General features: G+C 43.3%; 1 protein-coding gene across 3 annotated transcripts; it reads left to right on the plus strand.

Moving 5' to 3' along the window:
* Nucleotides 1-6,024: 6,024 nt before the first annotated feature.
* On the plus strand, nt 6,025-67,480 carry FEM1C (fem-1 homolog C). Of its 3 annotated transcripts, none has more exons than XM_029571314.1 (3): nt 6,025-6,126; nt 6,615-7,337; nt 64,619-67,480. In XM_029571314.1, the coding sequence occupies exons 2-3, from the start codon at nt 6,794-6,796 to the stop codon at nt 65,926-65,928; spliced, it is 1,854 nt and encodes a 617-aa protein (XP_029427174.1). In that variant the 5' UTR covers nt 6,025-6,126; nt 6,615-6,793; the 3' UTR covers nt 65,929-67,480. The 3 variants fall into 3 exon arrangements, with proteins under 3 accessions (XP_029427174.1, XP_029427158.1, XP_029427165.1); XM_029571298.1 differs by lacking the exon at nt 6,025-6,126 and adding an exon at nt 6,154-6,303; XM_029571305.1 differs by lacking the exon at nt 6,025-6,126 and adding an exon at nt 6,159-6,387.
* Nucleotides 67,481-144,179: the final 76,699 nt, after the last annotated feature.

Genomic DNA, 144,179 nt, shown 5'->3' on the forward strand with positions numbered 1-144,179 from the left:
AAAGATCACCACACCACGTATTATTTCTAAGCCGATGACATCCAACTGCTGATCCCACTCAACATAAATCACTTCATGGCCATCACCAATCTAAACAGTTGCTTTGATTAAACTGCCTACTGGTTATGCCAAAATAAACTAAGCCTGAATCCGAAGAAAACTAAGATTGGAAAACACAAACCAGCCACCTCCTCCCAAAAGTGAATCTAAAGGAAACAACCCTATCCCCTTACTCTCAAGTCCAGAGCCTAGGGCCCATCCTAGACTCCCAACTTGCCATCAAACACCAGCAATGATCAGAGCAGTCTTCTTCCAGCTCTGCCTGCTTTGCCACCTCCATCCTCTCCTGGAAAGCACAGCTATCACAATCACCGCCTACAACTGATACAAGTACCGCAGCCCATATGACCATGAACACCTGTCTTAAAATCCTTACACTGGCTTCTAACACTGTACTGAATCAAATTCAAACTTCTGAACCTAGCCTAGAAAATCCTCAATGGTCTTGTACTCGCCTATCTAAATAAAGCATTAACCCCATATGTGCCCACCCATGCCCTTCACTCAGCACCCAAACCCACCTAACAGAGACTTCCCCCAAATGAATGTGCATCATTTATACCAGAAAGAGAACTTTTTCAGGATCAATCCCTACCCTATGGAAATCCCTACCACTGCACATCAGACTTGCCTAGGATTTTCTTTCTTTCAGAAAATTAGTGAAAACCTGACAATTTGAGGCAGCTTTTGGAGCAAAAAAGTAACTCAAACTCCCTGAACATTGCTCCATTCCCTTTCTCTCTACCAATCAAGACACCCATGTGGGATTCATATGCTATGGCCTTTGTAAGTGTTTGGTACCTATATCTGAAGTCCTTTCACGTGAGCTCTTATCTAATATTAACTGGCCTTCTGTACTATACTCAGCTCTATAACATAAATTGACACCCTGCCATGTCCAACACAGTAAATATCCTCTAGTCGCACATGCCTTAACCTAGTTGAGCTCTGTACTAATGTTGTTTTTATATAAACTGTTGCTCTGAGCCATGCTCTCTCTATTAAAATGCTCATAAATCTTTGAGCTTGTACTGTTCTATTATACGCACTGTAGTGCAGCATACTGCAAAATCACTGTTATGAAGCACAGCTCAGGGGGCCTTCCCACGAGTTGCCTCACTTACCCCCAATGCAGACAGACCCCGCATGCAGCAGGAACAGCACTCCCTGCTACCAAGGCTGATCATGTGACTCACATGCTAGCATGGCGCCCAGGCCCTCCATCGTGGCGCCCAGGCCAGCTATCATCCTGCTCCTTACAGCCCTCTCTAGGTACCCATGCATGGCATACACCTACTCTTAAAGAAGCCATGGCTGGAATCTGGACCCGGGCACCCAGTGATGACATCAATCGCTGCTGGTATTTAAAACCACTTCTGATGCCCCACAGATAACTCAGCAATGGTCTCCTGCCATAGCAGAGAGTGTTGCTTGTGTTCCTGGTACCTGTCTCTCCTGCCTTGCCTTATCCTGCTGTCTCATCCAGTCTCTTCTGTGTGACCTCTTCTCCACTTGCCCTCTCTGGATCTTGGCCTCTTGCCTAGACCTGACCATGTTAGCCTGCCACTTGGACCTGACCTTTTGCTCAGCATAACCATTTTTGTTAGCCACCTGCCTTGACCTTGGTCTGCCTCTGACCCTCTTAGTCTTCTGTCTGCCCTGACCTCGGCATGCCATTGGTCTCTTGTTCACTTCATCACCTTAGGGCCATATCTAAGTCCAGCCCGCCACCAGACCCCCAAGGGCTCAATCCTTGGGGTAGGTGACTGGTAGAGGCAAAGCTCCAGACTGTCCTGCTACACGGCATGTTTGCCAGCTGCCAGCATAGGCCTCGTTGGTTCGCCTATGAGGCTGCATCATCTGTGCCGCAGCACTAAGGGCTCACACCCACACCACCTATCACACTCTGTTTGTAATATACTTTGAACTCTCTGACTGGAAAAGCATGCCATAAATAAACAATAATGACGATGATGATAACACCCCTGCTTATACTTCTCATGCGTCCTAGATGCTCCTGATATGAGAGGCCCTTCTTTTTATTTCCTATAGGGAAACAGGCCAGTTCATTTGCTATTTCAGGTAGGTCAGAGCACAATGTGATGCCATCAATCATTTTGAAGGCTGCCCTATCATTGGTTTTGTAGAAGTTATAATTATTTCTTTTGGTGGCTCACGGGATGGTCCCCTGAGCTGCTGCACTCACCCCACCACTGCCCAATGTTACCAGAGGCCTCCTGTTGCAGCAAACCCATCACCAAATGCCACTGACCATCGCTGACGCAACCATCCCAGCCAGGCTGCTGCCTTCCCATAGGCATGTGCATATATGCATGCATATTTTCATAATATATGGGCCAAGGCGGGAAACCCTGAGCGACGGTTCCAATGTTAGCCTCCTGACCTATATAAGTTAAGGTCCTGCAACAGTTCCTCGCTTCAGCAATGGGTCTTCTACTCCTGAAGTATTGAATGTTGCTCCTGCGTGTTGATTCCTGATTGCATGCCTGGTTCCTGAGCCTTGCTTTCCAGCCTTGACTCTTCCAACTTTGTCTTCTCCAGCTTTCCTTGTCGAGCCCACCTCATCCTACTTGTCTTGTCCAATGTCTTCAGTGTGTCTTCGTCCAACCTTGGCTTGATTCTTCGTACATCAACCTCTTGCTTGCAACTGATCACAATTGTCTACCGCCTAGACCTGACCATCTTGCTAGCTGCCTACCCTAACCTTGGCCTGTCCCTGACTCTCAGGCCGATAGAGTAAAGTCCATGGGAGAGCGGCCTGGTGGTAAAAAAGGGCAAAAGGAGGTGCTAGGGACACTAGCGCGTCCCTAGCGCCTCCTTTTTGACAGGAGCGGCGGCTGTCAGCGGGTTTGACAGCCGACGCTCAATTTTGCCGGCATCGGTTCTTAAGCCCGCTGATAGCCATGGGCTCAGAAACCAGACGCCGGCAAAATTGAGCGTCCGGTTTTCGGCCCGACAGCCGCGGGCCAAATTCAAATTTTTTTTTTTAGACTTTTTTTACTCTTTGGGACCTCAGACTTAATATCGCCATGATATTAAGTTGGCGGGTGCACAGAAAAGCAGTTTTTACTGCTTTTCTGTGCACTTTCCTGGTGCTGGAAGACATTAGCGCCTACCTTTGGGTCGGCGCTAATTTCTGAAAGTAAAATGTGCAGCTTGGCTGCACATTTTACTTTCTGTATCCCGCGTGCATACCTAATAGGGCCATCAACATGCATTTGCATGTTGAGGGTGCTATTAGGTGCTGCGGGTTGGACGCGCATTTTCCTCCCCTTACTGAATAAGGGGTAAGGGAAAATGCGCGTCCAAAAGCAGGCTGTATCGGCCTGTCTGTTAGTCTGCTGCCTGCCTTGACCTCGCTGTGCCTTTGGTTATCGTCACCACCACAGGGACCCACACCTAAGTTCTGCTGGCTGCCAGAACCCTAGGGCTCAATCTGTGGGGGAAGTGGCTGGTATAGGTGAAATTCCAGACTGTCTCACTACAAGGTGTGTTTGCCAGCTGTCGGCATTGGCCTCGTGGGTTTGCCCTCAAGGCTGCGTCAACTGTGCCACAGCACAAAGGGCTCATACATCCACCACGCTTCACAATAACCATGAACAAATTTATGTACCAAAAAAGAAAACTAGACATCATGAGATGTTCACACATCTCTTTATTTTATTTCTAATTCATGAATTACTACAAAATGTTTCCTCTAAAAAATGAGACTAAAGAAGCTATGCAAATCAAATCAAACTGATTTTAAAAAATCATCAATTTGAATATTAATTTATGACATGTTTTAATGTGGAAGTTTCATCCTCCATATTTCGAGTACACATGGAGGCATACTGCAGCCAACTCACAGAGCACATTCATTGCATTAAACAGTTTCAGTGGGAAAATATTCAGTGTCCATTTTTCTTCACTTTGGTGCAAGGAGAAAAAATGAACAAAAAATGGATACTGAATATTTTCCCATTGAAACCATTTTATGATATATGATTATACTGAAAGAGAAGGCTTCTAAGTGATGGCAGTGCTGTGTTTTGGGTATAGTCATTTGGTTTCATTCTCTATATGGATTGGATAGACTTCAAAATGCAATGGGGAAAAAACAAATGCATCTAAATCAATTTCTGTTTTAGACCTCACTCTCTTGGATATCACACACACACACACAGCAAACTAATGCCAGTGCAGCTGGAGAGCCCCAGCTACTGAAGATACTCAGGCAGATGCAATAATCTGAGCACTAAGAAAGCATGTGCTGGTTTTCAGCTCACGTTCTTAACACTTAGATTACATTTTTTTAACTCTTGAGGCAGTCAGCTAATGCTATGCAAATGCATTAGGAGTTAAAAATGTGCATTAACTATAAAACGTGTGTTCAGCACAGGGAGAATGCATATTTTAGCTTGGGAAGGTGGGGGGAAAGACATTCCTGACCGATCGTGGCAATTATCCAAGTAAGTTTTGCATGCAGAAAATGTGCATTCCTAAACAGACACACTCCATAGTGCCCTCACATGGAAGTCATATGCAAATGAGGGCCTTAAGCAGTACTGCCCACTGTAGAAAGACTGCATTTGGTCAGTGCAACTTTCTTAGCGCTGGAAACGTAGCCCCTGGGTCAGAGCTGGAGTTGTTTCCAGCACTACTGTGTTGGCACTTAAAACTCTTAATAAGGGGGGGGGGGGGGGGGGGAAGTCCATGGAATTTCCATGCAAGGGCGCTAAGCAGTATTCCTATCCCATTTAGAAATGCACATTTTCTGCGTGCAAAACTGCTTTCTGCATTGACAGTATGTTTTGCACACAGAAAATGCATGTTCAACTGCAAGCTGAATGCACCTTTCTGCACTGGTCTGTGAGAGAGCTCTGATCCCACTTCAGGTGTAGTATAAGCTGAATTGAAAAGGTAGCTGCTATTAGCCCAGAACAAAGATAGCTTTGTGGTACTCCTCCTTTCAATTTAGAAAGGAAGCAAGAATGTGATAGAGATACAGAAGTGGCCAAAGGGAAAGTCAAGGCTATAATGACATACTATGTTACTGTTGCAAGCTGGGCTCCAGAGATCAATAGATTAAGAAGAAGCTGAGAAACAGGGAAGAGGGCTAGAGTTGAAGTGTTGATGATTCTCACCACAAAGTTGTGTCGGTTTACTCCTTTTGTCTTTAATACTTTGAATCCTTTCCTTTTACCACTTACAGCCAGATGTGCTCAACATTTTTCTCATAGACATCAGCTGGGGAAAATCTAATCCGTCTTGTCCTTAAAGTATTACTTTATCAAACAACGTTTCATGCCAATAAAGTTTATTGTAAAGGAGCAGACTCCACACAGAAATAAATGTTTAAACACATTAAAACAAACACACCAATATGTAAGAAAATATCTTTTTATTTTAGATTAACAATACATTTTTTGACTAGCTTTACAGAAATAACCTCAGTGATAAGCTGAGAACACAGACAATCACCAATACAGAATAAGGTGCCACAAATTAGAAAGAGAAAGCCCAAAGAAGCAGCAATAGAAACAAAAATGTATTTCCTCTTGTAGTGTGCAAACACCCCTCTCCCCCAAAGAAATTATATTAATATTTTCCAAAGCTGACAAGAGAAAATAAGACTTCCCACAAAATAATGTGCAGGAAAATTTGTGTAATCGAAGGTGAAACAGGAGCTGTAGCAGCAAAATATATTACAGCTTGGCAGTAGCCTCAGGCCAGAAATGTAATTATAACCAGGCACAATAAGGAACATCTCTACAGACCTCGAACTTTGTTACTTTCCTTTCTGTACACTGTAAGTTTATTATTCAGTTTTCTTCCTTTAATCACTATTGCTTTAGAACAGTACACACAAATTGTTACACCAATAAAGTTACCTGAATGAGAGAGCGCAGTCCTGACTCTGCTCTCAACCTACCTTACTGAGCTGCGCTGTCTCTTACATGAGGAAACCTCCGTGCTTCTGAGCCTTAAAGGCTAGCGTCACAATGGTGGGCGGAGCAGGGGCCGGCTGAGTCCTCACTGTGAATGGCTGAACCGCGGAAGCAGGTTAGGTTGAGTCGGGTTTCCCTTCTTTTCCTCCTTGTCTCAAGCTGCTGTCATTCGGCGGAGGGCTGGGAGCGCGAGCGCTTCCGGCGGTGGCGGTAGCAGCCGGTTGTTACGCAGCGGGAGGCGGCGGGGGGTTGCTGCATGAGTGCTACCCGTCTTCGGGTGCTGCAGCAGTAGGTGAGAGTCCGTCTCCTGACGTCTCGCTGTGCCGCCAGGGCAAGCACTACTTGGCTTTGAGCCCCCCCCACCCCGCGAATAGCGGTAACTGAACCGGGAGCAGCGCCCCACGCGCTCGAGGCTGGGGATTGAGGGCGGTGGTGTGAGCCGAGTATCCCGGGGGAGGGGGGGATCCGGGCGCACAGAGGCGTGTAGCTCACTTGCCCGCGGGATGGATACTATGGGGGTCGGGTTTGGCTGTATCCGCCCGGGCAGCGGAGGGAGGGAGGGAGGCTGGATCCCTTCTCACTCCTCTCCGTTTTCTTCCGCAGGTGTGCGGCGGCCCTGCAGGACCGGGGGCCCGCATGCTCTCTTCCGCCTACCTGAGGTCCGCCCGCCGGTGACCCGGGAGCCAGCAGCTCTTTCCTCCCTTACCAACCGCAGCATCGGATCTTGTTCCAGCCTTCTCCTCCTCCTCCTCCCCTCCCGCCTGCCTGCCTGCGGGGCAACCATGGATCTGAAGACGGCCGTCTTCAACGCGGCCCGCGACGGCAAGCTGCGGCTGCTGGGCAAGCTGCTGGGCAACAAGGATCACGGCGAGGTGGCCTCGCTGGTGGCCGAGAAGACGAACGGCGCCACGCCGCTTCTGATGGCGGCCCGCTACGGCCACCTGGACATGGTGGAGTACCTGCTGGAGCAGTGCAGTGCCGCCGTGGAGGCGGGCGGCTCGGTCAGCTTCGACGGCGAGACCATCGAGGGCGCGCCCCCGCTCTGGGCCGCCTCGGCCGCCGGCCACCTACGGGTGGTGCGCTCCCTGCTCCAGCACGGCGCCGCTGTCAACAACACCACCCTGACAAACTCCACCCCACTGCGCGCCGCCTGCTTCGACGGCCACCTGGAGATCGTGCGCTACCTGGTGGAGCATCGCGCCGACTTGGAGGTGGCCAACCGGCACGGCCACACTTGCCTGATGATCTCCTGCTACAAGGGCCACCGCGAGATCGCCGAGTTTCTGCTGGAGAAAGGCGCCGATGTGAACCGCAAGAGTGTGAAAGGTGGGCAAGGAAGCGAGACCTTGCAAGCGGGGAAGAGCCGCCCCCCCCCCCCCCCCCTTAGGGGTTTCAGAAGCTATCCGAGGGCCTTTCCCATTCCCAGGGTTGCCAGCTGGCACCAGGCCAGGTCGATCCGGTCCTGATTCTGTCCTATTGCTTGCAAAGACTTGCAGTTCTCGTTTTCCCTATTGCATTGGTTAAGAACAGCAAGACTGCAAATCCATGCCTGTGATAGGGTAAAACTAGGACCTGATTAGCCAGTTGACAACCCTAAAAAGGTTTATATTTATGTCAAGGATAGGAGTGAAGGGTTAACTTCTTAATACAAGATGATATAATTTATTATCCACTGGTATCCATGTTCATAAGGATTAGGAACAGGCTAAAACAGATACCACCACTGCACGGATGAAGTTGTAATTCTGATTTTCTTAGGGATATTGATGGGGAAAATCAGAACTATGGGTCTGTGCATGCAATAAGGTAAACTCTGGACGCAATTGTCTTGTTCTTAGGTTATGGAGTCACCTGGCAATCTTGAAAAGCTATATATATGGTTATTTCATTGCAATATCAATGTGTTTAACACAGTTTCTTATTTATATATATGTTGGTGGGGGCGAAACTTTGTTTTCAGTTTGGTGCCTGAAGGCAGTAGGGTGCAAAGAACATAGTTAAACCAAAACAGGAAACACCATAAGGGCTATATCAATCAGTAACTAAAAAAAAAAAAAGTTGATCTGTGCCTAAAGGCTAGCTTGTTTGAATCTTCTCTGCCAAAGACCTTCCTGAAAACTAACTGTATCCATAAGTCAGTCTAACTTCTCAGTGATCCAGCCAGATTAATTTGTAGTCTGTCCAGGAATCCATGTTGCTGTATCTTTTATAATGTATTAGACTTAAAATGATTCAGTCCTTGTAAAAAAAACAAAACAAAAAAAAAACTTTTTTTTTTTTTTACATTGCTAAACCAGATTAATTAGCCTGTTGGTGTCAGTCAGCCTTCTGCCTTTCTCCATTGCTTCAGAGCCACTTGTGTTTACAGTGAGTGATTTGTGTGCTTGAGAATGGAGCTGCCTGCCTGGCTAAGGTCCCTTAATATCCTAAGAGATATTCCGTTTGGCCCTATTACCTTTGTTTTATTTTGCTAATTGTAGACATTTTTCTGTTCTATAAATAGAGTCCATCTAACATGTAATGTGTACTGCACAAAAGTATTTGCATTAATGTTTTTTCCTGGTCTTCTCCACTTATGCTTCCCATTCTGCTATATCTCATAATCTCACCTATACACTTCAGTCTTTTCTCATCTCTTAAAAAAATGGGGATGAGAGTTATTTTCTCTCTGCTGGTATACATTTTTTTCTCTGACTTCTTTTAATGCTAAAAAATGCAGAGTAATGCATTTAGGATGCAAAAACCCAAAGGAGAGGTGATATTCTAAGCGAGCGGGATCTGGGAGTGATTGTATCTGATGACCTTAAGGTGGCCAAATGGGTGGATAAAGCAACAGCAAAAGCCAGAAAGATGCTTGACTGAATAGGGAGAAGAATGTCAGAAGAAAAAAGGAGGCACTTTGCCTCTGGTGAGACATCACTTGGAATACTGTGTGCAGTTCTGGAGACAGCACCGTCAAAAGGATTTAAACAGAATGTAGTCTGTCCAGAGCGTAGCTACTAAAATGATTTGACGTCATCCTTCTAAAGCATATGGGATAAACTCTACATCCTAGAGGAAAGGAGAGAGAGGGGAGATATATTAGAGACATTCAAACATCTCAAAGGTTTCCATGCACAGGAGGCAAGCATCTTTCAACAGAAAGGAGGCTCTAGAACAAGGAAGGGGTCACAGGAAGAGGGTGAAAGGGGTTAGACTCGGGAATGTTTAATGGAACAAAATCAGCATGGCTTTACCCAAGGCAAGTCTTGCTCACAAATCTGCTTCACTTTTTTGAAGGAGTTAATAAACATGTGGATAAAGGTGAACCGGTAGATGTTGTGTAGTTGGATTTTCAGAAGGCATTTGACAAGGTTCCTCATGATAGGCTTCTAGGAAAAATAAAAAGTCATGGGATAGGTGGCGACGTCCTTTCGTGGATTACAAACTGGCTAAAAGACAGGAAACAGAGAGTAGGATTAAATGGACAATTTTCTCAGTGGAAGGGAGTGGGCAGTGGAGTGCCCCAGGGATCTGTATTGAGACCCTTACTTTTCAATATATTTATAAATGATCTGGAAAGGAATACGATGAGTGAGATAATCAGATTTGCAGATGATACAAAATTGATCAGAGTAGTTAAATCACAAGCAGATTGTGATAAATTGCAGGAAGACCATGTGAGGCTGGAAAATTGGGCATCAAAATGGCAGATGAAATTTTATGTGGAGAAGTGCAAGGTGATGCATATAGGGAAAAATAACCCATGCTATAATTACACAATGTTAGGTTCCATATTAGGTGCTACTACCCAAGAAAGAGATCTAGGCATCATAGTGGATAACACATTGAAATCGTCGGTTCAGTGTGCTGTGGCAGTCAAAAAAAGCAAACAGAATGTTGGGAATTATTAGAAAGGGAATGGTGAATAAAACGGAAAATGTCATAATGCCTCTGTATCGCTCCATGGTGAGACTGCACCTTGAATATTGTGTACAATTCTGTTTGCCGCATCTCAAAAAAGATATAATTACGATGGAGAAGGTACAGAGAAGGGTGACCAAAATGATAAAAGGGATGGAACAGCTCCCCTGTGAGGAAAGACTAAAGAGGTTAGGACTTTTCATCTTGGAGAAGAGATGGTTGAGGGGGGATATGATAGAGGTGTTTAAAATCATGAGAAGTCTAGAACAGGTAGATGTGAATCTGTTATTTACTCTTTCGGATGATAGAAAGACTAGGGGGCACTCCATGAAGATAGCATGTGGCACATTTAAAACTAATCGGAGAAAGTTCTTTTTCACTCAATGCACAATTAAATTCTGGAATTTGTTGCCAGAAGATGTGGTTAGTGCAGTTAGTGTAGCTGTGTTTAAAAAAGGATTGGATAAGTTCTTGGAGGAGAAGTCCATTACCTGCTATTAATTAAGTTGACTTAGATAATAACCACCGCTATTACTAGCAACAGTAGCATGGAATAGACTTAGTTTTTGGGTACTTGCCAGGTTCTTATGGCCTGGATTGGCCACTGTTGGAAACAGGATGCTGGGCTTGATGGACCCTTGGTCTGACCCAGTATGGCATATCTTAGGTTCTTATGTTCTTCTTAGGAAATACTTCTTTACAGGGAGGGCAATGGATGCATGGAATGGCCTCCCAGTGGAGGTGGTGGAGACAAAAAAAAAAAAACCAACCCAAAAAACCAGTATCCAAAGTCAAGAAATCAAGGGAGTGATGGGAATTATAAAGCTAAATTAATGGGGCGGATGGGCAGACTTTATGGGCCCTACAGGATTTTTCTGCTATCATGTTTCCTCCTGCCGTTCCATTAGATTCTTTATCGGTCTATGATCTTACCTTGTAACTATCTCTCTTAAAAAAGCATACCAACTTTTGTTTCTCTTGCTTTTTATTTTCCTAATGTACAAGTTTGTTGCTCATAAACTGAACCCTTGGCATCCCACCCCCATGTTAAGCAATTTAGTACTCCTGAAGTGCAGTACACTTGCTTTTTTTCTTGGCCTATTCTGTATTATACTGAACCATATTGTCCAGTGTTTCCTGGACCCCAGGATGCTGCTTAAAGTGACTTCAGCTGCATTTTTACTATTTATTTTAACAGGTCACCCCCCCTAGTACTGATTCAGACTCTGATCCACCCCTCTGCTTTAGTTGCTGCTTTTTGGATAGCTTCTAAATCTCTCTACAGCTAATCTCCTCTGCTGAAGATTGCTAGATCACACCAGTACGAATGGCAACCTTGTTTGCTGTCTCTAGGGAAACACCCAGTGCCTCTTCCATTTCCTATATTTACATTTGGTTTTGTTCTCCTTTATATGAATACTTTTTTCTTTTCCTGCTTACCCTGCTGTTTTCATAGTCTAGAATGTAGTCATAACTCTCATTGTATAATATCTGTGACAGCAACAGCCTCTGCCATCAGGGTCCTTCCTTCATGTTGAGGACTTTATTATTAAGGCTTTGCACATAGACCTTTGCTCCTATGCTCTTTTGTAGCCACATATTTACCCTTCTTATTTTTATTGTTGTTTTTATAATACATTAGCAAGCTTACTACTTTTTTTCCTTTCCTGGACATCAGTTTGTTGTGGGCATGTGAGGAAAGAAACATCTTCTGTCCTCCTTAACTAGTTTAGGTAACATAGATCTAAAAAAACAATTCACACAGGATCTCAGGAAGGTGATATCCCTATTTGCCCTCCCTCAGCTCCCTGCCTTGAGAGATGCTGCCAGTGTCACTAGTAAATTCCTAATTCCATCCAAATGGATCCCTCTTCCTTCCACCAGACTTTCTTTTAATGCCCTTTGAGGCCGATGCAATATTTGTGCATAGAAAACGGGTGCTCAATGTTGAGTGCCTGTTTTCCTATCACGCGCCCAGCTACCTCTCCTGGGCGCACGATGCAATATTTAAATGAGGGGTCGCGCTAAAAAGGCGCTAGGAAAAATTGTGTGTCCCTAGTTACCCCTTGGCATAAGGCGCACAGGAGAAGTGGCTGTCAAGTGCGGGTTGGGAATACGGACGCTCAATACGAGTGTCCATTTTTCTCCCACTACCAGCCCAAGATACTGGTCCTGGACCATGTGTCTTGTACATTTATATTGGGCGCCCAGAATTATTTATTTTCTTTTAACTGAATCTGCTTTCTGTGGTTCCTCCTACTTAGTATCTCTATGATACTAATAGGAGGAATCGCAGCAGGATCTTTTTTGTTTTTAGCAATGAGCCCTTGTGTGTCATACCTTTACGCCAACCTTGGACTGGCGTAAAATTTGCTGCATTACAATGGGCGTATTGGCTGCGCAGTAAACATTTTGCATCGTGGGTATTAGTTAATAACCTCCTCTACATGGAATTCACATATGATAAGGGCTGTTAGCTACACGCACTTTGGATGCACTAATCCTCCGTTTTGCATCTGGGGTTATGGACGCACATCTAAAACGCAATTCCAATTGTGTTGAGCCATGCGCACAGTATTGCATCGGCCCCTTTATGTGGAGTATCTTTAATTTCCTCTCCTCCTGCTCATAAACAGGTAGTGCATCAGATACCTCTAATGGTTCCTCTATACCAGGGCTACCCAAACCGGTCCTAGTGACCCCTGCAGCTAGTCGGGTTTTCAGGATATCCACAATGAATATTCATTAAATTTGTATATACTAAGCCTCCAGTGTTGCACATTTATTTTATATGTATTCAGGACAAGTCTGGGAAGCACTGACTACGGATTCTCCCAGTCCTTTAGTCGTTAGTGGGTAGGAACCCAAGATTTGAAAAGGGCGTGATGGGTTTCAGATATGCAGGATTTCCCTAAAAGTACCGCAGAGGAGGATGAACTTTCTAGCAGGGGAGGGAATCCGTTGGGGAAGTTTAATATGGAAGCAGGAAGAAAAGGGGACCCAAGGTAGTTAAGTGTCTACCAGGTGCCATGACTTAGAAGGGCATCATTTACTGGGGTAACAAAATGAAGAGGAGAGACTGATAATGCTCAGCTACCTGTGGCCAGATCTGGCTAGGAGCAAAGGGCAAGGCAAGAATTGCAAGTTTTAAGGAAAAAGGGTCTCGTCAGGCAAGGTTGATGGCCTAATCACTGCTCACCTGCCTCAGACCTCTTGAAATATAGAAGCTCCCTATTATCCTTAATTACAAAGTGGGGGAGTTTGACTTGATGTAGGCAGCAATGCTTTGAATCCTGCTAGACCACCTTCAAACCAAGAGGTGAACACAGATGATGCTCAGTGCAGCAGGAGAAATTCTCTCAAACTGTTGCTTGCCCTTCAGACTGCTCCTGCATGGCAGCTTCTCTTGTCTCTGCTGCAGAAAGAAAACATCTTAGCTGATATTTTTACATCCTTTTAATTTTCTAGGCTGTTTTCTCCTTGAAGCTGAAATCTTTGTCCTTTTGAAGATTGCCTCAACAGCATTCTTGAGGTTTAGCTTAGCTGCAAACTTGAGTGGTCTCTAACAATAGATGTCTCTGGCCAATTGGTTACTGGCTTGCTCCCAGGAATGTGAGGTGGCTTAATGTGACCGTAACCTCGAATGTTGCTTAACTAGCACACAGCATAAGTAGTAAGAGCAGTTCAATAATATCTGAAACCTGCAGTAGAAAGAAAACCTAAAATAATACTTAGCAATATTTTTTTGGGAAAAGATGAAAGAATTAGACCAAGGGTCCATTAAGCAGAGTATCCTGTCTTCAACAGTGGCCAATCCAAATCAAAAAACTTGGCAGGATCCCAAACAGCAGATAGACCCCATGCTGCTAATAACAGTTGATGGACTTTTCCTCCAGGAACTTATCCAAAACCTTTTTAAACCCTACTAAGCTATCTTCTTTTACCACATCCTCCAGCAAAAAATTCCAGAGCTTATTTGTACATTGAGAGGAAAAAAATATTTTCTCCAGTTCTGTTTTAAATGTGCTACTTAGTAGCTTCATGGAGTATCCCAGAGTTTTTGTATTTTTGAAAGAGTAAAAAAGTGATTTGCATTTACCTATTTCACTCCACTCATGATTTTAGATACCTCTATCATATATTGTCTTAGTCATCTCTTCTGCAAGCTGAAGGCCCAAATCTCCTAGTTCTACTGTATCTTTTTTGAGATGTGCTGACCAGAATTGCACTCAGTTTCCTAGGTGTGGTCACATCATGGAGTAATACAGAGATATATGACATTCTCCATTTCATTTGTAATATTCCTAACATTGTTTGCTTTTTGGACTGCTTGCTGCACACTGAGCTGAGGATTTCAATATACTGTCCATGATGACAATGTTGTCCTGGGTGATGACGCCTAATATGAATCTAACATCAATGTTACTACAGTTAGGAAAAATAATCCATTGTACATCACTTTGCTCTTGTCCACATTACATTTTATCTGCCATTTGAATGCTCAGGCTTGCGTAGTTCCCCAGCAAATTCTCACAATTTGCTTGTGACTGAAAAACTTGTTCCTTTTTCCCAGATCATGTATAACTATATTAAAAGTCATTGATCCAATTGCAGATTCCTGGGGTATACCACTATTTATCTTCCTACATTGGAGAAACTGACCATTTAGTCCTACGATCTGTTTGCTTTACTTTTAGCCAGTTCGCAGTCCATAATAGGGTATTGCCTACTATCCTTTGACTTATTAACCGCTTCAGACCAAAAATGTAGCAGATTGGTGAGGCAAGACGTCTGTAGGGTAAATCCTTGTTGACTATAGCTCATTAAATACATCTGTCTTATTTGGGGTTTTTTTTATATTTTGTATATATTTTTCTTTTTGCTCCTTTGGGCTTCTATATTGCTCTTTGCTTTTCCTTCATGTTGCTAAGATTATCTCTCTGTCAGTTACCAGATATAGAAGGCCTCTAATTGGTCATCTATTAAAGGAAGCTCATATGCTAAAGTTGTTTGGTTTAAATGACCAAAATGTAACCGGTTATGAAAGATTTTCTTTCGACCGTTTATCTTTCTGCAGACATTCACTGCCATCTATAACATGGCACCGCATGTCCTGCCCTGGACCATTGTCATATTGCCAGAAACATCCGCACAGGCAGGCACTTGCAGCAGCACGATGGGGTTATTTTCACTTGTAGCCTGTTCTGCCATAGGCAAGAACACCCTGCTGCTCAGATCAATCTCTCTGAGACTACCCAGTAGCTTTTCCCTTAAATTATATCTTTCCCCTCTGCTCTCTGCCTGTGATAGTCTGATAGTTCCCTATCAGCACTTGGGGCCTTGTCAGAATAGCATTGTGGTACTGGAACAGATGGAATAGCTCCTGTTATCTGTCTGTGCTTTGTTATACAAATGATTAGCTTTAGAAAACCTTAAAGAAGAGATGATCTTTGGGATAGTATAATGTACTGAAAATAAGAGGAGGCTACTGAGATTGAAAGGGCATTGGCTAGATACTGTTGAACCTCTAAATTCAGGAAGAATTTCCCTGAAAGGGATGAGAAATTGTCGGTTTGGAAGGCAGTCAGCCAGGGTTTAGGTTCTTGAAAAACTGTTTCTTAGCATCCAGTCACATGTATCCAAAACAAGTGGGTTATGCACCTCTACCAGTAGACAAAACAACTGATGTCACGATATATATATACCGCTGCAGTGACGGCCTGCCAGTATTCTCTGTCTCCAGCAGAAGGTGGACATGCATTTCTCTACTGGGGGATTGTTTTGTTTTAAAAAAAATAGAAAAGGAAAATAAATTTGCACCACTCTTCTGCAGTGATACCAAATGGGTCCTCCCTCAGTTGAGCATTCCTGAGGTGATTTCCGTGGTCCCTCAGATGAGAGCCTTGGTCCGGTAGCTGATTTTCATCTGGCATGGACTTGGCTGACTAAGTAGATGAAAGGCAGGGGTGTAGGAAGCAGAGTGCGGCAGTGACGGAATATGCCCTTTCCTGCCGCAGCTGGAAACCTACTCTGCTGAGCTCAGGTAAGGGTTTTTTTTTTTTTTTTTTTTAAATACTCCTGAGTATATTGCGCTCTCTCTCTCTCCTCAGTACTAAAAAAAACCCCAAAACAAAACAACCCTTACCTGGCTGAGTACAGAGTAGGTTTCCAGCTGCAGGGGAGAGGGCATATTCAGTCACCGCCGGACTCTGCTTCCTACACCCCTGCCTTTCAACTGCTTAGTCAGCTAAGTCCATGCCAGCTGAAAATCAGCTACCGGACTGAGGGACCATGGAAATCACCTCAAGAATTCTCAACTGAGGGAGGAACCATTTGGTATCACTGCAGAAGAGCAGTGCAAATTTATTATATATATATGCACGGAGGGGTTTTTTTTTTTTTTAGTGTAGGGCTTCCTCCTTCCCTCTTTCTCCATGCTCAGTGTGCTGTTCTGACACTTGTCCCGCTCCATGGGAGGTTAAAGGACATGGGCAGCCTGGTGGGTTGAGCAGTCTCTAGGCTAGGCCCTGCTCTGAAGCTTTTTTACTGCATGCTGTGTGGTAGGCCCATGGTGTTTTTGCTCGTTTTCTATAAGTTGCCCTCTAAGGATTGTCGTTTTGGTGTGTGCGTCTAGCTGTGCATCCAGGTTGTGCATTCAGTTTTTGGACGCTTAGCCAACTAAGTCTTTTAGTCTGTGCGGCCATTAAGGGTGCCGCTGAACTGTGCGCACAAGTTGTGTGTTGCTGTGCACTTAAGTTTTGTGGCACTTATTCTAGGGATGCCTAGGTTGGAGGCCTAGAATTTTTTGGACCTTTTTTTTATTTTATTTTTTTAAACAGACACATGCCTCCGGTCACCACTCAGCATACTGTTGACTATAATGGCGCCTGTACCTAAGAAACTTAAAGGGCTTTCTCTTTGCACTGCCTGTCATATTCTGGCATCTCAGCCAGGAGATCCAGCGCTGTTTGGAAGCTCAGGGAGAATTATCTTCCTCTGACTTCACTAAACCTGGGTCTTCCCAGTTGAATGTAGGCCTGGGTAAAAACATGTCAGCTGGGGTGCTTGATTTTGGAACTCCCCTTACTGGTTCTTCAGCAGAGGAAAGTAGCACAATAAGTACACCTTAGATACCTCCTGGGATGGCTACTTCTACCTTTTCATGGGTAGAATTTTTCCAGGGATTGCAATCCTTTCTTCAAGTGCAGTCCTCAGCCCTGTCCAATGTCCCCAGAGCAGAGTCGCAGGTAGGATACTTGTCTGGACCTATTGTTAAGCACCGAAGTACTCCTAGAGCGGCAGCGGGATTGCCAGATAGAGATCCAGATGGCACGAATGATGACGCCAATCCTGACTCTTGAGGATGGTGAAATTTCTCCAGGATTAGAACCATATAGAACTATGGAGTGTGTTTTCCTGTGATGATCGAGGTGCCCGAGAAGGAGGGCTCCTTTTATCCCATCCTGCATCTCAAAGGTGCTGATCATCTGTGAGTGAAACATTTTAGCATGGAAACCTTGTGCTCAGTGATAATGGCCATGCAGTCAAGGGAATTTCTGACCTTTCTGAATCTGACTGAGGTGTATCTTCACATTCCCATCTGACTTAGAACATCAACACTTTCTGTGGTTCACAGTTCTGGGATGCCACTTTATTTTGGGCACTGCCCTTTGGTCTGGCTCCTGCTCCCAGGATCTTTTCTAGGGTAATGGCAGTAGTAGCGGTAGAGTTGAAAAAGGGTGGGATCCTAGAACATCCATATTTGGACAACTGGCTGAATAAAAACCAAGTCTCTGGAAGAGAGCTGCCTAGTGACTCACAAGGTGACTTTCCTGTTGTAGGAGCTCAGCTGGGTGATGAGCTTGGCCAAGAACAGCCTTCAGCCTGCTCAGTCGTTGGAATACTTCGGTTCAACATGAAGCAGGGCAGGGTTTTCTTGCCGGAAGCTCGAATTCAGAAGTTGCTGATACAGCTCAGTCTGTTGATGAACACTCTGTATCCGACCATATGATCCTACCTGCAAGTACTTGGCTTAATGGCAACAAACCTGGAAGTTGTCTCATGGGCAAGGGCGCACATGAGTCCTCTTCAGTGCTCCCTGATATCTCAGTGGAGCCCGCAGATTCAACTTCACCTGTTGATGGCGGTCTCCTCCCAGCTGCTGTGGTGGCTGCAGGTGGACCATCTAAGGAAGGGAGTTTCCCTAACACCACCAGACTGGCTAGTACTGACAACAGATGTGAGCCTCCTTGGTTGGGGAGCTCACTGTCAGGAGCTGACAGCGCAAGGACGCTGGAATGCAGAAGAGTCTCTCTAGAACATCAATCGGCTGGAAGCCAAGGTGGTCCGGTTGGCATGTTTGCAGTTTGGGAACAGGGCGCAGGGTCGATCGTTCCGGATAATGTCGTATAATACAACGACTGTAGCTTACAACAGTCGGCAGGGAGGTACCAAAAGCCAACAAGTATTTATTTATTTATTTATTTAAGATTTTTATTTACCAGCATTAGTATGCAAACATCATACCGGTTTACCTTACAACTGAAAGAATGAAAATACAATGAACAGGAGAGTGGGGGTGGGGAGGAGTATGAGTAATTAGAGAGGTACAGAAGTATAGAATGTGCATAACAGTAAACGGTAAACAGTAAGGTTATATGCAATGGTGCAACTTATATACAAACTGTTCAAGAGAGAGAATATATACAGGGTCCTGTAGGGGTTACAGGAAGTTTTCTAATCTTAATGATGAAGAATTTATTAGAGGCGAATGGGCGCATGAAATTAGAAGGGAAGGAGGTCTATGGAAGCAACTATTCTGGGTAGGCTTGTTGGTCAAAGAAAGCAACTATTCTGGATAGGCTTGTTGGAAGAGCCAGGTCTTTAGTTTCTTTCTGAATTTAGAGTAGCATGACTCAAGTCTAAGTGTAGTCGGGAGGGAGTTCCATTGTTTGGGGCCTGCAATGGAGATTGCGCGATCCCTTGTGGCGGAGAGGTGGGCTCTTTTAATGGGGGGTACTGTTAAGGTTCCTTTGTTGATGGACCTGATGGGTCAATCCGAGCATGTGAGACAAAAGGGCTCGTCAAGCCAGTTGAAGTTGTAGGAGTAGATGGATTTGTGAATTATGGTTAGAGTTTTAAAGAGAATACGGGATGTTATGGGGAGCCAGTGGAGGTCTTTGAGTATGGGCGTGATGTGATTGGATTTCCGTGTGTTTGTGATAACCCTGGCGACAGCGAGTTTGACAGTGTATTGCAGGAAATAGATCCACTGATGGAATGGGCAGAAGTGCATCTCCAGATGATCTCAGCCTCACACAAAGCAGGAAAAGACAATGTAAGAGCAGGGAGAGTCTGGACCCAGGAGATTGGGCATTGTCAGATGAGGCATTTCAGCTGATTCTGGATCTCTAGGGTCTCCCTTTCCTAGACCTGCTGGAGACTTCATGTAATGCGAAAGTTCCGCGATTCTTCAGCTGCAGGAGAGAGATGAATTCATTGGGGATCGATTGCCCTAGTGGCAGGAGTGGCCAGAAGAAAAGTTGCTGTATGCCTTTCCTCCATGGCCCATGTTGGGCAGATTGGTTTGGAGGATCAAGTGCCACAGAGGGATGGTGCTCTTGGTCACTCCAGATTGATCCAGAAGACCGTGGTATGCATATCTGCGGAGGCTCCTGGTGGGTTTGCTTCTTTGACGGACTTCCAATGCACAGGAACCTGTTGCAGCAGGGACCTGTTTTTCACAAAGATACAGCTCGATTTTGTCTTACTGTATGGCACTTTGAAAGGGCTCACTTGCTGGAACATGGATATTCTATGGCAGTGGTTTCCATCTTGCTAAGAGCTAGAAAGTTCTTCACTGCTTTGGCCTATGTGCAGATGTGGCGAGTATTTGAGGCCTGGTGTTAGGATCGAGGTATTCTTTCTTCTTCAGTCAAGATCCCACTCTTTTTGGAATTTCTGCAGGATGGCTTGAATAAAGGCTTGGCCCTCAATTCCTTAAAGGTTCAACTAGCGGCTTTCGCCTGTTTCAGGTATATATGCTTGTCTGTTCATCCTGATGTGGCCCGTTTCATGAAAGGAGTGAAACATCATCTTGCGGTTTCCGATGCCCCTATGGCATCTTAATTTGGTACTTTTTTTCTGGCAGACCCTATGTTTAGAGAACTGTGTACCCTGTCCTTGTGGTTACTGACCTTGAAAACTGTTTATTGTGGCAATTCTACGTGCAGGGTTTCTGAATTGCAGGCCTTGTCATGCCGGGAGCCATTCCTCCGGGTGACTCCAGGGGCGCTACAGCTGTGTGCTGTTCCTTTCTTTTTACCAAAGGTGGTCACTGAGTTTCACTTGAATCAATCCATCTTTCTGCCATCTCTGGACAGAGAGAGATATGTAGAGGAGTATTGTCTGTTGTGACCCTTGGATGTCAAGCGGCACATTCGGGCCGATACAGTACAGTGTGCTCCGGAGCGCACTGTTAATGCGCATCCAATCCCCCGAACCTAATAGCACCCGCAACATGCAAATGCATGTTGATGGCCCTATTAGGTATTCCCGCGCGATTCAGAAAACAAAATGTGCGGCCAAGCCGCACATTTTGCTTTCAGAAATTAGCGCCTACCCAAAGGTAGGCGCTAATTTCTTTGAGCACCGGGAAAGTGCACAGAAAAGCAGTAAAAACTGCTTTTCTGTGCACCCTCCGACTTAATATCATGGCGATATTAAGTCGGAGGTCCCGAAACTTTCCAAAAGTTAAAAAAAAAAAAAAAAAAAAAAAAAATTGAAGTCTGCCCGTGGCTGTCGGGTCGAAAACCGGACGCTCAATTTTGCCGGCGTCCGGTTTCCGAGCTCGTGGCTGTCAGCGGGCTCGAGAACAGATGCCAGCAAAATTGAGCGTCAGCTGTCAAACCCATTGACAGCCGCCGCTCCGGTCGTAAAAGGAGGCGCTAGGGATGCGCTAGTGTCCCTAGCGTCTCCTTTTACCTGGTTTTACTGCCGGGCCTAATTAGCATACTGAATTGCACGCACAGGAGAGCGGGCATTCGCCCGCTCTCCCGCGGACTTTACTGAATCGGCCCGATTGTCAGGTATCTGGAGGTTACTAAGCCTTTGCAGAAGTCGGATCACCTATTTGTTCTTCATGGTGGTATTAGACAAGGAGGGCTGGTTTCGCGGGCTACAATAGCTCGCTGGATTTAGGAGGTAGTTACAGTTGCATACGTGGATGCTTTGAAGCTATTACCTTGTCAGGTTAGGGCTCATTCCACTAGGGCTCAGGCAGTGGAACGGAGGTGAAATTATTGTCTCCTGTTGACATTTTCCGAGCTGCAACGTGGTCCTCCTTTGCACACCTTTTCCAGGTATTATCATCTGGATGTGCAGGCCCAGAAGGATGCAGCCTTTGAACGTGCGGTTTTGACTGGACTGCAGGCAGCCTCCCGCCCTATTCAGGAGTAGCTTGGAAACATCCCACTTATTCGGGATTCATCTGACTGGACGCCAAGAAATGAGAAGTAACTACTTACCTGAAAATTTCCTTTTCTTTCGGACAGTCAGATGAATCCAGCTTCCTTACCATGGCTGCCAAATGATTGCATTATGGTCCTCTTGTGTGACTACGTGTTACAGGGATTACTGGTAAGTGTTAGTCTAATCCCTAGACTAACATTAATACATTCTTGTCTGAGCTCAGTGTTATCTGTTGGCTGAATATTGAAATGGTTATCTGTATTTAATCAAGTTTTTTGCTAGTCTGTCCACAGTTGCTTTTAAAGAGAATACTGGCAGGCTGGGGTCACTGCAGGGGTATATGTACTGTGACGTCGGTTTGCTCCATTTTCATCTTCTGGTAGAGATGCATAATCCACTTGTTGTGGATTCATCTGACTGTCCTAAAGAAAAGGAAATTATCAGGTAAGTAGTAATTTCTCATTTTTGCTAGAGGGAGATCCAAGTGAGCAGTCCAGATGTCTAACTTCACCTGTCATTAGTATTTCTGTATTTCTCTCTAGTGATTTCCCCCTCCTCCCCCATTTGTAATCTCCTGGTCAGTCCCACTAATGATTTTCTCCTCCTCCTTTCCAGTTAATCTGCAGTATCCCTTGACTTTTTTTGCCACCCTTTTTATATTTAGCAAATTGAATCTTACATTTATTTCTGAAGATTTATAGGCTGTCTATGCAAAAGGTCTAGTTGGCGAATTTACATTCCATTATGCAGGGGATGTATAGCCGCAGATTGGAAAAATCTGGTAAAATTCCCTGGGGACCAGACTTAAATTGGATCATTAATCTTATGTGTATTAGAATTACTGTAATGTATTTTGTGTATATGTAATTCTGGGAGACGTAATGGAGGAATTACAAGTATACTTTATTTATCCTGTCCTGTAAACACCTAGTGCAGGTTACAATAAACACAAAAATTTCCAAGACTGTATAAGACAAACTAAAATCTCAAGCACTAGAAATTTCAAATGGCATAAAAACCAAAACAGTGGTTTAAAAAAAAATTACAGCAAGAAATAGCAGTGGAGTAATCACTAAATATCTTGCTCGTATTTTGACCAAAACTGATGCTGTGTAACAGAATTTTTTACATATGAGGAAGCTGTCAGTGTCTTACCTCATCTCTAGATGTTTTCCTATAAGTCAGTGACACTATTCATGGAATAGCTCACTTACCAGCAGTGTTCTTTTTACAGTTTAGTTACATGAGATGAATGTGCTTGCAGTAATGAGTTGTAAATATGAAATCATTTTGGAGCTATCATGAATCCTTCAGAATTTCATTTGTTAAATGTGAGCAATCTCCATGGTGGAGCAATAGAGGCATGTGGCGGGTAGGAAGGGATGCTCATGGTGAGAGAGAGGCAGAGGAGATGGGTAGAAATGAGGGCAGAGAGAAGCTTGGTAGAGTACAGTGATTCAGAAAGGTCCTGGAGCAGGTTTTGCCTTTTCAGGGCTCGGGGACTGAAGATGACCTTGATGGGGAGCTATTTATATGGTTTTCACTGGCACTTCATATGCGTAAAGCTTGAGCAGTTGCTAGTTAGTTTTTGGTATAACTGATAGCTACTGTTTGTGCAGTGCAAGTCTTGATGGTATATTTGGAATACTTGCTTTTTACCATAACTAATCACAAGGACTGATTAATAGGTGTCAAGGGGTGCCATGCTGGGGTTAGGATATACCCCCATAGGTGTGGTAGAGGACTTCAGGGCTAGACAAGGGATGGTATTCTGCTTAGCCACCATCGAAGAACTGCATAAATCTATCTGGAGCCATAGTAGGTCCTTGTCCTGTAGTGCAGCCTTGATTGTCTCGCCAGGAAAGGAGTCCTGTCCCCTCCCTCCTGATCTGCTCAAGCCAAAGCTGTGGGGTCTAGTTCCACTAGCTGCCCTTCATTGAGACAAAATGGCATCAGCTATTGGAGTCATCCACAGCTTTCATTGCATAAACATTCTAAGTAGGGTGCATCGTCACTGTCAATACGACCATCATTGGCACCAACAGCACGTTGCACTGACTTGCTCGATGCGTCTTCCACTGATGCAATTGACGTATGGAGCGCTGAGACACTTGATGCAGGATGTACTGAGGCACTCAGGATACTATATTATACAATCCCATAATGAACACTGCAAGGACCCATGGCGCAGCTCTGACGTTTGCCAGATTCCATGACATGCATTTCAAAAGGACCAGTTGAAGCATACCAAAGCATCCAAGATGTCCAAACTGTTCCTCGTTGAAGCCACCAATGCATTCACCTTACTCTGATTTATCAGGCTTCTTTTTCAGCACAGCTGTATACATCCCATCCAAAATATGTGGAAGAAGGGGGGTCAGGTTGCTCCTGCCGGTATTCAGGGCATTCATTCCACCTAGACTAATGTCGGAAGGACTTTGCCTTGAGACTGCAGAACCGGTAACCTCCATAGTATGGCTTACTTCTAACATCCTACCCGTTCTCATACAGGAGCCTATCCTGGTCTCAGAATATGATGTCCCACCTCTTATATTAGGCCAGAGGACACATCAGTCACTCGACCAAATTGTAAACTTGGTAAGGAGTTTCTTTACTTCTCTGACCAAGGAAACTGAAGAAACATTCTAGCCTCTCCTTTCTGTTGTCACTATGGTGATAACATAGACCAGAGTCCAAATATCTATAGGAGTGAACTTATCAGAATCTTTGCTCAGGGGATCTTCTAGTAAGTCAGAGATGTTAGACCAGGTTGCTTTTCGGAAGCTCCTCCCAGTTTGTCCTTTACATCACTGGAGTCCTGGGTAAGCGACCCAATACTTTTAGACTCTGATGAAGACTCTGCCAGTATATCCTCTCATCCAAATCCTCCAGACCACATTTCTCTCCCAGAGGATCCTACCTATTCTGAGTTTGTGGAAAAGATGGGTACAGCACTAGGTATCCATGTCTGTAAAGTGAAGAAATCCAAGAGGCTTAGAGTAGAGATTCTTAAAATACTAGACACTCCAGTGGAATCAGTGACCCTTCCAGTTCACAGCATCCTCCATGTTCTAAAGATGAGAATGTGGTGAAACCCCTGTTTTAGTAACTCCCACAGCTTAGAAGTTGGATTTTAAATTTGGAATCCAGCACTCACTGGACTTTGTCGACCAGCTGCCTCACCAGTCTGTAGTGGATGAATCTGCTATGAAAAAAGCAAAAGACACGGATTCACTCAAATTCTCTTCCAGGAAAAGACCACAAACGTCTGCATAACTTTGGCAAGAAAATGTTTCAAAAAGTAGTGCTATCTGCATGCATTACTATCCACCAGTTCTACATGGTGCAGTGTATTCATGACTGCATTCAAAAGTTGAAATCTTTATCTGCCATGGAGCAAGACAGTTACTATCCACAACTATTCCTGAATGCGGAAGAGGGCATCAGTTATCTCCTCCAATTAGTATATGAATTCTTTTATTCTGTTTCACTTATCTCCTAAGTCTCTATTGGGGCTAAATTTATTTTATTTATTTTAAAATATTTCTATTCCACCCTTCTTAACATTCAGGGTGGATTACAAAGATACACTCAGTGTTTGACAAAAGAGACAAATCTACATAAAGTAAATTTTAGGCAAAATAAAATGGATTTTAAATTCTGAAATGACCAATAAAAACTAAAGGTAGACTAAAAGTAAATTATTTGTTAAAAGCAATATTGAAAAGGTGGGTTTTAAGCATTTTTTAAAAATATACTAGAGTCCTTTCAGTTTCTTAATTCAGTGGGGAGAGTATTCCAAAATATAGGACCTGTGGCCGAGAGTGTTTTTTCATGTGTTTCATCAAAACATATTAATTTTGGTGAAGGAATATCGAGAAGGTGTCTGGTTGCCAAATGAAGTGATCTAGATGGGGAATAATATTTCATAATTGCATTTGCCCAAGGAGAGTGTAAATTGAACAATAAGGCATGAACTATTAGGCCAAGTTTGTATTGTATTTGGAATGATATGGGTAACCAGTGTAATTGTTTTAATATTGGAGTAATGTTTGCGGCTTGAGGTGTTGGTTAATAGTCTAGCAGCTGTGTTTTGAATGATTTGTAGTGGACGTGTGATGTATTTTGGAATATCCATCAATAATGAATTGCAGTAGTCTATGCTTGAAAATAGTAATGATTGTAATATAGTTCAGAAGGCATTTGGTTCGAGGTAAGGTTTTAGATGTCGAAGAATTTTCAGCTTATAGTGAGATGTTTTGAGTTAAATTTTTTATGTGCTTGCATGTTCAGTGATTGGTCAATTTGAATACCTAAGTTACGGATGACTTCAGAAAGTTTAATTACCTGATTATTTAGCAGTAATTCAGAGGGGTAGAATCTGATGGGAATCTTGAGAGATTATTTCTGTTTTTTGAATATTTAAAGCATGTTTGTTAACTGATAACCAGTTTTGGTTAAACCTGTTGATTTTAAACGATTTCACAGGTAAAAGTTCTCAATTGGTTTTCATCATTTATAACTCCTCGTGGAAAACTATTACATCTGGAGTACTGCACACATCAAGGAGTCAGAAACCCATGACCTTTAACTAAAGATGTATTAACTAATTTTGTAATGAATTCAACAGTGTTGATTTTAATCAATTTTAATAAGACTGTTGAACATGGATTCAATGAACAAGTTGAAGAGTTCATTGTGGAGATTGAATCAAGAACAATTTCTTCAGTAACTGTTTCAAATTCAGACCAAGGAGGGTTGTCTGGACAAAAGGTATTGTCAACTTCATTTAAAGGATTTTTTATTGAGTTTCTGATGTTGACTTTTTCAATAAAAAAAAAAAAGTATGCAAACTGATTTGCTATTGTTCCTATTTCATTGGTAGATGAGAATTGAAAGGAATTTGTAGTTTATTTGATTTATGGAGTGGAATAATTCAGCTGTAATTTTAGAGGTAGATATATTGTTTTTTAGTTAAAATATAATTTTGATATTCTTGGAGATAATAGTTATACTCTTGAATTTATCTGATTGGGTTGATGTCGCCATTTCTGTTCAATTAGTCTTAAGTTTACATTTTTTTGTTCTGAGTTCATTAGTATACCAGGGAGCATAGTGTTTTGTTTTGTTTTTTTGTTAAAGGACATAATTCATCCAAGGCTGTAATAAGTGCAGTATCCCAGGTGTGGGTTCAAGTAAGCAGCATCAGAGAGAGGTCCACAAAAAAATGGCAGAGATCCCCTGCTTAGGTCGCTCAGATAAAAGACCAGAATATGACAGTGCAGCCCTCCATGATGCAAAATCACTTCTACCAGTCTTTTCAACAATACTGTCTGCCATCCCTTCCAGCCTAGCACAACAGCCACTTTTGGCCAGGCCTCGGCAAAGAGAATAGTCCATCAGAAAACTACGCAACAAGCACAGCCCAATCTGAGGCCTAGTTTTTGATCTCTCTGTGAACAATCTGTTTCTGACTCTCCCAGTAGAAGTGGAGGAGTGATGTCAAATCCCCCAAGGATTCCTGCCTTCTCCAAATTGTGCCGTCTAGGTATCTGTTGCGTTTTCTCCTGGCCTCCATCTTTCCCATGTTTGCTTCTCCATCTGGGTTCATCTCATTTACTGCAGCTTCAACTGTAATCGCTTCAACAACAAGCAGTAGAACCAATCATAATGTTTCAACATGCTCTGGGTTTCTATTCCCAATACTTCCTTATTTAAACAGGGGGAATGCGGCTCATTCTCGACTTGAGAGATGACTGAACAAACACATACTCGAGAAATTTTAAAATCAGCTTGCCTTATATACAGAAGGACAACTGGATGTGTGCCTTGTATCTAAAGGATGCATACACTCAGGCATTCATCCAACTTTCGTTTCCAGATGGAATCTTCCCACTACCAGTATAAAGTACTCTTGTTCAGTGTATTGTCAGCCCTGAGGATCTATATGAAATACCTCATGGTAGTGGCAGCTCATCCCTGTTATCAGGGAATACAAGTCTTCCCATACATGGACAATTGGCTTATCACCTTAAACTAAAGAGACTAAGTTCTCTGCTCTCTGAGCTTGACCGAGTTCTTCTACATCGCTCAGTTTTCCTATTCAACTTAAAAAAAACAAACCCCCAAACATGGCGCCCACTCACACTGAGATACTCTGGGGCATGAATAAACTTGATACAGGAAAGAGCATTCCTGCCTCCTTACATGCAAACACTATGATGATGTTCATCTGTAATCTTCTCTCTTCTCCATACTTGTCTGCCAGATGGCTCTTTGTAGTACTTGGTCTCATGGCAGCGACTGTCCATTGTTCTTCACACCCACTATCTCCAATGAAATTTACATACCCAGTGGGATCAACTAACTCAACTACTGTCATTCCAAATGCAAATCACATTGATCAGGAAATGGGAATTACGTTGGCTACATGCACAAATTCTCAAAGGAGCCCCTCTTTGCTTGTTCCTCTATTAAGTGGTTCTGGTGATAGGTGCCTCCAACAAAGGATAGGGAGCACGCACTGGAATGAACAGAAGGCATCCAGACTCTATAAGAAAGCCACTATTACTCTCAACTCTAGAAGATTGATTTAAGTGGATACGTGCTATCAACCTTTGCATATCTTCTTCAAGGGAAGAGCATTCTGATTCAAACAAACAGCCAGATTTTATGTCGTGCAAGGTTGAACAGTATCGTGACCTCTGCCAGGAGACTCTAAAGATCTGAATTGGGTGGAAAGAAATTGAGCTGTTCTACAGGCCATCTGCCTGCTGGGCATCATCAACATGCTTGCAGATCGACTAAGCAGTGTTTCCACTACATGAGTGGGCTCTATAACAATCAATGGCTGACAACTATTCAGCTTATGGACTCTTATCATCTGACCTATTCATGTTGCAGCAGAACGCAAAATTGAATCAGGTTTGCTCAGTTCTGCCAAGTGATCATAGAATAGCTCAAGACATTTTCCTCCTTGACATGGGGACAAAGTTTCTTGTATGCTTTTCCGCTGTTGCTGTTTATCACTGGGACAGTACAGAAAGTTTTTCAGGATCACGTTCGTCTGATCCTTATAGCTCCAGTGTGGCTCAAACAGATCTGGTTCGTACTGAGACGCACATTTATCTTTTTGCATTTGGAGTGAATGAGTAATAGCTTCATTCACATGCATTTTCATGTGATGAGTGCTAACTCATTCACTCCGCGTCGGACACGCGTTAAATAGGCGCTAGTCCCCCTATTGCATCAGGAGGTGGATTAATGCCTATTTAACCCGCGTCCGACAGCGCGCACTGTATTGCATTGGCCCCTTGGTGAGTTTTTTTATGCAAAATGTCTGCTTGGTTCATTATCAATATACATGATTACATTGTTTCAAAATGCTGCTAAAATAAATATTTAGAATGAAGGATGTTAAATTAGGAGCTGATTAATTTTTGCCACTTGATATTTCAGCCCCTTTACCTGAAAACTTTTCCAGATTTGTCTAGTATATTTTCTTCTTGCATGATCATTGCCACCTTCGCCCCTGCATTAGTCTCTAACAACCCTCTCTCCCCAATTAAAACCTGACAGCTGGGTGTTGGAGCAAATTAAATTTCATTGTAAAAGTTTACAGCGAAGAATTTACAAAGCCTGAACATTTTTTTTTGGGCTTTTAGTAGGGGCAGAGATTTTTTTTTTTTTTCCCCGTTTGATATGCTCCTGTGGCGGTCTCCCCCCTCCCCCACTACTGTATACCATGGATCTTGCAAAGTACTTTGGACATTTATGGATGGGCATGTGGCATGATACATTTAGGTGAGGGAGTTTCTAGTTAAAATGGCTTGTTGGGTGAAAAAGTTAGTACATGAGTCATTGCTATGGGATGTGGAGGAGCAGTGTGGTGGCAAAGTGGATTTTAGCAGTTCAAGTTTTGGGGCATAACATGAGAATTATGACTCTGGTTTTATCAGTTGTCTAAGTTTACACTGGGAGCTGAAAAATCAGAGATGAAGATACAAGAAGATGAAGGCTGGCCTGAATGTCCTGGGGAAGGGGGGGTAGGTTGGGTTATGGCTGCGTGTTTTTCTAACTTGCTCAGCTCATTATCTTGGTTCTCTCTTTATGTAGAGTTGGGAGTGTGCAGAAGCCGCACTCATTGGAGTCATGTGGGGGAGGGTGCCGGCTGATGGAGTAAGCATCGAAGTGTAACCTGCTAGTGCTGTCGGCTGCTGGGGTCTGTCCTGGATATCATTTGTTTGGAATTTCTGAGGCACTATTAACAAGTTTTTTTTTTTTTGGTTTTTTATAAGAGTCACAACAGAAGAAATGATAATTCTGACCTGGAATTCTCTAATATTTTTAGGGATCTGAATGCAATAAGATGGTAAGGGAAGTTTTGGAATGAGACAATAGGTAGAACTGATACATTGCAGCTGCAGCATTCCATAAAGCTGCTGTTTGCTGTCCTCTGTTTTTGCATTTTTTTTTATTGTTGGTCGAATGTTCCTAATGGTGCTGCTTTGTGACCCAGTGCATGCTGAATTGCAAACGGACAAAGGTTTGCTGCTGGTTCTATGTAGAAGATATATTTTGGACTGTTATCACAAGCACCATAAATAATGAAGAAAAATCACAACTCTGATAAGTGCCCACACAATGGGCAGCCTGGCAAATTGGGGCCAGCAGGTAGAGGAGAGAAGGTGGATTGGTGCTAGAGAGGGTAAAAGGAAATAGGGGACCACAGCAGCCGATCTGGTCCCAGGAGGGAGGAAGAGTTTGTCGACTACAGGAGCAAGCTGGGCAGGGGTTATCGTTGGATAACTCACAAAAAGTAAATTTTGAAAAAGTTTAAAAACTGCCCCTTTTATTTATGTTTTTTTTAACTTGAACGTGCTAGGATTGAGGTGACCCATTCACATCCCTGGGCTGACCTGCTGGGTCAGTGGCAATGTTGTGCACTGCCATGTAGACTATTCTTTGCTCGAGGGGGTGGCATCATGGTCATCAAGAGTGACGTGGTGGTTGGATTTAAAGCCCATGATACATGGTTCCAGAAGGTACCCTGGTACATGGCTCTCAGTCTTGGAACTGTTGCTGTAATGACCAGGCTAGGAGCAATGGTAGTGGGGAGGGTGGGTCTACTAAAACAGGAGACAATTCCTCGGGCAGTTGTGAATGAAGGCTTATGGTACCAAGATCTTATTCCTGCTTCTAACTGATCTGAAAGACACAGGAGAGAGGAGGAACTGCTAAGCCAGTGGTTCTCAACCCTGTCCTGGGGACCCCCCCAGCCAGTCGGGTTTTCAGGATAACCACAATGAATATGCACGAGAGACAATTTGCATGTTGTGGAGGCAGTGTATGCACATTTTCTCTCATGCATATTCATATGGATATCCAGAAAACCCGACTGGCTGGGGGGATCCCCAGGACAGGGTTGAGAACCACTGTGCTAAGCAAAAAAGGTTTGTGGCCTGTCGTACCTTTCCATCTTCCATCTCTCAAAGATTGCACATTCTTCAACTTTCCTAGCCTGCTACATTGAGGAACCTGAAAGGAGTTCGTGTGATTTTTGGAAGGATGGTATTTACTAATTTTGAAAATATAAGATGGAGGTAAAGTGAAACCAAGCAAGAAAAATATTGCAAACTGATTGTGAAAAGCAGATATCCAAATTGAGAGAGTAGGAAGCAAGGGAAAGATATATAAAAAAAAAAAAAAAAGAATGAGAAGCAGTTAGACTACCGGTGAGACAATGATACGGGACATGGCTGCAGAAGTTTAGTCACATCTGGTTTTGATAACTTATAAATTGAGTAGTGTTTCTCAACCCAATCCTTATGGCACAGCCATCCAGTCAAGTTTTCAGGATATTCACAATGAATATGCATGAGAAATAATTACCTACACTGCCATTTGTGTAGTGTCCAAATATACCTCATTCAGATTCATTGTGAATAACCTGAAAAGCTTGACTGGATGGGTTAATTCCAAGAGCTGGGATGAGAACCACTGAATTAGTAATACAGAACTTAAGCATGAAAATTGTACAAGCATCTGGAATAACCATATGGCATTTGATTATATTAAAATGTTCTCAGAAAGCAGCTCAGTTATGGAGCGCTCCAGCCGAAACTTGAAATGGTGCAGTAGGCCATGTAGTGCTACAGGAAGCTCTCACCTGGTATTGGGGCTTTTGTTTGTAGTTATTGGAGAACAGTATTTAATGTACCTAAAATATGCACATATCTTTTCAGTTGATCATGAAGCTTAGGTGAAAGATGGCTAATTTCCTGCGAATGAAGCTATTTTTAACTTTGTGAGTTGCTTTAACATTTTTGGTCTTGGTGCAATAGAATGGAGAGGCTTATTAATTTCATAGTAAATGGTGGCAGATAAAGACCAAAATGCCCCGTGGAGATTTATTCACTTTGGGGCTGATGCAATACAGTGCGCTCAGCCAAGCGCACTGTTAAACCCGCTGTCGGACGTGGGTTAAATAGGCGCTAATTCACCCCTAATGTAATAGGGGATTGGCGCCTATTTAACGTGCGTCTGACGCGGAGTGAATGAGTTAGCGCTCATCGCATGCAAATGCATGAGAATGAGGCTATTACTCATTCACTCCAAATGCAAAGAAATAAATGTGCGTCTGACATTATCGCCTGGAGCAGCTTTTCTGGACCTTTTTTTTTTTTTTTTTTTTAAAGTTGAAGAAAAAAAAACTTCGGCCGCTTTGAAGGCAGACGCTGATATGGTTGGTGTCGCTTTTTCATAACCGGCTGACTGCAGTTATGAAAACAGACGCCGAGTTTATCGGCATTGGTGTTCATAGCTGGCAGACCGCCGGCAACTGCAGGGTCGCGTTAGCAAGGAGGCGCTAAGGTCGCGCTAGCGCCTCCTTGCTAACGCGACCTCCTAATTTGTTTATTGCATGGCACCCCCCTTGCAGGCGCCATTCATGCGTTGAAAACTCAGCACCCGCTTTCCGCAAATTTTATTGCATCGGCCCTATTGGGTGGATGCATATACAAATTCCCACATTAAACCAGACATCCCACTTCCCCCTCCTGCCCCCCCCCCCCCCCCAAGTGTGTCTTAGGGTTGTAGCTGCCACTCCATCCATGCAGGTTACTGTCTTCCTTCTAGGAAGCACAATGCATTCATCACTGTTTTGGGCCGTAATTGCTACTCTGTGCAGATTACTCCAGTGCTTTATTACCATTGTCTTGCTGTTAGAGATCCTCAGTTTATCCTACGCCTTTTTTTTTTTTTTCTTTAATTCTGTTACTGACTTTTCTTCACCACCTTCAGGAGGGCATTCCAGGCATCTACTGCTTCTGGGGGAGGGGGAATATGTAACAATAATCCTGAGTTCACTCCCTTGGAACTTCATCACGACAATTTTCCTTTGCACTGAAAAAGTTTTTTTTCCTTGTATATTTAATATATTTCAAGTATTTAAATGTCTGCATTGTATCCTCCCTGTTGTGCCCCTCTGCTGGGATATAGATATTGAGGTCTACATTTTCAGCTCATAGGGCTTTTGGTACAAATTCCTGCACCATTTTGATTACCTTTCTTTAGACCATCTCTAGCCTTTCTGTTTCTGAGGTACGGCCTCTAGAACTGAACACAGTACTCTTGGTGAGGTCTTGCCAAGTACCTGTAAAGAGAATAAACATAAGATTTGCCATACTGGGTCAGCCCAAGGGTCCATCAAGCCCAGTATTCTGTATCCTATAGTGGCCAGTCCAAGTCACAAGTACCTAAACATTAAATAGATCCCAAGCTACTAATGTTGGCAACAAACAGTGGCTATTCTCTATTGATTAATAGTTTATGGCTTTCTCTTCCTGGAACTTATCCAAGCCTTTTTTTAAACACAGCTGTACTAACTGTCTTAACCACATCCTCTGCCAATGAATTCCAGAGCTTAATTATGCATCGAGAGAGAGAATTTTCTCCGATTTTGTTTTAAACGTGCTACTTGCTAACTTCTTGGTGTGTCGTTGCCCCCTCCCCCCCACCTAGTCTTTGTATTATCCAGAAGAGTAAATAACGATTCACGTTTACCCATTCAAATCCTTTCAAGATTTTGTAGACCTCTATCATATCCCCCCTCAGCAGTCTCTTCTCCAAGCTGAAAAGTCCTAACCTCTTTAGCCTTTCCTCATAGGGGACCTGTTCCATCCCTGTTATCATTTTGGTTGCCCTTCTCTGTACCTTCTCCATCGCAATTATATTTTTTTTGAGATGCGGCGACCAGAATTGTACACAGTATTCAAGGTGTGGTCTCACCATGGAGCGATACAGAGGTATTATGACATTTTCCGTTTTATTAACCATTCCCTTCCTAATAATTCCTAACATTCTGTGTGCTTTTTTGACTACCAGAGCACACTGAGCCAGACTATTTCAATGTCATATCAATTATGAGGCCTAGATCCTTTTTTCTTGCACTTGTCCACATTTTTTCATCTGCCATATGGGTGCCCAGTCTTCCAGTCTCGCAAGGTCCTCTTGTAATTTATCATAATCCGCTTGTGATTTAACTACTTTGAATAATTGTCATCTGCAAATTTGATCACCTCACTCATCGTACTCCTTTCTAGATGATTTATAAATATATTAAAAAGGACTGGTCCAAGTACAGATCCCTGAGGCACTCCATTGTTTATCTTTTTCCACTGAGAAAATTGACCATTTAATCCTTCTCTGTTTCCTGTCTTTTAACCAGTTTGTAATCCACGAAAGGACATCGCCTCCTATCCCATGACTTTAGTTTTCTTAGAAGGCTTTTATGAAAATCCAAATATACCACATCTACTGGTTCACCTTTTGTCCACATGTTTTATTCCCCTTCAAAAAAAAAAAAATGTAGCAGATTTGTGAGACAAGACTTAACCTTGGGTAAATCCATGCTGCCTGTGTCCCATTAAACCATGTCTATCTATATCTTCTGTGATTTTATTCTTAATAGTTTCCATGATTTTTCCCAGCACTGAAGTTAGGCTCACTGGTCTGTTATTTCTCGGATCACCTTTGGAGCCCTTTTTAAATATTGGGGTTACATTGGCTACCTTCCAGTCTTCAGGTATGATGGATGTTTTTAATGATAGTTTACAAATTACTTGTAATAGGTCTGAAATTTTAATTTGTAAGTTCTTTCAGAACCCTGGGGTATATACTCATCTGGTCCAGGTGATTTGCTACTCTTCATTTTGTCAGTCTGGCCTACTACATCTTCCAGGTTCACCGTGATTTGGTTCAGTTCATCTGAATCGTCATCCATTCCGTAGATCGTTTTCAAGGGCATCTCTCCAACATCCTCATCAGTAAACAATGAAGCAAAGAATTCATTTAGTCTTTCTGCGATGGCCTTATCTTCCCTAAGTGTTCCTTTAATCCCTTGATCATCCAATGGTCCAACACACTTCCTTGTAGGCTTCATGCTTTATTTTATTATTTATTTAGAGATTTTTATATACCGGTATTAGTTGTGGACATCATACCGGTTTACATTGAACAAATTAGGCTTGGAAATTACATGTTAACAGGGAAAAAAGAACTGGGAGGAAGGTAACAAGGAGCAGTTATGAAGAAAAGATTAACAGAAGAAAAAAAAACTGGAACCTAAATATGAGGAATGCATAAAAACCATGTAGTGATACATAGGATGATAGATATGTGGGCCGTCTATTCTGGATAGGCTTGTTTAAATAACAAAGTTTTAAATTTCTTTTTGAATTTGCTCACACATGGTTCAAGGTGCAGGTTGGGCGGTAGGATGTTCCATAGCGCGGGACTTGCAATCGAGAGGGCACGGTCGCGTGCAAATGAGAGATGGGCTATTTTGAGAGAGGGCACAAGAAGGGTACCTTTGTTGGCAGTTCTGGTAGGTCGAGTGGACTGGGGAGCAGTGAAAGGAAGGTCTAACCATTTGGAGTTGTGGGCGTGAATGGCTTTATGTACTATGGTCAGGGTTTTGTAGTGAATGCGGGAAGGTATGGGGAGCCAGTGTAGGTCTCTGAGGATGGGAGTGATGTGTTCGTGTTTGCAGGAATTTGCAATGAGTCTTGCTGTGGCATTTTGTAACATTTGTAATGGTTTTATCGTGGAGTGTGGGAGCCCTAGGAGGAGAGCATTGCAATAATCCAGTTTGGGAAAGATGGTGGCTTGGATCACTGTACGGAAGTCTTGGGTGTGTAGGAGAGATCTGAGTTTTTTTAAGTACGTTGAGTTTGAAGAAGCCAGTTTTGAGTATAGAGTTAACATAGTTCTTCATGCTTAATTGGTGATCGAGGAAAACTCCAAGATCCTTCACAAATAGTTTTTATTATGAGTTTTTGCCTCTATGGCCATCTTTTCAAATTCTTTTAGCCTTTACATTTAACTTGCCAATGGTTATGCTTTTTCCTGTTTTCTTCAGATGGATCCTTCAAATCTTTGAAGAAAGATGTTTTGGCTAAAATAGTCTTTCACCTCACCATCTAACCATACTGGCAATTGTTTGGCCTTCCTTCCACCTTTAATGTGTGGAATACATCTGGACGGTGCTTCTAAGATTGTATTTTTTTTTTTTTAACAATGTCCAAGCCTATTGTATACTTTTAACCTTTGTAACTGCACCTTTCAGTTTTTTCTAACTATTTTTCTTCTTTTATCAGTTTCACTTTTGAAAATTTAGGATTAAAGCTGTGGATGTCCTTATCCCCCCCTTCTAGTTATTAATTCAAATTTAATCATGTTATCACTACTGCCAACCGGCCTCCACCACTGTTGCCTCTCTCACCAAATCCTGGGCTCCACTAAGAATTAGATCTAAAATAGCTCCCTCTCTCGTTGGTTCCTGAGCCAATTGCTCCATAAAGCTGTCATTTATTCTATCCAGGAACATGTCCTGATGTTACATTTACCCAGTCAATATTGGGATAATTGAAATATCATGGGGAAACACATTGTATCAAACTCTTATTTTTTAGTATCGTTACCACCGTCTATTCACCGTTGCAGGTCATTTTTCATCATCGGTCCACTAGTCCTTCTTAAAAACAAGAAAATACTTGTCTATTCACTGCTGCAAGTGAAAATTATAAACTTGCAAACCGCGGGGTGTTATGAAGGTCCAAGAAAATAATAGAAACATGAAAAAATAGTAATGATTCTTAGTATGTATAATGGTAATGATACTAAAAAATAAGAGTTTGATACATGTTTCCCCACGATATACTTTAGTCGTTTATCATTGGACCAAGTTGATATTCTGTATTGATAATTGAAATATCCCATTATTACTGCACTACCAATTTGGTTAGCTTCCCTAATTTCTCTTAGCATTTCATCATCCGTCTCATTTTGGCCGGGTGGACGATAAGAGTATACTATCGCTATACTCTTACCCAACCCACATGGGATTTCTACCCATAAAGTTTCTAATGTAAATTTAGTCTCTTACAGGATATTTATCCTGTTGGACACTTTGCTGTCCCTGACATAAAGTGCCACCCACTACCAAGTTGCTCCTCCCTATCATTGCAATATAATTTGTACCCTAGTATAGCACTATCCCATTGGTTATCCTGCCACCATGTCCCTGAGTTGCCAATTAAGTCTGTCTCATTATTCACTGCTGCTGAAAGTTATAGGCAGAATAGAAGTATTTTTAATAAATAAAATACATTTTTCCCATCTTACTTTTTAGACTTCTGGCATTGGCATACAGACATTTCAAAGTGCGTTTTTTGTTTGCATTAACAAACTTCTTTTCAGTTGACAGGTGATTTTTTACTTATAGGCACATGGACTACTTTTGCTTTTATTGGAACCTCTCTTATCGGGATGCCCTAACACTCCTGCTTTATTAGTATCCTTTGAAGATACCTCCCTCCAAACCATGCACTGCTAAGCGACTGTCTGCATTTCCCTTAGCTTTTAAACTAGAACAATCTCCTTTTAAAGGTTTAAAGGAGAGGCATTATTTCCTCCCCCTCCTACTGTTTATACCTCTCCCTATATAACCAAGCAACCTTCACCTTGTCGCACACTTTTTCTGCCTTAAGATCACTGGATACTATCACTGTAAGATGTGTGTCCTAGTTGGCGTATGCCGGATCTTTACTTATTGCACATCATTGCCGTTTAATTTATATACCCCAGTTGTATGACTCAGCACTTTCTGGCATAGACTCGACCACTCCTCAACCTTTCCTTCTGTCTACTTCCTCAGGGGTGTTAACACTGTGATAGATCTTTGCATCGTCTACTAAAAAAGCAAACTTTTTTCCCCTGTAACTCCTTTGCAATATCGCTCACAGAACCCCTCTCTGAGGCACTTCCCTAATCACTTCTCTCCTAGGTGATTTCATTTTTTTCTCTACCCTCCATGGTTCATCACTTAACCAGTTGCTAATCTAGTCCAGCACTTTGGGACCTACGCCCAAGTTGGCTGCTACTCTGGCTGCCTGCATTGGAGGAGCTTGAGACCCAAATCCTGGTAATGGATCCTGACATCTCTATAGGTTGCTTAAGCTGGAAGCAAAGTGGAGGCTATATATCAGAATCTAAGACAGCAAATGGTGGATGTGAATAAGGAGCCCTGCTGTGGAAAGCCTCATGATGCCCTCTACAAACATTTTCTTTGCTTACCCTGTTTAATACCTTGCCAGCAGCCTCTCTATGAAGAGAATTGTTTTGAGGACAGAAGGGGGGGGGGGGGCAATCTTTCCTAGACCTAAGTCAATTAATTAAGTACAGCTACAATAGCCAATACGTAGCCATTAAAAAATGTGATATTCTAGATACCTCATTCCAACTTCCAGGCATTTCCTATGGCAAATGTGCCAACTTTTTCTGTCTTCCTGTGCTCTTGCAAATCATGTACCAACTTTCACATCTTCAAAGGTCTGATATCCCCTCCCCATCCCAGGCACCCAAATGTCCACAATTTGGTGTAGCTAATTGTCACCATTCCAAAGTTAAACATATTCAGCCAATCTCAGGCATGATGAAGGCTATCTTTATCCATAATAAAGTTTTTTTTTTAATTGAATTTTACATTCCCATGTATACCAGTGTGGAAATTAGTATTCCTGCATTCCTGGACATTGCATTTTCAGCATCAGTATTTCTGTATTTTCTGCAGATGGTACCTATACATTAAAAACATATTTTTCTTATTTTTGGCCTCAACCTCAGTTCTATAATGTGAAAGTATATCTCATTTTATTTTGTTGCAGTGCACCTTCTCTTGTTTAACATGTTTTCCCTTTTGTTAAAAGCAATTCTCAAAAATATATATTGTACGGTTTTCCCTTCAGTCATCCATTAAATATGTTTCATACTTAGAGATGATGTAGGAAGTAGGTCATCCAATTTCTTCCATATCCTTCTCCATGTCTGAGAATTATTCCTACAACATATAATCATATGCCTTTCAGTTATATTTTGGGCATAAGCTGTCTATACACCTTTCTATCTACTTTTAGTTTCTATGGTGTTAAATATATTCTTTGCATATATTTATAGGTTACTACCTTGTAGCTCATATTGAAGTATTCTTGCCCACAATGTCAGACCAAGGATCCTATGGTATATTTGCACCTACATTTTCTCCAGTTACCTTTTTAAGATGCGGTTTTATTTTGTTTTTTTGTCAGTGTTACAAAATGAGGAGGGAAAGACATACTTAATAATTGTGGCAGACCTTGTAATAATTTAAAGGGAAAATTGTGGTATGTCAGTGGTTCAACCCGGTCTTTGAAAACTACCATAAGAAGTATGCAGAAGATAGATTTACGTTTGTCAGCCTAGTTCTTAGATCCAATGCATTCATATCTCTCTGGTGCCTCCAAAGAATGGGTTAAGAACTGTGGGCAGAGCATCGGCTAGGACTTGCCAAACTGTGGGTTAGGATCCCAAATGATGTCAAACAGTGCCAGAAGCAGCAGCATTGGGGCCTGCAAGTCAGCCTGCACTCACGGGCCCTGCAGTGGCTTCATACTCGCCTGAGTTTCTGTATTAACAGAAGACCCTGAGTGAGGATTGGTGCCTCTGCATGCTCTGTGAGCTTGCTGTTCTCACAGGGCCTATGAGATTACATCGAGCACAGGCTCCATTATGATTTTCATTACTAATGCGGCTCCGCTTACAGATCACTGTTGGGCTTTGGATCAGCCGGGAGGGGAGGACTGAGTGTGCACACGCTGGTGAAGATTGCCAAGGCTTTTCTCTAATCCCCCATCACTGATCCTTCCCGACAGAGAAATATTGCTGCTGTCATCAGCCTGCCCTCTCGTCTTACTAGTTGTTGACCACCTTTGGCCTGAGGCCCAAAACAAAATGTTACCGCTGGCTCTGACCAGGGAGATGTTTAGAAAATGGGCAAATGGGCTGTTTGAAGGGAGGATAAATGCAGGAGGAGTGTTGAGGATTAGATCAACTGGCAAGGGGTTGGCTCTGGGGGTGAAAGAGGGGGAATGAAAGAAGATTGACTGGGAGATGTGAAAGAGGGGTTGCAGAGAAGGCTGGGAGATGATAGAGAGGGGGTGATGACACAGGATCAGTTGGGGGTGAGGAAGATCAGCTGGGGAGATGAGGAGGGTGGTTTTATGAGGTGACAGGAGCTTTGGGTTGTTAGAGGGAATCAGCTGGAGGGACAGAAGTTGAGAGAGGGGGTCTGCAGGGAGGAGGAGGTTAAAAGAGGAAATCCTCTGAAGGGAGTGAAGGTTGAGAGAGAAGATCAGCTGGAGTGCAACAAAGGTGAGAGTGGAGTGATTTTTGGAGAGGAACCTCACCACTGCTAATTGGTTTTGGTCACCCTCTGGGGTAATGTGAATTTTCAAATACTAAAATGGAATCACATTGGCTAAATGTTTGGGAAGCCCGGGTATAGACAGCATTCAGCATGGTACTTTATTTTTTAGCCTTGTAGAGCAAGTTCCTGGCTAAGAAATGGAAAGGAGGTCTACATTCAGGGGTTTGAAAAGCCGCTTACTTAGAGTAGGTTTTGACTGGCAGAATGGCCTTGGGAGCACAGTGAGGCAGGGTCCTTGGCCAAGGATCAGGGCTTGGGAGATGACGGCAGGGCCACAGGGAGGAAAGTGGCAACTGCACATGGGGAGTGGAGTGGATTAGAAAACTGAGAGCTACGTTAGGGTGGGTTAAAGTATATGCACTTGCCAAGAAGAAAATACACTTGTTCTGTTGCTGCCTTTCTTCATTAGCTGTTTCGAAATATTTATTTATTTTTTTTTATTAGTATGTTTTTTACCATTATGATACTTTGCATTTTTTTCTTTTGTTTTTGTGAGGAAAAGTGACTTATCTGTTTTTCCACAGTGCCACTGCATACAAAGTCTGGCTTCTTGTGGTTACCAGTTCAGCTTTTGTCTGCACATTTGTTTATACTTTATGGTCTCATTATTCTGTGTTTGATGGGGATCTATCTGTGTTTTGTGTGTGTATCAGAGGTGAGGTATTCTGCTAGCTTGTAGTTTCTGTATAGGGATCTGTAGCAGCCTGGCTTGTTCTGTTTTCCTAATAGGAGATGTATTGATGTGTTAGAGCCTGGTGTAATGCTTGCAGTGTTGCCTTTTCATAGGTAGGGTTGTTACTGTTTGAGTGCTGGCAGTTGGTGCTCTTTTGGTGTAAGAGGTTTACTATATTCTAAACGTTTATTCAAAGCTTCCTGAGGACCAAGCCCACACCCAGTATGCATTACAATAAGCCTAATATCCTATGGCAGGACTTCCTAAATCTGTCCTGGGGACACCACAGACAGGTTTTCAGAATATGCACAGTGACTACACATGGAATAAATTTGCGTATACTAAGCCTCCATCATATGAAAATTTGTCTCATAACATCAATTCTCACCTCCTTGGAGGAGGGTATAAGGAAGAACTGAGCCTTGCTGGCTGGCCACAATGGCATAGGAGGCTCATGAATAAAATGAGAAGCATGGGAGTCTGTGCCAAGATGGTGAAGTGGACTACAAACTGGTTGATTGACAGGAGACAGCATGAAATGGTAGATGGAACCTACTCTGAAGAGAGCATGGTGTTAAGTGACTCAACACAGGGATCTATTTTGGGACCGGTTCAATATCATTTTGTGTAGAAAGTGACAAAGATTTGGTATTAGATATATTTTTCTAATAAGGATTTCTTATTTTGTGGTTAAAAGGTGCCAATTTTCCCAGATACACACGTATAAAAAAAACCAAACAAACAACTTTGAAGGAAACCATTCTTACATAAGATATTCCAATACTGGGTCAAACCAAGGGTCCATCAAGCCCAGCATCCTGTTTCCAACAGTGGCCAATTTAAGTCGCAAGTACCCAAGCATTAGATCACAAGCTACTATTGCTTATTAATTACCATCATAGTAGTTTATGGATTTATCCTCTAGGAACTTATCCAAGCCTTTTTTAAACCCAGTTACACTAATAGCTGTAACCACATCCTCTGGCAATGAATTCCAGAGCTTAACTATATGCTGAGTGAAAAATAATTTTCTTCAATTTGTTTTAAATGAGCTACTTGCTAACTTCATGGAGTGCCCACTGGTCCTTCTATCATCTAAGAGAGTAAATAACCGCTTTACATTAACTTGTTAAAGTCCTTTCATGATTTTCTATCATATCCTCCCTCAGTCTTCTCTTCTCCAAACTGAACAGCCCTAACTTCTTTAGCCTTTTCTCATAGAGCAGCTATTCCATGCCCCTTATCATTTTCGTTTCCCTTCTCTGCACTTTCTCCAGTGCAGCTATATCCCTTTTGAGATGTGATGACCAGAACTGCACACAGTATTCAAGGTGCAGTCTCGCAATGGAGCAATACAGAGGCATTATGACATCCTCCATTTTATTTTCCATTCCCTTCTTAATTCCTAACATTCTATTTCCTTTTTTGATCACCACAGCACACTGGGCCGACGATTTCAATGTATTATCCACTATGCCGCCTAGCTCTTTCCTGGGTGGTAACTCTTTAGGTTCTATCTAACATTGTTTAACTACAGCAAGGGTTATTTTTCCCTATATGCATCACTTTGCACTTGGACCCAAAAAAAACCAAATCTGAAGCCGATCCAAGATTGCTGTATAGCGGTAAAAAGGATGGAGATCGGTGTATAAAAAGGAACTTTATTGAAATTCGCTAGACTCTGACAGAGTTTTGATCATCATCAGAGCTGCCTCAGGGACAACTTGTCATTGCGCGGCTATAAATTCCACAGACTCACCTTCCAAGTTAACAATTAGCTGAATATCTTTATTTAGGACTTTGACATATAGTCTTCTGGTGTGTGTTGAATTAAACTTGGAAGTCGATTGAGTCCGTGGAATTTATAGCAGCACAATGACAAGTTGCCCCTGAGGTAGCTCTGATGATGAGTGAAACTCAGCCAGAGTCTGGCAAATTTCAATAAAGGTCCTTTTTATACACCGATCTCCATCCTTTTTATCACTTTGCACTTGTCCACGTTAAATTTCATCTGCCATTTGGAAGCTCAATCTAGTCTCACAAGATCCTCCTGCAACGCATCACAATCCGCTTGAGATTTAACTTCTCTGCATAATTTTGTGTCATCCGCAAATTTGAACACCTCACTCATTGTACCCCTTTCCAGATCATTTATAAATATATTAAAAAGCACAGGTCCAAGTACAGATTCTTGAGGCACTCCACTGTTTACCTTTTTCCATGGTGAAAACAGACCATTTAATCCTACTCTCTGTTTCCTGTCTTTTAACCAACTTGAAATCCACAAAAGGACACTACTTCCTATCCCATGACTTTTTAGTTTTCTTAGAAGCCTCTCATGCGTGACTTTGTTGAATGCCTTCTGAAAATCCAAATACACCACATCTACCAGTTCCCCTTTGTGCACATGTTTATTCACCCCTTCAAAAAAATGTAGGAGATTTATGAGGCAAGACTTCCCTTGGGTAAATTCATGTTAGCTTTGTCCCATCAAACCATGTCTATATAAATGTTTTGTGATTTTATTCTTTATAACAGTTTCCTTGATTTTTCCTGGCACTGAAGCCAGGCTCACCGATCTGTAGTTTCTCGGATCACCCCTGGATCCCTTTTTAAATATCGGGGTTACTTTAGCCATCTTCCAGTCTTCAGGTATATCAGATGATTTTAATGACAGATTACAAATTTTTACTAATAGGTCTGAAATTTTGTTTTTTAGTTCTTTCAGAAGCCTGGGGTATATACCATCCGGTCCAGGTGATTTACACATCTTCCAAGTTCACTGTGATTTTGGTTCAGTTGATCTGAATCATCACCCATGAAAACCTTCTTGAACAGGTATCTCTCCAATATCCTCTTCAGTAAACACTGAAGCAAAGAAATTGTTTAATCTTTTCATGATGGCCTTATCTTCTCTAAGTTCCCCTTTAACCCCTTGATCATCCAACGGTCCAACTGACTTCCTTGCAGGCTTTCTGCTTCGGACAGGTTTAAAGTTTTTATTGTGACTTTTTACCTCTCTGGCCAACTTCTTTTCAAATTTTCTATTACCCTTTCTTATCAGTGTCTTACATTTTAACTTGCCAATGCTTATGCTGTATCCTATTTTCTTCTGATGGAGCCTTCTTCTAGTTTTTGAATGAAGATTTGGCTAAAATAGCCTCTTTCACCTCACCTTTTAACCATGCTGCTAAGATTTTGCTTTCCTTCCATCTTTCTTAATGCAAGGAATACATCTGGACTGGGCTTCTAGGATGGCATTTTTTAACAATGACCACGCCTCTTGCACACTTTTTATCTTTGCAGCTGCACCTTTCAGTTTTATTCTAACTATTGTTCTCATTTTGTCAAAGTTTCCCTTTAGAAAGGTTTAGCACGAGAGCTGTGGATTTACATACTGTCCCCCTTCCAGTTATTAATTCAAATTTTGATCATATGATCACTATTGCCAAACGGCTCCACCACCAATCCCTCTCAGCAAATCCTGTGTTCCACTGAGAATTAGATCTAAACTCGCTCCCTCTCTCATCTGCTCCTGAACCAATTGCTCCATAAAACTCTTTTATTCCATCCAGGAACTTTTTCTCTCTAGCATGCCCTGATGTTTCACTTCTCCAGTCAATATTGAGGTAATTGAAATCTCTCATTATTACTGCACTACCAGTTTGGTTAGCTTCCATAATTTCTCTTATCATTTCACTATCCGTCTCACAATTTTGGCCAGGTGGATGGTAGTATACTCCTATCAAAAGAAAGCAAAGAGTGATTGCCCTAAGGGCATTTTTCTCACATTTCCTTGTAAGCATGTTACCTATTAGAAGAATAAGTTTATATTTTCACAGATGTAATGTATTTACATGTTAAAACAGTGTAAGCTATGTTTCTCTAGGAAATTACTTGCTGAGATGAGTGGGTCTTATATAGATTAATGTAGAAACATTTTGAACTATTGAAGGTAATTGTCTTTGGTTTTTTCCTTTTTTTATTACATAAGAAATTGCCATACAGGGTCAGACCAAGGGTCCATCAAGCCCAGCATTCTGTTTCCAACAGTGGCCAATCCAGGCTACAAGTACCTGGCAAGTACCCAAAAACTAAGTATATCCCACGCTACTAATGCTAGTAATAGCAGTGGCTATTTTCTAAGTCAATGTGATTAAGAGCAGGTAATGGACTTCTCCAAGAACTTATCCAAACCTTTTTTAAACCCAGCTATACTAACTGTACTAACCACATCCTCTGGCAACAAATTCCAAAGTTTAATTGTGTTTTGAGTGAAAGAATTTTCTCCGATTATTTTGAATGTGCCACATGCTAACTTCATGGAGAGCCCCCTAGTCCTTCTATTATCCGAAAGAGTAAATAACAGATTCACATTTACCCATTCTAGACCTCTCATGATTTTAAAGACCTCTATCATACGTCATTCGTCTCTTCGCCAAGCTGAACAGCCCTAACCTCTTTAGTCTTTCCTCATAGGGGAGCTGTTCCATCCCCTTTTATCATTTTGGTCACCCTTCTCTGAACTTTCTCCATTGCAACTATATCTTTCTTGAGATGCGGCAACCAGAATTGTACACTGTATTCAAAGTGCAGTCTCACCATAGAGCGATAAAGAGGCATTATGACATCCTCCATTTTATTCACCATTCCATTCCTAATAATTCCCAACATTGTTTGCTTTTTTGACTGCCACCGCACTCTGAGCCGACAATTTCAAAGTATTAACCACTATGACACCTAGATCTTTTTCCTGGGTGATAGCTCCTAATATGGAACCTAACATTGTGTAATTATAGCATGGGTTATTTTTCCCTATATGCATCACCTTGCAGTTATCCACATTAAATTTCATCTGCCATTTGGATGCCCAATTTTCCAGTCTCACAAGGTCCTCCTGCATTTTATCACAATCCGCTTATGATTTAACTACTCTGAATAATTTTGTATCATCTGCAGATTTTATTATCTCATCGTATTCCTTGCAGATCATTTATGAATATATTGAATAGCACGGGTCTTAGTACAGATCCTTGAGGCACTCCACTGAGTACCCCTTTCCACTGAGAAAATTGTTCATTTAATCCTACTCTTTCCTGTCTTTTAACCAGTTTGTAACACACGTAAGGACATCGCCACCTATCCCATGACTTTTTACTTTTCTTAGAAGCCTCTCATGAGGAGCTTTGTCAAAAGCCTTCTGAAAATCCAAGTTTACTACATCTACCGGTTCACCTTTATCCACGTGTTTATTAACCCCTTCAAAAAAGTGAAGCAGATTTGTGAGGCAAGACTTGCCTTGGGTAAAGCCATGCTGACTTTGTTTCATTAAACCAGCGGTCACAGAAGTCCATTATCTGCTATTAATTAAGTTGACTTAGAAAATAGCCACTGCTATTACTAGCAACGGTAACGTGGAATAGACTTAGTTTTGGGGTACTTGCCAGGTTCTTATGGCCTGGATTGGCCACTGTTGGAAACAGGATGCTGGGCTTGATGGACCTTTGGTCTGACCCAGTATGATATGTTCTTATGTTCTTAAGGTGTGTCACAGACCCAGCAGAAAAGGCTGCTCTTTTCTCATCAGTCTAGACAGGAGTTGGCTGATTTCTCCTTTACTGGATATGAGGAGAAGCTGCTCTTGCTTTCTTCTCCTCTTCGTGGCCCAGTGGGAGCTAATTCCCTTCTTTCACCCAGATCAGAGTGAGATATCACCAGTTCCTCCTGTTCATATGGGCCCAACAGGACACAAACCTTATCTTTCTCTGCCTGGCCTGGCAGTCAAGCTGCTGATTCTTTCTTTACCCCAAAGTGCCTGGACATGAAAGCAGGAGCATGGGAAAGAGAGGTGTGTGCTCTATAGATCCACTGTTCGTTTCCGCTGCCTTCTCATCTTCTTCCTATCCTCATTGCTTCTTGTCTCATCTGCTCCTGGTAAAGTGGGCGAGAGACTCTGGATTGGACTGAAGGTTTATGCTGGCTGGGAAGCCAGGTGGAGGGGGAAAATTGCTGGGCAGGAAGGCCTTGGGAGAAAGGGAGTCAGGAATCTGCTGGGTAGGAAAGGGTGGGGAAAGGAAGTTGGGGTTGCTGGGTAAGAAGAGGTGGAGGAAAGAGGGATTGGGGGCTGTTGGGTAGGAGGGAGAGATGGAGGTGTGGGGCCTGCTGGGTTGGGAAGAAGGGAGGTCAGGGGATGCTGAGCAGGAAAGGGTGAGAGGGAAGTGGTCAGGTATGCTGGGCAGGGGAGAGGGAAAAGGGCAGGCAGAGTTGAGCAGGGGAGAGAGGAGGCACAGGAAAGAAGATGCAGAAGTGGGGGGTTTTGGAAATGTTAGGGATATGAGCATGTGAAGGGACGACTGAGTAGTTGAGAGAAGTGAGGGGTGATGGAGGGGGAGTAAAGAGTCATAATATTTCAGTTTTGAGAATATGCATTTCTTCTCTTTGAACTTTGCATAGTGTAGGAGGAAATATATTTCTGTTTCTAGTTCTCCAGTTTTGCACTGCATGCAGAAGGTCTTCTGGGGTTTCCATTCCAGTTTGTGTTTCTGCATTTGTAATTTGTGGTCTTTTATTCTATATTTGGTGAAGGCAGGTCTGTCTGTGTGTGTGTGTGTGTGTGACTGAGATGAGGTACTTTACTAGAGGTTTGTATCAGTCTTGTTTGTTGTATTTTCTCAATATTATGTTGCACTGGTGGTGAACTGCTGCCTTTTCATGGGTAGGGCTATTGCTGTTTCATTTCTTGGAGTTGGTGTTTGCTGAGGTTTGGCAGGTTTGATAGACATGTCCAGAGTAGGATTTGTTTGTATTTTACAATGCACCTGGTAGTAGAGGGATTTTGTGATGCTGTTATTAAGATGACACCAGAATCAGGATGTCTTTTTTTTTGTATGGTGAGTTGTACAGGGAAATGTCTTAGTTCTGCTCTGCACCCATTGTTTGGAAGCAGGGGACTCATGTGGATGCAGAGCATATGCTTATATTAAGTCCCATAATGGTCATGTGTTCAATGTGTCACGCATGTGAGCATCATTTCTCAGGTGTGTCCTGATAGAAAAAAGGTTGAGAACCACTGCATTAAGCCATGTCTTTCTATATGTTCTGTGATTTGTTCCTTAGAACACTTTCCACTATTTTTCCTGGCACTGAAGTCAGGCTAACTGGTCTATAGTTTCTGGATCGCCCCTGGAGCCCTTTTTAAATATTGGGGTTACATTGGCCACCCTCCAATCTTCAGTACAATGGATGATTTTAATGATAGGTTACAAGTTTTTACTAATAGATCCGAAACTTCATTTTTAGTTCCTTCAGATCCCTGGGGTATATACTATCCAGTCCAGGTGATTTACTACTCTTTAGTTTGTCAATCAGGCCTACCACATCTTCTAGATTCATCGTGGTTTGGTTCAGTTCATCTGAATCATTACCCATGAAAACCTTCTCCGGAACGGGTATCTCCAACATCCTCTTCAGTAAACACCGAAGCAAAGAAATAGTTTAATTTTTCCGCGATGGCCTTATCTTATCTAAGTGCTCCTTTAACCCCTCGATCATCTAACTGTCCAACTGACTCCTTCACAGGCTTTCTGCTTCGGATATATTTTTAAAAAGGTTTTTACTGTGAGTTCTTGCCTCTACGCCTATCTTATCAATGTCTTACATTTTACTTGCCAGTGCTTATTCTAGCTCCCCTCTTTAATAATGGAAACTTGTACTTGAATTGCTGTAGTTTTTAAGCTATTTATTTTCCTTAGTGTTATGGAGCATTGTTCAAGTAATCTTGGAAATTATTTCATTTTATGTAAATGATTTAAACTTAAAGTGAAAAGAAAAAAAACATTGTTAAGAAATGGAAGCTATATATTGAATTCAAGGCAAGATCGGGAAGACCTCAAAACAAAACTGATAATTGCCAAAGAACCCATAGATCAGTGCAAACAACCTGCTGAAAAGTTTAGCCGGCATTGGATTATTGCCCACAATACAGTGTTGCTCACACAATAATGATCTGAATAGGAGAGTTACCAAAAGGAAACCTTTTCTACAATCCTATCCCAAAAGCCATTGTCTAAAGAATGCAAAACAAAATCTTGATAAGCCTGAAACCTTTTGGAACAAAGTGCTTTCTTTGGACCAGTGAAACAAAAAATAGAACTGTTGACCACATCCACACAAGAGATGTAACTTTCCATTTCTTAGCATGAATTAGTCTGTTCAGTTTCAAATGCTCAGATAGCTGCTTGGAGAAGCCCATGGCTTAGGAAAGTGGGCAGAACAATCACCATTGTTGTGCCTGGCTTATGTATAGGATCGCAGTCCTACTGAAAGGTGACTCTTAGTTTAATTTTCTTTTTATACCACCTTTCTCAACATCAAATCAAACTGGTTGACCATTTAAAATTACCAATGAAAAACATAGCATGATATATGGTTTTCTGCCTAGTCCCAGGTTTTTCTCTAGAATCCGACTACTTTGCACCATCCAGCTTTCCCTCCATCTTCACAAGCCTCCCTATCCCCAACTGTAGCAGAGCATCCCCAGGATGTAAGGCCGGTACCCGTTTTGTTGCCCGATTACAGTACTGCCCCCAGCCAAACACCTATGGATACTAAAGGAGCGTTCATGGACTTCTCCTTTTTGCTAACAATAACTTTGTGTGTCTGAACATAGTTTACTTGTGCAATGAGGTTAGAGCAAGACAGATTTCCAGTGAGCATGTTTGGGACGCTTCTTCCTCATAGCGTCTATAGTGTGCAAGTATATCCCATTTATGGGGAAGGATGGTCATCTGGCAAACTGTCCCCATTGAAAATTGTAGTAATCTGCTCTCAAAATCTACCTTATAAATGGGCTCTGACCGGCCCGCAAATGTGCAGTAGAGAGCAGCTCTACCGCGCATGCGCGGGCGAGCACGTCAGTCAGAGCGGAGCATGCCTGAAAAAAAAAATGGCGCTGGGTCCTTAGGAGCAGCGGTGGCGAGGAGCAGCGGCGACGGGGAGGAGCAGTAGCGGCGGCGGGCCCCCCCCCCGTTTGCCGGTTGTGGATGAGCTGAAAGGGGAGGGGAGTGGGAGGGGGGGAGTGAGTGAGCTGAGGGGAGGAGGGAGGAGAGAGTGAGGGGAGGGGGGGAGGGAGGAAGGAGAGAGTGAGCTGAGGGGGGGAGGGGGAAGGGGGGAGAGAGTGAGGGGAGGGGGAGTGGGAAGGAAATGGACCGAAATTTTTTTTTTTAAATGTAGCCCGTTGTTACGGGCTTAATGGCTAGTATACCATAAAAGCACATACTTTTGAATTTTGAAACCACTAAAATATTTAATCCCCAATACAAATCCTTAGGGCTGGCAGGTGTGTCCTATATAAAGGAAATTATGAACCAGATGCATGACTCTGCACTTCAATGACCAGAAGTGCAGAGTCATGCATCTGGGGTGCGTTAATCCAAAAGAGCTATATGTAATATGGGTGTGTGTGTGTGTGTGTGTGAGAGACTATTATGCATGGACTAGGAGAGGGACCTTGGGTTCATAGTGTCCGTTGATCTGAAGGTGGTAAAGCAATGTGACAAGGCGATAGCTAAAGCCAAAAGAATGCTGGGATGCCTGAAGAGAGGAACAAACAGTAAGAAAAAGATGCCCTTGTTACAAGTCCTTTGTGAGGCCTCATCTGTGTACTGTGTTTAGTTCTGGAGACCAGATCTCAAAAAGGAGAGAGACAGGATGGAGGCTGTCCAGAGACGGGTGACCAAAATGGTGTGGGGTCTGTATTGGAAGACTTAGGAGGAGAAGCTGAAGGATCTGAATAAGAGAGGATAAGATGCAGACTGTCAGATACCTGAAAGGTTTTTTTAATGGTGAACGAACTTCAAACCTTTTCTGTTGTAAAGGAAACAGTAGAACTAAGGGTCATGAAATGAAATTCCAAGGGGAAAGACTCAGAACCAACACAAGGAAATATTTTTTCAAGGAGAGGGAGGTGGTGGATGCCTGGAAAAAGTGGTGAGGATGAAAGCAGTAAACTAAAATTTTAGCTATTGGTGCTCAATTTCTTCTTCAGTACCTGTGTAAATGTATTGTGAAATATTCTTCTAGGAATTATTCATATTTTGAGCCCTCAACTGAGATTCTTTTTGGACTCTCGTGCAGATAGTGACCAACCTTTATTGATTATAGGTGTAAATTACATATGATATTTTCTCTGTTTAATGCCTCTTACTTATTGCTTTTTGTTTCGCTCCTTTTTTTTTCTCTCTCCCCACTCTTCTTAAATATTTAGAGAGATTTTCTTTTCTTTGTAATATTAGGCAGTATATCATACGATATTGTTCCAGTTTTTTGTATTCCTCTCATATTACTGTACAAGATTTTTTTGTTTAAATTTCACCAGTAAAAAAATAATTTCAAAACACCCATAAAAGTAATTCAAAAGGGAATAGGATAAACACTGTGAATCCCTAAAGGCTTGTGGATAATGATGAAAAGGTACATGAGAGTAACCTGCGTGTAGCTGCAGTTAGTATCCTTAACAAAAGATATGGGGGATTCAAGCAGCATTGTCTGAATTATCCGGAAAGCTGTTCACCAGATAAAAATGATGCTAGCAGCAATTTGTTACAGGTTAGACAGTTGCTTGGTCTTGATTTGTAAATATCTTGCTGGGCAGATTGGATGGGCTATTTGGGTTTTCTTTTGCCAACAATACTGTTACTATGTAAAAATTTAAATTAGCCAATCAAATGCAATTGTTACTATCTAAACAAAAGTGACAAACCCTCCAAACAATATAAATTCTGTGTGGGAGACATGTCACGGTCAGAGACTTTTTGTGCTCCAGGATATTTTTACAGCAGGTACAATGTAAGGGTATTAGCTGCCCTAACTGAACCTTACAGTCTTGTGCCCTCTCCAAACAGTTAAATTATGTCTTTAACAGATTTTACATGAAAGTGGACATTTAAAGTACAGTCTGCTGAGGAAAATATATCACAACAATATATACGGTATATTATCTTTACATGCATTGCTTTGGTGCCAACCAGAAAACCTTTCAAAAAATGCCAAAAAGATAGTTGGAACCCATAGGGCTGGGCTTCCTAAACCTTAGTGCCACTTATTTGCACTGAGAAAAGGTGTTTCCAGGGATGACTTTGGGGAGGGTTTGTACTTGTATGCATACTTAACATTTCCTAGTGTGTAGACAGATGGACTCAAGACCAGTGGGCTTATGCTCCCCTGCCAGCAGATGGAGACGGAGCAAGCTGACATCACAGTATATATACCCCTGCAGTGACCCCAGCCTGCCAGTATTCTCTGTCTCCAGAAGATGGTGGACGTGCATCTCCCTATGGAGATTGCTTTGAGATTTTGTAAGAAGAAATTTGAAATTCTAAATTCAGGAAAAGAGAGCCCCGCTCTCCTGCAGTGATACCTAAAGGTCCCTCCCCTAGTTGAGAATTCCCAGGCGATTGCTGTGATCCCTCAGGTGTGTGCCTTGGTCCAGTACCTAGGTTCCCGGCGTGGACTTAGCTTCTAGTTGAGCTGAAGGGCAATGGGTGCAGGAGGCCAAGCAAAATGGTGATGGTAGATGCCCTTTACCCTCGAAGCAGGATACCGTCTCTGTACTCAGCTGGTAAGCACTGAGCTCAGGTAAGGTTTTAAAAAAAAAAAAAAAATAAAAAATAAATTTTTACCTGAATCAGAGCCAGAGGTTTCAGGACTTCCATTCTCAGCATGCGCCATGCCAGCATTCATTCCTGCTCCCATTAGGGTAGGGGAACTGGGCAGCCTGGTGGGTTGAATGGCTCCGGTGGGCTAGGCCCCCGCATTTAGGCTTTTTTCTTGCACGCTGCATGGTAGGCCGCGGCATCCATTTTTCACACGCTCTTGTGCGTGTTCCGCTTCCCTCTATAGGCCGTCAGTATACGCAGTGTCAGCTCTGCGCACGCATTGTGTGCTTGGTTTTTGGGCGTGCTTTTTATGCGCACAAATTTTTTTACGCACTGTGCTTTGCTTTGCTGCGCTTTGCTTTGCTGCGCTGTGCATGTGCATTGCTGCACTGTGCATGTGCTTTGCTGCGCTTTCTTCCAAGCGCTTATTTTTTTGGGCACATTTCATTTTTGAGCGTGAGCCATTCCGATGCACGTTTACTGCAGCAATGGCGCTGGTAAGCAAAAAGCCTAAGAGTCTTCTTATTTGTGATGCCTGTCATATTAGGGCTTCTCAGTCTGACCTGGCTTCTAACCTGTGTCAGCGCTGCTCAGACACTCAGGGAGAGTTGTCTTCCTCAGATTTTGCTAAGCCTGGCTCTTCCCATTCTGATGATGGTTTGGTCACAGCCTTGACTGGGGGGATGTTAGATCTTGGTTCTCCCTTGATTGGCTCCTCCGCTGACGAGGGTAGTTCTGTGGGACCAGCTCCAGTTCCTTCTGGGCTTGGTCTGGACCAAGCTGCTTTTTCTTGGGCGGAATTTGGCTTCCAAGCCTTTCTTCAAGGACAGTCCTCTGCTTTTCGCATTTCTGTCCAGGCGGACCCTCAGCCGGTGGCTCCTCCCTCTTCCAGTCCTATGCTTAAGTGCTGGGGCTTGCCTCTGTTCCCTTCGGGTGTTCCTGACAGGAATCCGGATGGCACTGATTTTGATCCTGATTCCCTGGAAGATGGGGAAATTCCTCCAGGGCTAGAACCATGTTGTGGTTCTTGCATAGAGATGAACTGCTGGCCCTGATTTCCCAGACCTTGAAAAAGCTGGGTGTTCCTGGCTCAGATGCTGTATCAGAGCTGAGGAAGAATCCCATTTTGGTTTCCTTACATAAAGCCTTTTGTCTTCTCCCGGTGATGGTTGCCATCCAGGAATTGATTGATTGATCTGGAAAGGGGTGCCCCAGAAGCAAATTTTAAAGGGGGCCAGACATTGGAAGGTCTATACCCCTGGATCCTGCTGTGAAAGAGCGATTTTGCGTATTCCCAAAGTGGATGCTCTGGTATTTGCTGTGTCTAAGCGGATAACTGTTCCCATGGAGGGAGGAGCAGCCTTGAAGGATGTACATGATAGAAGGATTGAGGCTATTCTTAAGCAAGCTTTTGAGGCAGTGGCGATGAATTTATAGATTGCCTCCTGTTGTGGTATAGTGGCTAGATCTTGTCTGCTTCTTTCTCAGGAGGTTGAGTCTGGAGGGAATTCCAGAGCAGTTACGGAGCTTGCTGCCACCTTTTTAGTAGTCGCAGGCTGTGATTTGGTCTGGACCTCGGACACAGGAGTGGCTTCGGTGATACCAGCCAGGCGTCAACTCTGGTTGCAGAATTGGTCAGCTGACACAGCTTCCAAAGCCATTCTTACCAAGATGCCCTTGTTTGGGAGCAAGTTGGTGAAACTGGCCAGTAAGTGGGGCGAGTCTCCGGTGCCTCGGTTGCCGGAGGATAAGAAACAGTTACAGGACCCCTTTGGTATGAGGTTTCGTTTCCGGGGTTCCAGGTATTTTAGTCCCTACAGAAGGACGACCTTTCAGCGGACTCAGCCTTTCGGTAGGTCTCAGTCCTTTCGTCCCTGGCAGCCCAAGAGAGGACAGGGCTTGGGTGGTGAACCTTCCTGAGCTTCCTAATGAAGGTTTGCCGACCTACCTTCCAGAACAGGAAATAGGGGGACATCTGTCTCTTTTATCGGAGGTGGGTTAAGATCAAGTTGGACCAGTGGGTCCTGGAGGTGATACACTAAGGGTTTGCACTAGAATTTCACAGTATCCCTTGGGACGTGTTCATGGTGTCACCTTGCCACTCCCCACAGAAGAAGCAGGCAGGTGGAGTTCATGCTTCAAAGGCTCCTCAGACTGAAGGCTGTGGTTCCGGTGCCCACATCTCAAGAAAGTATGGGGCGATATTCCATTTATTTTGTTGTGCTCAAGAAGGAGGGCTCCTTTCGTCCCATCTTGGATCTCGAGAGAGGTGACTCATTTTTGAATGGAAACCTTATGCTCTGTAATAATAGCGGTGCAGTTAAAGGGAATTTCTGATCTCCTTGGATCTATCAGAGACTTACCTTCATATTCTCATCCGATTGGAACATCAGTGCTTTCTGCGCTTTGCGGTGTTGGGGCACCACTATTAGTTTTGGGCACTGCCTTTTGGTCTAGCCACCACTCCCAGAACGTTTTCCAAGATTATGGTGGTGGTAGCAGTGGCCTTGCGAAAAGAAGGAATCTTGGTGCACCCCTATTTGGACGATTGGCTGATTCGAGCCAAGTCTCAGGAAGAGAGTCACATGGTGATACACAAGGTGATCTCCTTATTGCAGGAGCTCGATTGGGTGGTGAACCTGTCAAAGAGTAATCTTCAACCATCCCAGTCGTGGAGTATCTGGGGGTCTGGTTTGACAGGGGGCACGACAGTTTTCCTACCAGAGGTTCGGATCCAGAGATTGATGTCTCAAGTGCGTCAGTTGATGAATACCATGTGGTCCTACCTATAGGTACCTGGCTTTGACATAAGAACAGTATGCCCTTGCCCACAGCTACCCTGAAAGTGGTGCTGTGGGCAAGGGCGCATATGCATCCTCTTCAGTGCTCTCTGCTATATCGTTGGAACCCACAGTCTCAGGATTATGTGGTTCAGCTCCACTTGCCGATGGAAATCTGCTCCCGCCTCCAGTGATTGTTGCAGGAGGATCATCTGAGAAAGGGAACTCCCTTGTCCTCTCCACTCTGGTTGGTACTCATTACAGATGTGAGCCTCCACGGTTGGGGGTTCAATGACTGGCATTAACGGCCATGGGGCGCTTGAATGCCACAGAGTCCTGCTGGAAAATCAATCACCTGGAAGCCTGGGGGGTAAGGCTGGCATGCTTGCAGTTCAGCCACAGGCCGCAAAGTCAAGCAGTTCACATGATGTTGGGCAACGCGATGAGGTGGCCTATATCAGTTGCCAGGAAGGAACCAAGAGCCAGCAAATGTCACAGGAAATAGACCAGCTGATGGAATGGGGCGGCAGGTCATCTGCAGATGATCTTGGCCTCTCACATTGCAGGAAAAGACAATGTAAGGACAGACTTTCTCAGCAGGGAGAGTCTGGACCCAGGAGAATGGGTGTTGTCAGCTGAGACATTTCAGCTAATTGTGGATCATTGGGGCCTTCCAGTCTTTTTCCATGTAGCTGTAAGCATCTCAGTGAGAGTGAGCTCACTTTGGCATTTTTTTTTTTTTTACCTTTATAAAAAGCTATCTTTTTCTTGCATTTTTTGGCAGATTTTCTTTGTAGTATTTGATACCGGGTCCCTCTTGGTGCTTCCTTTAGTGTTCCTAGTCAGGGGTTTTGACACTTCTAGTAAATTTACTTTTGCGGTCGATTCACCCGTGACAGCATTGCTTTGCTCGCTGGCCATCAATGCCCACCTCCTTCAATTTTGATTTTGCGCTCCTTTTATTTTGTCCCATCATGGCCACTTACGGTTTTTGCGATGCTCCTGGTGCCTGAGGGCCATATCCATTATGGACCCTCGCGAGATATGTCCTCTTCTTGGGGTCATCACATGATGTTCCTCCTCCCTGTCAGTGTTGGCATCGGCAACGTTTGAAGAGGAGCTGGAGCGGTGAGTCCAGCTGGCAGTGGAATGGGCGCTGCAGGGCGTTGGTCCTGTGGCAGCTAGAAGCAGGTGCAGGAGGTGGCCGAGCAGCTGCCTTAACAGTAGTAGGACACCCTAATGTTGCTGGTACATAAAAGCCTGGACTGCGGAAAACACGAGATCCAAGCGACCTACGATGTCTTCAAGATGGCATCAAGGGTCTATGCAGAGGGAATCAGTACCTGCAGAATGGCATGGCTGCGGGTCTCTGATCTCTGACCAGAGGTACAGGAACAACTCACTGACATGCCGTCTACTGGGGAGAATCTCTTCGGAAATAGGGTGAGGAATGTGGTGGCCCAGCTCTTGGACCACCATGAAACCCTCAAACAGCTCCACCAGCTCTCTGGACCCGTCCTTTTCTAGGTGGCCAGTGAAAACAGGACAGAGGTCTTTTTCACCAGAGGAAGTACTATCCTTTGCTCCCTTGCTCCCATCAACACAGTCAGGGCTCCTGCAGCCATCTCAGGCAGCAGAGCCCCCAAGTCCCAGCTGGTGCCTGTCAACTCCAGGGACGGAGTTTTGACTGGGTCATAGAGAGTATAGGCCAGTCACCTGTACCCAGGACGTTGGCCCTCTGGTCGGGGGCAGGCAGCGTTCTTCATGAACCAGTAGCCCAGAATAATCTCAGACCAGTAGGTTCTTTCTGTCGTCCGTCAAAGGTGCCAATTGAATCTATTGATTGTCCTGCCAAATTGCCTTCTGAGCCCGTTTTGTGGGCTTGGTAGCACATCAGGAGGTACTACTAGCAGAGCTCTCTTCCCTATTAACAGCCAGAGTGGTCGAGCCTGTCCCATCAGGGAAAAGAGGGCAGGGATTCTACTCCAGTTACTTCCTGATTCCAAAGAGAACAGGACTCCTCCTTCCCATCCTAGAATTAAGGGCCTTGAACAAATTTCTAAAAAAAGAAAAGTTCAAGATGGTTTCTCTGGGCACCTTGATCCCCTTTTGCAAAAAGGGGACTGGCTATGCTCCCTCGATCTAAAGGATGCATGCACTCAAATCAATATCTTCCCCAGTCTCAGGAAGTATCTCCGGTTTGTGGTTGGAAAACCGCACTTCCAGTTCAGAGTGTTACCATTCGGGCTAGCATCAGCCCCACGAGTCTTCAAAAAAGGCCTGTCCGTGGTGGTGGCACTCCTCTGCAGGCTGGGGGTGCATGTTTTCCCCTGCCTGAATGATTGGCTGGTCAAGAGTACATCTCAGGCGAAGGGGTATCAGGTCCTTGAGCTTTTACCATCCGGGTGTTGGAGTCACTAGGGTTTGTCATCACTACCCGAAGTCCTATTTCTGCCCCTCACTTCAATTTGGCTTCATAGGAGTTGTGCTAGACATGGCTCAGGCCAAAGCCTTCCTGCCTCATCAAAGGGCCATCACTCTGACAACTACTGCGGCAGAGATTCAGCAGAAGCCAGCAGGTGTTAGCCTGTTACATGTTAAGGCTGTTGGGCCATATGGCCGCAACCTTCCATGTCACTCTTGGCACAATTACATATGTGCAGATCCCAATGGACCCTGAGGTTGCAGTGGTGCCAGGCCATGCAGAGCCTCCAGGACTGCAACCGAGTCACCCTTCTCTCCAGGACTTGTCATGGTGGCGGGTTCTTTCAAATCCGGAATGCGGGATCTGTTTTCGAAGTTGTCCTACCCAAATTGTCCTAACCATGGATGCGTCCACCCAGGGCTGGGGAGCTCATGTAGGTGGGCTCAGCATCCAGGGTCTCTGGTCTGCTCAGGAAAGCTGAGGCCAAATCAACTTTCTGGAGTTTTGGGTGTTCAGGTATATGCTATGGGCTTTCAGAGATCAGCTGGCCAACAAAGTTTTCCTAATCTAAACTGACAGCCAGGTAGCTATGTGGTATGTCAACAAGTAGAGAGGCACGGGATCGTACCTCCTGTGTCAGGAAGCGGTCCAGATCTGGTCATGGGCCCTGTCCCACGGGATGATGCTCAGGTCCATGTACCTGGGCTGGACAGAGAATGTGGTAGTGGACAGGCTGAGTCGAGCCTTCAGACCCCATGAGTGGTCCCTGGACCAGGGGGTAGCAAATTGGATATTCAGCCTCTGGGGGAGCTTGAATGTAGATCTATTCGCTTCCCCTTGTAAACAGGAAGGTGCCTTAGTTCTTGTCCCTGTACAGGTCAGACAGCAAACCAGCCTCGGACACCCTTGCCTGTGATTAGGGCAAGAGTCTTCTGTAGTCTTATCCTCAGATTCTCTTAATGGCAAAAACTCTCTTGAAGCTTTGCAAGGGCAAGGGGACTGTGATCCTCCATAGCCCCTTATTGGCTGAGACTTATCTAGTTTCCACTCCTATGGGAGTTGTCTGTCCAGAGACCGATCAATCTGGGGACTTCCCCAGATCTTATCATGCAAGATCAAGGCAGGTTACGGCATCCCAACCTCAAGGCACTGTTGCTCACAGGCTGGATGTTGAGAGGCTAATTCTGCAACCACTCGATTTCTGAGGAAGTTTCTCGGGTCCTGTTGGCTTCTAGAAAGCCTTCCACTAGAAAATCTTATAGACTGAAGGAGAAGAGATTTTCCATGTGGTATGAGCAGAAGGCCCTAGAGCTGTTCTCCTGCCCCGTACAAAAACTGCTCGATTACATTCTACACCTATCAGAAGCTGGCTTAAAGTCCAACTCCATTAGAGTTCATCTCACTCCAGTTGGCACATACAACCAAAGGTGTAGATGGTATGCCCATCTCTGTACATCCTATAGTTGTATGTTTCATGCAGAGCTTGCTTCAGTTGAAGCCTCCTGCTGTGTCTTGAGACCTCAGTGTGGTGTTACCTCAGCTGATCATGAACCAGTAGCCCAGAATAATCTCAGACCAGTAGGTTCTTTTGAGCTGCTGCACACCTGAAATACCTGACTTGGAAGGTCATAATGTTGGTAGCGGTCACCTCAGCTTGCAGGGTCAGTGAGCTCCAGGCCTTAGTGACTTAGGACATAAGTTTTGTCTTGACAGGGTGGTCTTGCAAACGCACCCTGTTCCTGCCTAAGGTAGTGTCGGATTTCCATCTTAACCAGTCCATCGTCCTGCCAATATTCTTTTCCAGGCCTTATTTGCGCCAAGGCAAATGAGCACTGCACAGTTTGGACTAAAAGCAAGCCTTAGCCTTCTATCTGGACTGGACAGAAGCCCATAGACAGTCCACCCAAATTTTATTTCTTTTGATAAGAATAGATTGAGCATTGCTATGGCCAAACAGACACTATCCAATTGGCTAGCAGATTGCATCTCCGTCTGTTATGCCCAGACATGATTTCATCTTGGGGGTCATGCCAAGGCTCATTTCTGTCAGACCATGGCAGCATCGGTGCCCACTTGCGAGTAGTTCCCAAGGAGGGAATGTGCAAGGCTGCGACATGGAGTTCTCTCCATATATTCACATCTCATTACTGTCTGGATAGGGATGGCCAATGTGACAGTAGGTTTGATCAATCTGTCCTTTGGAACCCGTTTGAGGTTCTGAAGGACAACTCTTCCCAGCTAGGGCCCGTTGTTTAGGTTCAGGCTGTCTCATCCTCTGTTACCAACAGCACCAGTGTTTTTGTGCCCATTGGCACCTGGTTAGGTGTCTGGTCCCCTTTTGTTTTGGGGAGCAGCCTGTAGCTAGGGTTTCATCCATGTGTTGCTTACCTCTAACAGGTGTTCTCAGAGGACAGCAGGATGTTAGTCTTCATGAAACCAGCCTGCCACCCCGTGGAGTTGGGTTTCTCTTATTTTTTTATTTTAATCATAATTCTATATTACAAGACTGGAGAGGGACCCCACATGGATGTGTGATATAGGGCATGCTTGGTACGCTCAATGTGCCTAGTCAAAGTTCTAGAAACTTTGACATACGTTTTCAGCATCGGGGCGCCACCTGATGTCACCCATGCGTAAGGACTAACATCCTGCTATCCTCGGAGATCACCTGTTACAAGTAAGCAACTCTCCTTTATTTGGGTGCATGTTTCTGACTACCAGCTCTTATTCTACCAGATCCCACCTTAATCCATCTACCCCTCCGTTTTGGGATCTTTTGTTGGGTGTGGAGACAGGCTTGATGGATTTTTAGCTGTGGGAGGCCTGCCTTTTAATTCTAACCACATCTGTATTGATCTGAGCAATTTCCATTTTTGATTCAGTGTCTTGGACACAGGACAATACCAGAGCCTTCAGAAGACTCCTACTCTGCTGTTGCACTGCACCTCCCTGTCATTTCAACAATTTTTATTTTTGTTGCAGTTCAACTAATCTCTTGCAGTTCAAGGATTGCTCGCTATACTGAGCATGATTACAGAAAATCTCTGAGAAGTTTCTATAAGAGGAAAGTGTAGGTTGGGCATTTGTTCTGAAACATATTGGCTGAAATTTTCTATTTTTAGAGTTCTGTTTGACTTCAATTTAGATTCCATCTATTTTAAGAGTCTCGTTTACAAATAACTCTGTGATGAGCCTATTGAAACATTTGCCTGTTTTCTTTGAAATTAAGGGACCTCCTTACTAAAATGCATCCAAACTGTCTGTATGGTGGTTCCCCTTGCTCCTGCTCCTTTCCTAGAGGGTGCTGAGCCCTTAGTGAATGCCATACTCATGGTAACATGACTTGAGGCACTCTTTTTGCCCTTCCTATTGGCCAGCATCATTTTGGATTTCGGCATTGGTGGGGCAGGAGCAATTACTATTGAGCATCCCTCCTGCCCAGGAGGACCTGAGGCTGCACTTTGGTAAAAAGGTGGCCTGGATGCATGGGTTTGCACCAGGGAGAGGGTGTCTCTTTGAAAGCTGGGTGGGTGGGTTGCAGGTTTTATTGCTAGGAATGCAGGGTTTGATAGCTGGGTTGGGTGGGTCTGCTTGAAGAAGATGGGGGAACTCTGTGAGGAGGAGAAGGTTATTCAGGGCTAGATGCCCCATTGCTGATAGTGGTGGGGTCCTGAGAGCATTGGCCAGAGCATTAGCTGACCGATGCCGTTGGGGAAAAGTTAACTATATCCTTTGATATTTAGTTAACTTTTGGAGGTTTAAAGCAGATTGTGAGACATATTGCGATCCATTTTAATATTAATCAGCAGTTTTTCATGCATTTGCATCTTGGCTCATTGATAATTTTTCCACATTTCAGGTAACGCATGTTGATTTTTTTCATGCACCTTAGTAAATAGGACATATTTATTTGTAGGGTCCTATGTTTTGGCTTATATGAAAGGAAGATGTAATATGCTGACACTTAGCAAAACTGTCCCTCTTTGACCTGTGAATTAGATCATGAAATCTTACTTTTTGGAAATAGAAAATACCTGTAATTTTTTTTTTTTTTTGTTTAGGGCATGAACTCCACTATAAAATTACTACATGAGTGGAGTACAGTTTTTTTTTTTTTTATTTTTAGTATAATTGGTAAAGCCACTTTATCAAGGGTCATTCTACTCCATTGCTTTCTGGACATTATCCTGTTGTTTTCCTAGAAGCACTTCTTTTCCCGTACAGGGTAGAAAGTGGAGTAGTTTCACCTGCTAGCCCTCTAGGAAATAACTTGAGTATCTTGTTACACCTTCCAGTGCACAAATGTCCATGTGACTAAAACCACTCAATACATTACCCCCAGTTGACAGAGAATAGCTGAGGTGAATTTTCTAGTACGGACACAGTCCACCACAACTGAAAACTTGCTAATACATTTTTTTAAAATGTTGAATAAATTTCAGAAATATTTCCTGTCTCAGTTGACAGTGTACTGTAGAATGACATACAAAATGCTTTTCTTGTGGAATTATCTGACGGGGGTGGCCATCTCTGATCCCCAAGAGCTACAAACAGGCCAGGTTTTCAAGGTATCCACAATGAATATGCATGAGAGAGATTTGCATACAAGCTGTCTTTTGCATATTCATTGTGGATATCCTGAAAACTTGGCCTGCCTGTTGTTGTTGAGGACATTAAGTACACAAGATTTGCCACACTGGGTCAGACCAAAGTTCCATTGAGCAAAGTAAGAAAGTAGATGCCGAAGAATGTCTTTTTCAATATCTTTATTGGATGGAGATGTATGAAAACAATAAAACCGCCCGACTTAGGCCGAGTTTCACCACATCTGAGTGGCTGCCTCAGGGGCTTGCAAATAACTATTCGCAGCAAATTTGGAAATTTATCCTATCTGTTCTTGGACATGAACCGCGGCACTGACATATCTTAATGAAGAACAAGTGGTTCATACACTTTTGCTGGCTCCATGCACTGAATGGTGCCTCATACGTTTATGCCGCCGGTTAGTGTGTAACGTCTCCGCTCAAATGGGTTTTCTTTTTCTCAGTTTGAGAGAGGATAAATTTCCAATTTGCTGCAAATAGTTATTTGCAAGCCCCTGAGGCAGCCACTCAGATGTGGCGAAACTCGGCCTGAGTTGGGCGGTTTTATTGTTTTCATACGTCTCCATCCAATAAAGATATTGAAAAAGACATTCTTCGGCATCTACTTTCTTACGTTTGCTCACGGCTTTTCTAGATTGCCTACCTTGTTGCTTTTTGGGCCCAAAGTTCCATTGAGCCCAGTATTCTGTTACCAACAGTGGCCAATTCAGGTCACAAGAATCTCGCAGGATCCCAAGGGGGTAGATACATTTTCTCTTAGTTTTAACCTTATAGCTTCATTGTGAGGTCTTTATGAAATGCCATGTAGTATTGACAACTCATCTCCATCATAGGGGAATTCAAGTCTTCCTGTACCTGGACGATTGACTCATCATAGTAAAATCACAAGACAATACAATTTTACAGGCCCGCTGGAAAAACGAGTGAAATTCTACTAAAGCTCTTTTTGGGAAAATGTACTAAGACACATGTATGCTAACCTACTGCTTTATGTAATTCCAGATTCTTATCTTTAATGTGTGTTACATATTCTGTGTCCATTTTATAAACCAGAGAGTTTGGATTACGTTCAAAATTGTTTTGAAAATGTTTAGACATAAAAACTTAACTTATGCTTTAAAAAAAATAAAAAAAAGCTTTCAGCAGCAAGCACTGGGATATAAAATAGCAGTATGTATATTTTGAACAGTTGCATAGGCTTTTGTTTCATTGTTGTAAACTCAGCAAAGAGAAAATGATCCCTTAGGATGTGTAGTTTTAAATTCTAGCACTGTACACTACAAAATGGAGAAAATGTTGCCTTATTTCATTTTTTCCCGGTTTGTAGCTTGGTGCTTTTGCGTTATTGACATTCTGTGAAGCCTCCCTGGAAGCTACTGTCACCCACTAGTCAAGATTTCACAGCAGATTTGTGAACGTCAATCTGCTTTGAAAAGTCACTGGCGTGCATGGACCCCTTCTGCATCATACAAACACAGTTTCGTTTGCTCTTCAGCAGGTGTAACTCTATGCATGTGGATTTACACACACATTTTATGAAATGTATAATCCCCCCCGAATACCTGATGCTTATGCTTGTAAAAGTAGGAGCAAAATGTTTTTTTTTGTGTTTGTCTTTTTTTGCAGTGGGCTTTTATTTTCTATATACAGGGTGGGGTTTCCGCATTTTTTTCCTTTTCTTTGAAGAATTCCAATTTCCAATGCAGTTTTTGTTGGGTGGCAGAATTATACATCTCCCCGCCAGTCATTTTGTTTAACAAACCTAAAGGTTGTTTCCAAGAATTTCAGTGGTTGACAGTCTTTTTTAAAGTCTGAGCAACAACACAATGGCTGCCATTAGTTTAGCTTGCTATCCATTGTGGCTTAGTCACTGCTAGACAGTGTATGCATGAAAGAAACGGAGACAGGCAAGAATTAGTTCAAATAGGTTTTTGTTTGTTTTGAAAGCATTTTTAAGATGTGGTATAAATAAAGTTGTCGGTACTTATATTATAAAAAGAAAAACCTCTAAAAACAAATTAGGCAACAATCAGTGTGCTTGTTTTTTAATATCTATTAAAATACTGTTTAGCTCAGACAATACCAAAATGGATAGCAAGTTCTACTAATAATTGCCATCCAAGAATTAGACCTAGTTTTTGGAGTAGTTTTCAAACCGATTCACCTTTAGCTCTTACTTGCTTGGATCAGGGGTCAAGTAGGTTGATCAGATATCTATCATTTGAGTGTTTTGCTGTGACTTTTTTGTGGGATTGTGTGCTGCATCTTGTTTAAGCTGTCTTGTCTTCTTTTTGAAGGGAACACCGCCTTGCACGACTGTGCAGAATCTGGAAGCTTAGATATCATGAAGATGCTTCTTATATACGGCGCCAGAATGGAAAAGGATGGCTATGGCATGACGCCTCTCCTTTCAGCCAGTGTGACCGGTCACACAAATATTGTGGACTTCCTGACCCAGCATCCCCAGACCTGCAAAGCAGAGCGCATTAATGCCTTGGAGCTCCTGGGAGCTACTTTTGTAGACAAGAAGCGAGACCTCCTGGGGGCTTTGAAATACTGGAAAAGAGCTATGGATATGAGATACAGCGATAGGACTAATGTCATCGACAAACCTGTGCCTCAGACCCCAATCATGGCTTACGATTATGCCAAGGAAGTGAATACTGCCGATGAGCTGGACAGCCTTATTGCAGATCCGGATGAGATGAGAATGCAAGCCTTATTGATTCGAGAGCGTATCCTTGGCCCTTCCCATCCAGATACATCATACTATATCAGATACAGGGGTGCTGTTTATGCGGATTCTGGAAACTTCAAGCGCTGTATCAACCTTTGGAAATATGCCCTAGATATGCAACAGAACAACTTAGATCCTCTGAGCCCAATGACTGCCAGCAGTTTGCTGTCCTTTGCGGAACTCTTTTCCTTCATGCTTCAAGACAGAGCAAAGGGTCTTCTTGGCACTACCGTTACATTTGATGACCTCATGGGAATACTGTGCAAAAGCGTCTTTGAAATAGATCGGGCTGTCAAACAAAGCACCTGCTCACCTGACCAAATACAGCTGAATAAAGCGCTCTCCATCATTTTACATTTAATTTGTTTGCTGGAGAAAGTTCCGTGCAGTCCAGAGCAGGACCATTTGAAAAAGCAGACCATCTATAAGTTTCTTAAGCTGCAACCCAGAGGAAAGAACAACTTTAGCCCTCTTCATCTTGCAGTGGACAAAAACACCACATGTGTAGGTCGCTATCCTGTTTGCAAGTTTCCTTCTCTGCAAGTGACTACTATCCTGGTGGAATGCGGAGCAGATGTCAACATTCGAGACTCTGACAATAATAGCCCCTTGCATATTGCTGCCCTTAACAACCATCCAGACATCATGAATCTTCTCATCAAGTCAGGTTCCCACTTTGACTCCAAAAACTCTCTCAAACAAACTGCGATAGATTTGCTGGATGAGAAGGAGATGGCAAAAAACTTGATCCAGCCAATCAACCACACAACACTGCAGTGTCTTGCTGCTCGTGTCATTGTGAAACATAACCTCTATTACAAAGAACAAATCCCTGAGAAGATGGAAAACTTTGTCTTGCTTCACAGATGATGGTTGATTCTTGAAGTATAAGTTGGTGACAGTGGCTGTTCATTTCTCAAGCACTATTTTTGGTGATACACCAGCGATCGTTCAGCTTGAAATACACCATGCTTCAACATGGCTCCAGCATTCTTCACGTTCAGGGTTTGCAGAATTGGTTGCGCAGTATTTTAATGAGTATGCCATATATTTTGTTTTGTGGATAACCTAGAAATGTAATGCCATATACAGACTCCTAAAAATGTCTGCCAAAGGCCTGTGTACACTGGGTGTGTGGTTTTTTGTTTTTTTTGTTTTGATTTTTTTGCTTTTGTTTTGGGAGAGGGGATGGGGAAAAGAGCTGTGGGTTTTTTTTTTGTTTGTTTTTTTGATTTAATTTTTTAATTTTTTTTAATTTTTTTTTGTTGCTTGTTGGGCTTTTTGGGTGGGGGTAGGAATACTTTTCTTTGTATTTTAAATTCCTTCTCTTCCCTCACCCCTCCATTTTTTTTTTTTATTTTAAGTCTCTGCAATCTGTGAGTTCTACCCAGTTAAGATAATTTTCTTTTCCTGTTTGCTTGTGCATCTCTACTTTTGATTATAATCTTTAATTCTATTCTTGTGGACCACTGCTAAGCTGTGCAAGCTCTATGAACATATAAATGTTTGCAGTTACCATAAGTGCTTTATCTTCTCTATGCACTGGCTTAAACATGACTGTTGTGTGTCAGCATATTTCTATGCAGCAGTTGGGCAACCTTAACTGAAACTGTTTTTGTAGCTCCTTGGAGCTTTCATTTGCTGAGAACAGTTCACAGCATGACAATTTCCAGAGCCCTGTTTTCCGTCTGTACCAGCTATTTTGTTTTTGTTCAAGCTGCATTGTGTTCTTTTACTCCTCTGACATTGTATGCTAAAGCTGGGGGTTCTGGCTTTCTTACAGATCCTACCTGGGATTTCACTCAAAGCCCTCCAAGAGCAGCACAAAGGGGGAAAGCCTTATTGGAACTTAGTAAAACTTTCCTGGTTCAGGCCCTAGCCTTTGTGCTTCTTTGCTGGGTGTGGAAGTAGAGGTATCAGGCTTGTTCAGACTCTGCTGTAGTTTTACAATGTAGGAGGTGGGATTTACAATGAATGTATGCAGTGTTTGTGAGAAGAACCTAAAGCATGCCTGGGGTATGATGCTTTGCCAGTTTACCTCTGATCACTCTCTCTTTCTCAAGTGGTTTAGTGCCTGGCCCTAAATGTTCAGAAGCCCTTGTGTCTTCTAATTGGAGAGAATCTGCATTCTTTTTTTCAAGTCATGTTAAAATACTCAAGAACCTGTGCACACAGCCTGCTGACTTTAAAGACAACCGTTACAAAATAGAGAGTATAATATTCCAACAGCTTTGCTATTATGGCAGAAAGGGCTCTTTAGGCTCCATAAGGAAAATAATAAGTGAAGGTTACAAATGTGTAAGTTTCAGGTTCCTCATGTTATTCAGCACTTTATTGTTGATTGAGAATACAATTTATTATGGCACATTAGCCCAACAAATGTCTTAAAATGTTCTCAATAAAAGTTACACTTGGCTCATGACTGTGATTGGGTTATATGTGAGCTCGGGATGAGACTGAGCTAGTCGTGTTTATTCCCGTAGGTTACAGCACTGTCTGCCACCATCAAACTTGGTCTGGGCTTGGCCTAGACTGTATACTTCCAGAAGATAACTGCTGAGGCATTGTGAAGTACATTAATCTATATGTAAAACTGGTTTCATTGAACTTTTACTGACTAATTTTAGTAAAGGGGGAGGGAAATTAACTCCTGTCGCTCCTTGTGACCTTGGGCAAGTCACTTTACCCTCCATTGCCTCAGGTACAAAAACTTAGATTGTAAACCCTCTGGGGATAGGGAAATACCTACAGTACCTGAATGTTATCCGCTTTGAAGCGCTGAAAAAAAAAGTGCAAAAAGTGGAATATAAATCTAAAAAAAATGTAAATTTATGTAAGTTTGATTCTTGACATAGCAAGCTTTTACTTTGTGTAGCTTTGGTCTATATTTGAATCAAATGAAATGTATTTAGAACCCACTTTTTCCTGAAAAGCTCAAAGTGGGCACAGTTCAAGAAAAGTGTTAATACAATTGAAAAAAAAGGAATGAGACAAAAGAGCAAGATAAATGACATGCACAAATTTCAAACTAAAATTTAGAGCAATTAGCATAGCTAAAACTATAAAACACAGATGTAGTCTGCACTGTACCTTCCTATACAGTTATAGCTATGGAGTTCTTTGGGAATATGGGTGGCTTCTAAAGTAACCGAGTTCTCTATGGACATCTAGGAGTACCCACTGATCATCACTATACTTTGGCTTTGGGAATCTGCAGACCACTGAAAAGCTGCAAAGGGATGTTACACAAATATATAAAGGCAGAGAAATATATTTAAACAGTGTCTAGTCCTAGTGGCTGATGTATTAGTGTGCTGAGTTTCATGCAAAAGTTGTGATTTTCCACACTTCAGTTTTCTACTGTGAATTGAATGTGACTTGACAGTACGTTTCCTACAGACAGCTTCACAAAAAACATTGCTACATTTCAAAATGACTTTCTTATTCCTTTTGAGGATTCTTGCATGCTTTAGATTACAATAAGTTGCTTATGTGACAATTCACAGTGCTCCATACAAGCTGGCAAATACTCTTAAACCCCCCATCAAAATAACAAAATCTTTTTCTCCCTTAAAGTGCTTATTTTGTGAGTGGCTGTTACCATAAATGCCACTTGAAATGCTGTGAGCTAGACCAGTTCTATTTTGATAAGGAAACATGAATTAGCCATTATGCATAGATCCAGACCCAGCTCTCCGAGTTCACTAAAGCTTTTCTGTGCATGGACAGGAGTTCCCCAGCATATACATCTCATGAGTTCCTTGGTCTTTCTTCATCCCAGTTATTACACTGGTGTCCCAATCTCTCTTGAAAATATTTTCACCTTTTTGGCCTTGTGCTTTGTTCTTGCCTTGTTATATCTTCTATTTTTTGCCACTGCATTGACAGCCCCTTCAACAGAACATTTTAAGTTCTTAGAATAAAAATCAAAATGAGCATGGAAAGTCCAAGGCCAAGAAGTCCATAATGGATATGCATGTTTGCTCTTGCTATCAAGGCTCAGACCATGGCCCTTCCAACTGCTACAGGTGTGGTCTGATGTCCCTAGGGCACAGCAGTACCATCCTGGAACATGCAGGCCCTAAAGAAAGCAGCAGTAGGCAAGAACCCAAAGCTTTGTCATCTCTTGAGACAAAGTTGAAATGGGGAAGATCCTGTAAGCACAAGCTAGCTTCCCCTCTTCCACCCCCATGGCATTGGTTTCTGGATCCAACTTTCGGGGGTTAAGTGTGGCCCACTGTATCACTGGATGAGATGCTGAGAAGAGTGCCAGCATGATGTAAGGGACCTGTTTTGGGGCTGGTCTCCTTGCAGCTGAAAAAAACATTGGCACATGGCTCTACCTGAGTGGGTTATTTATGGTCACAGATCCCATCATTCTTAATGGTATGGAGATTCCCATGTGCTGAATAATTTTTTTTCTGAACCCAGGTCTGAATAGGGCATGAGACTCACACTGTAAGATCCACTTGACCATCTGATGTAGTATATCAAAGTGCCATCACTCATAGCAGAGCACTTTGGTGTTATCCAATTACCCCACCACTCAGTAGTGGTGGAGTGTGTCTTGAAACATGTTTAGCATGTTTGTGATTGCTCCAATATACTTCCTTAGAAGGACTCAAAGGCATTGGATGTGTTTGGGGGTGAGGTGGGGGTAAGAAGGTCTTCTAGGGATCCATGCTGAGTGCCCAGATTGTTATTCACCAGCTCTATCTATAAGAACTTGAGCAAAAGCTGAAGCCTCTGGCTTCAACAGTCCCAGAGCTGGTAGCCTTTTTGCTGTATAGTGTGTGTGAGAAACATCTTGACCATTTATAAAGCTTTTGTTAGTATGGCCAAGACTCTGGCCACTTCTACAGAAGCTTGATGAGTTGGTTTGTGAGCTAGTGGTCTCTGAGAGGATGTTCCTTGTACTGGAGCCAATTTGTGCGGTGACAAAAGTTCAAGAAACAGTGGCTCTGATTAAAGAACATCAATTCACCTTTAAATTGCTATCAACTGTGGCAGGGGTTCCAATTGGCTTCTGCCTGATGCCAGTATTTCTCCTGCAAGCATCTGTTCTTCCAAAGATGTCCTTTCCTTTCGGTGTTTCAGTGCTGCTCCCCAACAGAGGAAAAGGCATCAGCCAAATCTCTGGACCAGTGTTTTGAATTTGAGACTTGCCGCCTCTGGTGAGGGAGGGGAGGGAGAATGGTTCTGTCCTTCCTCCTTGAATGGCTCAGTGTCACCAAGAAATGATGGGTCTTGAAAATTGTGACATATGGCTATTACTTTAGCTTCTTTTGCTCTCCTCTGACTTGGGGGATTTTAGTTTTCAGCTCTGATCCTTCTCAATCTATTTAACTGCAGTTTGAGGTGGAATTGCGTCTTCAGCAGAAGACAGTCAAAACCTATCCCTCAGGATTGCAGCCAGCGATTCTATTGAATTTCCAAGAAATTGGAGGTCTTAAGGCCTATACTGGATTCACAGTGACTAAACAAGTTTTCGTCAGAGAGGTTCAAGATAAACTCCCTCCAGACAATTCCCCCTTTCATTCAACCGAGGAATTAAATGTGCACTCTGGATCTGAAAAATGATTATGCACGCATCACCATTCACCCTCACCATTAGAAATTCCTTAGGTCTGTGTTGAAAGATGCACACCATCAATACAAGGTGCTCCCTTTTGCCTCTCTGTGGCCCCAAAAGTGTTCACAAAATGCCTTGCTGTAGTGGTGGCACAGTATCAGCAGGAAGGCTGTGTGTGCCCATAACTGAATGAATGAATGACTGGTAATGGGTCCATACCCAATAGGATTTTTGGAATCCTTGAAGACTATATTTCCTAGTGTGTAGCAGATGGACTCAGGACCAATGGGTATAGTGTGCTCCTGATAGCAGTTGGAGACGGAGTCAGATTTCAATCTGACATCAGCACTACATATACCCATGCACGAAGCTCTGTTCTTCAGTTTTTTCTGTCTCCATAGCAGTTCGGGACTTCACACATGCACAGCGTTAGAAAACCAAACTCCAAATTTAAAGAAGAAACAAAGAAAACCTTACTTCCAAAACGAGCCCCGTTCTCCTGCGGTGATACCTAAGGGTCCCTCCCCGGGTCGAGATTTCCTGAGGTGATTTCCGCGGTCCCGGCTTAGACTTAGCCCCCTGAAAAGGGAGCAGCTGAGAGGCTGCGGGTGCAAAACCAAGCGCGGCGGTGAAGGTAATTCCTTCTCCCCCCGCAGCCGGAGACCGCCCGGCAGATGACCGGGAAGCACAGAGACAAGGTAAGGTAGAAAACTTTCTAGTCTCCGGTCTCCGAGGCTCAGACAGCCGCACAGTTCTCCCCTCCGGCGTCTGTACAATCGGGTTGAGCAGCCCCGTCCGGGCTGGACCCCGATCTGGCAAGAGGGTCCTCCCACGTGGAGACTCCTTGAGGAGGCCGCCATCTTACCGCTTGGTCGCCGGCGCCTCCCCCCCCCCCCCCCTTGGTCGCCGCATCGTCCACACAACTGAGCCATGCGCACAGCGGCCAGCCAGGCACACAAAGTACTTATGCACACAGTGACACACACATCGGGGCTGGGCGCACAGTGGCACGCTCAAGGGGGCTGAGCGCACAACTAGGCCCGTGTGCACAACATAGGCGCACCCAGAGCGCATAACCAGGCCTCCCGGCACGTGCCCCTGTACAGGATACACGCGCAAATCATGGCACCACCATCCAAGACAGCTAAGGGTCAAGCCCTCTGTCCGGCATGCCACCTGAGAGCGGCGCAGCCCAAGGTGACTTCCGCTCTGTGCCTGCTATGTGAAGAAGCTCGGTGGGAACCGAGACAAGGTCCCCCCTCAGCTTGTAGAAGATTCCGGATCCATCAGCGAGACTACCCCAGACCTCTCTATTCCCGACTCGGCCCCTCCACAGTGGAGGCCCTTGGGGAGCGCCATCAGACCCAATGCGGTCCCAGACAACTTCACCTGGCGGGATTCTTCGCTGAGCTGCAATCCTACATCCACGCACAGATAGGGCCACCAGCGGCACAACCACAATCCCCACCAGTGGTCCAGAACCTCCCAGGCCCCTCCTGGCCTCTACCAGATGAGCCTCCCCTGGACAAATACCTCCCTTTAGGGAACACAGATGACTTGGAGGAGGAATCAGAACCCCTGGAAGAGGGGGAAATCCCTCCAGGAACGGAACCGTATTGAACCATGATGTGCTTCTTTCCAAAAGACGAATTATCAGATCTTGTAGCCACAAGTCTGAAGGCATTGGCCATCATGGACACATGCAACACAGCAGAGTCCAAGGCGAGCCCCTTCCTGGCTGGGCTCCGCCAGACCACACCATTTTCCTACACTACAGGCCTACAACAACTGATCGACCTGGAATGGGACGCTCCAGAGGCCACCTTTAAGGGAGGGCAAGCCCTAGAAGCTCTCTACCCCTTGGATCCCGCAACGAAGGAACTCCTGAGGTTTCCCCAAGATCGACGCCCTGGTCTGTGCCACCACAAAGCGCACTACTATACCAGTCAAGGGAGGAGCTTTGCTCAAGGATGCCAATGACAGATGGCAGGAATCCATCCTCAAGCAGTCTTACGATGTATCAGCTATGACCTTACAGATTGCTGCCTGCTATGCCCTGGTATCGTGTGCCTGCCTGGTTAAGGCCAGGGATGCAACTTCGCTAATCGAGGCATTAGACTTGGCAATATCATTCCTCTTGGATGCAACCTCGGACCTAGTACACACCTCAGCCAGGAGCCTCTCGTCCATAGTGGCAGCCAGAAGACAGCTCTGGCTCTGAAGCTGGTCAGCCAACGCGACCTCTAAGATGAAGCTCACGAGAATGCCCTTTAGAGGAACACTCCTGTTCGGAAGCGAACTGGAGAAATTAGCCGACAAATGGGACAAGTCCCCAGTACCCTGTCTTCCGGAGGACAGAAACAAGAGGAACTAACACCCCTCTCCCCGGGCACCCAAGGGCAGAGGATCCCAGCATTTTAGACTATACAAAAACATTTACCAAGCCCTTCATCCCGCCGGCAGGAGACAGTCCTTTCGGAACAGACACAACAAAAGAGGAGCTGGCTCGGGACCAGGCCCCAGCTGCAACACGCAATGTCACGGTGGAACCCGATGTTTCAAAACTACTCCGCCCCACTCTGGCTACCGGCGAAGGTTCTGCTACAGCTTACAATGGTGGCTACAAGAAGACATCTGAGCGAGGGAACAAGCCTATCCCCATCGGAATGGACCTTGCTCACCATGGATGCGAGCCTGCAAGGATGGGGAGTCCACTGCCAGGAGCTAACGGCTCAAGGGCAATGGGACAAAGAAGAGTCAGCATGGAACATAAACAGACTGGAAGCCCGAGCAGGCATACTAGCCTGCCTACGGTTCAGTCAGACTCCGGGGCAAATCAGGCAGAGTCATGTTGGACAATGCCACAACAGTGGCCTACATCAACCGCCAGGGGCGAACCAGAAGCTAGCAGGTGTCTCTGGAAATAGAGCCCCTAATTATGTGGGCAGACTCAAACCTACAAGGGATATCAGCCGCCCACATCGTGGGAAAAGACAACATCACTGCGGAGTACCTTAGCAGAGATAGTCTGGATCCAGGGGAATGGACACTGTCTACAGCAGCCTGCCAGCAGTTAGTAAACCAGTGGGGAACCTCAGCCATGGATCTTCTGGCAACCTGGTCCAACACCCGCCTTCTCAAGTTCTTCAGCCGAAGATGGGAACCACTGTCCCAGGGAATTGACGCCCTAGTCTAGACCTGGCCACAGGAGGACATACTGTATGCCTTTCCTCCATGGCCACTACTGGGCGGAATCATCCGCAAGATAGAACACCACAGAGGCTGGTACTTCTAGTGGTCCCGGACTGGCCAAAAAGATCATGGTACGCAGACATGTGAAGACTTCTGGTGGGAAACCCTCTATGCCTACCTCCACACAGGGATCTACTCCAGCTAGGACCAATCCTCCACAAAGACCCAATGAGATTCTCGCGTACGGTCTGGCCATTGAGAGGTCTCGCCTGAAAAAGAGTGGATACTCAGGACCAGTGATTTGACATACTGCTCTGAGCGCACAAGTCCTCCACCTCCTTAACATATAAACGAGTATGGAGAATATTCGAAGCCTGGTGTGAGGACCGTGACATCTTTCCACGGACAGTCAAAATCCCCGTGATCCTGGAATTTCTGCAGGACAGCATGAACAAAGGATTGTCCCTCAACCTCCATCAAGGTGCAACTGGCCGCCCTGGCCAGCTTCAGAACCAGCGTGGACGGCACCAGCCTAGCAGCCCACCCAGACGTCTCCCACTTCTTAAAAGGAGTCAAGCACATTCGGCCACCTCTAAAGTGGCCGATACCTCTATGGAATCTCAATCTACTGTTAGACTTCCTAGCGGGAGCTTCATTCAGACCAACTCGCGGTCTGCCCCTACGGCTCCTGACCTTGAAGATGGTGTTCCTCATGGCAATCTGCTCAGCCCATCGAATCTCCAAACTTCGTGCACTATCATGCTGTGAGCCGTTCCTCAGATTCACGCTGGGATCCATACAACTGCGCAGTGTACACTCCTTCCTGCCAAAGCTGGTTTCTCACTTCCATCTAAACTGAACCATCTCGCTCCCCTCTCCAGATGAGCATAAGGACTCGGAACACTCATGCCTTCTTCCCCCCCTGAATGGCGGCAGCCTGCTAGTCCGATAGCTGGAAAGATCGGAACCTGTATGAAAGACTTACCATCTATTCGTTCTTCACAGTGGGAAGAAGCAAGGGGAAGCGGCCTCGCGGGCAACTATAACCCGCTGGGTCAAAGAAGTAATCAAGGCAGCCTACGTAGCGGCAGGCAAGCTTCCACCTCTACAAGTCAAGGCCCATTCCACAAGGGCCCAGGCAGTGTCCTGGGCAGAAACAAAGATGCTGTCACCTGCAGAGATCTATCAGGGGACAATGTGGTCCTCCATCCACACCTTCTCGAGATTCTATCGGCTGGATGTTCAGGCCAAGAAGGACACAGCATTCGCAAGGGCAGTACTAAATGGGCCATGGGCAGCCTCCCTCTCGGTTCGCGAGTAGCTTTTGTACATCCCATCAGTCCTGAGTCCATCTGCTACATACTAGGAAATGTAGAAATTACTTACCTGATAATTTCATTTTCCTTAGTGTAGACAGATGGACTCAGCACTCCGCCCATGGCTGCCTCATAATCAAGAATCCTCAGGGGAACCTCTCCCCGAGAACAACACAAGCATGGGTAAGCCAACCCTTATCTCTAGTTCAGACACCATATTACCAGGTGTCGGTGCTTCTCGGTTGAGTGCCCTGGCGGTCTCCAGCTAGAAACCATATCAACCAAACTGTGTAATCAAGTTAATCAAATTTATCCAAACCCATATAGCCATAATTGCTTTTCAGGAATATGTAGTGCTGATGTCAGATTTCAATCTGACTCTGTCTCCAAGTGCTGGCAGGAGCACACTATATATACCCATTGGTCCTGAGTCCATCTGTCTACACTAAGGAAAATGAATGAATCTAAAATTCACTGTGAAGTTAATGGCTACAGCATCCAATCCTTGGTGGAGGCAGTTGATGCAGTGTAGACCCAAAGATCATGGTTCACAGTAGTGATTCATCTACAAATCAACCACTTGGAGCCAAGAGTCATCCACTAGGTGCCAAGGGTTATTTTTCTTTCTAGAAAGAATCTTGATCCAGAAAGGCAACCAAGTGACTATGTTCTACATAAATGAGGAAAGAAGTATGGGCTCTCACACACTTTGTCAAGAGCCTCTTCAAATCTGGTTATGGGCATGACTTCACAATGCTCATCTACAGGTGACCTACCTTCCAGGAATTCACAACAGATTGGTAGACTGTCTCAACCAAGGGTTAGAGCTGCAGGAGTGGTCCCTGGATCATAGGATAACAGCTGGTTTCAAACCTTCAACAAGAAGATTCTATGATTTCGAATGGAAGAGGCTCCTGACTTTGTGTAGGACCTGCCAGGTACATCCTTTCTTCTGTGAACCAAGGAGCTTGCTTTATTATGTGTTCTGTGTCTCATCCCTCATGCCTTAGCACTTCTTCCATCAAAGTTCATCTGTGCCATTGTAGCATATCACCAGTAAGTGGAAGTGATCTCTCTAATGCTTTGTCTCAAAGTTCATGAAAGAACTATGGCATTCCTGACCTTCAGTCAGAAAATCCTACAGTGCTTTGGGACCTCTGTGTAGTCCTAGCACAAATCATGGTACCGCCTTTTGACCTTCTTGAAGTTTCTTACCTGGAAAGTTTATTTTTTTTCCCCTCATGTACTCTTATGTTTACATAAAGGGTAAGGGGCAGATTTTAAAGGTATGAGTGCGTTGTACATTTGTGCATGCTACCCGGTGCGCACAAATGTACACCTGATTTTATAACATGTGTGCTCAAGGGGGTGCACACTAATGCACCTTGCGTGGGCTGAGCCCTCGGGGAGACCAGCTGGCTTTCCCCATTCCCTCCCCTCCCCCCACCTTCCCCTACCTGTCATGCTCCCCAGCCTGAAAAAAAAAAAACAACAACCCTAACCTTTATCTCACAAGTTTTACCTGCCGCCAATTGTTGGCACAGGATCCCCCAACACAGCGGTGGTGAGGAGGCCTCTGGCCAAGCCCCTGGACTGCCCTGCCCCTTTTTGCAAGCCCTGGGATTTACGCGCATAACCCCTTTAAAATCTGCCCCTAAGTGAACTACAGGCTCTGGTTTCATATTCAAGTTCCTTCCAAAACTGGTGTCTGTTTCATATTAAGCTATTGCCTTGCCTACATTTTTACAAGACCACATGTGCAGAAAAAACGAGTTCTTCGCTCTTTGGACTGTTAGAGAACCTTGGTGTATTACCTAAAAAGGACTCAACTTCACTGTCAAGCTGTTTGTGTTCTTTTGATCCCAATAGAGTGGGAAGGGTAGTTACCAAATGAACTTTTGTCTAGTGCACTGTTAAGCGCTAGCTGGCTAACATAATACAGACTCTGTCAAGGTTCAGCAAGTGAAAGTGATTTTGATGGCTCATGTCAAGGTGACTTCCATTGAAGACAATTTGTAAAGCTGCTACTTGGTTGTCTATGTATACTTTCATATCCCTCTACTTTTGTGACATTATATCCAAAGGTGACAGTAATTTTGGACAAGCGGTTTTGTGTAGCCTGTTCACCCAATAGCCCATACCGACTTGGTGAGGCTGGGTTGTCCGTAAGTAATTGTTCCGCTGTACAACCTTGCTGGGGATTCCCTTTGCATAACTGCTAATTCATGCCTGCTTGTTGATTAGAGAAAGCAAATCTGCTTACTTGTAACCAGTGTTCTCTGTAGACAGCAGAATGACTTAGCCATATTTATTTCCCACCTGTGTCCCTGGAGAGTTGACTACCTCACTAAAGCTTAAGTTCTGGGAAGAGATGTGGGAACTCCCTCACAGGCTCATTAGTCTTTACTGAGCTCTGAAAGTTGGATCTATGTTGGTGCTGTAAGATGTCATCCTGCTGTCTATGTAGAATCCTTGTTTACTGGTAAGCAAATTTGCTTTACTTCCAGGGGTGTGGTTTATTTTGGTGTCTATTACCATGCAGACAGGTGCTAATGATCTCCAGTGACTGATGACTATTTCATTTTGCATCTGGTTTGTAGTAATGGAAGAGGTTTTTTTTTATTCTCCTAGGCCACTGACCTTGCATTTACCTTAATATTGCTTCTACACCTAACCTAAATGCTAATAGTAGAGTAGCATCAGTAGTTTTCTTTTTCTTTTTTTTTTTTTTATAGAAGATTCACTTTAAATGATAGCAAGGCCATATTTCTCTGAAATATTTCAGAAACACAGGCTTTGTGATCTTTTTCTGTTGTCATGTTTCTATTTGGGCTGCCCATCCCACACAACTGTTCAGCTCTACAATCCCTACCCCTCCTTGAAAGAGATCCTCTGGGCTTTTCCCTTATTTTCTTGATTTCAGATAGTGGTCTTGTCACCACCACTTCCACTGGGAGCCTATTCCATATATCCATCATCTTTTCTGTATAGAAATATATCTTTAAATTACTCCTGACTGGTACCTCCTTTTGCCCTCATCCTATGACCCCACCTCATTCCAGCGTCTCCTTTCTGATGAAAGAAACCTGCCTCCTGTGCATTAATAGCTCTGAGGTTTTTAAGTGTCTCTCATATAACATTCCCCCACCCCCAGTATCTCACCTTTCCTCTAGGGCTATACATGTTAAGATTTCAAAATCTATCCCATATGCTTTACAACAAAGGTCAATGATCATTTTGGTAGCCACCATCCAAACTGACTGTATTTTGCTTGTATCCTTTTTTTCATGTTAATGTTGTAGATTACATAAACTAAGGAAAATTCCTTAGGTAAAAATATAATTTATACATATCTGCATCACAGAACAGATTTTTTTTCTTACTACTTTTTCAGCTCATCTGTTCCGTCTCACAGTGTGTGTGTGTGCATATAATACACTGAAAAATTACATAATATAGTATACATTTTTATAAAGTTGTAAATGTCTGTGTTATAAATCAGACATAATTTATAGTTCTTAAATGGAAAAAATCAAGTGCAGCATTTAATTTAGCCAGGTCCATGCCATTTAATAATCTTGCAGCTTATTTAAAAGAAGCCTTTTTGTTTTGCTCATTAATCAAGGTCTCTTATTCCTCCTCTACTATATTTGGAGAAATTCTTTCCTGGCTAATTTGCTAAGTGTAACATGTGCTTTCATGTATTAACCACAAAGAAATGTTTCCATATATAGCACAGGAGCAGAGCACCCTTGTAAAATATAATACGCAAGCTTTGTATTAAAAAATCAGAAAAACCTCATACTAGCTTTCAAATTGGACAAATCTTTCAATATTTATATATTTTGGTCTTCTTGCATTGTTTTTCCATTTGGCTTTGGTTTGTGAAACCCTGGATTCCTGAAGGAAAAACTAATCCACAGCGCATTTTAAGGGTAGCAGCTTCTGTTGTAAGAAATAATGCATTATTGCAATGATTGTAGTGATCATGATCAACTTTGCCTTTTCTTGAACTTAACTGCTGGGCAAAAAAATAAGTTTATCTCCTGTCAAGATTTCCAGCTTAATTGGAACCTGATCAAGTGGGAGTAGTGTTCCATGAACTTTCATTAACTATTTGGACTCCCCCCCCCCCCCCCCCCGCATTGTTGCTTCCCTTCCCCCAGCTCCTATAATCATCATAGAAATTGTATTCTTGCTGCCGCTGAGCTCTAAAACCAGGTTAGTGTGAGTGGCCAGCGCTTTGGTTGAAGGGGGGATGCGGAGGGAGCAGGGCCGAGTAGAGGCTATAATAATGGAGAAAAGTAAGAGGAGAAAAACTTTTTGGGAGGGGCAATAGTGAGGGGATAAGGCTGATAAAATAAGAGAAAAGGACTAGAAAAAAATTATTCTGACCACCCAAAGATTGGAAAATGTATTTAAATAAATTTTAGGAATGGAAAGTTTTATATGAACTAAATATTGTATTCTGTTATGGGTAACAGGCTACACCTCTCCCACAGAATTTTCTAGAGTTTACTGTAGAATCCATCATGAAATTTCTGCATGAAACGCTGAACCATAAGCACATAAGAAATGCCATGCTGCATCGGATCAAGGTCCATCAAGCCCAGCATCCTCTCTCAAGAGGGGCCAGTCCGAGTCGCACATACCCAGCAAATCCCATAAAGTAGACCTATTTCCTCATATTTGGTCTCTGGGACATGAATAGCTTTATTTTTTCTAGTCTACCCGGTTAATGGTGTTTTATGGACTTTTCCCCCAGGAATTTGACAAAACCCTGCAATGTTAGTTACCTTGATCACGTCCTCTGGCAACAGATTCTACAACTTGTATGTAGATAGTAAAAAAAACAAAACAAAAAAACCCCACTTCCCATGATTTGTTTTAAATGTATGTGTTGGTTTCATGGAAAGTTCTCTTGTTTTACTATGATTTGAAAGCATACGTAACTAATCTAATTCTCAGTGGAGCACAGGACTTGGTAAGAGAGGTAACGGTGGTGGGGCCGCTTGGCAACAGTGATCATAATATGATCAAATTTGATTTAATGATTGGAAGAGGAACAGTGTGCAAATCCAAGGCTCTCATGCTAAACTTTCAAAAGGGAAACTTTGATAAAATGAGAAAAATTGTTAGAAAAAAACTGAAAGGAGCAGCTACAAAAGTAAAAAATGTCCAAGAGGCGTGGTCATTGTTAAAAAATACCATTCTAGAAGCACAGTCCAGATGTATTCCACACATTAAGAAAGGTGGAAAGAAGGCAAAACGAATCCCGGCATGGTTAAAAGGGGAGGTGAAAGAAGCTATTTTAGCCAAAAGATCTTCATTCAAAAATTGGAAGAAGGATCCAACAGAAGAAAATAGGATAAAGCATAAACGTTGGCAAGTTAAATGTAAGACATTGATTAAACAGGCTAAGAGAGAATTTGAAAAGAAGTTGGCTGTAGAGGCAAAAACTCACAGTAAAAACTTTTAAAAATATATCCAAAGCAGAAAGCCTGTGAGGGAGTCAGTTGGACCGTTAGATGATCGAGGGGTTAAAGGGGCACTTAGAGAAGATAAGACATTCGTGGAAAGATTAAATGATTTCTTTGCTTCGGTGTTTACTGAAGAGGATGTTGGGGAGGTACCTGTAATGGAGAAGGTTTTCATGGGTAATGATTCAGATGGACTGAATCAAATCACGGTGAACCTAGAAGATGTGGTAGGCCTGATTGACAAACTGAAGAGTAGTAAATCACCTGGACCAAATGGTATACAGCCCAGAGTTCTGAAGGAACTAAAAAATGAAATTTCAGACCTATTAGTAAAAATTTGTAACCTATCATTAAAATCATCCATTGTACCTGAAGACTGGAGGATAGCAAATGTAACCCCAATATTTAAAAAGGGCTCCAGGGGCGATCCGGGAAACTACAGACCGGTTAGCCTGACTTCAGTGCCAGGAAAAATAGTGGAAAGTGTTCTAAACATCAAAATCACAGAACATATAGAAAGACATGGTTTAATGGAACAAAGTCAGCATGGCTTTACCCAGGGCAAGTCTTGCCTCACAAATCTGCTTCACGTTTTTGAAGGAGTTAATAAACGTGGATAAAGGTGAACCGGTAGATATAGTATACTTGGATTTTCAGAAGGCGTTTGACAAAGTTCCTTCATGAGAGGCTTCTAGGAAAAGTAAAAAGTCATGGGATAGGTGGCGATGTCCTTTCGTGGATTACAAACTGGCTAAAAGCCAGGAAACAGAGAGTAGTATTAAATGGACAATTTTCTCAGTGGAAGGGAGTGGACAGTGGAGTGCCTCAGGGATCTGTATTGGGACCCTTACTTTTCAATATATTTATAAATGATCTGGAAAGAAGTACGACGAGTGAGATAATCAAATTTGCAGATGACACAAAATTGTTCAGAGTAGTTACATCACAAGCAGATTGTGATAAATTGCAGGAAGACCTTGTGAGACTGGAAAATTGGGCATCCAAATGGCAGATGAAATTTAATGTGGATAAGTGCAAGGTGATGCATATAGGGAAAAATAATCCATGCTATAATTACACAATGTTTGGTTCCATATTAGGTGCTACAACCCAAGAAAGAGATCTAGGTGTCATAGTGGATAACACATTGAAATCGTCGGTTCAGTGTGCTGCAGCAGTCAAAAAAGCAAACAGAATGTTGGGAATTATTAGAAAGGGAATGGTGAATAAAACGGAAAATATCATAATGCCTCCGTATCGCTCCATGGTGAGACCGCATCTTGAATACTGTGTACAATTCTGGTCGCCATATCTCAAAAAAGATATAATTGCGATGGAGAAGGTACAGAGAAGGGCTACCAAAATGATAAGGGGAATGGAACAGCTCCCCTATGAGGAAAGACTAAAGAGGTTAGGACTTTTCAGCTTGGAGAAGAAACGACTGAGGAGGGATATGATAGAGATGTTTAAAATCATGAGAGGTCTAGAATGGGTAGATGTGAATCGGTTATTTACTCTCTCGGATAGTAGAAAGACTAGGGGGCACTCCATGAAGTTAGCATGGGGCACATTTAAAACTAATCAGAGAAAGTTATTTTTTACTCAGCGCACAATTAAACTCTGGAATTTGTTGCCAGAGGATGGGGTTAGTGCAGTTAGTATAGCTGTGTTTAAAAAAGGATTGGATAAGTTCTTGGAGGAGAAGACCATTACCTGCTATTAAGTTTACTTAGGGGCGGATTTTCAGAGCCCTGCTCGCGTAAATCCGCCCAAAACCGGGCGGATTTACGCGAGCAGGGCCCTGCGCGCCGGGAAGCCTATTTTACATAGGCCTACCGGCGCGCGCAGAGCCCCGGGACTCGCGTAAGTCCCGGGGTTTTCGGAGGGGGCGTGTCGGGGGGGCGTGTCGGGGGCGGGCCTGAACCACGCGGCGTTTTCGGGGCGTGTCGGGAGCGTTCCGGGGGCGTGGCTACGGCCTGGGGCGGCCCGGGGGCGTGGCTACGGCCTGGGGCGGCCCGGGGGCGTGGCCGCGCCCTCCGGACCCACCCCCAGGTCGCGTCCCGGCGCGCAGGAGCCCCGCTGACGCGCGGGGATTTACGCCTCCCTCCGGGAGGCGTAAATCCCCCGACAAAGGTAAGGGGGGGGGTTTAGACAGGGCCGGGCGGGTGGGTTAGGTAGGGGAAGGGAGGGGAAGGTGAGGGGAGGGCAAAGGAAAGTTCCCTCCGAGGCCGCTCCGATTTCGGAGCGGCCTTGGAGGGAACGGGGTAGGCTGCGCGGCTCGGCGCGCGCCGGCTATACGAAATCGATAGCCTTGCGCGCGCCGATCCAGGATTTTAGCGGATACGCGCGGCTCCGCGCGTATCTACTAAAATCCAGCGTACTTTTGTTTGCGCCTGGAACGCAAACAAAAGTAGGCTATTCGCGCTCGTTTTAAAATCCGCCCCTTAGAGAATAGCCACTGCCATTAGCAATGGTAACATGGAATAGACTTAGTTTTTGGGTACTTGCCAGGTTCTTATGGCCTGGATTGGCCACTATTGGAAACAGGATGCTGGGCTTGATGGGCCCTTGGTCTGACCCAGTATGGCATTTTCTTATGTTCTTATGTTCCTTTATTTACATGTTCTAACTTGTAATTTTGTAAGCTTCTATTATGTCTCTTATTCAAGTTGAAGAGACCTAACCTGTGTAGCCATTCCATTCCCTCTATCTTTTTTTTTTCACAGCCCTCTGCACTTTTTCTAGTTTCACTATGCCTTCTTTGAGATGGGGCAACCAGAACGGTTCACAGTATTCCAAGTTGTGGTCTTGCCATGGATTGACACGGAGGCAATTCAATATCCTCCACTTTATTCTCCATCCCTTTCAGATCATTCCTAACATTTGCTCTTTTGACTACTGCCATTGAGATGAGGATTTCAACATATTGTCCGCAAAAACTCCAAGGTCCTTTTCCTGGAGGTGTCTCCCACTATAAAACCTAGCACTTTGCACTTTTCCTCATTAAACTTTATCTGCCATTCAGATGCCTGGTCTCAAAAGATTCTTCTGCAGTTCTTCACAAGCCACTGCTGTTTTAACTACATTAAATAATTTTGTGTCATTTGAAAATTTGATCAGTTCATTGGTCATTCCCTTTTCCAGATCATTTATATATGTTAAATAGCACAGGTGCCTGTATTGATCCTGTGATACTCTACTAATGGCCTTTAATGGAAAACTGACCATTTAATTCTACCCTCTGTTTTCTTATCTTTTAAGTAATTCCCAGTTCACAATAAGATACTGCCTCCTATCCCATGACTGTAATTTCCTGAGAAGTCTTTCATGGGGGACTTTGGATTTTCACAAGGCATTTGCCAAATCTACTTTATCAACTGGATCACATATATCTACATGTTTATTTACACCTTCAAAAAAAAATCTAAAAGATTGGTAAGGCAAGACTTTCCTTTGCAAAACCATGTTACCTCTTCTCTATTAAGCCAAATTTCTCTACATGCCTAATGATTTTGTTTTCAAGAATGGTATCTACCATTTGGCCTAGCTCCATCAGGCTCACCAGTCTATAATTTTGTGGCTCACCCTTAAAATCCTTCTTCCAATGCAGTATTTTTAAATGAATATATCTCCCACTTGCAATTTTTTCATTGTTCTCCTAGGACAAGCAGGATGGTAGTCCTTACATGTGGGTGACATCATCCGATGGATCCCGGCACAGAAAACTTTTGTCAAAGTTTCTAGAAACTTTGGCCAGCAGACTGAGCTTGCCCAGCCTGCTAGTATCTGCATGTCCACATGAGGCCCCCCTTCAGTCTTTTTCTTTTCCGCAGTGCAGTTGCCTCACGGTCTGTGGAGCTCGAGTTATTTTTCTCAAGTTGTTTTTCAGATCCTTGTCAGGTCCACCTTCGCAGTGATTGCCCCTTGGTACGGTAGGTCCTTTTTTTGGCCATTTTCTTCAAACTTGCGGTTGGTTCCCAACTCTCCACCCCATGGTGTCCATTGGTCATCAACCGCATGCTGGGTGTTTTTCATGGCATCGACAGGTTTTCGTCTGTGCCTCCAGTATCCGCAGACCATGGCCATCATGGATCTACATGAGGTTTGGATCCTTTGCCTGGGGGCCTTGCACGATGTCCATGGGTGCCATCTGAGCGATCAAATGACCCAAAGGGTGTCGGGCATGCTTCGACAAAATGGAGAAACTTTTCAGGACCCCCAAAATCCTCCACACCTATGTCAATCTCTTCGACACCCAAGGATCGCAGAGAGCCATCTCAGTCACTCTCTCTCTTGATCCCTCTAGTTAGCACCCTCAAGGATCAGGGAGAAGATCGATCCTTAGTGATCTCTCCACTCCCCCAGACCTCAGGGTCATCGACTTCCTCGGCGCCAGGGAAAGACTGGGCTGAGCACCTGAAGCAATTCCGGAAGCACCGGCATCGATCACTGTCCAGACACAGTTTTGGTTCCAGAGCAGCATTGGCAGCCACTGAGCTGCCATCGAAGCAGCACCAGCCAACAGAGGCCCCATTCTCCCGTGCCCCTGGTAGCCAGATGCATTCCTCACTGATACCGGTGCAGGGCACCATGCCACCTCGGAGACCTGAGGATGAGCCTGTGACGTCTCATCCCCCTCCAACAGTCCTGAAGAAAATGATGCATGGGGGATGGAACGGCTCCCCTATGAGGAAAGGCTAAAGAGATTAGGGCTGTTCAGCTTGGAGAAGAGACAACTGAGGAGGGATTTGTTAGAGGCCTATGAAATCATGAGAGGACTAGAATGGGTAAATGCGAATCAGTTATTTATTTTTCAGATAATAGAAGGACTAGGGGGCACTCCATGAAGTTAGCAAGTAGCACATTTAAAAGAAGTAGGAGAAAATTCTTTTTCACTCAACACACAATTAAGCTCTGGAATTTGTTGCCAGAGGATGTGGTTAGTGCAGTTAGTGTAGCTGGATTTAAAAAAGGGTTGGAGAAGTTCTTGGAGAAGTTCATAAACTGCTATTAATCAAGTTAACTTAGGAAATAGTCACTGCTATAGCTGGCATTAGTAGAATGGGATGATAGGTTTTTGTAACTTGGATTGGCCACTGTCGGAAACAGGATGTTGGGCTTGATGGACCCTCGGACTGATCCACTTTTGCAATTAACCAATAAGTCTTGATGGGGGGGGGGGGGGAGGGGGGGTGGAGGTCTTGCAGTCAGATAATAACCAAATGGCAGGGAGGAAGAAAAAGGGGAATTGGATGCAGACAACCAACATTGGTCCTAACTTTTAGGATCCAGGGTACTGATATGCAGACATAAGGGAAAAAGCACAGACTGCTTCTATGGCCAAGTCAATAAGCAAAGCATGTCAAGCAGCACTATCTGGATTTTCAAGAAGGCTCATCACCCAGTGAAAGAGAAACATGGGAGTGACTTACATAGCATGGCAGATACTACCATAAGAAGCTTGCGGGGCAGACTGGATGGACCTTTTGGTCCTTTTCTGCCGTCATTGCTAATTTACTATGTAACACACCTCTAATAGACAACTATGGCAACTACTTTATCAAAATATAATAAAAAGAAAACACACAAGCAAGGCAGTCAGGAAACTGCAGCCTATGCAATTTCATTATGTCCATGTTTTTCCAAAAGCTCTGGACATATAACGCCATCAGTGATTGGTCCTGTCAAAAAACCTACCAAATTTCTAGATTTCAGTTGCATCTATTTTGAAAATTATGAGGGCTGTTTGCAAATTACCCTCACAAGCTAAAGTCTACAGGTACTTTCATCTGCAGAGTTTAGCCTGAATTTTCAAAGTGGATTTATGAACACAATTTAATGGGTGTGTGCAGCACCAGTACTGCCATCCATTCACAAAATTACTCTTACTCAGGAGCAGGACAGGTTTGTGCACATATATTTACATGCACACTTTAAAAAAAATGAGAAGCATGGGCATAAAATCTTTCCATCCCACCTTCACCTCTTGTAAGCCCTTCTGGTGGTGCATGTAAAATTACACCTGCAATGACGTTTGTGTGTACTTCTGTGTGCACAGCCCTGAGCAATTTTCAAAAGGCCATTTATACACATAAAACCAGGGTTTATGCATGCAAATCTTGACACCCCCCCCCCCCCCCCCCCCCCAGTGTGTTCAATAAACATTTAGCTCAGGGCAGAAGTCTGCAACCTCACAAAATGGAAGAGGCGTTTCCTAGCTTTCTTCTTTGACTGAAATAGCTGCAGTCCTGTGCTAAACCATGATACTTATATAAATCACCATCTCCTCATCCCCAGTAACCACTCTCTCGCAATCCCTCCTGCCTCAGCAGTCATTCTCAGTTCCCTCCATCACCAGTAGTCACTTTCTCTCACTTCAACACCTTGTTCCTCAGTCTGTGAAATCTTTTTAGAGTCTGTGGCAGTCCAGGGAATGTTCCAGATAATTTCTGGACCTACACATAAAGCTGGACAGACTTTGGCCCTAGTGTTAACAACCAGGCTTTTGTCAAAATTGATAAGTCGCTTATAAATATTAGAACAATTCCCTAGTGTGATCACATATTAATATCATTTAAGGCAGAATTCTCTTGCTCTTATAGAGCAAGTGAGCAAATCATTATTAATACATGATGCCCTTTAGATATGGGTAAATTTAAAGATCTCCTTCCTAAGGAGTTGGAAAACTTACAGTTTGAGAATTCGGAAGCAGCTATAAATCATTGGATTGACAAAAATCATAAACTAGCAGACCACTTGCTCCTTTGAAGATAATAATAGTTAACACAAAGAAATCTGGGCCTCCTTGGGATAATGAAGATCTTAGAAAATGTAAAAGAAGTCTTAGGAAGTCAGAAAGAATGTGGAGAAAATACAAAACATCACTAAATTTAGGGAAATATAGAGCCCAGTTAGTAAAGTACAAACAGATGGTAAATGATGCAAAGAAATGTTACTATTCAAAGAAATTCGTGCCACTGGTTTTAAAATAGACTTTTGTTCTCTCCTGTCAAGTATCTGACAAAACCCATATCAAATATGGAAATAAATTGATAGTACCATATAATTGTGAAGAATTTGCTATTTTCTTCAAAGAGAAGAATGAAAATGAAATAATTATCAAAGTACCTTACATAATTATAGAAATGAATCTAATCGTTTAAAAAAAATTTTTTTTACTGACCAAATTCAGTCTGCACCAAACCTATCCTGAGAGCTTTTTAGCATTGTAAAAAAACTTAATTACTAAACCTCAATCTCCCGATTCTTCTATTGCCCTGAATGCTCAAGATTTTGGGGTCTTCTTTAGTGAAAAGATTAAAAATCTAACAGCTTGTTTTTCCAATAATCAAGTTTCCAGTCAACTGAATCATGATACCAGCATAATATGGGATTCTTTCTCTGATGTTAGACTAGATGAAGTAAAAATGCAATTTCTATCCTTTATCAAAATGTTCAAATGCATTTTTTAAAATACTTAAAAAAGATCTTGCCCCGTTTTTATGTAATTTGATTAATCTCTCTTTTCAGGAAGGTAAGAAAATTTTGAAAACAGCATTTGTTAAACTTAAATTAAAGAAATCCACACTTGATCCTAATACTTTAACAGGATACAGACCTATTAGCAATCTTCCATTTTTAGCAAAGTTACTAGAAAAGGCTGTTTTAAAACAGTTGCAAGACTTCTTAGATGTGCATCATATCTTAGATGTTAACCAATATGTTTTTTGTCCACATTTTAATACTCAGATTCTATAATTGTCCCTATTTGATACCTTCAGTTGGGGTTTTGATCAGGGCACTGGTTTCTTTTTTGTTTTTTTTATTTAAAGCCGCTGCCTTCGATACCGTCGATCATGCAATTTTGCTAAATCACTTACAAAATATAGGTATCGGTAGTATTGAATTAAAATGGTTTACTTCCTTTCTTCATGAAAGGTCACAATACATTTTGCGGGGCAATGTTCTACTGAGTTCGATCTGACTACTGTGTACCGCAAGGATTGGTTCTTTCAGCTGTACTTTTCAATATCTACATTGCTTCTATCTGTCAAGTGTTAGCTCAGTTAGATGTGGGTTTTTGATTGAATGTTGCTGATATACGGTTTTTCATCCCAATATCAAACTCATTAAATCAAGCTTTAAAAAAAAAAATTACTCATTGTTTAATTGTTCTTCAAGATTGGCTTTTCAAAAATAAACTAATCCTGACTATGTTAAAACTGGAAATATTTATACTTGGCCAGATTTCCTAAATCTAACATACCAAAATACCTTTTGATCAATGGTTCTAAAATACCTATTGTACAAGAAGCTAGAAACCTTGGTTTTATAATGGATACCACTCTTTCTTTAAAACCACAAGTTTCAAAGGTTTAATAAAAGTGCATACTACAAATTACACCTAATATGTAGACTCAAACCATTTCTAAATGAAACAGACTTGAGAACAACAATACATTTTATGGTATTGTTATCGTTAGACTATTGTAATGCACTTTTTTTAGGTCTTCCTCAAAAATCTTTAAGAGCTCTACAACTTGTTCAAAACTTGGCAGCAAGGATTATTACAGGGACCTAATACGAGAACATATATCGCCGATTCTTGTTGATCTACACCTTCTATCTATTAATTGGAGGATCCATTTTAAAATCATATTAGTGTTTAAAGGGCTAAATGGAATTATTCCGTCCAGTCTCAATGCAGCTCTGAAACTATATCGTCCATCTTGATGTCTAAGGTCCTCGCAACAATATCTATTGTCTGTACCATTTCCAAAGCTTGTACGGCTAGATGAAACACGGGAAAGACTATTTTATGTACAAAGTCTGCTGCTTTGGAATTCACTTCCTTTAAAATTAAAAGAAGAAATTTCTTTAACGAAATTTAGGGAATCTCTCAAGGTATTTTTATTTAGTCAGGCATTTGCCGGCACATAGCTTTAGTGCACCTATAGGTTTTTAGTTTTTGTGAAGTATGTCAGAGTATTATTTGTTTATTTTATGAACTGACATTTTTTTAAATATATTAGTGTAATGCTGTTATTTTTAAAATGTGATTATATCTTATGTATGTATTTTTGTTAACCGCATAGAGGGCCGGATTTTAAATGCCCTGCGCGCGTAAATCTGGCCGGATTTACGAGCGCAGGGCCCTCGCGCGCAGATGCGCCTATTTTGCTTTAGGCTGCTGGCACGCGCAGAGCCCCGGGACGCGCGTAAGCCCCGGGGCTTTGTAAAAGGGGCGTGTCCTTTGTAAAAGCGGCTACGCGCGTATCTTATAAAATCCAGCGTACTTTTGTTCGCGCTCGAGCAAAATTATAAAATTCACCCCAGAAAGTTTCGATATGTGACATAGAAATTTTTAAATAAATAATTATCCCCAATACCAGACACTTTTTTTGACAAATTCCTGTATAGTGGCCACCAGCTGGGAAAGGTGTTCTACTGTATTAACTTTAGAAATACAACAAATAATTTCAAAATTAAGTCTAGTGTTATGTAAACTGAATTCCATCTTTGTAGGTTTATTAAAACCAATTAGAGAAAATGATTTTACCTCACTTAGCCAAGATAGTTAATTTATCACTAATGGAAGGAGTTCTCTCAATCGCAGTTAAAAAAGCTTTAGTTTGACTATTGTTAACAGATTAAAATCTAAATTTCCATTTTTTATCAGACTATTGTCCCATCTTCTCCCTTTCATTTCTGTCAGAAAAGATATTTCAATCATTTTTCTCACAATGTAAAGATTAGCTAGAAGACAGTTCTCTTCTTTATTAGAACCAGCTTGGATTCAGAAAGAATTGCAGTACTGAGACTCTATTGTCTGTATTTGATACAGTATGGTGAGGTCTTAAAAGCAGCCAGAACTATATACTAGTGTTACTCAACATATCTGCTACTTTTGACACCATTGTCCATGCAATTGTAATTAGCCATTTAAAAGAACAAGGGATTATGGGAACAGTATTAAGCTGGTTTGATTCATATCTCAGCAAACAGATCCCAACAAAGCTGGGACATCTGAATGGATTGAAACTCAAAACAGGAGTACCACAAGGCTCTGCATTGTCGGCGAAGCTTTTTAATACCTCTGTGTAAATTATTGGCAGGACTCCGCTTAAATTTTTATGTAGATGCAGATGATATCCAATTTTTCATCCCTATCAAGAATCCATTACCTGTCACACTTGAACTCCGAAGAGATTATCTAGGAAACATTAAAAATAGATGTGTAACAACTAATTAACATTCTATTTCTTCATCAGTTTCAGGTCTATCTAGTACCGAGCGGTAGGAAGAGCTGCGTTAGTGCCCAGGGCACCCGCGGTTGCCGCACGCACAGTGCAGCTCACCTACCGCTCGACCCTGAACAGTAATTTTATGCAAATGAAAACTGCGTCTAAGAAGGGTCCGTGAAGCCTTAGGCCCGCGCAACCCATTTTACTGGATAGAGCGCCTATACAGTATCCTGGGTGCGCGGGCCTAATGCTTCACGCCACGCTGGTATCTGTCATTTCAAATGGCATTTGAAATGACAGATACCTCTCCCCTCCTCCCGAAGCAAAAAAAAAAAAAGTGAAAAAAACAGTAAAAACAAAAAGTAAGTCGCTTCACCGCTTTCCCCCATCCCCCGCTCACCTGCCCCGGCCGCGATCATGGGTGCTGGTCTCTGGGGCAGCCCCAGTCCTCTCCCCTCCTCCCGAAGCGCAAAAAAAAAAAAAAAGTGCAAAAAAACTTAAAAGCAAAAAGTAAGTCACTTCGCCGCTTCACTGTCAGTCTCTTCTTCCCTCCTCCCGGAGCAAGGCTGCTTTTCGCGCCCTGCTCCGGGAGGAGGGGAGAAGAAACTGACAGCGGCGAAGCAACTTACTTTTTGCAACCCCTGATCGGAGCTCTCCTGCCTCCCGCTGGCGACTTACTTTTTTTGCAGCCGTCCGGCCATCTGGAAGAAGGTATCGTGGCCTCCTGGGGAAGATGGATGCCAGCACGGGGGAAAGCGGCCCCTGTGCATGCAATTGGCTGCTCAAGACGTGACGTCACGACGTTTGGCGTCACGGCATGTGACGTCACGTCTTGAGCAGCCAATTGCATGCACAGGGGCCGCTTTCCCCCGTGCTGGCATCCATCTTCCCCGGGAGGCAGGAGGAGGCAGGGGAGCCACGATACCTTCTTCCAGATGGCCGGACGGCTGCAAAAAAAGTAAGTCGCCAGTGGGAGGCAGGAGAGCTCCGATCGGGGATGCAAAAAGTAAGTTGCTTCGCCGCTGTCAGTGTCTCTTCTCCCCTCCTCCCGGAGCAGGGCGCGAAAAGCAGCCTTGCTCCGGGAGGAGGGAAGAAGAGACTGACAGTGAAGCGGCGAAGCGACTTACTTTTTGCTTTTAAGTTTTTTTCGCTTTTTTTTTTTTTTTGCGCTTTGGGAGGAGGGGAGAGGACTGGGGCTGCCCCGGAGACCGGCACCCATGATCGTGGCCGGGGCAGGTGAGCGGGGGCTGGGGGAAAGCTTGCCACCTACCCTTACCCCTGCCTCTACCGCAGGGGTAAGGGTAGGCGGTAAGTTAGCAGGTTAAACGCGCGACAAAATGGCAGGGAAAGATAGCGATAGTCGGGGCGCGGGTTACGGGATGCTAGGGAATACCTAATTCGCTCGTTTGCATGCAATATACATGCCGCGTGCGGAAGGGGTTGGCCGGGGATTTTAGGATGCGGTAGGAGTAGGTTAAAGTGGATTCGGGATCGCAGGAAGGGATAACGTGGCCGGAAAGTGAGTAGAACGCGGCTTAGGAGCAGGGTAAACGCGGCCGCACTTTACAGGATAGACCTGTTTGTAATTTGAGAGTTTTATTGGACCCTCAGTTGTCTATGGGGACCCATATACAAAACCAAATACGATCTGGTTATTTAAAGTTAAAACATTGGAAACTGCTGTTGGAAGCAGGAGATTTTTTGAACTGTTCTACAGTCACTAATATCTCCTGGTTTTAATTTTGTAACTCTCTTTTAATCGGCATTCCAAACAGTACCTTGAGGGTGCTGTAGCACCTGTTGCAAAATTCAGCTGCCCATATATTAACTGGACATAGAAAATATGATTGCATAACCCCAGTGTTAGCTTCTCTCCATTCAAGCTCAAATAAAATACAAAACTATAACTTTAATACATAAATTGATAAAGAACATCAAAGCTTCTTGGTTAGGTGCAATTCTATGAATATATACCCCGTTATATGTATTACGGTCTCAAAACAAAGGCCTGTTAGAAATACTTAATGTCAACCAAGCTGATCTGGGAGAAATAAGAGAACATGTTAATTCTTAGTAGCTGGAACGATTCTTTGGCACACCATGCCAGAGCAATTAAGAACAATGATAGATTCTAAAGCATTTAAGAAATCATGAAAAACATAAGTTGTTTCAGCAGGAATTTGAAACAAAGAACTGACTAAGCAAGCAAATCAGTATTCAACTAATGCTGTGCTATGATAAATGGAGGCGAGACATAAAAAAACACAGTTGCAGATGGTCTTATGTTAATTTTGTATTTTGTCCATTAGTATTGTATATTTATTTTAATTATGTATGTTAATATAGATTTTGTAAACTGCTGCAATCATGAGAGCATATGGTATAGAAATCATTTTTAAATAAAATAAAAAATTCCCCCTTGGCCCCAGCAGTCTCTCTCTCTCCCCCACCCTCATCCCCAGCAGTCTCTCAATCCCCCCCCCCATCATCCAGAGCCATCTCAGTCTCTGTTTCATCATGTTTCTATGAAAGCTCAGGTGTACCATTATCTCCTGCTCTCATTGTGCTGCACTAACAGGTATCAAAGGTTGCAAAGACTCAAATTTGTGCCAGAACAACAATCACTAACCTCCACCCTGCAGATCGTAGCTGAAAATGAACAGTGTCTCGGACTGCGGCAGGCCCTTTGGGAACTGCAGGTGCTGAGCAGCCTATGACAGCAGCATGAACAGGAGGAGGCTGTGGTTTGCAGGGCAGGAGGAAGGGAGCTGAGGTGCTAACAGCTCTGGGTAAGAATTTCCATTCCACCCCTCGGCATGGTGCATCCTATCTTCCTCTCTCTGCTCCTCAAAGCTTAGCTGTCCTGATGCCAGCATCTGCTCAGTTCTGGGTCCCTGACACAAGGGGGAAGCAGGTAGCGGTGAGCACCTCATACTCTCCAGTACCTTGGTCGCTCTGCCACCCGGTCCCAGCCACCCACGTTTCTCTCCTGCTGGAAGCGGCCCTCCACCCTTCCTCCATCTTGCGGGGGCTGGACTTGACATGCACAATTTTATTTTTTTTTTTAACATGGCCCATCTACCTGAGCCAAGCTTGATGCACTCGTACCCAAGTCTGAAGAAGCTCACAGCAGAGACAATTCTCTTATTTATTTATTTATTAAATTAAAAAAACCATTTATCTACTGCTTTCAGGCCAATCAAAGCGGTTTACAACATCTTAAAACATAATATAATCACAGAACATAAAAATAAATCTTGAAGGCCGGCCATCATTCTCACTGCCAGGGATAAAGCCATGCAATTGAGTTCTAACTGCATTTCCACTGGTAACCTGATTCTAAAGAACTGGAACCTCTACTGAGAACATCTGTGCCCCTTAATTCCATCTGAAGTAAAGCTCCCTGGGACAACCTTAAAATCCAAGAAGGTTGATGCCATGCTAGTTTCTCACTAAGGTATTCAGGTCCATTTCCTTTCAACACCATAAAAGCCATAATCAACATTTTAAAATGAACTCTTGCCTCTACTGGTTACTGTTGCAATGTAGTATACATTGTTGTCACAGAAGTTCTCTTCCAACAACCTAGACCTGTTCCTGCAATCACGTTATGAACTAATTGTCATCTCTGCAATAACCATTTAGACAGACCAGCCCGTAACCCATTGCAATACTCCAGCTGGGACACCACTAATAAATGAATGACTGCTTTAAAACTAGCTGAAACCAAAAACGACTTTATCTTCCTAACTACTCTCAATTTACCAAACACTTGTTGTATCACTCGTGCCGTCAACCTCTCCCTCTCTATTGCAGCGTCAGAGGCTCCTGCCAGTGTAGGAGGAGGGGGTTTGAGGCTGTCTGCTGATGTCATCGAGTGATGTGGGCTGAAGGGAAAGGAGTGGGGTTAGTGACCCACGCAGTCTGATGATGTTCCCTTCCTTCCCCATTGGCTGATGCTGGCAGCTGACACTGGTGTTTGCCACTTCTCCCACCGATACTGCCTTAGAGTCGTATTGAGATCTTTAAAAAGGTGTCTGTCGCTCGGGAGCCACCCCTGCTCTGAGGTCTATGGTTGGCGAGGCACTAACTGCATGGAACCCTTTTTCATGAACTCTGAAATTTTTACACAGCTCAAACCAGTACCAAAGCAAAGTGGTCTTTCCATGCAAAGGGCTATCTCATCCATTTAGAGGCTATAAAGGAGTGTGTTCAGAAGAGTTGGCAAAGTATTGAATATTAGCCGCAGCCTATTGAAAATTCAATGGAGGATATATAAACATAGCAATGTGATACCAATTCAAGAACTTCTATAATCCCAGTCAATATATGGACAGTTTCATTTACTGTGCCTTGGTTGCCCATGCAAGAAGCTGGTCTGCTTTGCTATAGGGGTCCCTTGCTCTCTCCCCTGAAGAAAACAAAATAATTTGTGTTTGGAGACTAAGATTCCAGGCTTTTCCTCACTACTATATGTAATTGTGCACTGCTTATAATTGCCTGCATTATGGTGCTCTGTTTATACTGTTGATGGTACATTGTGAGACTGACAACTGTTCCTGCACATATGTTGTTCCTATGCACATAGTGACATAGTGATTTACATCAGATAAAGACCAAAATGGCCCATCTAGACTGTTCAGTTTAGATTTCTGCACTTGGATAGATGCACATGCGAGTTCCCACATGCAACCCAACACCAGCTCCCTTTTCTCTACGTCTTTTAACTACCCTCCCTACCCTCTTCCTACCATTCCACGTGGCTCCCATCTCCCCAGATCAACACAAAAACTCTTTCCTGTCCCTCCCTCCCACCTCTCCTACTTTGACCATCCTCTTTTGTGCCTGTCTGCCCATCCCGCTGCCTCTGACTGCATGGTTGCATTTTCTGGCCCGCACTCTAAAGCAATCGCTCTGTGCCAACTATGCATGTTGTGCAATGAACAGTGTGCATTCCAAGAGCAGTATGCATGCTGTACAGCTGAGAGCATCCCCTGGTGGTCACAGAGAAATCAGTATGGACAGACAGAGAACCAGGAGCTGGATGTATTACAGGTATAGATTCTATACTGTGTTCAAAAAGTGACAAATGTGCGGGTCGAATAGCAGCAAAAAACCCCAATGGCTATACAATGAGGGGTTTTGGGTATTACCCTTGGGTTGCGGAATGCATACTCTTCCTCATTTAAATATGCAGGAGGCTTGTTATTTCTTTTCAGGCATTCAGAATTACTTCTGACAATAGTAATATTTGGAACTGGAGGGAAGGCATTGGTCATGCTCAAGACATGGCATTAGCATGAAGTAAGGGGAAGAAACCAAACATGCTTGTCCATACTTCCGTTAACTTTACCACATTGTTTATCCTCGGAAACAGGTAGGAGAGCTGTCTCCACAGGAAGGAAGTAATGAGGAATATTCAAGTATCGTGAACCATGTAATATACAGCAGTACCAAAGAACTGTACGACAGCAGAATTGTTACAAAATTAAGTAAAGGCAAAATTTCACAAATCAATGTGTAGAAATACTAACCTGTTAAAATTGCCACTCAACAGCGGGGAAAAAAATCTTAGAACATCTAGCCATACTGCAGCCTGCATAAAAGAGGTTTTTCCTCACCCATTCACTTCATATCTTGCTGCATTATGGAAGCACCAGATCACCTGGATGCTGTTAACCAAGTTCTTACTGGAAGAATGGCTGAGTAGATTGCAAGGTACTTGACCTCTTAAGAATGGACCACTGCTTACAGCAGGGCTTCCAAATCCATCTTGGGGACCCCGTAGCCAGTCAAGTTTTCAGGATAGCCACAATGAATATTCTTGAGACAAATTTGCATATACTGGGTTTCCAGTATATGCAGATTTATTTCATGCTTATTCATTGTGGATATCGTGAAAACCTGCCTCGTAGTGGGGTCCTCAAGACAGAATTGAGAGGCCCTGGCTTACCATACACAGGACCTTAGTCAGGGGTAGGCAACTCCAATCTTGGAGTGCCACAACAAGGTCTGGTTTTCAAATAACCCCAATGAATATGCATGAGGTACATTTTTTCTGGACTCTGCCTCCATTATATGCACATCTATCTCATGCATATTCATTGTGGATATCTTGAAAACCTGACTGGCTAGGTGTGATCTGAGGATGGGGTTGAGAAGCACTGACCTAAACTACCATAGCACTGTGCATTGGACTTCCAGATAGTCTTCTATATGTATTGTAGTTAATTCAACATTAGGGATGTGAATCGTGTCCTCGATCGTCTTAATGATCGATTTCGGCTGGGAGGGGGAGGGAATCGTATTGTTGCCGTTTGGGGGGGTAAAATATCGTGAAAAATCGTGAAAAATCTAAAAATCGCAAAACCGGCACATTAAAACCCCCTAAAACCCACCCCCGACCCTTTAAATTAAATCCCCCACCCTCCCGAACCCCCCCCCAAATGAGTTAAATAACCTGCGGGTCCAGCGGCGGTCCGGAACGGCAGCGGTCCGGAACGGGCTCCTGCTCCTGAATCTTGTTGTCTTCAGCCGGCGCCATTTTCCAAAATGGCGCCGAAAAATGGCGGCGGCCATAGACGAACACGATTGGACGGCAGGAGGTCCTTCCGGACCCCCGCTGGACTTTTGGCAAGTCTCGTGGGGGTCAGGAGGCCCCCCACAAGCTGGCCAAAAGTTCCTGGAGGTCCAGCGGGGGTCAGGGAGCGATTTCCCGCCGCGAATCGTTTCCGTACGGAAAATGGCGCCGGCAGGAGATCGACTGCAGGAGGTCTTTCAGCGAGGGTTCCGGCGCCTCGCTGAACAACCTCCTGCAGTCGATCTCCTGCCGGCGCCATTTTCCGTACGAAAACGATTCGCGGCGGGAAATCGCTCCCTGACCCCCGCTGGACCTCCAGGAACTTTTGGCCAGCTTGTGGGGGGCCTCCTGACCCCCACGAGACTTGCCAAAAGTCCAGCGGGGGTCCGGAAGGACCTCCTGCCGTCCAATCGTGTTCGTCTATGGCCGCCGCCATTTTTCGGCGCCATTTTGGAAAATGGCACCGGCTGAAGACAACAAGATTCAGGAGCAGGAGCCCGTTCCGGACCGCTGCCGTTCTGGACCGCCGCTGGACCCGCAGGTTATTTAACTCATTTGGGGGGGGGTTCGGGAGGGTGGGGGATTTAATTTAAAGGGTCGGGGGTGGGTTTTAGGGGGTTTTAGTGTGCCGGCTCACGATTCTAACGATTTATAACGATAAATCGTTAGAATCTCTATTGTATTGTGTTCCATAACGGTTTAAGACGATATTAAAATTATCGGACGATAATTTTAATCGTCCTAAAACGATTCACATCCCTATTCAACATACAGCTGCCTGGCTGATATTAGGGCTTTCAAGAAGAGAATATATTGAGTCAGCACTGCAAGGCTTGCACTGGTTACCAGTTAAATATAAATCTCAATTCAGTATGCTAGTGGTGACTCATAAGCTAATGAATGCAGAATTTCCATTTGTGGTTGGAAAACAGTTGCATTGGTATACTCCAGCCTGGACGTTATGCTCTGCAGATCAACAATTGCTTGAGATAACTTCTCTTCATGAATATAGACTTCAGCATACAAGAAATAGGGAATTTTCATATACAGCTCCAGTATTATGGAATGTGCTGCCACCCCAGTCTAGAGCAGGAATGGATATAAGGTATTGAAGAAGCAGGTTAAGCCTATGCTTTTCCAGGAGGTATTTGGTTTACAGTAACAATAACATTAATGTGCTTGAATTTGATGAATGGCATTTTAATGTGCATTTTATGTTTTGTGTATGTATGTGATTTGTATGTTAAGTTTATCATTTTTATGAATGTATTAGTTGTGCTCTACATTGAACAATTATTTGCTTGGAAGATGCTGGGTATAAGATTATTAAAATAAATTAAATAAAAATAAATAAAGATGACCATGATATCACAGTTTTGTTTGGTTTGGGTTCTGTGAACATGTGAGTTACTAATCAAGTTGTGTCTCATGAACTCCCTGTGGTACACTGGGTCAAGATGTCTCTTTGGAATATCAGCAGATCTGGTGTCGCGAACTTTGTGCTGCTTGTATTTCCACTCTGCCTCAACAATGGTCTAGTCATAGACAGTAGTGTCAGCATGGATGCAACTTCACCAAGTGCAGCAATCATGAGTGAGATCCTCCCAAGTCTCCAGGTCAGTATTGAAGTATTTCAAAATGTACTTGAGGGGATCCTTGAAATGTGTCTTTTGGTCTCCTTGAAAGCACTTTCTCTCTTTCAGCTTGCTGTAGAATATTTTCTTTTGCAGTTCTTCTGACACCATACTTATAACTCTAGTCCAGTATTTCCCTGCAGGCACACCTAACCAGTCGAGTTTTCAGGATAACCATAATTTATTTTATTTATTTTATTTATTAAGGCTTTTATATACCGAATTTCTTGATACAAATCAAATCAATTCGGTTTACAATGAACTAAGTAGAATATACAATTAACCAATCAACAAGAGATACAGAGCATACAGTTACATTATAACAAGGAAGCCTTAACTTGGAGTAGGAAAATAAAGAAGGGGTGAACGGAGCAATAAATATATAAAGTGCAATAAAATAGAATAAATACTATATACAGTGGAGGGGGCTAGGAGCCAACCTCTCTTTAATGGATATTAGGCATGAAAAATTTGGAAAAGTTTTGTTTACAGAGATGTGTGGTGAACAATTCTAGATCAGGCAATGGAGTTTGTGGTGGGGAAGGCTTGGCTGAACAGCCATGTCTTTAGTTTCTTTTTAAAAGTTGTTAGACAAGTCTCCAGTCTGAGGTCCGGAGGCATGGCGTTCCACATGGAAGGGCCTGCTGTAGAGAATGACCGGTCTCTGATGTTTGCGTGGTGCACTAATTTGATTGTAGGAACGTGTAAAGATCCCTTGTAAGCATCCCTTAAAGGCCTGGCTGTCGAGTGCAGTCTGAGAGGATGAGACAGATCAAGCGGGGTTTGATGGTGGATATTTTTATGAATGATTGTGAGAGATTTATGGAGGATCCGGAAGTTTACTGGGAGCCAGTGGAGATCTTTTAGAATAGGAGAAATATGCTCTCTCCGATTGGTATTTGTCAAAATCCTTGCCGCTGCATTTTGTAGCAGCTGGAGCGGTTTAATGGTAGAGGCTGGAAGACCATGCAGGATGGAGTTGCAATAGTCGATCTTAGAGAACAGAATGGCTTGGAGGACGGATCTGAAATCGTAGTGGAATAGGAGCGGTTTGAGTTTTTTGAGTACTTGTAACTTGTAAAAGCACTCCTTAGTAGTGTGTTTTATAAAATGCTTTAGGTTAAGGTGACTGTCGATTAAGACTCCAAGATCTCTGGCGTGTGATATATGTGGAATATTTTGTGATTGGAGAAGTATGGGACTACCTTCTGGAGTAATTAGTAAGAGTTCGGTTTTAGAAGTGTTGAGCACAAGGTTGAGGCTGGATAAGTAGTGGTTTATAGTTTGTAGATGAGCGTTCCATAACTTGAGTGTTGAGTCCAATGATTTGGATATAGGGATTAAAATTTGAAGGTCATCTGCGTAAATATAAAATTTGAGTTTGAGGTTTGAAAGTAGGTGGCAGAGGGGGAGAATGTAGATATTAAACAGGGTGGGTGATAGGGAGGAGCCCTGGGGGACGCCAAAAGGAGCATTAGTATGAGGTGATTCCATGTTTTTAATTTTTACCTTATAGCCTCTATTACTGAGGAAAGATTCGAACCATCTGAGGGCTGAGCCTGTAATTCCTATGTCTATGTCTATGTCATGTCTATGTCTATGTCTATGTCATGTCTATGTCTATGTCTATGTCATGTATAATGAATATACATGAGATTGATTTGCATCTATCAGAGACCCAGTGTGTGCAAATCTGTCTAATGCATATTCCTTGGGGTAATCCTGAAAACCTGACTGGATAGGTGTGGCTCCAGGAGAGGGTTTGGAAATACTGCCCTAGTCTATGTTGCCTAAGATGCATGTAATAATTGTAATGACAAAGTAGTAATATGGAATATGATGTGACTTAAGTCTCTGTCTAAAAGCTGACATTTGTGGATTACATTCATGTTGAAGTAGATGAACTGGAGGCTGTAGCTCCTGAAACGGGCGAAACCAGAGATAACTGGTTGATAAAGATTCTTCTTATTTTCCTATCTCTTCCGTCATTCCTTAGGCCAGGGGTACTGGGCAATTCCGGTTCTCCAGGGTTGCAAAGTGGTTGGGTTTGCAGGATAGCCCTAGTGAACATACATGAAATAGGTTTGCATACAACTAAGGCAGTATACATGTAAATCTCTCTCGTGAATATTCATTAGGGATATCGTGAAAATCTGACTAGTTTGCGGCCCTCTAGGTCCAGAGTTGTCACCCCCTGCCCTAGGCACCCCTCGTGCTACCCCAGTCCCGTCTGCTGAATAGCCCTCATTTTCCTTCTCTCCCCAGATAATGAATGAGAAGGTTACAGACACAGATCCATGGGAGATCACTCTTCTACCCTTCTCCAAAATAGCCAGTGCAAGATGCAGGCGAATTGGAGCCATCACAAGACTCTAGTGCAGTGGTTCTGAATCCTGTCCTGGGGACCCCCCCAGCCAGTCGGGTTTTCATGATATCCACAATAAATATGCATGAGAGAAAATTTGCATGTTATGGAGGCAGTGTATGCAAATTTTCTCTCATGCATATTCATTGTGGATATCATGAAAACCCGACTGGCTGGAGGGGTCCCCAGGACAGGGTTGAGAGCCACTGCTCTAGTGGGAGAATGGCTTGCCCTTCATTTATACTGTATCACTACCCTTTCCTCTTGCATCTCCTGAGCCAATCCACAGAGTAAATATCAACTGCAAAAAGTTTCTCTGAGATAGCTCCTAACCACAATTGGGAATAACTGAATCTTGCAAGGAGATCTGATAAATGTTTGTAAACTCATCAAGAGCAATGAGCTGAACTGTTTTGTACTGGCATGACTGTAGAAAACAAACAGCATGCTCACCGTGTAGATGAGTTGTGTGCCAGTTGTGAGAGGCATGAGGATAATATTTCTACATGTCAGATGGTTGAATGGCATTTGACTGTCACTTGGGAAATGCGGGAACAACATCTGACATGCAGCAAACATCAAAGTGCAGCCTTTCACTGAGTCATTGCCAGTGGAGTTGTACTAGCATTTTGCCTACTCCTGTGTCCTAGAAGACAGGATGCGTCGGCACATAAAAGGGTTGCAAGCAAGGAGGATGCGGCCTTTCTGACCCCTCATCAAGGTCGACACAGTGGAACACCAAACCGTAGTCTTAACTTTTCTCCTCCCCATACCAACCAGGAGCCGTGAGGGCTGCCTCTGCAGCCTCTCCAGCCCCAGCCAACCTGGGACATGGAAGACGTGAGCTAGAAGTGGAACCCAGGACTACATGCGCAGCACTGTCAATGAGCCACCGGGCTGGCCCATGCTAAGACGTTTTTAACTAAATGATTTAATAATTAAAAACAAAGAGCTGGAAACCAATCCTTTCACTCTCTGAGTGCATCCTGTGACATCTTGCAGATGCACACATACAGCATTCTATTTTTTAAAAATCAAATATAGATGTGGAATTTGATTTAGAGGCCAACATAAACAGGGTATTCCAGAATAGGTATTAGAAATGTTCCGCTTATAAGCACGGTAACTGAATACCTTATCAGCACTCGCCAGTGCAAGCAGTAAAATATACTGAACTATGCTTTTGCCATGCTTCGGGATGATATGTGGACTGGAAACATATAGGTGAGTTTCAGTCCAAATGTTCTGTGGTGACTGCACCAGAATGACATCCTTGATCTTTTAGGATAAAAAAAAAAAAGTCAAACATTCAAGTGACAGGTGCCTGGAAACCCCTTGAAGCCACAGGCAGAATGCAAGGCGCACTTTAAATAATCAAATGACCACAATTGTTTTGATTACATGTTGCCTGGATACTTAATATTTAAACACTTCATTAGAACTACAGTCACCAAACTAATTTAGATTTGATGGTAGGAGGGTTTTAGGAAATCACTGGGGGAGTTGTGTCACCATATCTGTGGATGGTACTCTGAACGGTAGAAATCTACACACATGCATTTTGACTTAGACCTCCCCTTGTTATAATAAAATTCAGCCCTTTCTTTCATTTTCTTCACAGGACATATTTTGTAAAATGCAGAATGTGTAAAAGAAATTTCTAAGCACCCAGTATTAACTGAATATTTAACTTTCAAATCGCCTTTTTTTTTTTTAACTCTTTAAAAACCTGCTCCCCTACTATAATCTAGGGTTGCCAGCTGACTCCAGATTTTCAGGACAGGTTGATCCACCTGCATGCAGATACTTATAGTCTTGCAATAGGGAAATCAGTGTAAACCACTGCCCCTGCAGGGTGAAGACTGCTGTCGTGGCCGAGGTAGATGTTACACGTGCAGTCGTGTGACCAGGGCAGCAAGCTCTCAGGTGTTACCCACAGGGGTGCAGTTTAATGCCTTCCTCCCAACTAGGTCTGCCATAAGGATAGGGGGTCCACAACCCACCCAGCAAAATCTCTCAAGGTAAAGAGAGGAGGCAAGGATAATAAGAACCAAAGTATGTTTCACTTCCAGTATATACTCATTTCTCTGTTTTATTTTAAATACTTAGAACAAACTTTTGTTTCTCAGCAGTATCAATGTGCACATAAATAAGAGAATTGAACTTGTATATACTATACATAAACATTCCTCAATCCCATTAATAATATTTCTTTCTTTTCTCTCTATAGTTTCCTAGAGAAATTATTACACAAAACAAGCAAGGAATTACAAAACATCTATCAACTTTCTGGCATTTATCAGATAGCTATTTCCTTATTATCTATTTTTGTTACTATATTACTTTTAAGAAACTAATGTTCGATGTCTTACTCTTTTGACTGTTAAGAACTGATTCTTTGTGTTTTTTTTAAATTTTTATTTTAGGTTCAGACCAATTCTTCTTTGTGCATTCAGGTGAGTAAATTCTTTTTATACTTTCTGTACAGTCTTTTCTTTTCTCCTTGTTATCTTTCCTATTTTCTTAGTGTCTCTTTCTTTCTCTTGTCTTTAATAACTTGATGCTGGTGAATTTATAAGCTCAGGCCTGGCTATGGTTACTTACTAGTGTTCTTTTCTGTATAATGAAAACTTATCTGTATATCCGCCTTCTTCTGTCGATGTTGGCCAATTCTTCGTTCTTTTCTTTTCTCCTTCTCTTGATGGCTCTGGCTTCTTCTTTAACCTACTAACCTACGCTTTAATTAAATCAATAAAGGAAAACTTTCTTCCTCAACCCGCTCCAGAATCTTCCGCAGCCTAATCAGTATGTTCCCTGGGTATAAATGTCTTCAACGACTTGTTGTAACTGTGTCTTTAACTAAGCAAATCAAAGGATAATTGAAATAGCTCTATCTTTCTTTTATATGAAAGAACAGTTCACTAAATACAAAAAAAACACTACTTACATTTGATCTTTCACTCTTTCTCTCTTTTACACCGGCTTTACATGGTGTAACTTTTTGCTGTTATAAGGTGCGCATAGGCAGAATCTTCTCTAAAGACAGTGTATTATTCACTTGTCTTCAATATATTAATCTTTTCTTTTTTTAATAATTTCTTCATTTATCAAAGTTGCTGTTACTATCTCAGGATAGAGAGCCTCTTTCCCAGTGACTCTAACATCCAACCACTGAACTGTCCTGAAATTCCCGAACATTCAGTGTTCACTATTAATAGTATCACTCACACTTTTTTATTGATCCTAAAAAAAAAATGCTGTGCTAGTTCGCAGTACAGCAACAGAATTATTACTTAAGCTTTTCTGCCTAGCACCTTATCTTGACTGGAACCTTCATTCATACACAAACACTTTCTTCCTATTGTGAATGTTCTTTCATTAAATTTAAGTGTTTTGCACTTTTATTAGACCTTGAGGTCAGAGGACTTTGACAGCACCTCTTGAACTTCAGGCTCACAACTGTTGAACTCTATAACTGTCTTTCACTTTTCTAAGCTCAGAAGATCCTTGCTATTGCTGATGTTATCTTATTAAATAGTACTGGACACAGTCTACTAGTTGTCATACATTTTTACTGCTGGGAGAATTTCTAAATGGGTCTATTATTTTTAACATTGGAAAATGTTTTGTAAGTTTCTTACTAGCTATAATGACTTTTATTTTCTATTTGAATCCTATGCTGCAGCACGGAATAATATAGCTGTGCCTGCCCCATCAATGGTTCCTAGGAAAGCCGTTGTCAAGGCTCCATGGTTACAGCTTTGCTTTATCCTCTGGTTACTATAGAGATTCCTGTTTCTTTTAAATGTTAGGGAGTGGACTATCCTAATTAGGGGTATTTGGGTTGTACATATACATATACCCAAATACCCAGCTGATTTCTCTCGCACAAGTTTCTCCTCTGACGTTCAGGGTCCATCGTGGCACGAGGGCTCCTCTGAGTCGCATCTCCCTTTCTTTTCTCTCTGGCGGCCAGGCCCAGCATCCAACGCCTGGCTTCAGGCCACTTCCTCTCTTCTCCTCAAAATCACGGCTGGCCCAGCATCAGCCCCCTTCTCTCTCCTCCTCCAAACATCACATCTGGCCTTCTCTTTAGACTCCGACGCTCCCAACAACTGCCGGCATGGTCCTGTCACACACTGCAGGGGCCGCTTTCCTGATCCTGGCTTACTCTACCTCAGTAGCAGCAGATGCGAAAGGAGTCACTCTCTGACTCATGCCTCTTTTTTTTCTTTCCCTTTCAATCGCAGCAGCAGTGCCTTGAGGACTCCGCCACCACCACGACAAAGCACCATCGCTCCTTACCGCAGAGTGCTGCTGCCTCAGCAGAGCCCCCTGAAGCCTAGGCAAACCATTTTGGTATTTATTATTTACCTTATCTACATCAGAATAAGTCCCAGCATGCAATGGAGTAAAACCAGGACTGGATCAACCTGTCTTGAAAATCTGGAGCTAGTTGGCAACCCTAACTGTATCCTTTCTCTGCTGGGACAAATCATGTTTAGAAAGGTTCTGCAGATAGCATCATTGATGCTGGTAGATGATTAGTTCATGTCTTGTGGGATATCACTTGTGACATCATACATTTATGAACAAGTTAGGCCCAGGTATTACTGTATATATTTGTATAGGTTGAATTAAAAGTAAAAATCCATCAAGTCTCCCACCAATAATTGTATGACTTCTGCTCTCTATAATCCAAAGACAAAATCAAAACCTACTACCTTTGTAGCTAATTCTACAGAACAATGAAAAAAATGTCCTTTCCAGCTCCTAACTCTGGTGATCAGGTTAAGTCTGAATCTGTATTTTCTTTTAGAGTCTTACATTATCTTCTTCTTTTATCTTTTATTGTTTTTTCAAAAAATATACCCAGTTTTCCTTTCATGTTATGTAGTGTTGTAGCTATGGTGGGCATAAATGACTTTATGTTTCATCCTTTTGGCCCTTGTTACTTGGCATTGATATATCAACAAAATTTTTCTCTATCTATGAGTAAATGTGCTGTTTAATATCCTGTAGCAATGTATATATATATATATATATACCATATTGTCTTATAAAACTTGTACATATTTGTAAATACTGACAGCCCTGTTCACAGTGCCATTTGTTTTCCTGGGATGAAGGGAGAGAAATCTCTACCATCGATAAGTTCTTTCCCAGGCGCCAAGAACACAAGAACCAATGGAGTCTGCCTGAGGGGGGTTCCTGCCAGACTCAGGAATACCCAGAAAGTAATTGGGCATGGAGGCATTAGAGAGGTGACATAAGAATGCCCAAGAATGTAACCTGAATGGCATGTAAATAATGACCAAAAGGTAAACGGGGGTCACATGCATTCAGCCAATCCATAAAAACAAAAACTGAACATTGGCACTGATTCAAATGAGAAAGATTTTGTTGATATTTACATTGCTACAGGATATTAAACAGCACATTTACTCATGGATATTAGTCTCAGACTATGCAACTACATACATTTCTACGAGATAGCAAGCACATTTAGCTATTTGAGGGTGTGATTATATAGAATAGGAGGGAACTCTTGCATTCTCATTTTATCATGTACCATTGTCCTCCCCATTTAACCCCAAGTTTCGCCCATGTGAAAAAAATGCAACTGGGCCAGTGTGTATTGCTGGACATGGGGGGGGGGGGGGGGGGAGATCCATTGAGTCCAAACTGTTGCTACCATCTCTTCATTTAATAATCTAAACTAAACTTTGCTTCACTTCTACTCTGCTGTACTGACAGGTATGCACATTCCTGGGGGACACGATTCAGACTCCTGATCCACCGCTGTGGCCCACACCTTTCTGGGGGACCCAACTCTGCCTCCTGATCTGCCACTAGGGTCTACACCCTCCTGGGAGACCCGATTCTGTCACCTGATCTGCAACCAGGGTCCCTGTCTTCATGAGGGACTCGATATCACCTTTCAATCTGTTGCAGAGGTCTGCAGCCTTCTGGGAGACCTGATTCTGTTTTTTGATCCATCTCTAGGGACTCTGTCTTTTTGGGGGACTCAAAATCACCTCACGATCTTCCAGGGAAATCTGATGCCTTCGGACATGCTGCTGGGGTTCCTGTCCTCCTGGGGGACACAACATCACTGCTCTGCAGCTAATGTCCTTAGACTTTTTTTTTTTTTTTGGTGGGGGGGGGGGCGGGTTCTTTTGCTTGGATTTATTGTTCAACCAGGTTCATGATTTGCTTATTGTTCAGTAATTTTGGTTCTTAGTAACTCTAGCTCTCAATGATTCCAGCTCAGTTAAGCCAATTATTAGCTTTTCACTTTTACCCATCCTGGAGGGTTCACATCCTCTCAGCCACAAGGCTGAGACCCAGGCAGGATTATGGAAAGAAAACAATTGCCTGCTCTTCCATCTTTCTTGGAATTTGTTTCTGCTTTGAGAACCAATTACTCAAGAGTTTTGATCCTCCCCCCCCCCCCCCCAAGGGCTGGTGCAAGGGTATTAGGCGCCCTAGGTGAACCTTCTGCCTTGCACCCGCCCCCCTGGGGCCAAAACTGTTATGTGCGCCGGCCGCAGCAGAACCGTAGCTCGGCCCCCTCACCTCTTTCAAAGTAATCCAGCATCTGGTTCCTCATCTCTGGTGCCTGTGGGCCACCGACTCCATCCTCCAGCCGCCCCTGGTGCCGCCGGCTCTGCTGCAGCTCCTGATGCTCCGCGTTGGGCCTCTCCGTGTGGCCCACGGAGAGACGCCGCCCCGACCAGCACCTCGCCCCTCCCTAAGCGCTCGCGCACAGCTAGTCTTTAAATGGGGCCTGCGGCGGGAACCTGGCCGCAACCCCGGATGATGTCGTTGGCAGAGCTCCGGTATATAAACCTGGGCTCTGCTCTCTCAAATTGCCTTTGCAACAGGTCTCCTCGTTAGTCAAGTACTTGTTGCCTCTTCAGTTCCTGATTCCCGATCCTGATTGCCTTTGTTCCTGTTTCCTTGTTCCTGTGTCCCTGTTCCTTCGGATTGCTGACCTGGTTTGACCTCTGCATTGCCTGACTACTCTGTTGCCTCTCTCCAGCCCTGAACCTCTGCATCGCTTGACTAAACCGTTGCTTCTCTCAAGCCCTGGACTTCTGCTTCGTCTGACCATCCTTTTGACTCTCTCCTCGTCTAGACCTCAGCCTTGCTTGCCACTGCTTCCAGATTGCCACCAGCCCTGATCCCAGCTTGCTTAAAGACACCTCTTCAGTTTTTGCCCTGGATGTGGTTCATTCAGGCTTCGACCTGTTCTTGCTGTGTTCCTACTGGCGCCTGGATCTCCTGGACTCCGTCTCATCCAGTACAGACTGATACCTATACTAGTTGCTGCCTCTGGGCTGACCTCGATCCACCCATCAATGACCACTGACGGAGGCCATCTAAGTCCAGCCGGCCCCAAAGGCTCAACCCGCGGGTAACAAGGGCTGGTATTGGTGAAGTGCCAGCTGGCCTCCGTCCATCAGTCCTCTCTGCCTGCTGATAGTGAGGACCCGTAGGATCCCTCCTACGGGTAACGTCAACCCCACCTCGGCCCAAGGGCCCACTTCCGGCGCAACAGAATCCTGCCGAACCTCGGCTGGTTGTTACCCTCTCCCGACCTCCCCTGCAGTCTCTAGTGCTGCCTCACACAATGCGCTCCCTTTAAAGCAGGGGTGGCTGTGGGGTGCTCTCTCTGGGAGAGGCCGTGACAGTGGAAGTGTAGCTGGAGCTGGTGGGGAAGCGGTTCCTGTACGCTGTCAGTAGAGAGGAACTGCCAGTTCTCAGGGAGATCCTCACTATGGGCACCAGAATGAGTGTATAAATCAATATTAAGGTGTCGGGCACTTAATATTAATTTATTCACTCCTTCATTTATTGCCCATTGGTCCTTTTTACTGACATTTGTCAGTGAAAGGACCAATCCCCTTTCAGGACAGCTATCTGAAAGACGATTGGTCCTTTCACTGACATGTGATAGTAAAGGGACCAATCAGCAATAAGTGAAGGAGTGAATAAATTAATATTAAGTGCCCGACACCTTAATATTGATTTATACGCTCATTCTGGTGCCGGTAGTCAGGGTAGGAGAATGAATGCTGAATTTATCAATGTACATTTTCCTAACCCATGCATGTGAGTTGGTTAGGAAAACCGACACTGATAAATTCAGCGTCGGTTTTCTTAACCAGGGGACAGCCACTGACAGCGGACCTCTCTCCGGGGCACGCTGTCAAGGAGGCGCTAGGGGCACGCAATCGCTCCTAGCGCTTCCTTGGCAGCACGAGCCCTAATTTAAATATTGCATCGTGCCCCCAGGAAAGGTGCCTGGGGGCACATTAGGAAAGCAGGCGCTGAACACTCAGCACCAGCTTTCAGCACAACATTTTTGCAGCAGCCTCATAGAAAGAGAGGAGTCAGCCAGAAAGAAGTGCCTGGGCAGTGTTAGTGAGGCTTCTGTCAGAAGTGACTGGGCTTTGAGAGGGGCAGTTGGCTATGGAATCAGTGAGTCTCCAGGAGAGAGAGGAGTGCTGCCGGTTGCGGCTGAGGAAAAGCTGGAAACAAACAAGAAGTTTTACATAATGATGTGGAAGTGCTGGGATGGGGGCACCTGCTGAGTGAGCATATGAGCAGCAGCACAACAGCAAATGCCTTTGTGTGTGTGAATAAGCCACTGGTTGGCAGTGTGGTTGTCTCATTAATTGGCAATTGGTTTAATATTTGAAAGGTTGGCAAGCAAAATTAACTCCAGACCAGGATATATATTTATTTTATTTATTATTTTTATATACCAACATTCGATCGAGATATCACATCAGTTTACATTCAGATACTATAAGTATTTCCCTAGCCCCAGAGGGCTTACAATCTAAGTTTTTGTACCTGAGGCAATGGAGGGTAAAGTGACTTGCCCAAGGTCACAAGGAGCGACAGGTATGAGAGATGTAACCAAACTTGTGGAGGGCCCAACAAATTGCATGGATGGAAGGGGGACTGCAGTTAAGTTTGCTCACCCCTGGTCTAAGGTGTGCTGTAGTGGTTTAGAAAAATATGAAATTTGTTGTAGATTTTTTGTCTCAGTTTTGCCAGGTTCCAGGTCACATGATGTACCTTTCAAGGGTCGATAGTGTGGTTTGTAGAGCTGTTGAAATATGTGCTGCACAGAAAGCACACGAGTGAGTCACAGATATCCTGTGGGCTGGTTTTGAAAAATATCCCCCTGGGCTGATATTTTCCTGCAATCCACCCCTGCTCAAATTCATATATGGGAACTCTCTGGATTTGGCCTAGAGACTTCAGAATACTGAATGAATTGCTGGGTCCCCAAGCCAGCACCCGAAAACTCCGGGTGCCCTGTTGCAGAAGGCAGGAAGAGGGCCTGGAGCAGCGCACGCTCAAAGAAGGAAGAACATCAGCACCCGTGCTCCTGGATGAAAACATGAAGCCCGGTGCTGCGCGGAAAGAAAGACAAGCAAGAGCATCGCCCTCCTCTGCGGGAAGCAAGAAAATGATGCATTAGGAGGAGCAACAGTGTTGGGCTGCGTGCCGAAAATAAATCAAGGGTAGAGTGGGCTAACACTACTGGAGGAGGAGGAGGAAGTGGACCACATGTCCCACAGGCCTGGGGAAAGAGGAGACTCCTGTGGCTAATGAGAATCGAGGTGAGAAGAGACAATGAGAGTGCAAGAGTGTATGGAAGAGGGAGAGAAGTGAATGAGTGTATATGCGTGTATGGGTGTGTGTGGAAAAGGGAGAGGGGGACGGGGCACCATCTCATCTCTCCCCTCAGGCAGCAGATCACCTTATTTATTTATTTATTTATTTATGTATGTATGTATGTATGTATGTATGTATGTATGTATGTATGTATTTAAGGGTTATTTTTATACCGACATTCGTATGGTAACAACATATCGGTTTCCAAAGAATATGAGTGATAGCAACAGTGCTTTACATTTGAACTAGAGAACAAGTGTAATTAGATATAATTATAGAGAAACAGATAACGAAAAGAACCTAACAACAATTGAGGTATTATTCTAAAAGTGCAGGATAAAAGGTGCACAGAAAATGCATAAAGAGCATAACAACAATTGAGATATTGTACAACAAGTGCAGGATACAGGTACAAAAATGCAAAAGCAAAATGATTGGCGGATACTTTGTTATGAGAGGGGTGGAGAATCAGGAGAAAGCTTGCTTGAAGAGCCAAGTTTTGAGTTTTTGTTTGAATATTTTTCTGCAGAGTTCCTGAAGTAGGTCGGAAGGCATGGCGTTCCAGGTCGGTGGCCCTGCTATGGACATGGCACGTTCCTTAGTTGTAGTGAGGAGTGTGGATTTGTGGGATGGTGTGTGTAAGGTAGCAGCATGTTGAGATCTGGGTGGTCTGTTGGATTTATGGAATCCAGAGGAAGTGGTGAAGACCAGAACTGTGAAGGACTTCAAAGGACTTCAAAGGGGCGTGGGATAAACACTGTGGATCCATAAATTCAAGAGGCCGCCAATGAAGAGTGGGGGACTCGCCAGAATGATGGCTACTGCCTGGAAACAATACCCTTATTCAATAAACATATACATGGTTACTGTGACTCCAACATCACTCTAAGCTTCAACAGCAAGAGGAAATATGGAAAAAAGGATTTGCACTCACAAAGAGGGGAGTAGCTGGCTTGTTACGGCGGTTACTACCCCAAACCAAATAAGCCTGATACTTCACTTTCAATGCATATCCAGCATAGTTCTCTGCTTCAACGGCAGGGCTGAAGAAAAACTGATACTTCACACATCCAGCAGAGCTCTCTGCTTCAACGGCAGGGGAGAAGAAAAAAGGGTTCGCACTCACAAAGCGGGGAGTAGCTGGCTTGTTACGGCGGTTACTACCCCAAACCAAATGTGCCTGATACTTCACTTTCGATGCATATCCAGCATGGCTCTCTGCTTCAACGGCAGGGGAAAAGAAAAACAACCAATAAGGGCTGTATAACATAGTCTGGGTAAAACAAATAAGCATGGGTGTAGCTTGCTTATTGCGGCGGTTACTACCCCTACTACCCCTAACTAATCAAGCTAGACATTTCACTTGGATGCAGCTCCATCACTGCTCTCTACATTAATGGTGGGGGTGGAAGGGAAATAGAACCAAGAGCTAAGAGAAACAGATAAGTATGAGAGAAAAAATGTGTGAGGCTTGCTGGGCAGACTGGATGAGCCGTTTGGTCTTCTTCTGCCGTCATTTCTATGTTTCTATGTTTCTATAAGGAGTTGTTGTGCATATTTTGGGTATGTAGGGGTTTCGTGTAATATAGACAGTGTTTTATATCTTATCCATTCGGCAATGGGGAGCCAGTGTAATTCTTTGAGAATAGGGGTAATATGTTCGGTTCTGCACGTGTTGGTGAGTATGCGGGCAGCTGTATTTTGCAGCATTTGTAGAGGAAGGATGGTAGATTTAGGAAGGCCAAGGAGGAGGGAAGTGCAGTAGTCGACTTTTGATAAGATCAGGAATTGAAGGACGGTATGAAAGTCGTACTGATGGAGGAGGGGTTTAGGTTTCTTAAGCGTATGTAGTTTGAAGTACCAGTCTTTTATTGTGTTGTTGATGTATTTCTTTAGGTTTTGTTGATTATCAATGATGACTCCGAGGTTTTTCACATGTAGGGAGGGGAAAATTCCAGAGTGAGGACTGAGGATGATGTGCAGATGTTGTGATTGCGAGGCGTGGAGATAATCATAATTTCAGTTTTATCAGTGTTTATGGCCAGGTTAATGCTCATGAGAAGCGTGCTAATGGCAGCAAGGGCAGTATCCCAGGTTTTGAGGGCATTATGTAAGGAGTATGTGATGGGGATGATGACTTGAACATCATCCGCATATATGAAATACGTAAGACCGAGTTCAGAGAGGAGGTGACAGAGAGGAAGAATGTATATGTTAAAAAGCATTGAGAATAGGGCAAAACCTTGGGGGACACTGTGGGATAGGTTGTGAGCTTGGGATTCTTTATTTCCACCTCCACTAGTAAGTCATTTCCTGCCTTGTTATCTTCCTCATTCATTCTTACAAGGCCAATTCCTAATCCTACAACCAGGTCCCTCTCCATGTGATAGCACTGAGTTTTATAACAATCCACATAGTCACTAAAACTAGCAAGGCTATTGTTCAAAACATCTACTCTCCCCAAGCTCATTGAGGTATGGGTTTTAACCACGTTCACTCTATGCAGTTTACCCAATGCAGCCATACTACTGCTGTTAGAGTTGTAACTGTCATTCCATGCAAGTTCTCCCAATTTGTTCTTGGAAGCCGAATGCAGTCTTACCATAGCTGTTAGGAATATACTGCTGCTGCTACAGGTTACAATGCCATCTTGATGCAATCATATCACTGCTGTTAGGGCTGTGACCGCCACTCCATGCGGGTTCACCTCTACTAACTAACTACCTCCATAGCCTGAGGTTCCTCTAGTTCAGGGATGGGCAATTCCAGTCCTCGAGGGCCGCAAACTGGTCGGGTTTTCAGGATATCCCTAATGAATATGCACGAGAGAGATTTGCATGCACTCTGCCTCAGTCATATGTAAATCTTTTTCATGCATATTCATTAGGGATATCCTGAAAACCCAACCGGTTTGCAGCCCTCGAGGACCGGAATTGCCCACCCCTGCTCTAGTTCATGCTTCCACTATCCCTTCAGTTTTGGAAAGTAAGGATCCTCTGTGTTAATTCCATGCCTTTTTGAAATCTGTTATCGTTTTAGCCTCCATCACCCTTTCCAGGAGGGCATTCCAAGTCTCTAACACCCTTTCCATGAAAATATATTTCCTGCCATTATTCCTGAGTCTACCCACTTGGAGTTTTACATCATGACTCCCTAGTTCTACAACTTCCTTTCCACTGAAAAGGAAGTTCTATGTAATTGCTCAAGGGCAAGCCTTTTTTGTTTCACTGTAAACCGGTTTGATTTGTATCTAATGCAAGATTGGTATATAAAAGTCAAAAATAATAAATAAAAAGTTTACTTGTGTATTATTAATATCTTTCAGATATTTAAATGTCTATCATATCCTCCTGCCTCTCCTCTCCTCTAGGTTATACATATTTAGATCTTTAAGTTTAATCTCATACAGGTTTTTTGTACAGATTCTGCACAATTTATTTGCCTTTCTATGGACCAACTGTACCCTGTCACTTCTGGTCAATGCATATCAGCTTCTCACCATCCATCAGCTACCAGCCCCTCAGATTTCTGCATCCCAAATGCATGATTCTGCAATTTTTTGCATTGAATCTTAACTGTCAAGTATTAGACAACACCTCAAGCTTTCTTTGATCTCATCCCATTCTGTGTACTCACTTTGTTGCAGATCTTAGTGTCATCCACAAAAAAAAGTAAAATTTTTCTTCTAACCACCTCTGCAAGATCACTCACAAAGATATTGAACAAATTCTGCCCCAGGACTGAACCCTAAGGCACTCCACTAATCACCCTTCTCTCTTCAGAGTGAATTTCATTTACCACTATCCTCTGTCATCTGTTACTCAACCAGTTTCCTAATCCAGTCCCCAATCATGGAGCCCATCTCCAGGCTGCTCAGTTTATTTATGAGCCTCTCGTGCAGAACAGTATCAAACGTTTTGCTGAAATCCAAGTAAAACATATCCAGTGCATGCCTTTGATCCGATTCATTTGACGCACTCTGCCTCTGGTAGGTCAAGTCTTGTATTTGAGAGGCAGAGTCACAGTATTTCACACATATCCACATTCCTTTCAGTGCTAGAGCTCTGGCATTTTTGTAAATTAATGACTCATTTTCTCAGCTGAGCTCAATGTGGAATATTCTATTGGCAGAAATTTCATTACCTAGGATTGATACTATTTTTTAAATAAGGGAATGAGTGGGTACGTGAAAATAGTTTTAACAAAGGCAATCTAAAATGATTATTTTCTTAGATACTCTCATCTTAAGTAGGTAGAAAATATTCATATACGTGAACATAGATTCTGAATGATCCAGAGGGAATTAATCCTGCCTTTTTCTTTTGTTAGGTGTGGGAGGGATGTTGCTAAGACACAGAGTCCCTAATGTGCTCCAAAGAAGGTAGATTGTAATTTCAGTGACAAACTGGGAGATAATAGAATGCAGGGAAAACAATTCTGTTTCCAAATCAAAGGTAAGATCATGAGTTCTTAGGATCATTGTATGCTGTTTTGTTGACTAATTAAACAGCCAACTTTTTTGTAGAGCGCTAGTAACATATCAAAGAAACAGTATGAACATTGTGGCAAGGACTTTAAAAGTTACAATGGAATTCCTGTGTTTTGACTGGCTGCTGCCCAACATTCTGTTTGCTTTAATGGTTCATTAAATGGATTCCAAATTTAGAGTGGGTACAATAGAGCAATAAACTGGTGTTCAAACCTATGCAATTCTAAGCCTTAAATTCATACACCATTGATTTTTATTTATTTATATACCGACATTCGATCTGAGATATCACATCGGTTTTAGAACCAGTATCATCAATTTGTGCTCTTGTGCTATACAACATGAATTACACTGATTATAATCATCTACCAGGCTCAAAGTCCATACTTAATTTATATTGTTCATTAAAAAACAAAGGATATAAAATCTAAAAATATAATACACAGTAACATCTCTTTGTGTTAATGTATGGCACAAGAGTACATATTGATTGTGCTGGCTCTAAAATTTAGTGGTGTAGGAATTTAAGGGTTAGAACTACCTAGGCTTGAAGACCAGTTTATTGCCCTATTGTACCCACTCTGAATTTGGACTTTGTAGACCAAGTGTGAATTATAGTTTGCTTCTTACTTTCATTGTTGAGATCATTAAATAGATTTATGTGAGACTGGTGCCTTGTGAATAATTAGGAATATTTAGAGCAGCAAAACCTTTCTAACTTCCAGTCTTCTCAGAAGTCACCATTCTTCCAGAAAAGCCAGAGGTGCTCAAACCGATCCTTGGCCTCCCAACTCCCCCTTCCCCCCCAGTTGGGTTTTCAGGATATTCCTAATAAATATGCATGGGAAATATTTGCATATATAGGAGGTAGTACATACAAATAAATCTTTTGCATATTTACTAGTGATATCCTGACTACTTGACTGGCTTGGGGGCCCCAAGGATTGGTTTGAGCACCCCTGCTATAAGTGACCATATATACCTATTAATTTAATTTAATAAAAAACCACATTTTTGGCTTACAACACACATTAAAAGCAGAATGCATGGCTACCCAAGAAAGAAGGTGGGATGGCATTGTCTAACTTAAGGATTTATTATTGGGCTGCTAGCTTGGTTTGCTTAAAAACCTAGTTTGAAAATGGCAGGGATTCAGTTTGGCTCCTGTTTGAGGTTACCCAAGCAAATGAAGATGAGTTGGCTACATTGCTATTCTTGTTGGCTTTCTTACTTTTGAGAAGATCTATTTGTAGACTTAGTCCAATACTTGCTCACACCCTCCAGGTTTGGTGCCAAGTGCCCAGAATGCTGGGCACTGATGAAGAGGTTGTATCACTAGTATCTGCCATATATTGTAACCCTTCGATTGCTGGATGTTTGTTTGCATCAAAGTGAGGGACTGGTGAGACAATGGTCTTATCTTTCTTGAGCAGCTTTGAGATTATATAGGTCTGAAATCATTTCATTTTCTTCAATATGAATATGGTATCAACAGGGACTCACATCACATTTACTTACAGATGAATAGAGTTTTAGATATTAAAGTTCCCCTTCATGAACTAAATGGGATGGAGGGTAATTTTAAATTGAGCCTGTCATTTAAAGGCATAGAAGGTATTATTTCACCTAAATTCGGTGGACATCCCTCAGAATCTGATCAACAAATGGAATGCTGATTTGGGCATTTCTTAGGATGTCAAGGAATGGAAAAGCATATGGGTTTCAGCACATCTTGTGTCTATATGTGCCTGTCAAGTAGAGCATTCAATCAAATATTACTCACAACATATGGCTCCCCCAACTACTATGCTAAATTATTTCCGGGGCGGATACCAGTTGGTGATGAGGTTGTGGAGAGTTAGGGGAATATCTGCATATGTGATGGAATTGTCAAGGGGTGCATCATTTGAGTTAGTGTCTTTCATGAAATCTCTAATATCATTGTCTATTCTCTATATCACACACCTCTCCTGGGCCTTTTGGGACAATTCAGGAGATCTTTATCATAGTAGAGTGTTGGTATCCCAACTTTTGCTTACAGCGCGATTCATAATTGGTTACTTGCCACTTTCTGGAAAGAACATCTTTGTATTGACCACTGGCACAGGCAATCACATGAGACTGCTATTATAGAGCAGTTGTGCTATAGCTTAGTTAGGTAAAGGGCTAAATATGGTGATATATGAAAGAGATTCAGTGTAATATGGGCTGGACTGTTATGCTTAAAGTTATACCCTGAGACTGTATACTATTGGAATTTGTTTACATTATGTCATATCATACTATACCTTTAAATGGATGTTATTGGTATCATATGCCAAAAAGTTTAATAAATAAAAAGTTAAAAAAAAGAAGAATGCACAGTTAGAATCAAAATTACACAAATCACATACATTCATTATACTACAAAAATGAATAATAATCTACTTTCATATATAAAACATAATAAATAATACATTAAAACACTATAGTCTAGTGATAATTCCATACAAAGAACTACAACCTCCCAATAGCATTTCCATTGTTACTTTCACGGAGTATTAGCCCTTGGCTGTGGCGTGATTGACACAGCCTAGCAGGTGAACCCACTAGGCCCACACCAACAGCAAGTGGATACGCTTTGGGCGGGACGAAGTCTGGGCTTCACCTATACTAGTCTGTTCCCCACAGGTTGAGCCCTTGGATTCTAGGAGCCGGCAGGGCTTAGCCGAGGGTCCTATAGGAAGCAGTCAGGCAAAGTCAGATGATAGGCCATGGTCAGGGCAGGCAGCAATCAAGAAGCGTCATGGTCCAGGCAGATGTCAGGGTAGGCGGGAGATCAATAGCGTGGTCAGCATCCAAGAACAAGCTCTGAACTGGGGGTCTTTCAGAGAATAGACAAGATGCAGATGGACAAGGACCGGAAGGGCAAGAGACAAGGCAAGGACTGGAACAAGACAGGAAACATAGAGAAGGACTGGAACAAGGCAGGAGCTGGGACAAGGCAAGGGAGAAACTGGAACAAGATGAGGCAAGAACACAGAGCGCCATGCACTGCAGGCTAGCCAGGAAGACATGTTGCTGAGGTGTCTGATGGCTCCACGACTGAGGTTTAAATGGGCAGGGTCTGGTGATATCATCTGAAGGCACTGCAGGACATTTCCCACCGCAGACCCTTTAAGCTTCGGCGAGCGCATCTAAGGGAGGCCTGAGAGGAGGAGGAAACATGGCAGCACCCCTGCCGTGAAGACGAACAGCTGTGGTCCCGGGGGTAAGTGAGGCGTTCCCTAACCGGCTAAAAGTGGTTACAAATCATGCAAAACTCACCCTATAGCATCATGGAATCATCCTGCTCAGGAGGATCACATGTTGTCATGAGGATGTAAAATACATTGTGGCCTGATACTAATCCCAGATAAAACCACAGCCACCCCATAGCCCTTGCTATAATACAGTAACTATAATAAGAAAGCCCACTCCAAACAACACAGGAACCACAGTGCAAAAGTGGTAATAACAACCCCCATTATTGCTCACTAAAGAAAGTAGACAGAAAAAGAGATTGAATTAGCACAAGTTTGAAATTTGTGAGCAATAGCACCAATCATCAAGGCTTCAACCCTAGCTATTCATTCACATATCGTTTGCATACATCTATAATTCAATCATCTCTTTTTAAAAAATGTATAACAGTATAACAAAGCAAATTTACTTGCCTGGATCTGAAATGGCTGAGCAGCATGCAGGCTGAAACTATTAAGAAGTTGCCTTGGGAAATTTAAATATCAATAGGTGAACAGTTTGTTGGTGGGGGTGATTGTGGGAGTGGCAATAAAAACTGCATTATTGCTTAAACTGAGAAAACAGCCAAGTTTTTAATTTATTGCGAGACTGAAAATAACTATTTCTTTCAGATTAAAAAGGGAGCAAATTCTAAAAACTGGGAACTACACTTGAAAAATCTCTTTCCCTAAAGGGTGTAAGGTGACTACCAAAGTTGTTGGTGCGCCAGAATATCCCCAAGGCAAAAACAAGCAAACAAACCCCCCCCCCCCCCCGCCGCCCCGAAACCCTTGAGACCAATGCCATATAACACAGGACGGCATCAGTTGAAGAACGAATGAAGAAGAGGATGTCATTGGAGCTGCTCCAATGCCTGGGCACTGGGCCTGGGTCTGACCATAGGCCGAGGCCCCGGTGTCGGGACCCAGCCTCCAGGCTGGGCCACGGTGTCAGGCCTGGTTCTGGGTCAAGGCCCAGGCTTTGGGACCCAGCCTATCCACTTCCAATGGATCAGAAGTGATTGTTATGGGGGGGGGGGGGGGGGGGGGGCTCAGGTCTCAGCCAAGGCCCCACCCCTGCTTTGGGCTTCGGCCTATTGCCCTAGGTGAGGCCCTAGCCTCAGGCCTAGGCCTGATGCATTCATTTAAAATGAATGCTGCGAATAAGGTTCATTTCATTCAGGGGGGCCCTTGATTCATTTTGGGGCCTCCAAATGAAAACAAATTTCCCATATTCATTGCGTTTTGCGCATTCATTTTAAATGAATGCACATCCTTAGCTGGCACTGTCACAGCAAATTGTCATTGCTGAGCTGAATGCTTCATATTCTCCTTTTCTGTGTGTTGTGCAACTACAGCCTCTCTCCTCTGTTTCTGTCTCAAGAATCCTCATCCCCTGTGTCAGAAAAGTGGACAGACAAAACTAATTTGGTCTACAGAACAGGATTGCCTTTCATGGTACACTGTTGGTGGCACAATAACACTGCATTGCTGCCAGAGCTCACTGACACATGGAGCTCAGCACAGCTCCATTCTGCAGCCACTATCTTGGCTCTTCTCTGATGTAGCCAAAAGAAGAGTACTCAGCTGTCTACATAATATGAGCCAGAAAACCAAAGAAGCTTAGGCGGATTCAATCTCGGAGAGACAGGAACTGACAGTAGCCTTCTCCCAAAGATGCCCTCCAGATCTCATCTTCTGAGCACATGATTCAGGCAGTCCATGTAGTGCGGGAAACATTGCACAGCTTACACAGGGATAGGACATAAAGGAATAGAGGAAAGCAGGCATTAGGGATAGAGACAGTGGGGAGGAAGATGCGTAAGGTTGAGGTATGACATAGGAGAGAGGAAAGTTGAGAAATGGGATGGGCGAAGGTAAGGTAGAGCAGGGATGAACAAATCTCTTGAGCCATTCCATTAGTGGAACGCAGGATTTGGTGAGAGAGGTAACAGTGGTGGGGCCACTTGGCAACAGTGATCATAACATGATCAAATTTAAACTAATAACTGGCAGGGGGACAATAAGTAAATCTGCAGCTTAAACACTAAACTTTCAAAAGGGAAACTTTGATAAAATGAGGAAAATAGTTAGAAAAAACTGAAAGGTGCAGCTGCAAAGGTTAAAAGTGTTCAATAGGCATGGACATTGTTTAAAAATACAATTCTAGAGGCGCAGTCCATATGTATTCCACACATTAAGAAAGGTGGAAGGAAGGCAAAATGATTACCGTCATGGTTAAAAGGTGAGGTGAAAGAGGCTATTTTAGCCAAAAAAACATCCATCAAAAATTGGAAGAAGGATCCAGCTGAAGAAAATAGGATAAAACATAAGCATTGTCAGGTTAAGTGTAAAACATTGATAAGACAGGCGAAGAGAGAATTTGAATTGAAGTTGGCCATAGAAGCAAAAACTCATAATAAAAACTTTTTAAAATATATCCGAAGCAAGAAACCTGTGAGGGAGTCGGTTGGACCATTAGATGACAGAGGGGTTAAAGGGGCTCTTAGGGAAGATAAGGCTATTTCAGAAAGACTAAATTAATTCTTTGCTTCTGTGTTTACTAATGAGGATGTTGGGGAGATACCAGTTCCAGAGATGGTTTTCAGGGGTGATGAGTCAGATGAACTGAATGAAATCACTGTGAACCTGGAAGATGTAGTAGGCCAGATTGACAAACTAAAGAGTAGCAAATCACCTGGTCCAGATGGTATGCATCCTAGGGTACTGAAGGAACTAAAAAATGAAATTTCTGATCTATTAGTTAAAATTTGTAACCTATCATTAAAATCATCCATTGTACCTGAAGGCTGGAGGGTGGCCGATGTAACCCCAATATTTAAAAAAGGCTCCAGGGGCGATCCGGGTAACTATAGACCAGTGAGCCTGACTTCAGTGCCGGGAAAAATAGTGGAAACTATTCTCAAGATCAAAATCGTAGAGCATATAGAAAGACATGGTTTAATGGAATACAGTCAACATGGATTTACCCAAGGGAAGTCTTGCCTAACAAATCTGCTTCATTTTTTTGAAGGGGTTAATAAACATGTGGATAAAGGTGAACCGGTAGATGCAGTGTATTTGGATTTTCAGAAGGCATTTGACAAAGTCCCTCATGAGAGGCTTCTAAGAAAACTAAAAAGTCATGGGATAGGAGGCGATGTCCTTTCGTGGATTACAAACTGGTTAAAAGACAGGAAACAGAGTAGGATTAAATGGCCAATTTTCTCAGTGGAAAAGGGTAAACAGTGGAGTGCCTCAGGGATCTGTACTTGGACCGGTGCTTTTCAATATATATATATATATATATATAAATGATCTGGAAAGGAATACTAAGAGTGAGGTTATCAAATTTGCGGATGATACAAAATTATTCAGAGTAGTTAAATCACAAGCAGATTGTGATACATTACAGGAGGATCTTAAAAGACTGGAAGATTGGGCATCCAAATGGCAGATGAAATTTAATGTAGACAAGTGCAAGGTTTTGCATATAGGGAGAAATAACCCTTGCTGTAGTTACACGATGTTAGGTTCCATATTAGGAGCTACCACCCAGGAAAAAGATCTAGACATCATAGTGGATAATACTTTAAAATCGTCGGCTCAGTGTGCTTGAGCAGTCAAAAAAGCAAACAGAATGTTAGGAATTATTAGGAAGGGAATGGTTAATAAAACGGAAAATGTCATAATGCCTCTATATCGCTCCATGGTGAGACCGCACCTGGAATACTGTGTACAATTCTGGTCACCGCATCTCAAAAAAGATATAGTTGCGATGGAAAAGGTACAGAGAAGGGCAACCAAAATGATAAAGGAGATGGAACAGATCCCCTATGAGGAAAGGCTGAAGAGGTTAGGGCTGTTCAGCTTGGAGAAGAGACGGCTGAGGGGGGGATATGATAGAGGTCTTTAAGATCATGAGAGGTCTTGAATGGGTAGATGTGAATCGGTTATTTACACTTTCGAGTAATAGAAGGACTAGGGGGCATTCCATGAAGTTAGCAAGTAGCACATTTAAGACAAATCAGAGAAAATTCTTTTCACTCAACGCACAATAAAGCTCTGGAATTTGTTGCCAGAGGATGTGGTTAGTGCTGTTAGTATTATTTTTTGAGCGAAACAATATAATTACATTATCAATTAGGTATAATGCAAAGAAACCCCTTATTTACTTGTAGCCGGAGTTATCATACTCTCAAGGAGGTTTTCCAGATGTAGAGGTTCTAGAAACGAATAAACCTTCCCATCAAACATAACTACACAATTACAAGGATATTTTAATAAGAAGTTACCACCCTTATCAATTATACTTTTTCTCATACCCAAAAATTTCCTCCGACGTATTTGGGTATTCCTAACAAGGTCAGGATATACCCAAATTTTTTGCCCATAGAAAGGAGTTAATCTATTACGGAAGAAAAACCTTAATACATTTTCTTTATGAGTAATGAAAGCAAATTTCACAAGTAGTGTTCTATGCAATTTAACATGCATGGAGCCTTAATTTTAGCAGGGGATTTTATTAGTACATACGACCCAGTAGTGGGCAAATCCATGCTTCCCAAAGGCTTCCGGCTAAAGGTAGAATCAGGGGTCAAGCGTACCTGCAAACAGCTCCAACTTTTAGACATTTGGCGGGGCCTACATCCAGAAGTAAGGAAGTATACACACGTGTCTTGAGCGCATGGTACTATGTCTAGAATCGATTATATTCTTAGCTCCCAAGAATTATTTCCAAAAGCTGACTCAGCTGATTATAGGGCCCATTGAGATTGCAGATCATGCGCCTATTTGGACTGATTTATGGTTCTCCTCCTGTAAGAAACCCCCCAAACCTTGGTGATTTCCCAGTCATTTAGTAGAGGACAGGTTTTTTCATCAATTTTTAATGCAAAAATGGGAGACATTTGCCCAGACTAACTCTCAACACCAAGACAACCTAACTTTATTTTGGGAGACTTGCAAAGCAGTCTTGAGGGGAAAAATAATAGCGTATGTCATATGCAGAAACAAGTAACTTAATAAAACAATTTTAGATTTGGAAGCTAAGTTACAGGTAGCTAAATCAACTTTAGCTAGAAACTCATCTCGGTGTCATAGGGAGGTCTATCGGGCTACTCTGAATGCTCACCTGCATCTCAGAGCTCAAAAAGCCCTATGCACTTTGGAACATTCCTTTTTTAGATTTGGCAACAAGTCTGGGAAGCTCTTAGCCCAACTTGTTTCTATCAAGAAAAGGAAATCTATAACACAAGGATTAAAAACGGAATCTGGGACAATTGCTAAAACAGGCCCAGAAATTTGTGAAACATTTCGGCAATTTTACGAAAATGTATACACTGAAGACCTGCCAGGTACCTCTTCAGATGAATCAAAATTTTTTGCTGATCTCCATCTATCTCAATTAACGGATACCCAGTTAGTAGCCTTAAACCAGCTGATCTTCACAGTGGAAGTCTTAAATGTTATTAAAAGCAGTAAATCTGATAAGATCCCTGGCCCAGATGGGTTCACAAATGACTTTTACAAAATGTTATGCCCCCAAATAGTGTCCCTTTGTCCAGCTTCTTTCAAGATGCATATAAAAAAGAGTTCCCCGCTTGCTCTAAAAAAGCTTTTATTACAGTTCTCCCAAAACCCGGCAAAGATATGCTGCTGGCCTCATCGTATAGGCCAATATCTCTGCTAAATTGCAATTTAAAACTATATGCGTGTGTTCTGGCAGAAAGATTAAGTACTGTAATGCCAGATATTGTTTCCTTGCATCAAGCTGAGTTCGTTAAGAACCGTAATGTGGGTTCCCATGTTATTCGGCTAATTACTGCTATCGAATCCTCTCAGAAGACTAACACCCCTACTTTGGGTATTGTCTTTGACTCCAAGAAGGCTTTTGATTGGGTTTCTTGGGACTACATGTTCTCGGTACTTAGTAGATTTGACTTCCATGGTCCAATTGTAGATTATATAGCCATTCTATATCGTTCCCCGACTTCACACATAATTGCCATTGATTTTGTTTTTTGGAACCTATCCAACTTCAGAGAGAAGTCCGCCAAGGCTGCCCCCCTTCTCCTATCCTTTATATCCTCACTATAGACCCACTATTTAGGAAAATTGATAATTTGCCACAGATTCACGGGTACTGCTCACAGGGCAACAATCTTACTGTGGTGGTATTTGCTGAAGATATATTAATCTTTTTAAGCCAACCCATTCAAGACTTGGCAGCTGTCCTTGAAATTCAGCAGGATTTTGGAAAATTTGCAGGGTTAAAAACTGAGAAAAGTCTGAAGACCTAGATGTTATAGGAACTATGCAGAACCAATGGCCTGGTACTTTTCCACTTCAATGGGTGCCGCAAAAATTGAAATATTTGGGCATTTATATTCCTGCCAACCTCGCACAACTCTAGGAGCAGAATATCACCCCACTAAAACAAAAATTGTTTAAAAAGTTTCAAATTTGGACAATTCTACCCTTCTTGCTTTCAGGAAAAGTTTATCTCATGAAAATGATGGAGTTATCTAAGTGGCTCTATATATTCCATATGCTGCCTATTTGGGTTTCCAAATAAGACATTGCAGAAATTAATCAAGGGATCAAAAAATTCTTATGGGGAGGAAAAAAATCAAGGATATCCCTAGAGTTTTTAATGCATCCTAAAGATGCGGGAGGGCTCAACTGCCCCAACCTGTTTTTTTTATAATTTGGCCAGTCTGTTACGACACATTCGAGATTGGCTTTTTGATACATCCTACATTAGTCCTTTAGCTCATTTTAAATGATGGGTTTCCCCTCTATCCTTAAGTGCTGTCTTACATGTAGACCACAAGCTGTTGTTGCCTGGTAGACTGCAATCTAGTTCTGTTTTCCAACATCTGCGGAAGGCCTGGAAAGCTTTGTGCTGCTTGTTCCAAATTCCCCACATGGCTACGGCCCTTTTGACAATACGACGGAACCCATGTTTTTCCCCTGGAATGGTGAATATACTATTTCTTAGATGGAGTGTTCAGGGGCTGAATAGGATTTCTCAAGTGATATCTGAACAGGAAACAGAAAGATTTATAGCGAGCTTTCAAAATTTGGAGGAGTCGTTATCTATTCCTGCCAAAGACTTCTATGGCTACCTGCAGCTCAGGCATTACATTTATTTATTTATTTATTTATTTATTTTAAGCAATTTTCTATACCGACAGTCGTTGTGAACATCTCATCGGTTAACAGAAAACAGAATGCAGCAACAAGCTTTACAATAAACGATATAATAAGGGAACACAATACAACAAGTTAAATAAAAGAGCAAATTGCAAATGTGAACTAATTGGGGGGGGGGGGAGGGACTTAAAAGCTAGAGGGGGAGGTGGGAGGCTTATATGGAGAGCATAAAATGTAATTGGCAAGAAGATGACCTGCGTGATTATTTGCAAAAGGCGGGAGGCAGGAGGGGGGCCTTAGAATTAATTTACAAAGGAAGAAGCTAAGGTACCTTGGCGGCTGTAGCACACATACAACGTGGATCAATTATGGCGAGATAGGAGGGTTACTGGCCATGTAGTTGGAGGGTGCGCAAATAAATATGCAAGGGCAGGAAATTGGGGTCTACATTAGGGGAGGATTAATTTACAAAATGAAGAAGCTTATGTACATTGGCGGCTATAGTGCACTTACAACATGGATCAATTGTGGCGAGGTAGGAGGGTTACCGGCCATATGGTCGGAGGCAGAAGTGTAGCTGCAGAGGGATGCAGTTGTTAAAAATCTATCCTCACCTCTTCACTTTCAAAACACTGCAATTGTTTCTTGTGGGCAAAGATGGCAAAAGATTTAAATGTGTGCACTATTATCAGGCTTTACTAACCACCATATTGAATTCTCAACTGATTAGATTAGCAGAAAAATGGAACACCTCACTTTCCCTATCCCTGTCGACGTCAGAACTTCAGACCTGTTTTGACAGAATACATGCGATTTCAGAAAATGTGATTCTATGGGACAAAATATTTATATTTTTACATCAGGCCTTTCTCCTTCCTCAATGAGTGTTTTGGATGGGGATTATCCCAACCCCCCAATTGCCTCAGGTGTTCTCATGTAATAGTGGACTTTATACATTGTTTTTGGTTTTGTCCAACTCTGCAAAATTTCTGGAGGGTCTTAGCGGACCTTGTGGCTAAATTATGGAATCAAGTTATTCCTCTGGACCCCACTATTTGACGAATGGGTCTTTATAAGAAAGTTCTTCCAGATATTACCATGGCGCAAGAACTATTTTTGGATAAGGTATCCATCTCAGCTAAAGCAGCCATTCTCTCTCAATGGACTACACACCCACCAGCTCTAATGCCTACCTGGAAGAAAATTAACAACAAACTTCTGAGCATGGAATTTCTCATGGCTCAGAAAACCTCTCCAAAGAATTTTAAAAAGATGATGTCCATCTGGGAGAGCTATATCGACAGTCTTCCAAATTCCTATATCCAACAACTACTGGGGTGGTAATCTAGTTTTATGGTCTATTTATAGAGTGTCTTTGCCATATCTATCTATATATTCCTGACTCTCTGTGTCATTCAAGTATGTCTTTATTATTTCTGTTCATATGTTGATAACATCAAATATAAAATGGGTTTCCAGGAAAAGGCCTGACATATACCACCTTGTCTTCTTGATACCATATCACGATTAACATTTCTATAATTTCTATAATTTAGGGTGGTTTGGGTTGGAGGGCTGTTAGGGTATTTTCTAAAAAACTATTACTGAGTTTGGATGTTTGCCTACCGTGCTAGTGCACCATTCATTGTTTGTCTGACTGCCTGCACTAGATGGCAATATTGTTTACATTTGTTATACACGTTTTACGCACATAAGTTGTATACAAATCTTTCATTGTTATAGCTGTTCAACGCTTTCAATAAAAAATTATTGAAACAAAAAAAAGAAGGTACTAGGGGAAATTATATAGATGCGCACGACTACGCGCGTATCTATTAAAATCCGGCGTACTTTTGTTTGCGCCTGGTGTGCGAACAAAAGTACGCGTGGGCGTACTTTTATAAAATCTACCCCACTGCTTTCTGTGATTCCTCCTACTTTGTATCTCGATATTAATAGGAGAAAGCACAGAAAGCTGGATTTTTCTTTTTATGGTTGAGCCCTTGAGCACAGCATGCCTTAACGCCAGCTGTCATTAAATTTGCCTCGTTACAATGGGCGCATTAACCATGCAGGAATTTTTTGAATTGCGGGGTAATAGCTGAAGGGGGATAAAGACAGGATGGAGGCAGTCCAGAGAAGAGCGACCAAAATGTCATGGGGTCTGTATCAAAAGACCTATGAAGAGAGGCTGAAGGATCTGAATATGTATAACCTGGAAGACAGGATGTGTGGGGGAGATATGATACAGACCTTCAGATACCTGAAAAGTTTTAATGATGCATAATTGTCAAACTTTTTCTGCCCGAAAGAAATCAGTAGAACTAGGGGTCATGAAATGAAACTTCAGGGGGGACAACTCAGAACCAATGTCAGAAAATATTTCTTCAAAGAGGGTGGTGGATGCCTGGAATGCCCTTCCGTAGGAGATGGTGAAGATGAAAACAGTGAAAGAATTCAAAGGGGCATGGGATAAACACTGTGGATCCCTAAAAACTAGAGGCTGGAAATGAAGAAAAGAGTGCATGGGGGTAACTTGCTGTTGTGGCGGTTATTACCCTTAACTAATAAACCTATATACTGTTGTTAACGCAACTCCATCAGTGCTCTCTGCTTCAACGGGAGGGGAAAAGGGGAATGGGATTCCGACAGCACCCAACGAGGGCCCTGACATTTACAGTCTGGGGAAATAAATAAGCGTGGGGGTAACTTGCTGGTGCGGTGGTTACCACCGTTTACCAATAAGCCTACATATTGTTAACGCAACTCCATCATTGCTCTCTGCTTCAATGGCAAAGGGTAACAGGGAATTAGATTCAGTCAGTAACCAACAAGGACCCTGACTCTTACAGTTTGGGAAACTGATAAGCATGGGGCTAACCTACACTGCGTGGCAGGTACTACCATAAGCTTGCTGGGCAGACTGGATGGGCCATTTAGTCCTTTTCTGCCATCATTTCTATATTTCTAATAGCCTCATCTACATGGAATTTTTCATGTGATTAGCACTATTAGCTACGCACTGGTTTAGATGCTCTTTTTGGATGCACTAATCCTGGTATTGCATCAGACATAAGTCTAGCATGTCCGAAACATGCATCCAACTGTGTGGTTAGTGGTGCACTGACCTGAGTGTCCAATATTGCATCAGCCCATCAGTCAGGGCACTCTTGGGATTCAGTCCACCTTAAGGTTGTCACCTAGGTCTGAGGCTGATGGCAGCCACTGGAGCTGCCTGACACAGCTGTACAGTCCCAGGAGTTTCTTTTCAGTGAGTTGGGAAAGAACTGGAATAATTTCTGACTCCTGCCCTCCATCCTTCCCCTCCCCTCAGCCCTCCCTTCCCCCAAGAGGATCTTGTAATGCTCTGGCAATCCCTCCTTTGAAGCAGCTTGCTCCTTCTCAGAGCCTTTGAGGAGTCAGGCTCAGTGCAGCAGCTTCTTTTTTTTTTTTATGATGATTGACTATCTAATGTACAGGCTTATGTTTGTCTCTGGTTTATGATTATGTATGTTTTTATGTAAGCTGCTGAGAACTTATGATTATGCGGCATATACATATTTTAAAATAAAACAGCTAGGTCTCCTTGGAGACTAGTTCATGCTGTCCTGTTTGTACACCCTTGAGGAAGGGGAGGGAGAAAAGAGAGATGAAGGAAAGTGAAAAGGAGAGAGGGGAAAGAGTATGTGACTGACCAGTGTTAATTTTCTAATGCAAAAGATATCAGGTCGGGGCCAGTGGAGGTCTCCACCTTCTACTTTTTCCCCCAGTAGGAAAAGGAATCAAGTTCCAAAAGGTTCTAAGTTGGTGACTTGGCATGATCTGGCAGAAAATCACCACTGTAGCTGGCCGGCTGTAAATCTGCCAGAAGCAGACTGGGTGAATGCATGAATGCGAGGCTGCATGCATGAGAAAGATGGTGACTGGATGTGTCACCCTCTTTCTGTATCTATTTATATTTGTGTCAGAGAGAGAATATGACTGGGTGTGTATATGTTTATAGGATATGTAAATAGAGAGGGTGAGTTTGCCTATAAATGAGTTTCTATGCATATTCTGTCTGCATGAGGAACACTGAGACTATGTGGAAGTGGAATTTGATCACCTGTCTTTTTCACTCTAAGAAATTTGGTTTTTTCCCTAGTTTTGAGCAAAATTTCAGCAGCCTTGCTTTAAGGGCAGAATTGTCCCTCAGCTGGGAAACTATTGCTGTGGTGGCTGGGATAGAAGGGGAAGGGATTTAAAAAAAGGAGAAAAACCTTGCATGGTCCCCAATGAGGGGGCCAGATCACCTCAGCCTCAGACACCCCTCCCAGTGGCCACGAGCATGGTGGGGATAGGCTCTGAGAAGGCCAGGCAGTAGAAAGTGTTGGTCATCCCCTAAACCAGATAGCAAGGGGTTAACATTCCCTGACAGGGTCACCTGACTCTGTTTGGAAAAGGGAGGGGCTGTAAAGGTTTGTAACCCATATTAGTCAGTCTGAGTCTGCCTAGAAACAGCAACACAATCTCTGTGAACAGCACCTGTAGTGTGTACAGTGCTTATAATTTTCTATCTCGGTTTCCCAAGTAATGCATCCTTGTGTACCACGGACCGCCGAAAAGAGCCGAGTCACTTCCCACTTCACTGTAAGTGCTTCTCCTGCAGATGTGGTGGTCCCTGATGCACACACCCAGTTCTGCCCCTGAACAACAGGACTGGTGCTCCTCCGCTAGCAGAGAGAAAGCTGCCTTCTTCAAAAGGTCTCCACGTTCCCTCGTTAGAAAGACAGAAAGGTTAAATGGGCTCCTGTGTAAACATGGTGCAGGTCCTGAACCGCCTCCAAGTCATTTTAGTATCAGCAGGTTTAATCTTTTTGGAACCTCATCTGAGGAAAAAGAATTATCTAAAGTACTTGTGGCTCTAGAGTTATCCTTTCTCAGCTATTTCACAAGCTGTGGAATTTCACCCTCAGTATCCGCTGAAAGCTGAATTTCTTCGCTGCCTCGTGATCTCATGGGTAAGGATCTCTAAAGCAAACAAAATGTCTAAAACTGTTCTTAAATTAAAAGAAACATTTGTGTAGCAATAGTTCTTCCTACTCAATAGAGATGTATATCTACATAGAAACACATGCAGAGCTACACAAATCCACACATAAACATATCCAGGGTCAGCTCTAGGGTAAATAAATGATGCCTTAGGTAAAAACTGCCAATGATGCCTTCATCCAGACATCCTCCCCCTCCCTGCATGCATTCTCTTCCCCCTTTCCTCTCTTCATCCAGAAATCCTCCCCCCTCCCTGCATGCATTCTCTTCCCCTTCCCTCTCTTCCTCCAGGTATTCTTCCCCTGCCTGCATGCATTCTCTTCCCCTTCCCTCTCTCCCTCCAGACATTCTCCCCCTCCCTGCATGCATTTTCTTCCCCTTCTTTCTTTCCAGGCATTTTCCCCCCTCCCTGCATGCATTCCCTTCTTCCCTCTCTCCCTCCAGGTATTCTCCCCTCCCTGTTTGCATTCACTTCCCTCTCTCCCTCCAGGTATTCTCCCCCTCCCTGCATGCATTCTCTTCCCCTTCCCTCTCTCCCTCCAGGTATTCTCCCCCTCTTTGTATGCATTCACTTCCCCTTCCCTCTCTCCCTCCAGGTATTCTCCCCCTCCCTGCAATCATTCTCTTCCCCTTCCCTACAAGCATTCTCCCCCACCCTGCATGACTTTGGAAACCACTTCTTCCTGGCTATGAACAAGAAGGATGGGATCTATTCATTGGGATCTTACTGGTTACTTATGACCTGGATTAGCGACTGTCAGAGACAGCATAATGGGCTTGATAGGCCCTTATTCTGACCTAGTATGCCGTTTCTTATGCTCCTTCTGCCAGCGTGGTGGCAGTGGGGTGGAAGCAGACTAGCCCAGCCCAATAGGTGATGCTGGCAGGGCCTGGGTGCTCCCTATATCATGGTACCTTGGATGACTGCCCAGTTGAGCTATCCTAAGGAGGGCTCTGAACATACCCACACACACATATTCAGACATGCACAGGCACTACCACAAATGCACAAATATATACAGGGTAATGAAGAAGCACTATGGGCTAAAAAAAAAGATGGGGCATCCATTTTTATTGGAGTGGTTTACAGGCCTCCAAACCAAAAGGAAGAGCTTGACAGAGATCTGGTTGAAGACATCCAAAAGATGGTAAACAAGGGAGAAGTAGTGATTGTTGGAGACTTTAATTTGCCGGATGTAGACTGGAGAATCCCATCTGCAGAATCTAACAATAGTAGAGAAATAGTGGATGCCCTGCAAGGAGCTTTTTTTCAAACAAATGGTAATGGAACCCATGAGGGAGGGAGCTATACTTGATTTAGTGCTCACAAATGGAGATAATGTCTCTGATGTCCAGGTGGGTGCCCACCTCAGCACTAGTGATCATCAAACGGTATGATTTAATATCACAAAAAGGATATGGAAAAGAAGCACCTGGACCCAAGTTTTGCAGTTCAAAAACACAGACTTTGAGGAAATGGAGAAATACCTGGAGGAAGAACTAGTAGGCTGGGAGAACGAGAGAGATGTGGAACAACAGTGGACCAATCTAAAAGGAACAATTACCATGGCAACTAATCTATATTTTAGAAAAGCAAAAGAAGAATGAAACCTATCTGGTTCTCAAAGGAGGTGGCTGACAAAATAAAGGCTAAAAAAACAGCGTTCAAGAAATATAAAGGATCCCAAAGGAGGAACACAAAGAAGAATATCTGGTAGAACTGAGGGAGACAAAGAAAGTAATCAAGACGGCAAAAAGTCAAGCAGAAGAAAGGATAGCCAAAGAGGTAAAGAGAGGTGACAAAACATTTTTCAAATACATCAGTGAAAGGAGAAAAGTTCAAAGTGGTATAGTGAAATTGAAAGGTGAAAAGGATCAATGTGTGGAGAGAGACGAAGAAATGGCAGAAATATTAAATGAATACTTCAGTTCTGTATTCACTAAAGAGGACCCTGGAGAAGGACCGTCACTAGTTAACAAGAAATTGGAAGGGAATGGAGTAGAAGAAACTCCATTTACAGTAGAGAATGTATGGGAAGAGCTGGGGAAACTGAAAGTAGACAAAGCCATGGGGCCTGATGAGGTTCATTGCAGGATACTGAGGGAGCTCAGGGATGTGCTGGCGGGTCCACTGTGTGACCTGTTCAATAGATCCATAGAAACGGAGTAGTGCCAAATGATTGGAGAAGAGCGGTGGTGGTCCCGCTTCACAAGTGTGGGAACAGAGAAGAGGCTGGTAACTACAGACCAGTTAGCCTCAGCTCGGAGGTGGGAAAAGTAATGGAGTCGCTGTTGAAAGAAAGAATAGTGAACTATCTACAGTTGGGAGAATTGCTGGACCAGAAGCAGCATGGATTCACCAGGGGAAGATCCTGTCAGACAAATCAGATTGACTCTTTTGTCTGGGTAACCAAGGAATTGGATCGAGGAAGAGCACTCTATGTCATCTACTTGGACTTCAGCAAAGCTTTTGATACTGTCCCGCACAGGAGACTGGTGAATAAAATGAGAAGCTTAGGAGTGAATGCCAAGGTGCTGGCCTGGATTGCCAACTGGTTGACAGAAGACAATGTGTGATGGTGAATGGAACTTACACTGAAGAGAGAGTGGTGTTGAGTGGAGTGCCACAAGGATCGGTGTTGGGACCTGTCCTATTCAATTTCTTTGTGAGACGACATTGCGAACGGGATAGAAGGTAAGGTTTGTCTTTTTGCAGATGACACTAAGATCTGCAAAAGAGTGGACACGCCGGAAGGCGTGGAGAGAATGAGACAGGATTTAAGGAAACTGGAAGAGTGGTCGAAGATATGGCAGCTGAGATTCAACGCCAATAAGTGCAGAGTGGACACGCCAAGAAGTGCAGAGTCATGCATATGGGGTGTGGAAATCCGAAAGAACTGTATTCGATGGGGTGAGAAGGGCTGATGTGCACGGAGCAGGAGAGACCTTGGGGTGATGGTGTCTAATGATCTGAAGTCGGCGAAACAATATGACAAGGCAATAGCTAAAGCCAGAAGAATGCTGGGCTGCATAGAGAGAGGAATATCAAGTAAGAAAAGGCATGTGATTATCCCCTTGTATAGATCCTTGGTGAGGCCTCACCTAGAGTACTGTGTTCAGTTCTGGAGACCGTATCTCCGAAGGGACAGCGACAAGATGGAGGCAGTCCAGAGAAGGGCGACCAAAAAGGTGAAGGGTCATCATTGAATGACTTATGAGGAGAGACTGAAGAATCTAAATATGTACACCCTGGAGGAAAGGAGGAGCAGAGGTGATATGATACAGACTTTCATATACTTGAAAGGTTTTAATAATCCAAAGACAACGACAAACCTTTTCCGTTGGAAAAAAATCAGCAGAACCAGGGGTCATGATTTAAAACTCCAGGGAGGAAGACTCAGAACCAATGTCAGGAAGTATTTCTTCACGGAGAGGGTGGTGGATGCCTGGAATGCCCTTCCAGAGGAAGTGGTGAAGACCAAAACAGTGAAGGATTTCAAAGAGGCGTGGGATAAACACTGTGAATCCATAAAGTCTAGAGGATGTGAATGAAGTGAAGAGGCATGGGGGTGGCTTGCGGGAATGATAGCTACTACCTGGAGATTAATATCCTTATTCAAAAAACATACACACGGTTAATGCGACTTCAACATTGCTCTATGCTTCAAACCAAACCTAGGGTTGAGAAACCAAACCTAGGGTTGAGAGAACCTTGCCCAAATCTCATCTTGGAGTGAGTTTCCTCACTCCGAAGGCCAGCAAATCTTCACAAGAGACCACTGTTCTGTTCGTAGGTGTCACGTAGAATGTCAAAGTGGCCCCTAACCCCCTACACTCTTACCCAAACCCCACCTCGAGTTACTAGGTGGGCCTACCATAGGGATACAAATACCTACCTATGGGCCATGACATTATGGCCAGTCTCTCTCTCTCTCTCTCTCTCTCTCTCTCTCTCTCTCTCTCTCTCTCTCTCTCTCTCTCTCTCTCTCTCTCTCTCTCTCTCTCTCTCTCTCTCTCGTGGTTGAATGAAGGAAATACAACAGGTCTGGCACTTATCACAGAATCTGAAAATGGTATCATAATTTGTGCTAACTTAGCTCAATAAATGCTATATTAGCATAAAACACACCCCTTTTTACTATCGCATGCGGTACTTACCACATTTTGATAAATCCACCCCTTAGTTCTCTGCTTCAAGGGCAGGGGGAATGATGAAAAGATGATTTATATTCGGACAAGAACTGAATTGCACAGGCTGGATAAACATGCATGGGAGTAGCTTGCTATGACGGCGGTCGCCGGTTACTACCCCTAACCAATTAGCTAGATACTTCACTTAGATGCAGTTCCAGCACTGCTAACTACATCAATGATTTATTTATTTATTTATTTAAAAACTTTTATATACCGGCATTAGTAAGCATACATCATACCGGTTCACATTGTAACTGAAAGGCTGAAATTACAATCAACAGGGAGGGGAAGCAGGGAGGAATATACATAGTGCAGGAGACAATGAAAAAGAAGCATTAAAACTGTAACAGGCTATTTACAGGTCTGGATATACAGGCTATTTACAGGTCTGGATATACAGGCTTAAACGTGTTGCTTACAGGGTCTATATACTTACAAGAGCCCAAGGGTCTATATACTTACAAGAGGTCTATATACTTACAGGGTCTATATACTTACAGGGTCTATATACTTACAAGAGCCCAAGGGTCTATATACAAAAGGTTCAATGAGGGAGGGTGGAGATTAGACAGGGTAGGCTTGTTGGAAGAGCCATGTTTTAAGTTTTTTTCTGAACTTGGAGTAACATGGCTCAAGCCTGAGCGTGGTAGGGAGGGCGTTCCATTGTTTAGGGCCTGCAATGGATAGTGCGCGATCTCTGGTGGCGGAGAGGTGGGCTTTTTTCAAAGGGGGAATGGAGAGGGTACCTATGTTGACAGAACGAATAGGTCGGTCAGAACGTATGGGGCAGAAGGGTTCATCCAGCCAGTTAGAGTTGTGAGAGTGGATAGATTTGTGTAATATAGTTAAGACTTTAAAGAGAATACGAGATGCGATGGGGAGCCAGTGGAGTTCTTTGAGTATGGGGGGTGATATGATCGGTTTTCCGAGTGTTGGTGATAACCCTGGCAATTGCATTTTGGAGCAATTGTAAGGGTTTGGTAGTGGAGGAGGGTAGACCGAGGAGGAGGGCATTACAGTAGTCAAACTTTGAGGAAAGGGTAGCTTGGACGACAGTACGGAAATCATGATAGTGGAGGAGGGGTCTGAGCTTCTTCAGGATATTGAGCTTGAAGAAACCTGCTTTGAGGATGGAGTTGATCTGTTTTTTTTAGGTTGAGTTGTTGATCGATGGGGGTGGAAGGGGGATCGATGGGGGTGGAAGGGAAATAGAACCAAAAGGTTACTTACAAGGGACAAGAGTAACAGATAAGTATAAAGAAAATAAGTGTGAAAGCTTGCTGGGCAGACTGGATGGACTGTCTGGTCTTCTTCTGCCATCATTTCTATGTTTCTATGTAAGTTGGAAAAAGACAGTATTCTACCAGGAATTAGTGCATGTTTTTCTATTTAATGCAACATTTTATGTGCATGGGCTGCATGACAGTGCATTATTCACCTCATGTCCCATCCTCCAGTTCCAGTCTGTACTTGAATCCTTGTTGCTTGTCATACGGCAGTCAGAGGCATCACCCTATCTGTAGCTCTCCCCCCGCCCCACTACTATTGGTCATGTCTGTTACTGATTAATGCCTCATCTAGCCCTCTCTCTACCACACAATGATTCTCAACCCACTCCTTGGGACACACCTAGCCAATCAGGTTTTCAGGATACATGAAATAAGATTTGTATGAGGTGCCGCCATTGTATTCAAATCTATCTCATACATATTCATTGTGGATATCCTGAAAACCTGATTGTCTAGGAGTATCCAGAGGACTGGGTTGAGAATCCCTGCTGTACCAGACCACCACTGCCACTAGCTCTCTGCTTGCCTCTGTAGTATGACTAGATCTCAGCAGGGCCAGCTCCAGGCTAATCAGAGCCCTGTGTGAAAAATAAAATTGGTGCTCTCCCCCCCTCCCCCCCTCAGTGAAAAATATCAGCTTCATTCACACCACCACCTGCAGCCTCGCTTTTACCTACTTCCTCAGTCTTGCCTTCAGTACCTACCCTGGCTTGCCCATCACTTCTGAATACTGCTTTCTTCATTGTCCTCTGTCTCTCCCTCCCTTTCTCCCAAGTGGAAGAGAGAGAGGCACCAGCAGAAGGAAGCAATATTTAGAAACGCCCAACCCCCAGTGTTGCTTTCCTGTTGGCAGGGCCAGCATCAGTAGCACTTCAGCTCCATGGACTATGGGAGATGGAGTGGTACTCGGCAGCAGCTATTCTTTGCCCTGCACTCCCTTTCAGGAGTGGGACCACAGATCTTCTGTAGGGGTTATGAGAAAATGATCTGGCACCCCCTAGTGCTTGGCACCTTGGGAGACCACACAGGTTGCACCCACTCAAAATTCAGCCTTGCATCTCATTATTCTCTTACCACTTGCATCTTACTGTCCCATTCATTGAGGCTTCACTCTAGAGTCAAATTCCAAGGCATGGTCAGGTTGCAACTGCCCCATCCACCCTCCAGCAAAGTCAGGATTCAGGACTCAAGACCCAGGACCTGGATGAGATCAAGCTTGAAGTCACAGTGACTGCATGCCCCCTGTGCAGTAAAGTGCCGAGGTTGACTGCAGAGGACACACTTGCACCTAGTCCTCTGCTCCATTGCCTCTGTCATAGAAGACATAACATCACTAGAGATACTAAGATAGCCAAGAGTTGGGGTGCAGTGCCCTATTTACTCTCTTAAACACAGCTCCCAAGGTTATCTACAGTCTAAGAAAAATCATTCATGTCTCTTCTATCTTTCAGCAGTTACACTGGCTTACTTACGTAGAATTAGATTTAAAGTTCTTTGCTTGCTTGACTTTCCATTCTGTTTGCCCTGCTATTCCTGTTTGAGCACCCAATTTGCTAGTTTCTTATCTGTCTATGATATCTCTCCAATGATCCCAACAAGGTCTATTACAAATTCCCTTGCCTACAATTATTAAATTAGAAAGTCTATCAAGCGCCTGTATTGTGGAATGTCTTACCACAGGACAATCGGTTCAAGATAGACTACGTTAATTTCAGGAAGGCCATCAAGGCTTGGCTTTTCATCCAGGTCTTTGATTGCTGGCCAATCAAGATGACTTTTGCTGAACTGTTCTTGAGTTCTGTATATGCTTGATTCATGATTAGCTTGTGTAAGTATTCATGTTATTTTTGTACTGTTGTCTTGTTCTATTGTCCTGTGTTTATTTGATTTTGTATATTTCCACTTATCTATTAGCGCTGTGCTTATTTTATTTGTTACCTTGTATATTATTTTGTTTGTAAACCATCTGGATATTTGTTTTTCAGGGAGTATATTAAATTACAGAAACAATAATATTAATAATCTGGCCCTAATTTGCTTTTGCAAATAGATTTTTCTAAATTGGATTTTCCATCAGTTTCAATTTTTTTCCATTTAGTCTAATATTTCTTTGGATACTGCATTGCAATATTTCTTCCTTACTCTCAAAATAAGGGACTTGCTGATTATATGTTGCCTTTTTCACACTCTGCAAGCTTTTTCTGGTGACTCTTTGCCAAGGCCATCGAAGCCCTTTTGAGGGTGGTTTGACTTGTTCAGTTTCTGGACCCATTCCGCCAATTTGTTTTGCACAGCTTCTCAATCTTTGTGCATTTCTCACTAAATTCTGTGCTGGGAATGTGGAAGGAGTAGGCATGGCGTGCCACTACTGTGTAACAATGTGCTGTCCATGACCTTGGCATTCTGTCTGGATTATTCTTTCCTTGCTTAGTCTTTTTTTTTTCAAATTCCAAATCCTCCAAAACAGCTTCCTTGTGCTCCTGTTTTATCCAAACCAGGGTACAAACTCAAATAATGAAGAGGCTGTTTTACAACATCGGCGCTGAAGGGGGGGTTCTGGGTGTGACCCCACTGTTCGAGAACTTGAATGGTATGAGAACACAGGGAATTAGCAATAACAATAAAAGTAAACCTAAATCATTTACATTTGAATATTAGGTCTGATCTAAAATAGATAAAATAAAAGGGCTGAAACATTCAATTACATTACCGTTGCACAGAAGATGAAATTTAGGTCATCCCGGATCCGGCATTTGACACTTGGTATCGCTTCTTCCTTGCTGATTCATCAATATTGGGTGCCAAAGATTCTGAAAACTCTACTTTTATGAGCCACTTCAGACTCACATCACGGAACAACGAACAAAGCCAAGTCTGAATCATTTTTAATAGAGAAAAAGTGCTTAGAAGCGTTGGCGATTCCAAACATGGGCAACATCATGGGAAAAGTCCTTGCTGGACAAAGCAGCAGAACCAAGGGTTTATAATCTTGCTTCCACCTCCCCCCATTTCATTCCTTTGCCATTCTTCCTTCCTTTCCTGAAAATCACAGAGGAGGGAATGGCACGTCTTCTCTCCAAATCCAAACTCACTGCTTGTTCCTCTGACCCTCCATTCCCATTCGCCTGCCCCGTTCTACCTCCAATGCCGTCATCCCTTCCATCTGTCACATCCTCAGTCAATCACTTCCCACTGCAACTGTTCCTGATGCCTTCAAACATACCGCGATCACATGTCTCATCAAAGCTCCTTTACTGCGATCACGTCTCATCAAAGCTCTTTTACTGTGATTACATGTCTCATCAAAGCTCCTTTATTGCGATCACATGTCTCATCAAAGCTCTTCTACTGCGATCACGTCTCATCAAAGCTCCTTTACTGCGATTACATGTCTCATCAAAGCTCTTCTAATGCGATCACATGTCTCATCAAAGCTCCTCTACTGTGATCACATGTTCAAAGCTCCTCTACTGCGATCACATGTCTCATCAAAGCTCCTCTACTGTGATTACATGTCTCATCAAAGCTCCTTTCCTGCGATCACATGTCTCATCAAAGCTCCTTTCCTGCGATCACATGTCATCAAAGGTCCTTTACTGGACTCTGCCTGTCTTGCTATCATCTCATCTCCCTCTTCCCTTTCATATTCAAAGTAGTTGTGTGTGAGTGTCATTGACCTCCACTACCTAAATTTCTTGCATCTTCAAGCCATTTTCAGTTCACTCTAATCTGGCTTCTCATTTTCTACTTTCCTGAATGCAATTTTCAAAGCCATTTGGGCAGGTAACTTGATCCTGTCTGAAAACTGCCCTCCTCAGAGTGGCTAAAAAGTGTGCATGGGGCTGACAACACACGCACTTGTAGCTGCATTGAAAAGGGGCCATTCTTTGGGTATGTTTAGGTTGGGGGAAGTAAACAGCACGCATACAGTGACTGGCATTTTCAAAAGGATGCACTCTATTTACCCCCACCTCTCTCACCGCCTTCACAAATAGCAGGTGCAAATGCAAGGGTACTTATATTACGCACACTTTATGCTCGCTAATTTTTAAAGGGAAACTTCCCGCATAGCTTCCAATTGAAAAATAGCTAGAAAGGGCACACAGCAATAGTACTGGTGGTAAAAGCACCCATGTGGGCTACTCAAAATTGCCACTTCCATGGAGACAGCGCTTGCCAAAGTCACCAGCGACTTCTTCAGGGCCAAGACTAGGTCCATTGTTCCATCTTCATCCTTTTTGATCACCATCTGCTCCACTGTTTGTTCCCTTGCACTGGCTTCCAATCTTCTTCTGTATTATGTTTAAGATCATTATCATTACCTTTAAATGCTGGAAGAGTGCATGGCCTTATTACCTTGCAAATTTCTTGGTTCCGTATCAGCCTGTTCGTCTGCTTTGTAGAATTTCATGCTGTCCCTCCCCCCAAATGTGGTTAGAATTGAGAATGCACGTCCCTCTGTGTTCAGTTATTTCGCACCCCCATTTTGAAACTCTCTTTCGTTAGAACTGAAAAAGAAACTAATTACCTAAAGTTTTGTAAGGAAGTGAAAGCTTGGCTCTTCATGCAAACGTTTGATCTCTAGTATTAACAGTTAAATGATATTAATTAATTATAATTTTGGTAAGGGGCTGAAGCTCTCTTTGTTTTTAGTGTATTTGAAGGTTTGGATTGCTTAAAACTTTTATGGAATATTTATTCATTTGTAATTTTAAAATAATTGCTATTATTTTAGTAATCTTAGTATTTTCAGACTATTTTATATTCTGTACCATGTGTTTGTGAATTTTCTTGTTTTACATTGATCCATTTAATGATCTGCAGTATCAAAAGAAGAAAATGAAACAAAAGTTTTGATTTATACTGGTTATCAGCCTTTTTAAATAAATAAAGGTGCAACTGAGTATTGCGCCCATCGGTTGCAGATGGATGCGCCCTCTATTGCTTACCTTTTTCCTGCCTGACTCAGTTCCTTTTGGGAAGATGGCTGCCTCTGCTTCTCCACGTCCTTGGTCCGGCATGGGCAATGGCATTCGCCATCTTTCTCCCGGAGTCACCTAGGGCACGTGCGTGCACGCAGCCCCGTCCTTTACGTGCGTCATGGCGGGAACTTTGGGGGGCGTCCCCACCGCATGACGTCACAAGCTCTGGTATTTAAACTCCATTCATGATTCCTAATAGAGTTAGCAAGGAATCCTCCATGCTGATCTCTCTACGTTACCAGATGCTCTCGCTCTGTGTACTCACGCTCCAGGACGACTTAGTACCCATCCACGGGAGCCTTGCCTCGCTCCTCTACACCCTCCAGGGTTATCTGCTACCAACAAGGACGCCTAAAGTACCCGCTCTTCAGGGGCCTTATTTCATCCCTGACCTCCGCTCCTCGGGGATTCTCTCCTGCTACAACTGCCAGCATCAGAGTGAGTACTAACGCTCCAGTTCTGTCTCTGCATTGTCTCATCTCTCTCTTCATAGATCCTCGGCCTACCCCACACCGCGGATGGACCACTACCAGATCTACTCTCACTGGCCTTTCCATCTAGGCCTGGGTTCTCGGCCTACCCCGCTTCGCTGACCACTACCGGACCCATCTCCCTCTCGGGTCCTGGTGAGACTGTGGAGCTGCCTTTTCCACTCTGCAGCCTTCTGATGGAACATTGCCATCAGACATCTCCTCTGCTGGCTGGGTTCATTACCCGTTCCTCAGGTTACCATCTACGTTGCAGTATAATAAAAACTAACTTCTCTTTGTCCATCTCTGCTCAGAAGCTAGCCTATCGCTACAAGTCCCCACAGGGCTCCACCCTGTGGGAGGTGCCATCTCTTGCAGCGACCAAGAGCCCACGCCTCAATGTCCAAAGAATAACACTGAGGTGAGGGATGCTGCAGGCATGTTGTTTCGTGTTAGGGATAGATCAGTCCAGCTTTGATTTTGTTTCCCAATCTGTACAGTAGTCTGTTGAGCTTTGTTTCTTAATTACATTTTCTTCTCTTTCCACCTCACCATAGGCAGGGTGGTTCTTTAGTGAAATGCCCAGCTAGCAGAGGCAGCCCCATATCTCCAAAAGATGCGGAAATAGACTCAGCAGCTCCCATCAGGGATCTACACCTCCAGAAAGGGAGGGAAAAGTAAACAAAGAGGTCAATATTCAAAACTAAACATCTAAATGGACAACCTGGAATTAGCAGCATAACTTCTGAGTTACCCATCTAAATGGCTTTCAATATTGACCTCATTATATTTTGGTTTTATACTAAACTTTTCAGTAAACAGAGATTTTTTTGTATGAATATAGTGTGCGACGTCAGTTCTTCTTGGCATGGTTGTATATGGGGTACATCTGATCAAGAAATGTGTCTATTGAAATGGCTACCTGGGTAACTCCCCTTTGAAAATTTGCTAAAGGTGCTCCCAGAAGATTAAATTTACATTTTCAATTATTTAAATTAAAAAAAACAACACCCTTTATCTACCTGTTGTCATCTCTCCTGCCTACAGTATTTCCTTCTGATACCTCTTCTCTCTTTCATGTCACCTATCCATCCTTTTCTCTTTCCCCTATCACCATCTCCTCCTCCCCTTCTCTCGTCATGTCTTTTACCTTTTATCCTTCCTTTAATGCCTCACCATCTTATTCTTCCTACCTCTCTTTAATTCATTGCTCTTTCCAGACCTTCGTTTCACCTTCCTTTTCCTCATCCTATGCATTATCCCCTCTTTGCCTCATCTTATCTCAGCTTGTTTTCTTCATTTCCTTCCTTACATTCATATTCCCCCTCTTCTCTAGTAATACTCTAGTAATACTCTCCTCTCCCATGAAATGGCAACAGTTGTAATGTTCACCCCAGGGACATAATGAGGAAATGGATCACTGTCTCCACAGCCATGAGTGTCTTAGCACAAGTGGGCTGATGGGGAGAGCAGAAGCCCCGACCGCAGGCACAATGATGTACTCTCTCACCATGAACCGGGGGTACACATTATAATTTCTGCCATTTCAAAGAGGAGAAGAAGGTGGCGAAGCAAATTTCAGGCCCATGTGGCCCTTCTGAAATGAGAGATCTGGCACAGGATCTGTGAGGCAAGAAGGGGCAGCAGGCAGCCGGGGAGCTTCCTGGAAGATTAGGATCCTTGTGCTGCCTGTATTCTTGAATGAAATGTCATGAAACAGAGTGCATGAGAGTCATGTGGCCTTTACTACAAGGGCAGTACACAATAACAGTTTAAAGATCCTAAAAACATTTGAATGCAGCCGATGGAGATGATGGGATATGGGATCTGAAAAATCAACTAGCATTACCTAAAGGGAGGGGTGTGTGAAGGGATTTCCCACCTTCTGATGTGATCATCATTGTGTATTTGATATGTGTGCATATGGAAAAGACTTTAAGCCTTTTGAATACCATGTTGCTTTTACTGTAGCCTTACCTTGGTTCCTCCCTCCCCCCCCTTTACCTAGTTATTTATTTAACATCATTTATGAATCACTTTCTAGATTCCATAATTTCCTAAAGCAATGCACAATAAATCAAAACATAAACTACATATATTAAAAACGTTAATTCAGGGGATCTAAGATGGCCGCCCTGTAGGAAGGACGCGTGCAGCTCTGCTCCG

This window comes from Rhinatrema bivittatum, chromosome 1, assembly GCF_901001135.1.
Source record: "Rhinatrema bivittatum chromosome 1, aRhiBiv1.1, whole genome shotgun sequence".
In the NCBI taxonomy this organism is placed as follows: domain Eukaryota; kingdom Metazoa; phylum Chordata; class Amphibia; order Gymnophiona; family Rhinatrematidae; genus Rhinatrema; species Rhinatrema bivittatum.

What these genes read in the sequence shown, in the direction of transcription:
- FEM1C (XM_029571314.1), top strand. Translation starts at nt 6,794, where the DNA reads ATGGATCTGAAGACGGCCGTCTTCAACGCGGCCCGCGACGGCAAGCTG. An exon ending in GAACCGCAAGAGTGTGAAAG is followed by an intron (nt 7,338 to 64,618) that starts GTGGGCAAGGAA and finishes TTCTTTTTGAAG; the next exon opens with GGAACACCGCCTTGCACGAC.